The sequence below is a fragment of the Crotalus tigris genome, unplaced genomic scaffold (genome assembly GCF_016545835.1).
Source record: "Crotalus tigris isolate CLP2741 ecotype Arizona unplaced genomic scaffold, ASM1654583v1 scf7180000024437.13266115, whole genome shotgun sequence".
Classification (NCBI taxonomy): Eukaryota; Metazoa; Chordata; class Lepidosauria; order Squamata; family Viperidae; genus Crotalus; species Crotalus tigris.
The window spans coordinates 10,691,128-10,799,425 of record NW_024100606.1 but is presented as its reverse complement, the minus strand read 5'-3'; the positions used below and the strand labels follow the sequence as shown (position 1 = coordinate 10,799,425).

Sequence of the window (108,298 nt, the reverse complement as noted above, 5' to 3'; positions counted from 1 at the left end):
CTAGGGTAGTAAAGGGAGTTTTGAGAGTTTGAGCTCAAGGGCTGCTTTGGAAAGAAGGTGAAGGTGAGTACCTCTAAATTTTAAGTTTAAAGCCCAGGGGAACAAAGAAAATGTGTGTATTTCTGTTTGGGTGAGTGAGAAGACTTTTTTTTTCCCAATCACAGTTGGATTTTGCTGCTTCTGGTCTTTCCTAGCCGCAGAAAGGATCTGTTTAATTGGCAGAACCTGGAAAGCATGGGGGTTGGCCAGAGCACAGAACCTTTTGTTAGGGAAAAGGGAGAGACTGTGTGAAAATGAAATGGAATGAGTGAATGAAAGAATTGGATTTGGGCAACTAGCTGGTAAGGCCCTGTAAGCAAAGCAAAGTTAGGAAAGAAGTCTCACAAGGAGACTTCGACTGTATTAGGAAAGAAGTCTCACAAGGAGACTTCGACTGTTAGGAAAGAAGTCTCACAAGGAGACTTCGACGACTGTTAGGAAAGAAGTCTCACAAGGAGACTTCGACTGTTAGGAAAGAAGTCTCACAAGGAGACTGGTTAGGAAGAAGTCTCACAAGGAGACTTTGACTGTGTAGTGTATAGAAAAAAATAGACTTTGCTTAGGGCTTTGCTGGGAAACCAATTTGGCTAAATAAAGGTACTTAAAAGGGAAAATAAGAAATAGTGATTCTCTCTCTCTTCTCTATGCAACCACATGGTATGTTTAAAATGTGTGCCTTCCCTAACTTGAGTTATCTGAAATTTATGGTGGGAATGACTAGGATGTGTAAAACTAAGACTTCTGTTCTCTTGTCTTTGTGTATATAAGTTTGTCAAAGTCTCTGTGTGAGAGGTAAATGTGACTGTTAACTGTTTCAAATCCAGAGGAAAAAGAATTTTAAATTCTGCTAGAAATTCTGCTTAAAATAAGCCACAAAAAGGAAAAACCTCACTCTGTTGGTCTGGCCAACAAACAGAGTGAAGAAAAAAAAATTGTGTTTGTTTTTTGTTTGTTTTCCTCTTTCTTTCTGAGTATTCTCAAGAACAGCCTTAAGTTACCAGGAGGGATTGTTTTAAGTTTATCTGTTGGAAAAGTTTCACTTGCATTTACTGTATGTGTTTTATCTATCCTTTTCCTGAAAAATGTGTGTCTATCTACGAGAGCCTTTTGAAACTCAAGTCTGCTTGTGTGGGGAAATAATTTTTTAAAGTTACTTTTCTTATCCTATCACTTACTGGTGAAACTACTATGAAGCTTTCTGAAACATAAGCATTTTCCAATCTCTAAAATAATGTTATCTATTTTAGAATAAATGTTAAAGGCAGATTCTCCTGCCCTTGGCAAGTTGCACATATTAAAATAGTAGGCTTTTAAAATTATTTGGAGTTTTCAGCATTTTCAAAATGCCTGCAAGATACCCCCCTTCCAATTTTTTTTCCTGCCCTTTGTCTGCCTCTCCTGGGAGAGTCCACCCAGAAAGGGGGGGGGAGACCTTGTTCTTGTATCTTTCAGCCCTGCAATCCTCTCCCAAACCTTTGGAAGCAGAACACACAGACCCAGATGCTGCCTCCATCCATTTGAGCCATGGAATTGGGTTTTGAATCCAGCCATCCACTAAAAACCCACCATGTAATCTGAGTGGAACATCTTCCCAAGTCCTACCATTTACCCAGATGCCTGTGAGAGCTGCAGAAGGAAGGTGGTGTCATGTGAAGCCTCAGAAGAGAAAATTAGACTGTGGGGGGAGGGTGGAAACTCATTGTAAACTTTTCTTTCTTGCCCCATTTGTATTGTAACAAGCCAGTTGAATGTATTAATGGAGAGATGGCATTTAGGAATAGGTGGTAGAACAAGTACTGAACACCTTGGACTTCTATCTAGTGGGAGGGAAAACTTTTCCAGAATGTTTGTATTGCCTGTTTTGTAGAAACATACACCATTCACACCATTCAGAGTCTATCCCCTCCACCTACCTTTATTAAAGTTCCTCAGGCTGATTTTTGCTCTATTGCACCAAAGCTTTGTGGGACCAACTTCCAACAGATTCCAAGGGGGAGGGAACCAAGCCCCCTCAGGTAATTTGCAATTCATATGCCCTGACTAAGGAAGCAACAGGAAAAATCCCAAACTTCAGCCCTGAATATCTTGCACTGTTGGGCTCAGATTGGGATTCCTAGAGCTCAGTATGTGCAATTTAAAGAAAAATTTAATAGCCTGGCATATTGGACATTACAAACCTGGATGCACTGAATTAAGAGCTAAGGCAGGAAACAACCCCTGAAAACGGGCAACCATGTACTAAGGAAAACCATGGCTGTGAAGAATTTTGGGAGGTATGCAAACCTGACTGGAAGCTAAAGATGATATCCAACATTTGAAAATGATTGGCACAGAATATTGGATACTATAAATTTCTTTTCCACGTAACAAAATTTTGCCCTGACTTTTAGAACTTTATGGGTGCAAGCTCCCCTTTTGGGAGCCACTAAAGGGATCTTTTTCTGCTGCCTCCATTAATGTCTTATTATTATTATTATTTTGCTTAACATAACAGTTTAAAAGCTTGCCTACCAAGTCTCCCTGACCAGATCAATTTTAATGTTGTGCCAATAAGTGTGTCATAAATTCACACTTAAGGCACAAAGCGGGGATTGATGAAAGTTAGCCCAGAGAAGAAATTAAAAAGGGCAGAAAAATATATTTTTCCTCAAAAGGACTTTTTAAAACCAAACCTGGCCCCAAATCTATCTCTCTGCCCCAAGCAAGAGCTAGGCCCATACAACTGCAAATGTAAAACCATCAGAAAGTTGGAGCCAGAGCAATCAAGAAGACAAAAGAGAAGATCTGCATACCCCACCCAAACTCTAGGAGTCATTAGCCCCATCACCTGGGAAGCAGGATATGATAATAGAATTAAACCACAGATATCAAGGCCTAGACAAACACTCAGAAACAGCCTCAAGGTTCATGCCACAGGAACAGGAAACTATTCCAAACAAAAGGCTGGGGGGGGGGGTATAAAACCTATTGCCCATGTGCTCAATCTTTCCTCTTCTCCTTCTCTCCTCTGCACTTTCCTGAAGAACCATCTTTCTGCAATAAACTGTAACCTTCTTCCCAAAGCAGTCGCCATGTTTGCTTATTTATTCGCGGCTTGGATGAACCAGGATGAAGACTTGACTTCTAACACAAGCAAACTCATTGGCTGCATTCACTGCATTAACCTGGATAATGAATGAACACAGTCCTTGAGTCCATAGCCTGTGAAATATCAGGTTGTCAAAGACTCGATCTAGTGCATTATCTCCAGCATCAGGCCATAGGTCCTGCTTGTGCTTTTTCCAAGACTTGCCCGAACATATTTGTGGAAAGGAGAACAAAACGCTGGACTAGAAGAGTGTATAGTCTAATTCAGCAGTACTCTGTCTTCACTTTGCCTTTTAAACATGGAATAGGTCACATTTTTATTTGGGATGGTTACGTTCCTTTCTGAACCACCCGTAGAGACCCAAATGTAGCGGGTGGGTAAGGATGTCTGTGGGGCATATGTCTGGTCCTGACTTAAGCATGAAAGCTGGCTGGGTGACTTTAGGCCAGTCACTTTTCTTTCAGTCCAGGTCACCCCACAAGATTGTTATTGTGGGGAGAATAGGAGGAGGAAAGTGTGTTATGTATATTTGTCAGCTTGAGTTGTATATGAAAAAAATGTGGGATAGAAATCTAAAAAAAGATATACTACACAAATAACAAGCTGGACAAAACCAAACAAATATGATATACATATTTGTTTTCTGCCATCTTCTTATTCACTGCCTCTTTTTGTTACTTCTCTGTGCTTCTCTGTTTCTCACTGTTTCCTGGCCTCCCATATCCAGAAGACTAAAATCATCCTACTAAAGGTCTCAACTGTTTGCCTATGGAGGGCACCTGAAATAAAATCAAGGGCTCATCAAAGAGGACTCATGCCCAGCTCTAATTTCCAGCCACCCCTTTAATCTTAATAAAGGGTCATACTTTATGTTTACTCTTACATTTTGGCCCCTGAGCACCACAATTTCCTCATTTGGTTTGTCTTAGGAATGAGTTTGGAAGATCAAACAACTATTCTTTGTCTTTTGCTTATTGTTTGAATTGATCTGAAATTTTCTAACATAGGAGGGTTAATCCCAATACATCTCAGTCAAGCTGACAAGTCAAGAGATTTTGTGCAAAGCTTCTCTTTAAATTTCAATGCTTTGTTTTTACAGAAATGTCCTTCAGGGAATTCTGTTTGGAAATTATTGCCTATCATCCACCAACATGGCAAGTCCCCCCCTCAATAATTGTATTAAAGGTTTTATTATAGAAGCAAAACTTCTACAGCTACAAAATGGCAATCCTTTTTCATTTATGAATAATTTAAAAAAACTCATAGAAGATTTTAAAAATATATTGAATTGGCTAGAAAAAGAGAAAACAAAAACAGCTTTCTGAATCCCTGCAGGGCTTTCAAAAGCTGTTTTGCCTCAGATAGATGTTGACATAAACATGTCATATGTGCAGGCACATCCAATATGAGGTTATTAGTGTCAGATTTTTGTCTTCCTGGGGATTTTGCACACCACAAGATATAGAGATAGGCATCGTGGTCTATGTCAGTGTAATTTTTACAGTAAGAGACCTTGGAAAAGATAAATTCTTATACTTGAACTCTAAAAGAGGAATCATATTCCACTAACTCAACTCTTTTTATTTCTGTCCTTCAGAGATGCTGTTTCAATGCATGAAGAGGCTTTTGATGCTCTGAAGAACATTTATTTTTAGTGTGCCGTAAATTTCGTACCTGTTCTCTGTCCCCTTCCATCCCCTCCCCAAAAATTGTACCACAGATTATATCAAAGTGTTGAGTCGACATTTTTGTGTGCAAGAGGGTGAACCTCTTCATGATCTATTTCATAATGAAATGCATTCATAGCATTGAACTTTAAAACATTTAAATGTACTTCAAAATAAATTCTTTCTAAGTGTGGGCAGTACTGAACATCTAAAAAGTGAAAACTCTTTTCATGACAAATTAGAGGACATTTGGCAAATCAGAAATGAAGGCAAGGGTGACATTCAGATACTGTAAAAACTCTGCAGAATCAAGACATTCCCTAATTAATGTGTCATCCTGTCTGTACCGATGATCAGCCAGATGTTTGGTAAATTTATAAACAGGATCTGTAATTATTAGCCAACAGCTGTCCCCTAATATCTTGCTGTCAGTGTCTGGGTTTCCGTCATCTATCTTCTCTAAACATAAGTATTCCACTTAGGTAACTACATGACTACATGATTTCCAATCTGGACTCACTTGAATATTTCAAACCTGCTAACATACAAATTAGGATAATAATACTTAATGGTAGTTCAAGTCAAGGGCACAGAATAGTGTATAAGCATTTGAATATGCTAGATCACTTTATGCAAAGCAAAATAAAAGGGGGCGGGGAAAAACAAGATCACATTCAGACAACACATCAAGTGGACCCAAGGATTGTCAGTGCATGTCATTCATTATGCTATTATGTTTCTCCCTGTCATTCCCCAGACCTTGCCTACAGTCACTGCCAATTTGGTTCAAACTTTTCATATTATCTGCCTAGGATCAGTCCCTTCTAGAAGAAAGGTCACCATGATGTTTCAAAGTTGTAAGTTGGATTGGGAAATCCAAAAAGTATCCCAGAAAGAGATAGTGGGAAAGATAGTCTAAACTCTAGATGGGGAAGAGCCAAGTTATTTTATGAACAAAGTGGACTCTGGTAGTACATGCAAGATTAAGTTCATTAGAATGTAAGCTCCTCTCAAAATCTTATACTCTAACAAACTTGATTAGTTTTGAAAGTACTACCAGGCTCCTTGTTTATTAATTTTTGTAGTTTTGCCAAGAAATGTACAGTACAAGAAAGTATTCATGTATTTATCAAGTGTTCAGCTTGACTCTTATCTCTCAATAAGAGAAGAAGCTTTTGGAAAACAACACAGTGAATCCTAAATAATCAAGAAATGTTCAGGGCATGTGGCTTATTGTCAGAATGGAGAATGTAAAGACTGTTCCCATCACAAGATGAGATGCAGCCACAATGTCAATTATAATACTTTTTTAAAAATAATAATTTTTTTTTGCTTGGTTACCATCATTCTTAAGAAGCAGTCACAGGGAACTAAAATGGTTTGCATGTCATTGAATTAACATAATGCCTTAATATATATTTGAGATTCTTTTTTATGACCAAAACAATCTTGGCTTTTCATCCTCCAGCTTGATTATAATCAAGGAGAGCTAGAATAAATTTCTCTGTGTTTATCTATGCATGAAACAAAAAGGGAAGTTGCAAACAAGTCCCCTTTTGCAAAATTCTAGGGATTTTACTGGGAATCCAGACAAGCAGGACCAATAATATGTGGGATGTATCTGTTTGTGTATTTTCCTTCCATTCAGTCATGTCCAATTCTCAGAGACTGCCTGGATAAGTCCCTGCAGTTTTCTTAGCAAGGTGCTTCTTCACAAGTGCTTCCCCCACTAATGCTGAGAGAGAAAGTGACTAGCCCAAGGTCTGTCATCTGGCTTTGTGCCTGGGGTGGGAGAAGAACTCATGCTCTCTCGGTCTCTAGCTTTATGCCTTAAATTTTTAAATTTAATTTAATTTAATTTTAAGATTAACATTTGTGTGTATGTTACAAACATCAACATGGCAGAAATGCCCCTGCAACTGAAGTCACATTTTTTTTAAAAAAAGTGTAATGCATGCCTGACACATGTAAAAATGGGGGTGAACTTCAATCACGTGAGCACTTCCTGATCTTTTTGATCTCCTCCCGAGAGGCCTCCAAACAAATTGATGTTTGCTTCTTCTGGTTCTTTTGTGATCAATATCCATTCATTAGCTGCTCTTGAAACAGATTCTAGTTGCCTCATTCCCTTAATAAGACCTTCTAGTTACATAAATTAGTTACTCTGGCAAAACTGAGATGGAAAACATTGTCTGAGATATTCAAAGGTAGCTGGAATGCTATATGATGTGTATCCAAAGTTTAGCCATCCGCATCCTGCTGCTCATTTTGCAAGCTATTTTTATTTCTATCTGGTCTCTTGGTTCAGAAAAAAATTCCAAAGGGACTTATATACAATATAGAAATAATAATGCTGTTCTAATATCAATTATGGCATCAGTTACCTCATTTTGCTATTGTTTTCATGTGGTTGGCATTTTATTCAGTTTTCATTGTCTTCAGCTCCTTTCCTAGCCTTGAAATAATTAAAAGGAAAATTAATGTCTTAGGTGAAGTCTCCTCTTTGACTTAATAACCTCACCGGTTTTTAAATCTTGGATGAGACATAGTTGCTATTGAAGATAGAAGTGTCTTGGCTGCTGTTTTTAATGGCTACTTTATTTATGGTATTATTGATGATTAATTTATGTGATTTTATTTTAACATCACTCTTCCTCCTGAAGGACCTCCAAGTGGAATACAAAAATGAACAATAAAACAGGGCAAAAAACACAATAACTATCATCAGTGAAAGTAATAGCAGTTACAGTCCATCAATTAAAACAAGTTTAATTTCAAATACAGTCTGGCGTTGAGCGTTTGCTCTCTGCTCATGGAGTATCAGATTGTTTCTCTTTAATTGATATGATGTAAGCTGCTCCTGGGGACCATTCCAAACTGAAGGAATGCTCCTATAGGAATCTTAATTAATTTTAGCAAGAGAAATGAATTTGGTGCTCATGGGAATTGATATGCTTGCAGACATCTTCCTTAGCACTAACAAACCCTCATTTTTCAACTTACTTAATTCTTCGAAAGATTCTTTTAAGTAAAAATAAAAATAAATGGGAAATTAACATGCTAGAGAGCCGTGGTGGCAAACCTATGGCACGCATGCCACAGGTGGCACGCAGAGCCCTCTCTGTGGGCACGCATGCTGTCACCCCAGTCCTAGGCCTTTAGCTGGGTTTTATAAAACCTTTTTGCTTTAGACCTCCACTGCCGTATGCCAAAAAAAAAAAAAAAGATTCAATCAATCAATTTCAACTTCCCGCAAGGGAAAAAAAAGATCTCGCAAAGTTGGAATTGATTGATTGAACTTTTTAGTCCCACCAGTCTGCCGTTACCACTGTAGCCACGCCCACCCAATGGGCCACCCCACTATACATAAGTGGGTTTTGGGTTGCAGTTTGGGCACTCGGTCTCTAAAAGGTTCGCCATCACTGCTATAGAACAAAGCAGCAGACTCTAGAACAGTGGTTCTCAACCTTTCTAATGCTGCGACCCCATAATACAGTTCCCCATGTTGTGGTGACCCCCAACCACTTATACATCACCGGGTGCCAGGGGCATGGCCAAAGAAAAGGGGGAAAAAATGGCGGACAGCCTTGTTTGGCGACCCCGTGAAATGGTCGTTCGACCCCAAATGGGGTCCCGACCCACAGGTTGAGAACCACTGCTCTAGAACCAATTTTATTTAAAGAATGCTTAAAGGTGCCAGACATACATTTATATTATTACCAGCTAAGAGGGAAATCTTTTACATGGGGCCCACTTGTTCAGGAAAAGGATGAAGATTCATTGGAGAACTAGAGAAAATCTGGGGCTCACCTACTTGCTTTCTAAGAAATGAGAGTTTGTGACTTCTTATATATGGGAACCACTTTGGGAATGCTCTCAAAATATATTCCCCAATCCTAAACGTGTCCACCAATATAAAACAATGTGTTTCTCCAAAGTTGCAGACATGACCCCTCCCTTAAGTTCAAATGTTGATTTATTAAACTCAATACATCACACTGAAGCATTTTCTACTTGTGGAATGAGATTTTCCACCAAGAGAAATTAATTGCTGGCCAAGGTTTGAAGAACATAAGAGCATCACAGATAATGACACAGGAAAGCCATGTGGCTGGACTGAGGTCTGGTTCCATGATCTATGATAAATAACAGATTCTGTACTTAATATTGTTCCAGAATTTCTCTTTAGATAACAGTGCATGTGTATCATTCCATTTCCAAAAGGCACAAGTTAACTGTCTTCTTGCACTTCCTGTCCCATTGTGAAAACCAATTTGCTCTGACAAATTTTAGAGTGAAAAGCAAAGTAAAAATGCTGGGGAAAAATAGGGAACTTTCTCCAATCTTTAGAGAAGGCAAAAATGCCAAAATATTGGACTGATTTACCTAGCACAGTTCTTATGGGGGTGGGAGTGGGGGTGTTAGTTATATCTTGTAGAATACAACCGGGCTGAATTCTTCTAGAATTGAGGATGTGATAAATGACTCTTGGTGAATCTATTGTTTATATAAGGAATCAAAATTGTCACTCCAAGCATTTGAATTAATTCACATTTGTGCAAGCTCACCAGTTTGGAAAGTAGCTCTTAAGGACCCACATTTAGATCAGATCACATATAGAGAGGCACATGAAGATCTGCAAGAAAGAATTCAAAAGCAACGTAAAGCTATCAAGTTCAATTTTATTCTTTGTCCCTGCAGGCAATATCAATCCATCATCTGCTTTCTACTGCATGCATCCTCCATACAAACAAACAAATGAAACAGGAAGTAGAATTGATTATTTCTAGAGATTCTTGATATCCTAAATTAGTCTGGCTAGCAGAAGGCTATTGTCCTCATAATCACTTTATATAAGCATTTTCCATAGAAATCTAGAACTTACTCTGTTGTTCTCACAAGATCCCAGTGTGAATTCTCCAGGAACTATTATGAAGCGCATTGTGAATGCAAATAAAATTGTAATGATTTTTTCAGTTGAACTGCAGGCATGTGCTTGCTGGATAACTCAAAGCAATTGTTCAGAACTAGCATGATAAAATCAACTCTAACACTGTCTTCATCCAATTAAAATAGTTTTATTAATTTTACTCCTTATGTCAATTAATCTATAGATGTTAGATCACCATCTATGTCAAAATTTGATCAGATTGTTTTTCTTAAGTTTACACTCCAATCTGGTCTTGTCAAGGTGCAATCAAACGAACAAACAAACAAACAAACCAATCCCAGAATATAAAAACAGTTTGAACACACATAGTATAGATTTACTCCTGAATCTTAACCTGCTTCTTCTTTGCCTATGGAAGCCAGTGAGTTTTTGCAGGCAAACAAAGAATAGATTTAAATGGCTAAACTTGTATTCTTCTTTTGACAGCTTTGTGCAAGGTTTGGAACAACTGAAATCTCCATTTCCTGGCTTTGCCTGCAGGGACCTGATGATGACAAAAACACCAGATGATCTTGATGATGATAATAATGATGATTGTTGTTATTATATAAATTAAGCATTTTCAGTCTGGTATTCAGTTTGGTACATATGTGCCAGTGGGATTGAAATCCTGCTTAATGGCCCATCTTGCCCAATTGCATGTTTTTTTTTAAAAAATCCCCTTTTATGATTTTTATAAATAATAGTAAATAAGGGCTGAAGGCATCAAACATTCAATATATACAGTAAAAAAAGTCAAATAATTACAATCTTTGTAACACTGACATTTGAAATTTTAACTAATATTGATGGAATATTCACTTTTTCTTTTCTTTCTTCTTATCTACATTTAATACTCTAAGAAATCTACTTAATGGAGTATTAATAATCTAAGCATATTATATAAGTATTATTGTACTAAAACAACATCTTGGACTATAATGGCGAAGATGGAGCAATAGATGGTTTACATGGTTTGATTTAATAGTATGTTAAGGGACTGATCAAGTTCTATATTAACATTATATGGATATATATTTCTATAAATATCACTAATTCATTATTCAATGTATTATTTTCTCTGATGTTTTATATTTGTGCTTTATATAGTGCTTTATATTTTTGATTGTACCTCATCATATCTTCTGGTTGTTATATTTAGCAATAAAAAAAAAAACCTCTTTCACCTTTACGTTGGCCTGTGTCTTCCTCAGACTCAGTTCCTCTGCCAGAGGCCTGGAAGTTTGAGGTTCTTCACAGGATCTTAACTATTCCTAGCACTGCACTCTTCTGAACAGAGAGCTCTGCTGCCTCTCCTGGGATATGTGGAACCACTTTCCCAAATTAGGAGACTCAAATGCTCCTAATACCACAGGGTCTACTTGGCCCTTGCTATCCACATCATCTGGTACTTCTCCAGCTTCTCATAGTCCTTGATGTTACTGTCATTTGGCACCTCTATATCTATCACCATTGCTATCTTCTGATCCCTGTCTACTACCATGATGTCAGGTTGATTGGCTAGTACCTACCGATTCTGACTTTCTCATTAGGTCTACTGTTGTAGTAGTATTCCATCAATGCGAGGTTCTCTTGTCTGATCTATGTATGGCTTGTTCTAGTGATCCATCTATCATCAGATTGTCTTGTGCTTCCTCAACATCTGATGCGGATCTGGTCTGAGCCAGCAGGTTTCTTCTAATTTGTGTCTCTCTCATATTTTGAACAGAGAGAGGTCTTTGGGGGCAGTGTCTTTGCCCCTACTGTGTGAAATCAGTATCATCCAAAATTTGAACTCCACTCACCTGAAAGGCAGTGCTCTAACCTAGGGGTTCCCAGCTCCTTCAGTCCCCATTCAGAACCAGGCTGTGGAAGCAGTGGATGAGCGTGCAGCTCATGTGTGTGTATGTATGTGTGTATATATTTATGTACAAATACACACACACACACACACACACACACACACACACACACACACACAGAGTTTTTGATGTCATTAAACTTAGTCAGTGCATTAAATGGGGCAATATGAATTTCAGATTGAGAACCTGAGTGTGCCCCTACCCAGTGGCTTCTGTGGTGCAATTGTTTGGCAGTTGCTGAGCAATTACCATTTATTGAATGCACACAATACCTAAATACACTGCACAATGAAAAGGAAGGCTTGTGATGACTGTTGGTACTAAGCCATGAATATGGAACATGATTTCAATAAAAAAAGCTGGCTAACAAAAAAAAGTTAAAGAACAAAAACATTCTTAAAGGCAAACAGCTGCAAGACTGAGTTAAAGTTGCAAAACATTGGAATTTGCCTGTTCTTGAAAAGCTCACAAATTCCTTACGCTTTTAAATTATCCAATGTAAGCATTAAATGTTTATAAAGTGGCTAATATGCTAGGGGAAATCCACAATTACTTCTATGAAAAAATTGGTCCTACTGCCTGAGTTTGATTAAACTTTAGCAGTTTTGAGGAAGTTGGACTCCCCCCCCAAATATTCTGCCTCTTTTCCTTTTGAATTCAATAAATTTAATTCAGTTAACTCAGTATAAAATATTAAAATTAATTTAAATATGGGGCTAAGATTAACCTAAAGTCACCCAATTAGGTCCTGTATTTAAGGGAGTTGTAGAACCTACTCCTAGTCCAGTATCTTAACTCCATTACATTGGCACTTACATATCTGTGTATTGTTATGTATTTGCCTGTGTATGTGTATATGTGTGTGCATGCATGTGAATGCAAGCACACACATGCAATACACATATAGGAAAATTGTCTTGTGAGAGGATGTGGTTGCCTTCAGAGCCTGCTGAAGAAAAAGAAATTTCAAAAGAGTTAGGGTGAAAATACATAACAAATAAATTTAAAACTAGCAATTGAAGAAGGCTACTGTTCCTAAAAAGTTTGTAAAAATAAAAATAATTAAAATATTTCACTTCACTAAGTACTGTAGAATTAATTGAAGGAGAAATTATAGATAATTATCCTGCCATTTGCAATAAACCCCAATAAATTCATAATTATAAGAATTTGTCTTAATAAGCCTCTTTATTCAGCATGCAATAGCTTGCATCATTTCTAGATGCTTGGAACTGATGGGTCACATGAATATGTCTATTGACTTAAATTAATTACAATCAGACATTAACCTTTTGTGCATTTTCTAAGTTCTAATACTCAACATTTATTCTGAGAATAAACATTTATTACTGAAGTTCTAGGTTTAGGATGTTAAAGGAGATGTGGTTGAATCTTTGACCTTGGAGAACTAATTGGACAACCAAAAATAATTGTTGTTAAGACCATATGTCATACAATTCCAGGCTGGTTTTAACCATGAATTGTTGAATAAGCCCAACTCAATGAATTCAACCTTAATTACTACAGTTTTGTTCTTTAGTTATTAAAGATGAAGATGCATACTGGTTATGGAGAGGATATATAAATAAATGAAATCATGTGTGAACTGTGCTCTGCATAGCACATTGAATAAATGATATGCCTATTTCTTATCCTGACATGCCAGCAGATACAAATTAGTTAATATACAGTTACTCCCAGTAACAGGATACATATGAAGAACACAACGATAGTGATAACAGAATCTTTATTTAACATTAGTTATGGGGTGGCAAGATAAGAGTAAGAGTAAGTATAGACTGAAAAATGCTAGTTCTATCCTTGAATCCTTCAAGATTACTGTCCGGTTGCTTGTAGAGCTGGGTAGTGTCTGTATCACTGCTTTTAATGCTCACATAAGCCAGTTTATGGAAAGTCCACAGGTCAAATAGTCATATTTGTAGCACAGCTGACTGTACTCATCTGATTTTCTGTAGGATACCATGTTTCCCCTCAAAAAAGACCCAATTGGAAAATAAGCTCTAGCATGATTTTTCAGGATGTCGTAATATAAGCCCTAGCCCCAAAATAAGCCCCAGTTAAGATGGTCAGCCAGGCGACCATAGTTTCCTAAAACTAAGATCTAACCGGAAAATACGCCCCAACATGCCTTTTGGAGCAAAAAATAATATAAGAGCCAGTCTTAGTTTAGGGGAAACACGGTATATTGCTGTCATTTAATAATTTATGCTACTATCAATGGATAATAGATTGATTATAAGGGATGAAACCGACAAACAGAAACTGAATAAAACTGGAGGCATTAAGGATGCTCATCCCAGACTGCCCTGTTAAAACATTTATGCTCTCTTTAACGGTCCTTAAATAACCAACTTAGAATCTAGCCATGAGGAATAGTATATGATTGAGTCGCACATTGTTCTCAGCCTTAATTTATTGAATAAACTACAGAAACATTTTTTTGGACCACAACACTGAATAAATTATGATTGGTGAGGTTCATGCAACATGTTGTAGAAAACTATGCTTTATATACCACAGCTGTTGGGTTCATACAATGTGTAAAATCCCAAAGTCCTAAAGAAAGAAGACTAACATAAAATAAAAGTGCACCCAGCATGTTGTGCAAGTACAATCACCATTGAGTTTACATCCAATCCACATGCCTCACTTTTTCAAAGACAGGTATCCAGGGAGGGGGAATATGTATAAAACAATCAAGATGGCAGCCACAAGCAAACAATTGAAGACCACCACCCTTTTTTTTACATCTGTTGCATGTAAAATAATGAGTGTTCTACCTGCCATCTTAACATTTTTGATCAACCCTACCCAGATCTTCATTTCTGCACCACAAACTCCAGGTTCAGATAACATTCTAAACAAAAAAATCTGAACCCAGCCCTTAGTTATTTGTGTTATTTAATTCTAGTGAATGACTAATTATGAACCAGGTAAATAGTAACACTGATGCACACCAAAAGCTTTGAAAATCCATTATGGGATACAGAGAATACCCCCATCCTGCTCCTCAATTTCTTTGTCTTATTGCATTCTTTGACCAGGTGACAAAATTAGTGGACCAGAGGAATGCTGTGGGTATAATTTACTTGGACTTCAATAAGGAATTTGATAAAGTAGACCACAACCCACTACTAGATAAGATGGAAAAATGTGGGTTAGACAGCATCACCACCAGATGGATTTGTAGCTGGCTGACCAGCTGTACTCAGCATGTGGTCCTCAATGGAACCACATCTATAGTACATGGAGGGAAGTGTGTAGTGGGGTGCCCCAGGGGTCTGTTCTGAGCCCATTGCTCTTCAACATCTTCATCAATGATTTGGATGAGGGAATTGATGGGGAACTCATCACATTGGCAGACGATACCAAACTAGCAGGAATAGCCAACACTCCAGAAGATAGGCTTAAGATACAGACTTGAACATTGAGCGCTATCTAACAAAATGAAATTCAGTGGTGAAAAAAGTCAGGTTGTACATTTAGACAAATGCACAGGTATAGTATAGGAGGTACCTTGCTCAATAATAGTGTTGTGTCCTGAGTCGGCAAAAGCAGGCTTGGGACGTTGCATTGGTCCTGGGCATTCCAAAAGCTGCCTGGGACAAGACTGAGAGGCACCAGCCTTGCGCGCATGTGGTCTGCAAGGTCTCTGGGCCTTTGTCATACGAAGTTGCCTTGGGAGATGGCCACGTTCTGCAGACACATAGACCAACTGCATTGGAGACTGGACTCCCACTCTTCTGCTCCTGGGGGGGGAGGACCACAACATGCATTCTGAGGCTCAGTTTCATCGGCCCAACAGGCCATCACTAGCCGATACTGAGGCTACTTGGGATTCATCCCAAGGTTCCGCAAGTGCTCCAAATAGGAATTCAATGGATAGGGGGTCATCCCACACATCCATAATTACTCCAGAAATTACACCAGGGGTATCCACAGTATTCATACATGACAGATAGTGCTCCAGACAGGGAGACTGGCCGGGGGTATCTACACAACCCACAAACTTCAAGAGAAAAAGAATGCCAGCAGGAACACTTGCTAAATTCCGCAATTGCTCCCAAAAGGAGGTCAACAACTAGGGGGGTTGCCAAGCAGGTGACTCCTGACTCTGACACTTTGGGCAAGTGCTTGGGGGCTACGGAGTAGTGGGGCATCTCCGCTACCCAGCAATCTCCATCTGCTGGCCTGGGGTTCAAGGGACAGTGGTCCCAAGAAGGGTCCATTGTGGACCAGGGGAATGCTACCTCTCCTAGGTATGCTGGCCTGGACTTAGAGGGTCCAGCCAGCCAGCAGATGGGTGGGTCAACCGGGTATTTGGGACAGCAAAGTCCTGGCCTGCCGAGCCTGGTATGCGAGCAGGTAGGCCTGGCAACAACACCAGGGTCACCTGGAAACTTAGGGCAGCAATGCCCTGGCCTACCTAGCCTGGTAGGCTAGCAAGTGGGCCAATCAATCTCTCCTGGTCCGAGGAGGTCACACAGGCCAAGTGCCCATCCAAATATCTTAGGGAATTTGTGAAGTTGCTGTCAAGCTCAAAAGGAACTACTCATAATGGCCCTGAATAAAAGGTCGTGGTTATTTTGTATTATTTTTGATTTCGGATATATTTATTCCCAAAACGAAGTGAAGGGGGTTTTGCCTGAGGGTAGCCTCAAATATTCCACATTCTGTGCATTTGATTCATGGAACTATATATCACTCTCCCAATGAAGGACGTACAAGAGATGTTCCATCTAGGGGGGAGGGGTGTTATGTCCTGAGCCGGCAAAAGCAGGCTCGGGACATTGCATTGTTCCCGGGCATTCCAAAAGCTGCCTGGGACCAGACTGAGTGGCGCCAGCCTTGCACACATGCGCAGGGCACGAAAAGTTCCGCTACTTGTTGCCATTGTGTCTGGGTCTCTGATCAGATAAGAGAGAGGCCTGCGTGCTCTTGTGTTGTTGGAGTGTTGCTGTTAAGCAAATAAAGAGCTGTTAAATGCACAATGAGTCTTCATCATTCGCCCACGAACAAAGGACTTAACAAGTAGTAACTGTGAGAGGGATCTCAGAGTCCTAGTGGACAATCACTTAAATATGAGCCAGCAGTGTGCTGCAGCCCCCCAAAAAGCCAACACAGTGCTAGGCTGCATTAACAGAGAGATAGAATTAAGATCACGTGAAGTGTTAATACCGCTTTACAATGCCTTGATAAGACCACAGTTGGAATACTGCACCCAGTTTTGGTCACCACGATGTAAAAAAGATGTTGAGACTCTAGAAAGAGTACAGAGAAGAAAAAGAAAGATGATCAGGGACTGGAGGCTAAAACATATAAGGAATGGTTGCTGGAATTGGGTATGTCTAGTTTAATGAAGAGAAGGATGAGGGGTCACATGATAGCAGTGTTCCAATCTCTTGGGTTGCTACAAAGAAGAGGGCGTCAAACTATTCTATAAAGCACCTGAAGGAAGGACAAGAAGCAATGGATGGAAGCTAACCAAAAGAGAGAAGCAACTTAGAACTAAGGAAAAATTTCCTGACAGTTAGAACAATTAATCAGTGGAACAACCTGCCTCCAGAAGCTGTGAATATTCCAATACTGGAAGTTTTTAAGAAGAGACTGGACAGCCATTTGTCTGAAATGGTATAGGGCTTCCTGCCTGAGCAGGGAGTTGGACTAGATGACCTCCAAGGTCCTTCCCAACATTATTATTACTACTACTACTACTACTACTACTACTACTACTACTATTATTATTAAAAATATCATTGTATAACTAGGGGCATTGCTGACTTTATGTGTGTGTGTGTGTTTGTGTGTGTGTATGAGTATGCCAGAATTCTTTATATGCGAGTATATGAAAAACTACAAAGAAAAAATAGAATGTGTAGTAATGAAGTGATCTTCATATTACATTTCCCTTGTTGTCTGCAGGGTAAATAATAAACTGAAATGAGAAATGCAAGAAAATAGTTATAGCTTTGTTCTATGGGATATGAATCCCACTCAGATGCTTATTTTTTTTTTAAAAAACCACAGCATTTCATGATGGTTTTTAGTTTATGAGTATTTTATGATTAGCAGTGCTGCTTACAAATATTCGGCACTATTGCAAAGCTACTTCCAGTATATATTGCTGCATCTGAAAATGACAATTAATTTCTCTCCTGGATTTTGGGATGGTTTTTGTAGGAGTTTTAGGTTGTATTACCTATATTAACTGTTTTTTATTGGAAAAGTGATTTTAAATGTTTTGCATAGTCCCCATAAAGTCTCAGTTAACATTGTAAAAGGCTTGGATTAATTTTCCATATTTATTTGCCATCATGCAGCTGCTTACACATAATTATCTCCAATGCCTCTCCTATCTTGCACATAATTCATCAATAAGATAAAGCACTAGATGGCACAGTAACTGTTCCAAACAAGAAGCAAGCTAGATGATTACTAAACTACTAATAGCACAAAAACAATGAAAATATGATATATCTTGATTAGGAAAAAGAAAATAAAGCATTTAACAATAATATTCTATAGCCATGACTATAGCAAGAAAAATACAAGGTAGTATTCATAATGATAGGTGCCTTGGGTGTAATCCCAAAACATTTGGAACACTGCTTGAACACCATTGGCATTGACAAAATCACTTGCAATTGGTCTGTTGGAAAATGTAGCTTTACTTGGAACAGCTTATATCCTGCAACAATACCCTTAAGACAGGGGTGTCAAACTGCCGGCCTGCGGGCCAGATGCATCATAGCGAAACCGTGCCCACCTCATTGCTGGCAATGGCAAAAAAGTCACAATACGTCGCGACACATCACGTGATGTTGCGAGTTTGACATCCCTGCTTTAAGACCATCAAACAACAACAGCTGTCTATCCCAGGTTCTTGGGAAGGACTTGATAGATGGATAAAAATGCCAAATGTAGTCTAAAATCTGGCTGACTATGCAACCAACTGTAATAATAATGGCACTAAAAGAGCTGTTGATAAAACATGGTTTACCTTTTCTATAGAAACAAAGCAGATTTTAAAAAGAATAATTTAAAATTAGTTATTTATTATTAAATTGGCATGCTATTTAACTCCTGACTGGCTGAATTGAAAAAATGATAGTCTCTGTACTATCATCATAAGTGAAAAGAAATTTTATTGAATGAAATTCAGTGTGATGACAGCAGTTGCATTTATTTAGGGCAGTAATGGGAGGAGGTTCCTACTTTTTTTAAAAAATAATGAGTTAACTTGTTTTGGGGCTTTAAACAGTTTTGAAAGACATTGCAGTTCAGAAACTGTAAAGATCACTGAAGTACAGAATTGTATTTAACAGGGAGATCCTGCTGTACATGGAAACAGCTGAGGGGAAAGAGACAGTAAGAACCAGACAGAGTTAAAGAAGCATCTTGGTTTTATTCTCTCTGCTGCTCAATTTGATCTGCTTTATCATTATTTACATGTGTAGCTGTTCAGATAAAAGATTATCCTGTTATTTCTGCTGTTACCAACAATCTAACAAGTTTGGGACATATGAAAAATGGTTCTGAATGTATCTATGGCCCCCAAAGCCTTGAGCATAGGCCCATAGTCAACCCAAAGTTTGTCTTAAATTATTACTTTTTTGTGAAAAGAAGGGAAACCTTATCAAAGATACAGAGAATAATCATATTTTTGCATTGAATTAAACTGAATTGAAAGTAAACTAAATCCCCTCTCTACTCTTTGTCTCAGCTTGCCATGGTTTTGGGGAGTATTGTCCCAAACATGCCATTCATGAAGCCAAGGGCAGCCCTCATCTTGAAGAATAATTGATACAACAAACAATGATTTACTTTAGTCTCTGCTCTTTTAATTTCTGTTCCCTTTGAATTAAATGCTGCTAATATATTTAAGAGAGACCAGACACAATCTGCTATTTTAGAAAAGATTACATCATACCTGAAACTAGAAAGCTGGTTGCATTCAAATTGGCATTACGACTAAATACATTCAGGTTTCATCAGATACAACGACAGACTGCTGCTGCCTTTGCTCTTATCATTAAATTGGCCTAAATCTTCTTTCTATCATCTTATAAATATTGCCACTTCTTTTTTTACACCTTAGGCAGCTGCTGTCTTGCCAAAAGAGAAATTTATCATTTTGCAGTGTGATAATAATTCAAAGTAGCAGTAAAGTCTTAATTAATGGCTTGAAATGGAATGAGTTCTTTTACAGTCCTTAGATTTCCCTGGCTGAATTGTCAGCTTCTTTTTGAACAATTGAGCAAATCCCTAATTTGCATTAATGGCTGAGGACAGACTTGTGCAACGATTAGGAAAATGTGTTTTTAATTTTAAAAACCACAGAACAGCCATCCTTTGTGAGACTTTTCATATCATTTTAAAGGAAAAGAGGATAAATCTAAATAATCTACAGACTTAAACAACTGTGTCAGCACAGTCTTTTTTCTTTGGTAATAAATTCAGTGGGACTAACATCTAATAAGTACACATTCTAATGTTTCCTTAGAATACTGTATTTGTTTTGGTCTGTACAAGGACCAAATAAAAATATTTGTCCAATAAATTGCAATGTTTCCACACTTAAACTGGGTTACTTCTCTATAATTTCCCTTTGAATAACATATACTAGCACACTAGGAGACAACTTTAGTATAGGTCATTGTCCATTTTGCCAGTTGGGTTCTTAGGCACAGAAGCTATCAGGATGAGTTTGGGTTGGCCATTTTCATTGAGCATAGCTCAGTTCAGAGGAAGAACTGGGTTATGAAGAAAATAGTTGAAGATGCTCTGCCTTGAGGAGTACAAAGTAAAGGTAGGGTATCAATCACTCAGTTAGTCAATCAATCAATCAAAAAAAAAGAAAGAAAGAAAAGCTGCAATATTATATATTACTTTCTGGAAGAAAATCTAGGAATTGGGAATTAGTCTGTTTGCATCTGCAAAAGATCTTCATTCATGGAATAGTGTCCTTTTGGCTTTCAATAGGAGATAAGGTGTTCCCAATGTGATCTACCTCCATGTGGAAATCAAGGCATCATGATAATTTTATCAAGCTGAGTTAAGGTGAAGGTTCTTGGGGAGGACTCATAGTCTGTAAGAAAGTGGGCATAGCTTTACAGGCAAGTCCTCCATCGTTGATACACACATTTGTGGTTTTGAAGCTTCAGATGCCCAAGTCTGGCAAGGGGCTTTTTCCTTAATGCAAAAAAAAAAAAAAAAAAAAAAAAAAAAAAAAAAAAACCAAATAATTTTTTTCTAAAAAACACAGAGGCCAGGTCAAGAATTAGGAGTAGAATTTTTAGATTCTTCTCTTTCTGTTAAGTTGGATAGCCTTAGAGATCTAAATAATAAATAAATGAGTTTTCTTTTGGTATGAAAAACCAATCTCAATCATTTTATAGTTAATGTTATTCCTTCTCTAGTGCAATAGTGAATGATTGGCAGAACATTATAAGAACATGCCTAATATAGTAAAGTTTTGCAGCTATGGATGTTTTCTAAAAATTAATGGACTCAGAAATCTAGGGACTATTGACCATATTACCTTCTATTAGTTTAGCTAATGGTTTTTAAAAGCTAACTAAAGTAATGTGAATACCAAGGTCCCTTGTGGCAGTAAACATCTTAAATCAGTTGTACATTGAACAAGTACAGATGCTACTAAGTGAAAAACAATAAGTAAAATTCCAATAGAGTTTAACCCAATTAATGCGCAAACAATCCCTCAGTACAGCTCTAAAATGAATTTGTTTCATTTGTAACATTAGCTGTGACAATGGTGATTATTATATTCCCCTTCAGCAACAAAATAACTATCCTTTCATGAAGAAAACAAGTATATAATGCTGGAAAAACTGGCATTTTAGATGCCCGTGGAAACAGTTTTGTTATATGAATGTAGGATTTTAATATGATCCTTTTCAATTAAGTTTTCCATTTCCCGAGAGTAAGAATCATAGCAAAATCTTAATGCTTCTATTAAACTTTTTTTAATAATAAAAGCTCCAAGAACAGCTGTTAGAGTTGTCCTATCTGGATGTTGAACTCCAGATCTTTATTTCTGAGGAAGTCAATGATAAAATCCATTGCTTGGTACAAATGACGGCAGCTTCATAAGCTGTCTTTGCAAAACAGAATCTGTAAGTTGATACCCTCCAGGAAGGAAGGAAGTAGCAATGGAAAGAATGAAATCAATTTCAATGCTAGGCCAGCCAACTATTTTTCCTGGCAAGAGATATGGGCAGATCATGGTCAGAGTCAAATGAAAGTAATCTCTAGTTTTTTTTTCATAATTTTTTTTCAGCACACCAGTACACAAGAAGTTGCCTTTGATCCCTCTCAGTGATATTCCTAGACCCTTCCCTTCACTCTGAGATTTATATTTTCAAGGTGTTTTTTTTTTAGTTCTTCTGCTTAGGAGAAACTACTCACTCAGAAGGCATAAATCTACTTCTGTCTGTCACCAAGTATATTGAAGCAAATGTAACACCATACTGTACTATGATTTTACTTTATACAAGGGGTCTTTGGGTTCATGTACAGTCATACCTTTCTTCTTTCTAATATAATTCATACTGAGTTTTTCTCAGCAATTCATGATTTACCATATTTTGAACTGGAGAAACTGGACAAATTGTGGAGGGTAATAGCCATATAAACTAATACAATAATGAAATCATGATAAATTCATAGTCTTTTTGTTCTGGCTTTTATTTGCCTATTTTGAATGAAAAGAGATATATGGAAAATGAGATATCATTTCATTTGGTGGGTTCCCACATCTCAATAAACCATGAATTGTAGACCATTGTTTTATGAGTAAGCTACAATTATCTGGGCTCATAGGTTGTACCATGGTAGAAAAATGCAGAAGGTGACAAATATCTGAATCTCTAGTAACATTATATAAATAAGACAGAGTGGGTGCACAATACAATATTTAACTTGATCTTATCTTCCTTTTCATTGCATTAATTTGTGACACTGCCATAAACCTTGAGGCTAAGTAGAGGTATAAATATAAATGTTATTTTTTTACTCTTGTTTGTTGAAAGAACACACAATGTCCTGGTTTACATAGTATTAAATTATATATAATGGTTCATAAACCCTAATGATTGAATTCACACATTTTGCTTAGGCTGATAAATCTGATTGTGTTTGGGTTTGGTTTAGCCTGATGTGAAAACCAAGTCAGTATTACTTTTATTTTCTTGAATTGCATCTTTCTGTGTAAATCCTTGCTAGTCTGTTAAGTTAGCAATTTCATTACTTCAGCTGTCCTGTATGATTTCTGAAAGTCTATGAACCTATTAAAATCTCTGGCACAATTCCCTGACATGGATGTTTAGAAGATATTTATAGGGGAGACATGATAGCAATATTCCAGTATTTGAGGGGCTGCCACCAAGAAGAGGGGGTCACGTTATTCACCAGAGGACAGGACAAGAAATAATGGTTGGAAACTGATCAAAGAGAGAAGCAACCTGGAATTAAGGAGAAACTTCCTGAGTGAGGACAATTAACTAGTGGAACAGCTTACCCCCAGAAATCATGGATGCTTCATCACTGGAGATTTTTAAGAAGAGGTTAGACATTCATTTGTCTGATATGGTACAGGTTTTCCTGCTTGAGCAGGGGGCTGGACTAGAAGACCTCCAAGGTCCTTTCCAGTTCTATTCTATTCTACCTTACTTGAACAAGGGGGCTGGACTAGAAGACCCCTCAAGTTCCTTTCCAAAACTATTCAACTTTGTTCTATGTTCTAGCTACTGAACCTTGTTCAGAAAATAGTTCCTGGAAGTTTCCTTTGCTTTTAAATGTTTATTTTGGCAAAACCTAAAATGAATCTGGCTGCATTGTCTATGAGTAGGTATAGAAATTAGTTTAATGGAAACTTATTTTGTAGGGTTTTTTTTAAACATACAGAATGTATGTTGCAAATATGCAAAATAAATTAAGAGCTAAGAATATACAAGATGCAATTGGAATCTTTCAAATATATTAAATAGTTTTGATAATAGGAAGTAACAAGTTTTTATTATAATGTATCCAGATGATTCTGTGATCTATTTTACTTTTGTACACAAGAAATGAATGAATGCTGATATAGAAAATAATAATCAAAAACAAAATAATAGAAAATTATTAACTATTATTCAATAAATTCAGGGTAATGATAAGAGACATTACAAGTTTTCATTGCCATTGGTCAAACCCTAGAAAACCACAAGGGTGGACAAAAAAAGAGATGGAGAAAAGGAGGATCAATGCGTCTCTCCAATCCAGTTCAGTCCAATTCCATTCCCGTCATTCATACCACCTAATGGCTTGCATTGTTTTCCAATTAAAGAATGCACTGTTAGCCTCACTCTCCTGATATTTAGAGATACAGTTGGCCTACAATTAGACAGAATGAGAGTCTTAAGCAGCAAATGCACAGGAAGGTGCTTTTGAGAATTAGTTGAATCCCTCTTCTCTGTGACAGTTCCTCAAGTACTGGTAGACAGCTATCATGTCACCCCAATCCTTCTTTTGTTAGGCTAGACATGCTTAGTTCCCTTAATTCATCATAGAATTTAGCCTCCACACCCCTTATCATCTCTGCCACTTTTTCTCTGCACCCTTTCTCAGGCATCAGCATCTTTTTCGTATCTTGGTGTGTTATTCCAAATGTGGCCTCACTAGTGCAGTAAAGAGCAGGAAATTTATTTTGGGGGGATTTACACTGCAGGAAATAGTATGTTCCCAGTTGTCAGTTACATTGGACAGAAGTGGTTGAAAGTAGAAGCATTCAGAGGGGAAGATAAAGTTAAGCATTGTGCCATCACAACACAAGTTCTGCCCTGTTTTATACCTGCCATGATGCTTATCACACTAATGAAATCATTGGATTCTGCAGATGCTGTTGAGGAAAGGTTGAGGAAAACCTAAGAACATGCTATAATTTGCCTGATGCTTACTTAGAGAAGTCCTCCATCATAAACCTAACAATGTTAAATAAATGTAGGCTGTGTGCTGATTAGAGGTTATGAAGGTATCAAATGGCAAAAGATTAATGCAAGAAATCAATTACAATGTAGCTATTAATAGGAGAAATAAGGACTAAAAGATCAGAAAAAGAGAAGTACATTTCCATCAATCTGTTGCATTATTATTTCAAGCAAGATCTGAGATGCAGCATTTGGAAGTTTGTCACAAAAATATAATTTGGGATACAGCTGTTGAACATGCCAAATTAAAAAGCAGATCTCTAGCACAGTGGTTCTCAACCTGTGGGTCAGGACCCCATTTGGGGTCGAACGACTATTTCACGGGGGTCGCCAAACAATGCAGTCCACCATTTTTTCCCTCTTTTCCTTAGCTGTGCTACTCCCTTTTAGTCTATTGGCTTTTGAAAGAGTCAATAGGAATTGTCCAGGCTGTCTCTGCCCTGCTGAGCCCGCTGAAAGTACCATTCTGCAAACGGTGCTGCACCAGTTGAGTAGTCCTCAACTTACAACCAGTTGAGTAGTCCTCAACTTATGACCAGTTGGGGGTCGCGGTATTAAAAAGGTTGAGAACCACTGCTCTAGCAGAAGTTACGAAAGCCTCTCCCACCCAACAGTGGTGATTTGCCAATTGCCTTTCAGTACTATAATTATGAATACAATCCTTGGAACATATGAAATGTAACTGGTTAGAACATAGGAATGTCAGCAAGAGAGTAATGTTCACTTGATTAAGCTATGTAAATGGAAAATATCACAGCAACTAATGTTTGATTTTCAGTCTGTTTTGGACATAATGTCATAATGTGTGTGATTAAAACGTAGAGTCATAGCTGATGACTGCAGACATAAGAGTCAGAATATTTGTTGTTCTAGTGAACTGATTAACATCAATCGATGATTTTAAAATCAAACTTGCATTTTACTGGTTGTAGTCCTAACAACAATAATAATAACTTTGAATGTATACCAATCAACATACATCAAAATGAAATTTCGCTGCATACAGCTCTCAAAGGGCCACCACCTCTGATATACACTCCTTGTTCGTGGCCAGCTCAAGTTTCAGATCGTCCATTTTAGTGTCTAGGGAGCGAACAATGGCAAACAGGACAGATGGAAATGGAGCTCCATGCGGATTAGCCCTCAAATTAGCTTGTATTCCTGCATGACAATCTTGCCTCCTTTCCTTTTTCTGATCCTGTCTCTTTCACCTTTTCCTTAAAAGAGTCTTGCTTCTTTTTGTCCCTGGAGCACGCCGCCACCGCGTTCAACTCTTCCAAAAGCCTCTCTCCCTTCCTCTGGGCCTGTCAACAGCTTCATCCAGTTCTTTTGCTCCATAAGTCCCGGGACCTCTCCTTCTCCACCTCCTTCGGAAACAGTCCTGATTTGCAATAGAATCTGTCACTGGGCCAGCAGTCAGATCTTGCTGCCGGCAGAACAATTTCAAACAGCGGCAACAACTTTTAACGGTCACACCAACAGTTCGGAAACAGGTAAAAACTTGCCATACCAGCAAAGATTGTCGGTCGCATGTTACTTTAGTTCCACCACATTGCTTAAACACATTAAAAATTTCCTGATCATGTGGCCTATATCCCTTATATCCTTCCCAAAACTTTTCACCTTTGAGAGCCAATGCAGCCGTAGCCGATCCAGGTACCGCCATCTTAGAACTCCAATATTATAATTCCAATATAATATTCATAATTATAGTAGTGTAAGACAATTGGCAAATCACCAATTGCTAATTATAATTTATTAATAATAATTGCCCCAGCTCCTACCCACGTAACAATTAAAAAGAATGTAAATGTAAGTAGATTAGGTAGATAACAGTGTTCCGTATGCCTTTGGCACATAGTGTTAGCCACTTGACCACAGAAAATGTCTTCAGATAGCTCTGGTTCTCTTGGTCACGAAATGGAGATGCACACCGCACCCTAATGTTGGACATGACTAGACATGGAAACCTTTACCTTTTAGTCCTATTGGAGACCAAAGTTATGTTGCTACTTGCTTCATAGTCCAGTTGAGGTAATGCATCCTAGTAGAGCATTAGAAGAGAGTACCTGTAGCTCAGGGTTGAACGATGGAGTTCCAGGTGCTGTCTGAGTTTAATTATTATTTTTTTTGCAAAACCTTTATTAATCTAGGTAACATCTTCAATGTACTAAAGTTGTTACATAGTTGGATAGTGAAACATTTGCAAACAACAACAACAACAAAGTTCAGAAAGCATCAAAGACTTCATGCTAGTAGAACATTCATCACATATGGCTCCCACCTCACTCATGGCAGCTTCACAGCAATTGTCATAAAGTTTCTAGCAGTATAAGCAGCAAATCCTTCCTATCAGTAGGAAAGAAATAAGGTTATCTTAATCTTAACTGATTTTCAAAGAATTGTGATTCCTAACATCTATTTTTTTTCTGTTCGTTTTAATCTCTTTTCAACATTTTAAAAAAATATTAGTTATACAGTCATTAATAAGAATTGTTTGCCTAAATCTCATTTTCATGTATTGTGTGAGTAGCCTGATTTATTTAATATATGCACACCTATTAATACATATTATTAGGCAATATATACGGATGAGCTTGGGCCAGAATGGGTCAATTTGCCATGGTCATCTTGTCATGGGACAACTCTCCACAGGACAATTCAAAAATACAAAAGTTAAATTAATCTCAATGGAACTGTGGCCAATAATAATAAAAAAACAAAGTCAATCCAGAAATACAAGAGTTACAATAATTTCAATGAAAACTGGTCATCACGAATGACAGTAACAGAATGAAACCATTAATACAGCATTGAATTGACCCACGGCAAATTGTCCCATGGCAAGTTGGCTGTGGTGAGTTGTCCTAGATCCAGCAAGGTCCAGCCACTCTATTTCAACTCACTTGGTTTTTGGATATGGTCACCATCTTGACTTATTTGTAAAAATAATAAAGGTGAGATATAAATAAATAAATGATAAATATTATATGCAGACTCAAAGTATAGGTTTTTATTTAAGGACATGAGATCCTGCCTCTTTTGGATGAGTGGATGCAGATTGGAAATTCAATTTGAAGACAGAAAACAGACGCATTACAAAAGAAGACATTCTGCAACCACTTTGAAAGGAAACACATCTTGAAATATTCTTAAGAAACCTTTTAAGAGGAGTTTATCTCTGAGGAAATAACTTTATAGCAATAGACTTCTGATACACGGCATGAGTATGAATTCAATACCCATCATATCAACTAATACAACCATTAGTTGGTGACAATGTGAATAGAATTCAAAAGCGTTTCTTATCCTAGATATGCCACCGTGGTATAAAATACAGTTCACAAGGAAAAGGGGAGAAAGAAAGGCATTTCCCATTAAAAGCATTGAGTACACAAGGAGCTGGATAAAAGAAACATGAACAAAAAGACAACTGTACAAAGGAAAGGAAAGGCAATTATATATAACCGTGGTGGCGAACCTGTGGCATACGTGCCACAGGCGGCACGAAGAGCCATCCCTGTGGGCACATGCACCATTGCCACAGACAGAGGGACGTAGGGCCGGGCTCTTCCCCTCCCCCTCTCCACGCATCTGGAATCCGGGAACAGCTGTGAGAGCTGGGTGGGCTGAGGAAACCTATAAAAGGAGCAGTTTTGGTGGGAGAGTGAGTGAGTGGCCTTTGGAAGTGAGCAATGGTGGGTTTCAAATCATTTAACAACTGGTTCTCTGCTTCACCTTCCCTCTGTCTTGGTCGGGCTGGGCTGCTCAGGAGGTCAACTGGGGTGGGTGCAGGAGGGTGGGGATCATCAGGTCCCAGCTGGGGAAGGCAAGGGGGTCTGGCTAGGGGGGTGGAAAGACCAGGATACCTCTGAGGAAAGCTGCCCCCCATTGGCTGCGCCTCTCATCTACACTGCAGTCACATAGGAGTGCATAGAAGGGGCACTGAGCAGGGGGCTGGGGGGTCAACTGTCAGGGGGGAATCGGAGCCATCTCCCTTCCGCAATGCAGTCCCATTGGCATGGGTGGAGATGGCCCCAGGATGGTGGAAGGAAGCCTGGCCCATCCACTCAACACCTCTGACCTCTGCTTCTGCTTCTGCTCCAACCGGTCAACCATGCAGGAAAGCAGGAGGGGCAGCTGATGCATGAGATCTACTGCTTTGTTGGGCTGCCAGCGAGCAGCCAAGGCAGCTCCAGACCCCTGGCTGCCCCTCCACCTCCTCCTGCTTCCCTGCATGGTTGACCAGTCGGAGCAGCAGAAGAACCCATCAGCCATAGAGTAGATAGGCCCAGGCCAGGCAAGGGCCTTCTTCTGGCTGTCCTGGGGCCATCTCCGCCTGCGCTGATGGGGCTCCATGACCAGTTTGTCATTATGCAGGACAGCCAGCATGCTATGGCTGCTGGCGGACACCATTGGCCCCCGTGCACTCCCTGGCCTCTGTGTGTGGGGGCCAATGGTTCAGGCAGCAGATCAGAAGTGAAGCTGTGCCACCCATCTTTGTGCTGGTGGTGGTGGGGCGGGAGAAGGCAGGATCTGGAATGCACCCACCCTTTGCCTCTGCTGCCCCACATTGTCCCACATGTGCCTCCAGGTGTGCAGGACGATGGGGGTTAACAGTGGGGGGTGGGCGTGTGCCATAGCTCACTTCCCCTACTGCTGCCTCCACTAGTGCGAGGATGGGCAGCACACCTTCACTTCCAGATCTGCTGCCGGCTGGGCTTGGTGATGCAGGGATCACTGTCGTGCCTCCTTTGTGGTTGGCCGGTCAAGGGGCTCAGAGCAGCAGGAGCAGCAGCTGCCGCCCCCATCAGACTCATGTAGACAGGGCCTGCACCAGGTGAGGGCTCCTTTCCAGCTATTCCGGGGCCATCTCTGCCCATGTCGATGGGGCTGCAGTCCACTCACATTGATGGAGTGGCTGCTGATGGACACTGTCAGCCCCCAAGCGCTCACTGGCCTGTGTGTGTAGGGGCCAATGGTGTCAGGCAACAGCTGCTCTGGCCCCTGCCTTCCCTTCCCTTCCCTTTTGTTGTTGTTGTTAGTTGCAAAGTCGTGTCCGACCCATCATGACCCCATGGACGTTCCTCCAGGTCTTCCTATCCTCTACCATCTTCTGGAGTCCATTTAAGCTCACACCTACTGCTTCAGTGACTCCATCCAACCACTTAATTCTCTGTCGTCCGCTTCTTCTATTGCCCTCAATCTTTCCAACCAATAGGCCCTTGTCCAGTGAGTCCTTCCTTCTCATTAGGTGGCCAAAGTATTTGAGTGCCTTCCCTTGCCCCACAGCAATTGGCACATCAACTCTGCCTCACCTCGCCCCGCAGGATGAGTCTCCACCCCATCGTCTCATCCACCAGAGACCCCTGGATCTCCCCTAACTCTACCCGGCCCCCACAGATGCCCCACCCGAGCATCATCAAGGTGGCCATACCGACTGTGGCCATGCCCACCCACTCAGCCGTGACCACCGTGGCCACACCCACCCAGTTGGCCATGCCCACCCAGTACCCGACAATAAATAAATGGGTTTTGCATTGCAGTTTGGGCACTCGGTCTCTAAAAGGTTCGGCATCACTGCTATATAACTAGATACTTTGTGCAAAAGAATGGAGGACTAGTTGATATAACTGAAGGGAAAGTGAAAAATATATTTTATAAACTTAAAGAATTGAGAAATGAAATCAGATACATTTACAGAAAGATTAGTTAAAAGTCTGGGTTACAGGATGGAACAAGAGAATGGCAAGATGTGTGACGATTGTAGCCAACATTTAAATGTATTACAAGTATCCTTTGACTTATAAGCATTCATTTAGCAACCATTTGAAGTTTCAACAGCACCAAAAAAGTAACTTATAACTGTGGCAGCATCCTCACACTCATGTAATCAAAATTCGAGCATTTGGCAACTGGCATGTACTTATAATGGTTGCAGTATCCCAGGGTTATGTGATCATCAATTGTGACCTTCCTAGCCAAGTCAGCTTCTGACAAGCAAAGTCAATGAGGGGAACTTTATTTGCTTCACAACTATGGCAAAAAATGTCATAAAATTGGGTGAGACCCAGGTAACATTCTCCTTCTGGTCCCAATTGTGATCATAAGTCAAGGACTACCTGTATAGCAGAAAATCATTATTCAGCACAAGTGAAGCATACATAACTATTTCTTACACCTTTCAGTATACTGAAGAATGCAAAACAAAAGCCCCAAATAAATTGCAAGTTAATGAACAGTTACTAACAATGCTTATTTGAACCAAATGTTTCCAAATGTTGAAAATGCATATTTTTAATGTACCAAAATGTGTGCAATATTCCTGTCATGGAAATACTTTGTTTTTGTGCAATGACTGTCTGAAAAATATTTAATTGCATAAGCTGATCTGTGTCTTTTTAGCAATGCTTATTAAAATTAAGCACAACCACATCACTAAGATTTTTCACTAAATTATCCCACTGATCAGCTTCAAGATTACAAATACTACATTAAGCTTCAAGGTTACAAATAATACATTTTGAAAAGGCAAATGTACAGTGTCATCTGAAAAGCCTTGCTATGTAAACATTTGGAAATTATTTGATTTCGATTTTTCTGCTGTTTCCATTTTTTTTAAAAAAACCCACATATATTTTCAGTAGTATTGGCAGTGCATGTAAAAATGCCTCTTGGGGAACTTCAAATGTATGAATAGATTCTTTCTGTATGAAAAGAGTAAGTCAGGATAGATTTATTTAGAAGGCTATTGAAAATTTGTAAAAGTGTAAGAAAAAATATGCATACAGCCATGTGTATTATAGACACACATTAAAGGCATTCGAATGTTTTGCAAATCCAAAAATACCTTATAGGATGGCAACAATTAAGCATCCACAACTGTAACTGTGAAATTCAATTATGAACAACTGTGGTATTGAAAACAGTAGCTTGACTCCATTTTCAAAACAAGCCTGAGAGTCCCATTTTTCTCAGACATGGCAGTAATAAATGCTGCAATTGCAAGCCCAGCAGCCAAAATTGCAGAAAAGGGCTCTGACTACAGATTTTCTGTTCCTCTTTAAAAATGACTTAAAGAATAAAACGTCAGGAGCTCAGCATCATATAGAACACCTTTAAAATTTTCAATGTGAATTATAGTCAATATAAGATGAAACTGATGAGTTACTGTAAAAGATTAGGAAACTTGGGCAAAAGGCATTTTATTCTTAAAGCTCCAACATAACTGTCAGGCTGAAGGAAAAAGAAAAGCTACATCAGAAATTTCATCTTTTTAAATGCCTTAGTAACAAACATGAGTCTAACTTCCAGGGTTTCTCAACTTGAAATTTTAAAATGTATGGACTTAAATTTCCCAAAATTCTCCATTCAGAATGCTGGAGAATTCTGGGGGTTGAAGTCCATGCATCTTAAAGTTGCCACGTTTGAAAATCACCCTCTATTCAATTATCAGTCTATCCTTTGACTGTGGCTGAATTACACATAGTTATGTGAATTCTGTTTTCAGCTTGCCATGATAAGTGAATTCAACCTGCTTTACTTAGTGTTATGTGTGACTCAACACTAAATCTTAGTCCTATAAAACAAGTAACAATCCAATGTCTGTGTTTCTGGGAACTGGGAATAGCAAAATCATTAAAACATAGGGATGTGGATTTAATGATTTATTGGAAAAGCAGTTTCCAGAATAAAATATTTTTGTTCTTAAATTATGTCCAGAAATTCACTCCAAGTACTGTTATGTGTTGAGAATCAAAAATGGTATTATTTAATGGGATGTACAAAATGATAAAAAACACCTTATAATAGTTATTTGTTTAGTGAATGACATCCCCAGTTTAATGACAGCATACATTAGAACCAAATATTTATATCCAAAAGCACCTGGAGCAATTCCAAGTTAGACCAGAAAGAATTAACAGCATGAAGAAGATATATGTAAGAAGTGTTAAAACATTGAAGAAAAGAAAGATATCAGTCATTAACAAACTTTTTTTTTCATATTGCTCTTCTCTGTACTAATTCAGAAATCTCTGTACTAATTCAGAAATCTGTTTCAAACAGCTGCCAGTATATTTTGTGTGAAACAGATGAAATGGTTAAAAGAAGACAAGCAATTATTGCAAAGATACAATTGATTCCTCTTGAAATCTTTACATACAAGTATGACCGAAGGCTTTTCGTGGTACTTTATCTTAAAGATTTTTACAGCATGAGATAAACAGAGCACCTTTCATCATCTTATTGTAGAAACAAATTTCAATTAAACACAATATCTGAGCAGAGAAAACAATTTTTAAATGCAGTTTTCCTTAAAATCACATAAGGATTTGACCCAAAGAGTTAAGAGCATCATTTAGATTTAGCCAGTAATTGCCCGTGTAGCAAAAGTCCCTAATCCCACGAGCCCCAAATGGAAGTGTCTCCTCCCCCTATTTTTATAGCCCATAGAGTTCTGCAGATCATACTTCTAAACTCCAGAGGAAGCCTGAAAAGCAATAATTTGTTTTTAAAATAAAAAGGTTATGGATCTGATTAGGAATTCTTAGCACTATCCCCCCGATAATGAATAGGCAAAATATTATCAGCTACATTTATTTTATATATTCTCTTGTTATCCACTCTTTATCATTATTAATTACTGAAAAAAATAAATTTAAAAAATGCAACTTTTGGATGTCAAAAAATTGCTTACTTCTGCTTTGAATATCTTTGGAGTCAGATTTCAGATTGATCTAAAATTATAAGCATTATTTCTTACAGTACCTCATTTTTCAAGCTTACTATTTTATTCAAATTATAATGATAAGACTTCAAAAAGTTAGATACCTTACATCACATTATTTTGGAGGGGAAAGTTAGATTTTTATTTCCTATCAGCAACTTTCCCATTAGCAGATTTTTTAATCTATTTGACCAAATAACGTTTTTTCTCTACAAAATATAAATTCTAAGACTTCATGAGCACCTGGAGCTAATTGTTAGGGCAGTGTTTCACAAATAATTGTGAAAAATAAATTCTGAAACATATGGAAATGGCAGCTTGTTTGCAACTCTTTAAAATGTACATTTGGTCCTAGCATAGAACCAGATGTGGTGTTATCTGCAACAAGATCTGGAGAAAGATATGGCTACTTTAAAAGAGTTGCAGACAGCTGTGGCAGTCACACTCCCATGTGCTCCAAGATATTTATATGGGATTAAAACCAAAATTTTACCCAGCCCTTGTTTGTTTCCTTGAATGCTGCTCTGCAACTTTAATCTCTGTTCTGCTCTTTAACCAGAAGGGTTAAAATAATTAAAAACCACTAAACATCACCAAGCTAAACCAAAAATTGACAGAGTTTACCATGGTTTTTCCTACCATAACTAGTGGATAAAATATTTTCATACATTTTTGTATCCAATTTTTTTTATACAAAACTACTTTTTTGACAGTCATTTAAAAATTACTTGTGTGCTTAAATGTTCCTTTTTAAAATTATTCTGGAGTTTAGTAGGTTTGGATTGCAGAGATATTACATTTATCTGCTTGTTAGCTACTTCCAGTTATGAATTATTTTATATTTAAGACCAATTTCTATTATGTATTTCTATTTCTATTTTGTTTATTTTTAATTTCTAGTATTTATTTATACTGTTGTAATTATTACAGGGTGATGCTTTTTAAAAATCATGCATATTCAATGCAAATAATTCTAATGAATGTTGAGTTTAAGATTGGTTAAAAAACTCTAAGCATGAAACAAAAAAATTATGAGTGCAATGTTATTAACAAAGAAAAGAAAACCATTTTCATTACTTAGGGGCCTTTTTAAGCAGCATCTTATAACATAGAAAGAAGCTGTCACAAACATCCAGCTACTTCCAAATGCCACTCAGTAGCTGGAAACATCTGCCCAGGTTCAAAAGCTAAGTAAGCTTATGCCTTGTTAGCATGTGGGTGTATAATCACCAAGGAAAACAGCAAGGTTGTAGCCCTGCCTTGGGAGATAAAAACATCCTGAGAAAGCCAATGCCAAGCTGTTTCCATAGTATTGCCAAGAAGACTACATAGTTTTGTTCCAGGTTGTCACTATTAGTTGACCTTGACTTAAAGCTGCCTTTACCTTCAAGGACAGGTAAAAAGATTTTGTGAGCACAATCACGACTTGCATTTCCTAAGTAAGCTTAGCCAAATAGGCTAGGTGCAATAATCTCAATTCAGTAATCAAGTATGATTTAAAATGATGAATGGGAATTTCATCTTACTCAACTTCTGCTGAGATATGAGACCAAAAGCATGTTAAACAGCTTGAAAAATAAGACTAAAATTTCATATAGGCCCTTGGGAGCACATATGTTACAAAACATCATGATCTATATTGATTTTATTTTGTCCCATAATTTCCAAGTTGGACTTGGTAACATGAAAGATTTGATTGTTACTCTGAAAAAGCACCATGATTACAAAGTTTGTTTTAATCGTCCTTTTCTACAATCACTTCACCATGAAGCACTTTTCTTCTTTGACGTAGCATGTGAAAATACAATTGTGGAAACACTAAAAAAGCAAAAAACAAAACAAGTTAGACTATGTTGAAAATAAAATGTGCAATCAAATTGCAGTGTATTGAATGGGTGCAATATGGAATTGAATCCTGGATTAGTAAATTGGTTAGAATGATTCCTATCTGAAAGTCCAAGAATTGCTTTTAACTTGTGTTTTAATCTTTGATAAGACTTTTATTACTATTTCAAAATACTAATTTTGAATTAATATATTCATTAATAATTTAATGAATAGCACTGGATAGTGTTTTACTAGATAGTGATTTCAATTTTTCACTTTGGGAAGATAATAACTTCGTGATTTAAATTAAAACATGCAGGGAAGGAATTATCAGTTTTGCAACACCTGAAGTATACCTTGGTCCCATCTAGTGCAGTTTTGCCTATTCCAGTAAACAGCAGCTCTTCATGATCTCTGGCTCACTACAATTTTTTCCAGGCTATTCAAAATCCTTTTTAATTCTAAATATCACATCTAAGCAATTGTAATGCATGACAGAATTCATTTAAGGTCCATGTTTTATTATTAAACTATAGTTCATCTCAAATGAATATAACATTCATAGCATTCTTAAAAAGTAGCACTATACAACAAAAAACGTTTATACACATGTACACATTCGCTGAAGCTTACATGGTATATATGAGGCCATGATGATGAGCAAAAAATAGTAGTAGTCAAAAGACACATTATATTTGTTGGGAAGCCTCACAGAAAACATGCCTGATCTCTTCACATAGGGTAATGCTGCATAAATCGTTAGAAGTTCACCAACAACTCCTACTGGATATAAGATGATGAAAAAATTGTATCTGGAAGAAACAGCAGATAAATTACTTGTCTTCTGCTTTGCTGTAACATAACCAGTAAAGGAAAGACCAACTGCAAGTCTATGTGTACTTATCTGAAATAGGTTCCATGTAGGATGGTTTGTCATGTGAAAAATATATTTGTATCCAGCACACTGTAGTGTTCTTAACATTGCTTTAAAATATGTATATGTTCTGGTGGGCAAGCCAACAGCTGAATATCTTTTTCAGGGGTCCATATTATTTTGAAGGCTTGCCTGAAAACCTGTTCACAGGGATGTCAGTGGGGAGAGATCTTGCAACCATCAACTAAAATTCCATCCTTGCATGTGAGGAACTGTCTTATCTCATAGAGGTTAACCAGTCTCACTCATTCCAGTGGAAAAGACCTACTTGGGATCCCATCAGCCAAAGGATTTTAGCTAGTGGAATCCAGAAGAAGCGTCATTTCTATTGCAGTTCCCATTATCTGGAATATTCTCCTATTAGACATGAGATCCAGTCCCACACTCCTCACCTTCTGGAAACGCCTAGAAATTTGGCTCTGCCACGTGGTCTGTGATCAGGATAGCAGCTTGCTATACTGGGAGCAGCTGATGAAACAGGGAAGATTCTTTCCACCAAGCTCCTCATCCTATTGGTTTTTAATTTTAAACTTTTTATTCTATTTTAATTGTTTTTTGCACTTAACTGTTATTATATTGTAAATTGCCCAGCGTTAACTATATTAGTGAGATGGGTGCCCCAGGAATCCAATAAATAAACAAACAAACAAACCAGTAAAAGTGGATGCTCATAAAAAGGTATGACTTCAACTACACAGCTAAAGCTGTCATTTTCACTTACAGACACCACTGCCTACTTGAAACATAACTGCATAAAGAAAAGGCAAAGATAAAGATTTCCCCTGTCTAGTCGTGCCTGACTCTAGGGGGCAGTGCCCATCTCCATTTCTTACCCGAAATGACTAGACGTATAAAACTGTGTTATCTTCCCATCGAAGGGTATACTGTAATATAATGTACTGGCTTTTTACTCAGGCTTTATAAATTCAGCAGATCAATAAGGGTTCTGCTGAATCTTTATGCCAGGTAGAAAACTTTTTATTCTCACCAATAAGAGATTTTAAAGATTAATATTCATAATCTAAAATGTTCTAAAATATTATTGTTGCTATCTTTTTTTCCTTATTTGCTTATAAATATTTTTGTTAATTTATTTATTTTTCCTTCTTCACCTTGTTTTCCTATAAGAACCTGAGGCCTTAGATTATAATGACATAAATTAAGCGTGGAGAATATGCTCTAATAGTTTAGGATGGCATTAAAAATGCTAGGCTGAATGTTTTAAAAATGAAATAATGAACAGCAGTCAAGCAATCCCCACAGCTATTTCATAGGCAGCTATTGATGTTATATGGATAAAAGCTTACAATTGAAGGAATAGCATCTTGGGAAATGCTAGGATGATTTTTTTTTTTTTAAATGAAAGACTCTGGCTGCTTTGAAAAGCACTGCCTTATTTACTTGTTGTCAAGTCACTCACTGAAAACCTTCAAAAGGATTTGAAAATACTTGAAGAGTTTTCATGCAAGATACAGCATGCAAATGTAGTCTTCATAAAACAAAATCTTTTTTCAATTCATGCTGGGAAAAGGAAGGAGACAGTTAGAAAAACTGCACAAAGGGCATTCAATGAGGGAAATAGTTAAGATTTAAAACAGCAGTCCCAGAACCTGAAAACTTCATAAGATTTAATAAACTTGGAGAATATACAGGTCAATTGGAATCAATGAATGGGATTCAACAAGAGGCCCAAAAACACCTTGAAGGAGAAACTGGTTAATGCAACTTTAACTGTAACAACTGCAAATCAATAAACTGTAAGTTAAACCATGCCTGTGCAAAGATTTTTTATTACAGAACCAAAATTTGAGAATTTAAACCAAAAAAATCTTTTGAATTTTGAACACTCGCTTTAGAAAAGGTCGTGGAAAATGTCAGTTTAGAGCTATAATTTTTATTTCACAAAAGAATGGCCGCCAGCTAATTATCATATGGATTTTTGCAATTCTATTTTATATTATTGTTGTCTTTATTCTATAATATTCCGACAACTTGCAAAATTTCTGTTTTACACTTAGAAGAGCTCAGTACCATGATTTGAGAGTTAGTAAGACTATTATTATCATTGTGCATTTTCAAACAATTTGAACTAATTTGATGACTTTTTTTAAATGAACTACTCCGGTGCTTTGTATGTGCTATCTTTTTCTGAAAAATAATATGAAAATTATTATAGCTTTTACATCTATGCAAGCCTATAAATCAGATTTAGAAATTAAATTCTGTACACTCAGAAGGAACTTTCCAGCTAAATAATGTTTATTTTTACAACAAAGGATATTTGTGCAAAAAAAAAAAAAAAATCAGCAAAGTGGTAGGTTCTTTTTCTTCCTTTTAGCTCCATTGAAATGTTTGAAAATTTAAATTGCTAATTTACTGGCATTCTTTACTTTACATTGTTTATGATGTATTGCTAGTTACTGCACATTTAAGTAGTATTGTAATGATGTACAGCAATATTAACATTTAACTGAACACAGCTTAAGGAAAATTATCATATCTTGCTAAAGAAGCCTAAGTTCAAATCTCTATTGAGCTTGGAAGCTCTTAATGAAACTCAATTAATTTTATAGTTAAAATAAAAACTAGATCTATCTTGAGAAGAAAAAAAATGCCCCAAATGTTAATTGTGTAGGCTTTTGCAAAATATACTATTATGAATGAATCTCCAAAGTTAAAAATAGTTGTAACTGTTGGACAGTCATAAAAAAGCAACATACTATAATTACATGATTTCCAGAACCTCAGTTTCAATCCATATACTCTGTGAAAACCAACATGGCTGCAAAACTAGCTACTGAAAGAGAAATTACCTGGGAGTAAAGTTCATGTTGGATATGAATAGAATATTTGAAATTTAAGTTCTCTAATAAATCACTTTCTAATTTTTTAGATATGACATGCCTTTCCAGAAACTGTACTTTACATATTTCTATTACTTTACCTTCTATTACATTTCATTCCAGCAAAATAATGCCCCAAAATGGCAGAATAGAAAGTCTAAATTCTATAATAAGTAACATTTTGCATTGCAATATGCAAAAATGAAAGACACCTTAAGTGGTACATTGACTAGCTAATAAGATGCTGACCTAAAAACCAGGAGAGTGGAGTTCTAGTCCCCAGTTAAGAGATCAAAGCAGCTGGGTGACCTTGGACAGTTACTCTCTCTCAGCCTAACCTCTCACAGGGTTGTTGTTGTGAAGAAAAGGAAGAGGAGATATTTATACAAATTATAAATGCAGGATAAAAATCTAATAAGCAAATTAAAATAAATTCAATTTTCAAAAGACACACACAAGCATGCCTTAGAAATATTAAGGGCATGAGCAAAGGGAAAGTTAACGAAAAGTTACAGAATTCTGCTTTTAAAATACATCCAGTTCTAAGAACTTACAGTGTGTTTAAAGCACATCAAATCACTTTATACACATACATGGAAAACTCTCAAAGCAAATTTCTTCCTTGCTGATTAGGCATGCATGAAAAGCATGCCCAGAACAATAAGAAACTAAACTGCAAGGCATTCTCCACCTGGCCCATTTTATGAAGTATGGCAAATGGTTGAGCATATTGAATGTGTAGAAGGAATATCGACTAATCTCAGTCACAGTCCATATAACCAGAAAAAGAATAACACTCTCCTCATTCTGGATCTGTGGAGGTATAAAGAGCCAACATTTTCTTGAATCGTAGAATTGCAACAGACTCTCAGATAATTCACCAAAGCCAATATTATTTAGGACAAATAGAGATCCTGTCTATATTTTAGTCTAAGTGAGTAGGTTGCTATTAAATAGAAAAAGAAGCAAAGAACTGATACATGTAACATTCTTATTTTTAAACTAACTATTCTCTTCTGTTTCTAACATCCTTTTTTAAGATTATGTCTATATTATTTCTATTTGGTCCCATAAACACAACTATCGCCCTTCCCCAACCAGGTGCTCTCCAGATATAATGGAATTACAACACTCAGAATCTCCAGTCAAAAATGCCTAAGCTAGGTGGAGAATTCTGAATATTGAAATCCTACACATCTGGGGACTGGTAGCTTAAAGAATGCCACTATATATAGTTTCTCAGAAGCAACTTCTTTAGAATTCCATTGTAATTACATGTAGGGGTACAAGTGACACTATTCAGATAACTGGCAAAAATATTTTTTACAGAAGTTGTATTGGCTCAGATTTTGAGGGATTTCTTTGGCAGAACACCCTGGAACCAAAAAAGGATAAAACAGACATTAAAAATTATTGCACGTGCTTTTCAAAATAAAATGTTAACACTGCTGCAAGGAACAACTTTTTTTATTGTTCTTTGGTAGATGGGGAAAAGCCCATAGTCATTTCACTGTCTTAATAGCTTATATTGATCTAGCCATTCTTTTATGACATCTGCATCTATGATCGATTAAATTAATTCCCAGATTTACAAAATAAGATATATTGATTAGTTTCTGAAATCACTATAGACAAGTAATTTTCCTTTCACTAAAATATAATAAATCTTCTTGCTCAAAGGCTAATACACATTCCAACGGCATCTGAGAAATAAAGATTCAAAATTGTTGTTTTTTTAAGAGAAAAGAGGACTTTGGCCACTTTCAGTGAATGCACTACAAAAACAGAAAGATTGTATATTAGTTTTAAGAATATCAATTTTGTCCTTAATAAATGCATTCAATTTTTTTCTCTAGAAGTATTTAAGTAATAGGAATATTTTTGTTTAACTTCTGTACAAACATTGTTATGTTTGCACTTACACTATGGTTTCTGGGAGTGGGGGAGGCTAAATGCAAATTGATTATGGTCTAAAGAAGGGATAAGATAGAAATCAAATCGCTTTTTACCTTTTTTTCTAAAATGAAGAAACAACAATAAGCAACAATACTGTGAAACTCTTCATATTACGGTAGAAACCTTTATTATATATAAAATATTGTAAGCATTTTGCAGCTGTTTATCAAAACTAAACTCATCTCTGGATGTAAAATCAAAGCAATCTTATGCTTATTATGCAATATTACATTTTAGAAAACACGTTACTTACACCTTTTTCTCTTTAAAGTTATCTAAATCACCAGGGTTAAAATAATCTCTAGTCAACACTGTATAAATACCATTGTACCCATACGTAAGTTACTACTTGTGTTTTATAATAATACACTAAAGTAATATTTTTAATTTGTGTATCCTGACTTTTTGCTATAGAAAAGGAAGTGTGGGATTACTACACATTTAGATTTTCAAAGCAATTGCTCTTTTGAAGCCTGAATTCTTGTACGACCAGTCTTCATACTTATCAATGTTACAACATCTCCATGGTCACATGATCAAAATTTGGACAGTTGGCAACTGGCATATAACAGTTGCACAGTCCTGGAGTCATGTAATCACCGTTTGTGAGCTTCCCAGCCAGCTTCCAACAAGCAAAGTCAATGATGGAAGTCAGATTTGCTTAATGAATCACTTAACAACTGCAGTGATATACTTAATAACTGAGGCAAAAAAGTCATAAAATGGAATAAAACTCACTTAACAACAAGGACTACTTGTCCTGTTCCCTATATTCCACTCCGCCCCCCCCCCCCCAAATTGGCTCTAGTATTCTCCTGGAACCAATGCGTTTTACATTTTTCTTTCTGGGAAACATAAACCTAACCTGATCAATATCTTAGAAACTATGGGATATCTTCTATTGCTGCTGAACAAAGTATTTATATATAAACCATGGTTGTGTAAGGCAATTATCTAGTCTAATAAAAATAAACTTTCAATAGCATAGGAACAGAAAAACTGTAAGAGTTTTAATCAGGGGGAAGAGGCCAGTCCTACTTACTTTCCCACATAAGGAAATCACTAACTGCCATCTGCTGGTGAGAGATCCAACTGTTTCAAAGTGCATAGGGGTATACAAAAACAAACCAGCTTTATGTGAGCAAAAGTCTAAAATCTAAGATCCATTCACACAGTAATCACAATCAATTTACTACTAAGTCCTAAATGCAAAAATTGATCCAACAGGTTATAAAATATCATAAAACACTTTTTACCTTATTATAATAGAATCTGCACCCCATCCAACCAAAGTGATATAAAGCAATCATGAGTATAGTTAACCAGACTTTTTCTCAGTTTGTGCAGTAAGAAATGACCTTCCAATGAATGCATTTAAGGCTGCCATTTCCATGTCCATCTAAAGAGAACTTCTTCAACTGAGAATTACAGTCTTGATCCAATATATTTACTGACTGGATTAATAACTATACCATGAACTGATAATCCGCTTGTAGTAGTATATCAGAACAGAAGCTACAACTCTTAGAGTAAATACAATTGAAATCAATGGGGCACTGAGGGACTAGGCTCCATTCTTCCGTTTACTTTTAGTTTTCAGCAAGTCAAAAGCATAGAAATAGTATTTAAGGCATAGCAATTGCTCTTAGGATATATATCCAAAAATTCAGCTGCCTAAAAATATACATTTCTCCTCAAACCCCAAAATCTCTTTATCCAATTCCACTTTATAATATACATTGCAAGAATTGGTACCCTTTTCTTGGTAATTTAAATATGGAATGACAAAGCATAAGAGTTGTATATCCAACTTCAATGGTTTTTACAACCTCTTCACCCATATATAATTAGGGCCTTTTTCAGTTCACCTTATGGGTCTGTGCATTTCAGTCTTTTTTAAGACTATTGACAATGGATCTGTGCTAACTTATGTTTTATGTGAAACATGATATTGTGGACTGAATGATGCAATGTTCATTTTGACACTTACCTGCTTTATACTATGTGTAACAAACCACACCATGAAGATTCTGGAACTCACTTGGACCCCTGTCACAAGCATAGAAGTGTGCACTACTCCTTAAAAAGAGAAATAGGTCACCGTTGTCTAATAAAGTAAGAGTGGGCTTAGTTAACTGAGGAACTGAAAAGAGACTCACCAACCGCACAGTGGATTATCTGTAAAATTGAAAGGAGGGGAAGACAGAAGGAATTAGAACATGAGTATTCAGAATTGACTCATGGCTGGAAAATCTCTGCTTAGCTGCATTTTTTTCAGAGAGGTTTTTCTTACACATATACATGGAAATAATTAATTTAATTTGTACATGGATCTTGTATTAAGAATGAGTTTTAATATGGAAAATACAAGATATATAGTAACCATGGAGAAATTATCAGAGAAATATGTTCACATTTGGGAGTAGGACTCTGGCAAGAAAGAGATTGGTTACCTAATTCACTTTAGGAATATTAATTAAAAACAGCAGTAATAATGAAAAATAAAAGTAATAATAGCAGGTTCTCCTTTTTCTTATCTCAGCTAAAACGCATCCAGTTTAGATATACAGATTACTGGTTATGGCACTTTTGACCAACCTGGCATCTTCCTTATGATTTGAAGCAAATTATAGTGTGGGCACAGGGCTTACCTGTGCTATTTGGTGTAAAATAGTGTCACTTATCTATAATTTCTTTCTTTCTTTCTTTCTTTCTTTCTTTCTTTCTTTCTTTCTTTCTTTCTTTCTTTCTTTCTTTCTTTCTTTCTTTCTCTTTCTTTCTTTCTTTCTTTCTTTCTTTCTTTCTTTCTTTCTTTCTTTCTTTCTTTCTTTGTTTTTCTCTCTTCCTTTCACTTTTTCATAGTTATGACTAACATGCATCCCCAACTCAGCCATGACATTTATTATTGTGTATGCATTTTCTCTATTAATATCTGTTAATGCCCGAGGGGCGGGGGAGAGGCATGATTGCAAGTCGAAAAAATGAGCAAATAATTATATGGCATTAGAATTCAATATCTAATTAACCAATCCTATGACCTGTAAAATTATGAAATCTAGTATCTTGAAAAAAACATGAAAATAGCAAAATTGAAGAAATTATATGGCCACAAGAACATAAGATGAATGATGTTTCCAATATATCCCACTAATTCTCACCAAGGGCCATGCTGGTTGTATTGATAGGACGAATTCCAAAGAATTTGGATGGCCATGTTTCTTATTCATGTCTTAGTATAAAATCTACCTGGGACAACTAAGAAATTGTGCAAACTGAGCTTCAAATGCAGGCTACAGAAGGCTGATACATATGATTTCTCTAGGACCTAAATTTAAAGGGGCTTTAAAAGATTATAGTTAGGATTAGGATTCTCTGTTTTAAAGAACTCAGTTTATTTATTACATTTTTATTCTGCCTTATCTTGCAAGATAACATTTGAGGATTTCCCTTAAGTTTATCTCCATAGCAGCAAATCAGTGAAGGAATTTGAGCTGAAAGTGATTGTCCAGATACACCTAATGGGTTCTATGGGTGAGTTGGGACTTAAGCTTGGGTTTCCATATTTCCTAACCACTACACACTAAGCATTAATGTTTGATGTGCTTAACTTCCTTCCAATCAGTGCATATTTATGATTACAAATTCAAATTCTCAGGATATCAAAGCATAGGAAGACTTTCCCCATATTACTGCAAATAACTGTGAATGGATTATAGATGCACTCAATAGAGAACATATTAAGGAATCTTTTTTTTAAAAAAATCAGAAACAGACATTAAACTGCTACTGCTCAGAGACAGACTGACAGGGAATGACATCATAATGGATGACAGCCAGCAGAAAGAGAGATGGCTGGGTATCTGGAAACAGAGAAGCCCAACAATGCAGATCTTCCTGATCCTTCAGGAATTGCTGAACATGTTTCAGATGCGTCACAAAATAAATAGTGATAGTTTTTGCTTAATGACCAGTCACTTAGCAATTGTTCAAAGTTAAGACAGACTTCCCAGAATTACTTATGACTTGTTTTCAAATACCAGCTGACAGCTGCACCCAATGCTCAGTCACATGACCATGATTTTTGGTGTTTTTTGCTCGTTTCTGGCATTTGTTTCAGCAAAAAATAAGCAACCGCCCCCTCTGGGGAAAACAGACTCATTTAATGACAGTGGTGTTCACTTAGCATTCATGATGTTTACTTAATGACCACCACAAAAAATATTGTAAAGCTGAGCATGGTCACAGTTTACAACGGTAATCCCAGGCTCAATTATAGTCATTAGTTGAGAACTACCTATATACTCATGAACTAATTTAGATTACATTGCAGTCACCTGAAGAGGTTCTAAATGAAGTCATCTGAAGAGGTTCTAACAGAGTTATCATAAAATGTGCAACATTAAAGTCTGTAAGCTGAAGTGCTCTCATAGCACTTCCATGTGGGATGTCTATGACTTATAATAATTATATTTGACATCTCAGAAAATAACTATTGCAGTTGCATATATTTTATCAATGACAGGTGAGTACAGCTCTTATCTGAAAGCACTAATTCATTAAATACAGCTCTAGTAACTTCTAGCAATTTCTGGGGCTCTTCATTTTAAAAAAAGTCTTGGTCTGGAAACCATCATTTTAATTTCCAACAGAATCCCAAAGAGGCATTCTGGGAAAGTAACTATCAACTCTGACTCCAACTCTTTTTTGTCACAACTGAACACTTAATAAAGTGTCACGAAACAATTTGGAAAGGGCACCCTGAAAGCTACAGCTGACACCTCAGAATAAATCCATAAGTATCTTCTGATCTCACTAATGGCTCAACAGCCTCTGGCAACAATTAGTTTAGGCTGCTAACTACTTTTTGTCCAGATTTACATTCTCCTTTCAAATAAGATATATTTATTAAAAACTTACCTCAAGCAAAGCAAAAGTCTGGAAAAATTTAAGTGTCTTTTGAATGCTTTTATATAAGCCTTTGTATGTTCCTTTGTCCATATAGAACCGGGCCATGGCAATAGCCAGTACAAGCCACCTAAACAGAAAAACAATATCCTTATTGGAATAATGAACGGTTAAAGTATTTTCATGTTGTTCCATATCAGTTATGTATAAGTCATCATCTCTTAGACACTGTTATTCATCTGTATTTTGTATTTATAAGTAAGTGAAAGTGTTTTTGCACAGATAGAAATTCTAAAGTACTGGAAAGAATGGAGAGCAAGTTTACTCTGCAGCAAGACAACAATATTTCAGACAATTCCTTTCTCTAATCTCATCTATTATTCATGCTCCAACTGAATGTATTTTATTTCTTTTATTTACACATTTTGTACCACTAATTTCTAGTAATTTACAGCTATGCAAAATCCATAAATCATAAACAAACTGAAACCCGGGTAACAAGAGTGATTTTTATGTTTTTCAACAGCTATACAGAACAGCTGAGTTTTAACTCCCCATTACAAAAATGTAACAGAGGCCACCATGTAAATTTCTGGAGCTAATTATTCCATTAAGATAAACTGGTTCCTTACTAGATAGGTACATTAATATGCAGCAAATTAGGAGATCGTTTTTTATTTTCTACACAAAGCATTCAATTATGATTCCAAAATCATAATGCAGCAAAATGAAGGAAGATACACAAACAAAAATTGATAGCCACAAGTCTCTTTAAAGCAGTGGTTCTCAACCTGTGGGTCGTAACCCCATTTGGGGTCGAACGACCATTTCACGGGGGTCGCCAAACAACGCAGTCCGCCATTTTTTTCCCCTTTTCCTTAGCTGTGCTGCTCCCTTTTATTCTATTGGCTTTTCAAAGCCAATAGAATAGACTCTCTTGAATAGAGTCTAATTCTATTGGCTTTCAAAAGCCAATAGGAATTGTCCAGGCTGTCTCTGCCCTGCTGAGCCCGCCAAAAGTCCCATTCTGCAAACGGTGCTGCAAGTTATCTGCAGTGAGCTGTCTGGAAATTTCTACCTCTCCCTGCTGAGCAACTACTAAAAATGTAAGTAAAAGAAGGCCAGGGGTGGGAGGTCGGCGGGCGCAGGGAGGGTTGCTGGCACGCGTGGGGCCTGGCGGGTGCCTTACCTCCCTTGGGCTGGGCCAGCTGGTGGCCCAGCTGATGGTCAGCCTGCTCCATCTCTGCCGCTTGCCAACTATGCCTCGACCGGCACAGGGGGCGGCACCACGCATGTGCGGCGCTCCCGGGCAGGGAAAGTCCTCGACTTTCAACCAGTTGGGTAGTCCTCGACTTACGACTGGTTGGGTAGTCCTCGACCTACGACCGGTTGGGGGGTCGCGGCATTAAAAAGGTTGAGAACCACTGCTTTAAAGCAATTTTCTGAGTCAAAGGGAGGGCAGGAGGTGTAATTCAAGAAATGAAGCATACACTGCTCTCCCAGCATGGGGAGAAAAGAAGCCAAGTTCTACTTTAGATAGTGAAATGATCTTTGTGACTATTGTTATACAGTATAAGAAAGAAAATTTTGTCTGTTATCTCATTCCATATATTTCAAGCTCTGTTTTTTTTTTAGAAGCTTTCATAAACCTTAGTAAAAACTTAATAAATACAAAAAAGTCCAATTTGGATTGTTATGATTGACTACGTGCTATCAAATAACAATTACACAGACTTCACAGCTAGACCGTCTCCAGATAAATTTGATTGAGTAAACAAATAAAATAAATCTTAAGCCCGCTCTAGGTAGGTAGTGAGGTCTGAAAGCTTTTTAAAAGTATCTTATTAACTAGGAATAGAAGCTCGTCATAACATGTCCAACTGAGGCATATGATTGTCAATTGCAATAAACTGAATCTGAAACCAAAGTGTTCATGTGGAATGTTACTGAATACACAAGACATTATATTATACATAACCTTATAATAACTTGAGACACAGAATAAGGTCCTATACTAAGTTATGGATTGCTTTAACAACTGTTTGCGGAATAAGAATATCTGACTGCATACAAATAGTAAATATAAACAATTTATGCATAGTAGAAAGACACATCTGTCAATCCGTTTGGTCTAGTTGTTAAGCACCAGGTTAGAAAGTGGAAGACCATAAATTCAAGTCCTGCCTTAGCCATGAAAGCCAGTCATGGACCAGTCAGCTCAACCCACCTCACAGGGTTGCTGTTTGGGGAAAATAGGAGGAAGAAGGTATGTTGGATATGTTCACTGCTTTGAGTTATTTCTAAAAATAATAAAGGCAGGATACAAATAAATAAAATGAATCAAGCGAGATTCATTTTATTTATTTCATAGATGAAATTTAGGGGTTAAAATACACAAGTGCCTACATAGGAACAGAATCATAAATCACAAAGGGGGATTCACTAATGTTTGTGATGGAATGTAGTAAGGAGTGGGTTCCCATGAGGAAGTGGTTGAATTAAAAAAAAAGAGTAAGAGGCAACTCAGTCCAGTTACTACAGTATATGTGAGAAGTAGAGAGTGAAGACAGCCCTCACTAACAGAGGGATACAGAATATACTGTAGCTGCAGGTGGGTCCTTGGGAGTCTTCAGTCTGGCAAGAGTTTATTTCTAAGTGTGAAACAATAAAGAGCTTGGAAAAATTATGATCCCTGCCATTTTGGTTTTGGGCTTGACATGTTTGAAGACCATGCAAAAAGAAAAAGAGTTTTGGGGGCATGGGGTTCTTTTTCAATCTTTTTAATAATTTGAAATAATAAAATATGCCCAGGCAAAAGCAGATGAAAACAGCAGCATGCCTACTCTTTGGGAAAACATTCTATTGTCATTTACATCAATTATGGAAGAATGAACATCTCTTAATTTAACATTCAGAAGGTATGTTCAGAAAGTCCAAATCAGATCAGTAATGTAATGTATGCACCTAGCTAATTATGGTTTATTCAATATGCAATGATCAAATAAAACCATGGAGGTCAATAGAACCACTGTGCACGTTTCGTTTTAAACCCATCTAAAGCAATGCAACGGATTAAGGTGGACGAAACAATATTACAAGTTTGTAACAATGTTAGAAGTTCTCCTTTAAGGAGGTTTCCACTAATCCTCTTGTCGCCCAGAAAGTTTAGGGTTAATGCTCCCTGATCTGGCTCGGGTTACCGCGGCCATCTGGCCGGGGCAGGTGCTATCGAAGGAAGCCGGCTCAAGTCAGTGGGAGGGGACTGAGCGCCGACTGAACACGCTCTTGTCTTCGGCGGCCACCGCAATAAATTATGCCGAGGGAAGCAGTCTGCCCCATTCCACAACCCCCGGCCGGCATTCCGGGCTCGGGCTATACTTAACCTCTCCGGCGGGCTCGAGGGATGACGTGCTCGTCTTGCTGGAAGCCTGCACCGTATTAGGCAATGCAAGCAAGCCAGGGCTTATCCCCCAGTCGCCGCGCGCTGCCCCGCCAATGCCGCCCCTTTCTCCCCTCGCCACAGTGCCCAGCAGGTACAGCCCGGCCGGAGGTTCAGAGAGGAAGCCTTTCGTCCTGGGACGGGAGAAGGGAAAGTTCCGTTTTCGCCCCACCGCCGGCTCCACCTGCAACACCCGGCTCACCCGGCCGTCATGGTGATGTTGTAGAAGATCAGCCAGGCTGTGGTCACGGCGCTGCGAGGCCGAAGCACCTTCTTGCCATTCTCCTTCTCTTCCATCGACCCGTTGCCGGCGCTGCCGTCCCCTTCATTGGACGCCATGGTTTCTCTCCCCCGAGGCTAGGCGCAGACAGACCAAGGCACGCGCGGCCGCGAAAGGGACGGAGGGGAGGAGCAGAGCAGGCGGGGCCAGGCACAGGCGGGGCGGCCAGTTTAGGCACTCGGGCAGCGACTTAGTGGGGACGAGGGCAACTGTCTCCTCCCCCCTTCCTTTGCTGCGCTCCACTCACACAACTTTGTGTTGGTTCGTGTCGGCAAAAGAATTGTCACTTGCCCGCAGGTCTTTTGGTTGGGCGATTTTCAAAGGTAGCCAAATGAACATATTCTATCACAGATACATTTGGACCTTCCCCTTTATTGTTCCTAGGTAGCTTACTCAATGGGGAATGCGCTGCTTAGGTGGGTTGCACTACATAAACTCTTGAGCTTTTCTGCATCCGAAAGAATACCCGGTGGAAGTTGCAAGTTGTGGTTCAGCACACTTGGAAGGCTTCAAACTGGGATTCTGTAAAGCAGTTTGCACATTTCAAAATGATTCTCCTTATTTAGAAAAAGGAAAGAAAGAAAGAAAGAAAGAAAGAAAGAAAGAAAGAAAGAAAGAAAGAAAGAAAGATGGGTGCAGTAATTACTTGCATACTTTGGGTTGCCTACTAGGCTGAAAAGGTTAGTTTATGTTCCTTTCTGATTACTTTTAAAGACACGACTATAGTCAGCCGGTTTCATCGGTTTCTGGAGGGCAAAATGGAACTTCCAAATCTAAAGGTAGTAGCAGACCTCTGTGGGTAAACAATATACCACAGTGGGGGTCCCCAACCCCCAGTCCGTGGACCAGTACTGGACCACGGCATGCCAGCAACTGGTCTGCACAAACAAGAACCCCCATCCGTGGGATGCAGGCAGCACCTAAAACCACACACTCTCCACTCCGTGGAAAAAACTTTCTCCGTGGACCAGTCCCTGATGCCCAAAAGGTTGGGGACTTCTGTACTACAGTAATATAAGTGCTGTGGATAAATTCCAGGGAAGGTTACTGCTTCCTTAGGGCATCACTAAACTGATGAGCGGTTTGCTAATTTGACATGATTCAGCAGAATTTCTCTTTGTACCCGTGCTTTCTTTGGAATCTATGAGAATGAATGCATTGGCATGCATGTATGAGACAATTACTCTCATTTTTAAAGATCTTGTTATAATGTAGACTGCCTCAGTCTCAATCCACCATGGGAGCACTTTACATTCCTTTTAAGGCAGGGTTGTCAAACTCAATTTCATTGAGGGCCACATCAGCATTGTGGTTGCCCTCGGGGATTTGTGTGTGGCCAGGATGGGTACAGCCTACTGGGTGGGCGTGGATGGAGTGGGTGTGGCCTACTGGATGGGCATGGCCAGCTCTACATCATTTGCATCAAGGGTGCCTGTGGGGGCCTGGGCAGGAGTGGGACAGATCTGAGGGTTTCTGGCAGAAGGGATGGGACCAGGGCAAGTACCAAGGCATAATCCACTGGAGGAGCCTCACTGTTCCTCTTAGGCTATGCGGGGGGGGGTAGATAGTGGTGTGGGCTGCCGGGAGCCCTGGACAGCAGAGGTCAAATGCCCAGCCTGGCCCCACTTCCCCAAGGGGGCACCCAGCTGCACTTACCTCCTCCTTAAGGTGCTGCTGCTGCTGTGCTTGCTCGCCTTACCCAGGTTGCTCATGATGGGCAGCAGTGCAGAACAAAGGCAGGACTTCCCTCAGACCCTCCCTCTCTTTCTTTCCTTCCTTCTTTCCTTCCTTCCTAAGTACAGAGTGGTGGGAAAATATTTGAGATGAGGGAGGGAGAAAAACAGGCAAGAAATGCAACTGGGGAGGTGTCACCCTTTGTGAGGAATGAAGAAATGCACCATCGCCTGGAAGTGGCCAGCACATGGCCTTCACTACATATCTGGCTTGGTGGGCTCTGATGGAGGGGATGCCATGAACAGCATGAGAATCAATGTTACCTGCGCAATGCCGTCCAGCCCCCAGTCTGCCCGTTTTTGGCAGGTAGTAAGGTACTCTCCTCACAGCACTGAGAGGCTGAGCCAGGTGGCGTGAATCTGAAAAGAAGCGTGATGCTGCCCAGCCCCCAGCCTGCCCGGTTTTGGCAGGCAGTGGGGCACTTTCCACGCCAAGGGGTTGAGCCAGGCGGTGCGAAGCTCGCCAGCTTTGCACCTTGCTGCCCGCTGAAACTGGGAAGGCTGGGGGCTAGGCAGCATTGGACTTCTCATCAGATTCATGCCACCTAGCTCAGCTCTTGGCGCTGTGAGGAGAAGGCCCTGCTGCCTGCTGAAACCGGGCAGGCTGGGAGCTGGGCGGCCTCACGTTTCTTTTGGGATTTGCGCTGCCCGGCTCAGCGTCTCGGCGCTGTGAGGAGAGCGCCCCACTGCCTGCCAAAACCCGTCCCCCAGAGGCCATCAAGCAAGATATGTGAAGTAGGTGAGGGCCATTTGCTGGCCACTTCCAGGCGATGGTGCATTTCTTCATTCCTCACAAAGGGTGACACCTCCCCAGCATGCACCCAGGAGATGGGGCCGATGCGGCAGGGGCTGGTTCCTTGCTGTTTCCAGACGGCCTTGTAGAGCTAAGACTGAATGCGTTTCAGCATAGATGGCCACCACAAAATTGTACATTGGCTCCCGGCCAGCCTGGGCCAGGGCCAAGGCAGCAAGGGCCGTCCCTCACTATTTCCAGGATGGCTTTGCGGGCCACATGAAACCACTTTGCGGGCCACATCTGGCCCCCGGGCCTTGTGTTTGACATGTCTGTTTTAAGGTGTCAGTTTTCAGGTAATGTATTTCTTCTTTTAGACCTGTGTTCAGAACTAACTTGAGTGACAGACTAATGGTTGAATATCTTCATGTTAGTTATCTGTTTGTCAAACATTTTGAAATGTGGCTAAACCCTCAAACCAGGCATTTACCCACAGTTCCCCATGCCTTCTTATTATTAAGGAGAACAACTGATAACTGCTTTTTCAACTGGGTGGATAGGTTGGATGGGAAAGGAAATGAAAGCTGGGAAAACCACCAATTACTCTTCATAAGTTGTTGCACAAGAAATCTATACAGACAGACTCAGAGGAAGGTGATTATGATTATTCATTTAACAACTGTTCAGAGTTACAATAGTATTTAAAAAAGTGACTCATGATTGGCCCTTGTACTTATGATCATCACAACATCCCCATGGTCATGTGATCAAAATTCAGGTACTTTGCAATCAGCATATATTTACAATTGTTGCAGCATCCCAGGGTCACATGATTGCCGTTTGCAACCTTTTGACAAGCAAAATCAATAGGATAAGATTTGCTTAATGTCTGTGTGAATCCTTTAACAATCACAAAATCCGATGCAAGTTACTTAACAACCACATCATTTAGCAAAGGAAGTTCAGGTCCCAGTTGTGATTGTAAATCAAGGACTACCAATATATTTTCTGCTGGCTTAAGAATAGGAGGAGTGTACGTTAACATGACTGTAAGGAAAAATACTTAAACAGACAGACAAACAAACAAACAAACATTGGAGTCAACAGAGAATTCCAAACCATAAAGTTTATAAATATGCAGAGAGCCCAACTGGGACTATGAAATACCTTAGTTGGGTTCAAGATTATTCTAGGTTGAATAATCATACTTGTTACCTAGAGGATACAGAGATTTCTTAGAACCTGATAGCTCTCAAACTGATTAATATAAGAAAACATACCTGGATGTAACTTTTGTTGTGGGAATGGTATAAAATTTATAAATAAGCTGGTGTTCAGAAAGAACGAAGCACAACCGTTTTCATTACAACTACCGTGGGGATATGGAGTGACATATCTTGAAAAACTGGTTTTTACTTAAACCAATAATTAAGTATCCTGGAATGGAGTACAGTTTGAGTCTGTGATGAATGCAACTAAGCTAGAATGCAGAATCTCTATTATATAATTACTTGTCTTTGGGTGAGAGGTTACATGTGGCTTAATGGATGTGGGATGCTATTTACCTTCAGCTTCATCAATTACTTTTTGTAAAATATAAAAGTTGCAGCAGCAATTGTGAAGGCAGAGATGAGGTTTTTAAGTTAACTATATACTCAGATTAGTAAGGCTGGTATCAAAAATGGGTATTTTTGGCCATCTGCTGAAGGATAACTGTCACATTGAATCTCTTAGTGAACCAGGGTCCACAAGAAAGCTTTGTTAACAATCCTTCAAGATAGCAAAGCCATAAAGAAAATTCTTTGCAGCCATCGATTGTGTGGACTTTGCAGCCTAAAGTCGGTAGATTAGCTCTATGTTATTTCAGAGCCAGCTTTGAACCTGTGGCTGGCTTTGAAAGGTGAGTTAGAAGAGAATTGATGATGCTGTAGAATAAGAGCAGACAGAGCTGAGGGGGAGGAATTAAATTCATCATCAGTTTAGAGTCCTTGTGTTGCCACAAGAGATCCAAGTCCCCCATGAATCCCATTGACTCTTAACTAACACCAATTTATAGTAGTAATAGTAGTAATAGTAAAGTTGGAAGGGACCTTGGAGGTCATCTAGTCCAACCCCCTGCTCAGGCAGGAAACCCTACACCATTTCGGACAAATGGCTGTCCAGTCTCTTCTTAAAAACTTCCAGTGTTGGAGCATTTACTGCTTCTGGAGGCAAGCTGTTCCACTGAGTAATTGTTCTCACTGTCAGGAAGTTTCTCCTTAGTTCTAGGTTGCTTCTCTCCTTGATTAGTTTCCACCCGTTGCTTCTTGTCCTGCCTTCAGGTGCTTTGGAAAATAGCTTAATTCCCTCTTCTTTATGGCAGCCCCTGAGATATTGGAATACTGCTATCATGTCCCCCCTTGTCCTTCTCTTCGTTAAACTAGACATACCCAATTCTAGCAACCGTTCCTTATATGTTTTAGCCTCCAGTCCCCTAATCATCTTTGTTACTCTTCTCTGTAGCTCTTCTCTTCTAGAATCTCAACATCTTTTTTACATCGTGGTGACCAAAACTGGATGCAGTATTCCAAGTGTGGCCTTACCAAGGCATTGAAGAGTGGTATTAATACTTCACGTGATCTTGATTCTATCCCTCTGTTAATGCAGCCTAGCACTGTGTTGGCCTTTTTGGCAGCTGCAGCACACTGCTGGCTCATATTTAGGTGATTGTCTACTAGGACTCCGAGGTCCCTCTCACAGTTACTACTATTGAGCATGGTGCCACCTATGCTGTACTTGTGCATTTGGTTTTTCTTGCCTAAATGTAGAACCTTGCTTTTTTCACCATTGAATTTCATTTTGTTAGTTAGTGCCCAGTGTTCAAGTCTGTCCAGATCCTTCTGTATCTGAAGCCTGTCTTCTGGAGTGTTGGCTATTCCTGCCAGCTTGGTGTCATCTGCAAATTTGATGAGTTCCCCATCTATCCCTTCATCCAAATCATTGATGAAGATGTTGAAGAGCACTGGGCCCAGACAGAGCCTGGGGCACCCCACTACACACTTCCCTCCATATAGATGCAGTTCCATTGAGGACCACTCGCTGAGTACGGCCGGTCAGCCAGCTACGGATCCATCTGGTGGTGGTTCTGTCTACCCCACATTTTTCTATCTTGTCAAGTAGTAGGTTGTGATCTACTTTATCAAATGCCTTACTGAAGTCCAAGTAAATTATGTCCACAGCATTCCTCTGATCCACTAATTTTGTCACTTGGTCAAAGAATGCAATAAGATTTGTCTGGCATGATCTATTTTTGACAAACCCATGTTGGCTTTTAGTAATGACTTTGTTTGCCTCTAGGTGTTCGTTGATTCGTTATTTGATTATCTTTTCCAGGATCTTCCCAGTATTGAGGTCAGGCTGATAGGTCTGTAATTTCCTGGATCCAATTTTTTTTCCTTTTTTGAGGATGGGAACTACATCAGCTCTTTTCCAGTCCTCTGGTAGTTCCTCTGTGTTCCAGGATCTTTGAAAAATATAGTTCAGTGGCTCCGATATTACATCTGCCAGTTCCTTGAGAACTCTGGGGTGTAATCCATCTGGTCCTGGCGATTTGAACTCATCTAGGCTGGACAGGTGCTCCTAACCATTTTCTTGCCTATCTTAACTTGTGTTTCTGTTTTGTTTTTTATGGCACTATTTTTGATAGGTTGGTCTGTTTTTTCCCTTTGTGTAAAGACAGATGCAAAAAATGAGTTAAATAGTTCTGCTTTCTCCCTGTTGCTTGTCACCTTCTTGCCACTTCCACCCACTAATGGACCAATCATTTCCTTCACTTTTTTCTTGTTTTTTACATGTTGAAAGAAGCCTTTTTTGTTATTTTTGACTTTGGTTGCAAGCCTTAGTTCTTTTTGAGCCTTAGCTTTCCTCACTTCGTCTTTGCAGGCTCGGGCTATTTGCTGATATTCTGACTTAGTTATATTCTCCTCTTTCCACTTTCTATACTTGTCCTTTTTATCTTTCAATTTGTCAGAGAGTTCTTTATGCAGCCATGCTGGTTTCTTTTGAGAGCTGTTATGTTTTCTCTTTGTTGGTATTGTGCTAGACTGGGCTTTTATTATCTCATTTTTCAAAATTTCCCAATCTTCTTGAGTTGTTTTCCCCTTGAGGATTCTCATCCATGGAATCCTTCCCAAGCCCTCTCTAAGTTTATTGAAATTAGCTCTCTTGAAGTCCAAGACTCTAGTTTGACTGTGTTCTATTGGTTGTGCTTCTATAATGTTGAATTCTAATATTGCATGATCACTTCCTCCCAGGGTTCCTATGGCTTCAACACCGTCTATCATTTCATCTCTGTTAGTGAGAATTAGATCCAAAATGGCTAATCCCCTAGTTCCCTTCTCTACTTTTTGGGAGACAAAGTTGTCTGCTAGGTTTGCCAGGAACCTGTTTGATCTTCCACTTGGTGCGGAGTTTGTCTCCCAGTTGATGTCAGGGTAGTTAAAGTCCCCCATTACTATTGTGATGTGCTTCCTACATACCTTAGTTAGCTGACTAGCAAAAAGTTCATCTATTTCCTCTGTTTGGTTGGGTGGTCTGTAGTATACACCTATGGCAATGTCATTTCCCCCCCCTTTTATATTGACCCAAATGCATTCAAGACAGTTTTTATCATTGTTGTACTCTATTTCTGTGGAGATGTAGTTATTTCTTATATAGAGAGCAACTCCACCTCCTCTTTTATTTGGTCTGTTTCTTTTAAATAATTTAAATCCCTCTAGCTGTGTGTTCCATGTGTGAGTTTCATCCCACCATGTTTCCGTAATGGCAACAATATCGTATCTGCCCTCATTAACCTGAATTTCTAGTTCACCCTGTTTGCTGTTCATACTTTGTGCATTGGTGTATAAACATTTGAGTCCTTTGTGGGTGGCCCTGTGTTTCCTTTCTACATAACCTGTGTGGTGCCTGAGTTCCCCTATTGTCTTACCACCTATTTGGTTAGTGCACTTTATGTGGCACTCGCTATTAGAGGCTTCATTTTGCTTGATAGCAAGGTTGGTATTCTTGTCCACACACACATCTATGCTACATGCACTGATAGCCCTATAGTTTTTAAATTGCCGGGGACAGGGTTGTTCCGTATCAATTAACTCCCTGTCCCCGCTGTTTAGTTTAAATTTCCCTCCAGAAAATCTGTGAATTTATAGCCGAGTAACTCAGTCCCTTTTTTTGATGGATGCAAACCATCTCTTTTGTACATCTTTTGATTGGACTTGATTGATTTGGTTTATCTATTAGTTGATTAGATTCTTGTGTATAAGCTTTGGTAATATTTCTGAATTACAACCTAACCTATGGTTCTGATCCATTGTCCCTGACAGATGCCCTGTTAAAAGCAACAAGCAATGAAATGAAATACTTTATTTATTTATTAAATTTATATGCTGCTTATCTCACAGTAGAATTGGAAAGGCTTTTAGGGGCATGTTCCTTCTTATGTAGGATGCCATAGGCATCAGTGTTCTCTCCTTTTCTTTTTAAGATCTACATCTTAAAAGGTTTCAGCTGAATCCTTGCGAGAATGGCTAACTCTGAATTTTGGGGCCCACTGATTCCAGGTCTATGGTTTGGTGCTAGAATGATGGTGTTGCATTGCCCCAGACTGACCCAATGCACAATTTGCAGGTCTCCTAGATTCACAACTCCTGCTCAATGAGCAAGTGAAGTCATGATTAGGAGTTCTTTTGCACAACTTCATCTTACGCAGTAGTTGCACCCTTTCCTGAACCAGCAGGCTCTATTTCCAAAGCGCCTGAAGGCAGCAGAAGAAGCAAAGGATGGAAACTAACAAAAGAGAGAAACAACCTAGAACTAAGGAGAAACTTCCTAACAGTTAGAACAATTAACCAGTGGAACAACCTGCCTCCAGAAGCGGTGAATGCTCCAACACTGGAAGTTTTTAAGAAGAAACTGGACAGCCAATTGTCCGAAATGGTATAGGGTTACCTGTCTAAGCAGGGGGTTGGACTTGATGACCTCCAAGGTCTCTTCCAACTTTATTATTATTGTTGTTGTTGTTATTTATGACATGCCTAATGACCGCCAAACTGGATTTCTGCAACAGGCCCTATAGGGATGTTCTTGAAAAGATTCAGCTGATACAGAATGCAGCAACATGGGCAGTTATGCACAATCCTAGAACAGTGCAGGTTGCACCTCTGGTCCCTGAGCAACATTAGTTACTGTTTTTAAAGTGACCAACTTTTTTACAATGAGAAGGACACAAATAAATTGAAGAAAAAATATCGTAAATAAAACATTTTATTCATTGCAACAATACAGAATACACTATAATATGATAAATGCATAATAAAAAACATTTGTAACAATAACATTTTATATTGTAATTATGCTTACATGCCTATTAATTATTATTTAAATGAGTACAAAAGAAGGACTGTCTTCCCTAAAGGAGGACGATTGGTCACCTTACTATTTTGCTTCTGGTTCCAACCCAGACTGCTGATTTTAACCTGTGTAAGCCCTTCATGCCATAGGACTGTGTTACGGAACCAAGGAGATCTGAGGAACCAACTCTCCTTGGCTGTTGTAGCCTGCTACATTAGATCTGGCAGAGAAGTCATGCTGCAGGTACCACCAGCTAGGAGTCTACATTTGATGGGACCTAAGAGAAATGCTTTTGATATTGTAGCACCTGCCTTATGGAACTTTCTTGCCCCCAGTGAGATTAAATCAGCTCCACATATTTTGACATTCCAGAAGTCTCTTAAGACAAGTTTGTGTTATTTGGCTTGGGGCTCTGGAGATATGCCTAGATTGCACTATTACTTAGGTGGGCATTTTTATCCTCTTTGCCTAGGGTTTTTGTATATGTTTTTATACAATATTCAGGGCTTTTTTTTTGTCATAGAATGCCCAGAACGGAGTTCCGGCACCTTTTTTGGATGGAACCTTGTAGGGTAAGCAAGGCGGGTTGTATGACCTGTGGGAGTTCCGGCACCTTTATTTTTTAAACAAAAAAAGCACTGACAATATTTATCTTTTAATATAGATTTTACATACCGTTTTTATATTTACTGTTTTCTTCAATCGTACCAACGCAGAGCCATTTTATGTAAGATGGGCAGCAGTATAAATTTGGTTAGTACATTCCTCTATTCCATGCAAGAGTCAGGAGTAAAGCATTTCAGACAGAAGACCATGTAGTCTTTGCTTGAAAGACCAAAGTCTTTCCATGGCCAATGAGGGAGAGCCCACCACTTTTCTGATTAATTGGTTCCACTGTTGATTTGATAGAGCTAGCAGGATAGTGTTTAAGCAGCTGTATTGCCATAAGCAAGAACCAGATTTAACTCTAGTAAGCTGTAAAAGCTTATAGTGTGACCAGGCCACTCACTTTTTCAAACCAGTTGTCAAGATTACCATTGTAGGAAATTTAGAAGGACAGAGCTGTAAGCATATTGCTCTGTGCTCACGTATGAAAGACAGGATAAAAATCTAAAAAATTAACTGCTACTGCTATTTTATTACTTTTTAGATTTATTATTAATTATTAATTTATTTACTATTTACTAATTTATTAGTAATTACAGGTTCATATATTGTTAACGTAGTGCTCTCTGAGCTAATGGCTGAAATAAAGGTTTTGTTTTGATACAAAATTTCTCCTAATAGGCAATTGGAATCTGTCTTCCAATTATTGAAATCTATTATAGTACAGTGTTCCATTTAATTTACTTTAAAATAAAGGTCTTCTATAAATACTTGCCTTTTTTCAAGTACCTGAAGGAGTACAGCAGGTAGTAAGGCCCAAAAAAATACCACACAGTAACACAATGCAAGTTTTGATTCAAATTTCTTCTCATTTATTCGAACAATTCGCCCTACGTCCACCGACTACTGTATTCTTAGCTTCAACCGCAGCAGACACTTTAATAACAAAAACGTGGACTCTACTGCCTAAATGGTCCTTCCATCTCTATGATTTTTGTGCCCGAGGGGGCCTCATTGGAAGGCCCACGGCTCTTGCCCTGACCAAGCCTGTTTTACTTCACCCGTATATCCCTATACACGCACGCAACACATTTTGACATGTAAAGGAACTAGTGAAAAGTGTAAAACCTTTTTCCTCAGCCTTGGCAGTTGAAATGCCGGACTTCAGGCAATGTAAAAGACACCTATTCCTCTCTCCCGATATGCACTGCGTGGCCGGTTCCCACGGAGGCGGTGTCTGGAACGCCAAGCGGAGAAAGAAAAAGGAGATCCGGGAGAAGAGCGTGGAGCGGATGCGGGTTGGAGCTTGGTCCGCTTCGGGTCGCTGGTCCTTCAGTCGAGCCGTCGGTGTCCGTCTTCTGTCCTGCCTCACAAAGTAGGGGACGCGGGGAACGGGCGGTACTGGCCTTGCTGAGCCACTCGCTCACCCCGGAAAAATGCCTCTCTTCACTAGCAACCCCTTCGATCAGGATGTGGGTAAGTGTGAGGGAGGCCCACCTGTCGTCACGCCAGCCTGGGCCCTGTCCGGAGCTGCCCTCTTCCTGGACTTCGGCCCTCGCCATGTCGTCATCAGGGTCTTTGTGAGGCTCTACTTCACCCTTCCCCACAATGGGACCGCGTCTGCTCGCTTCGTCGAAGAATGCCCTACCTTAGATTTTGTTCTGGGGACTGGAGCAAAGCGGACTTGGGTTCCCTGAATTAGGCCAACCGTGTTTAAAACCAACCTTTCTGGGACACGGTGCCCTTCAGAATCATTAATCAGTTTCCTTCATCCCCGGTCCGGGGGTCTTGGAAGTGGGGAAAAATTCCCTTTTATCTTTATTTTCTATCTTAAACCGTTTATAGAGTGAATCCGCTTAGTGTTTTAAACGTTATTTTCATTATCCGAGGAATTTACTCCTCCCCCCCCCGCAAGTTGAGGGTGATCCAAAATTAGCCACGTTGGCAAAATAAACTATTCTCTCAAAATAATAGCGCAAGTAATTAATTTTAGTGCCATATACCACATGGGATTTTGAACTGTGTTAGAAACATTAAATGGAAATGTACTACCTATTGTACCTTTGGTAATTTTTAAATAGTATTTTTTTAGTTTAACTCTTGAAGCTTTTAACTCTTTTCAGGAACTTTTTAAGCTGATACTACTTCAGCATCATGCTTGAGTATTATATGGTATTAGTGGTTTTCAGTTTTAGTGGCTCACTAGCTTTTTCTGTTGTAAACAGATCTGAATAAAAGCCTTATAATAATGAAATAGCTATTGTCTTATGTAGACTTTCATCTATGTGATTGGAAGTAGCTTTTAACTTTTAAGTATATGAGGAGAACTCCTATAGTAACATTGCCTATTGCATATTACAACTAACAGATGTTTATCATTTTCATATTTTATAGTGACTTTGGTGTAAAAAATTTATGCAATGCAGCTATATTGTTATATTGCAAAATTGCTTTGCTTATTTGCATTGAATGATTAAATAACTCTTCTTTTTCCAAGAGAAAGATGTGAACGGAAAATCCAGAGGTTAAGGCAGAGTTTAGGCAACTTGATATTTTAGGCCAACACATTATCCTTGGTCAACATTGCCAAAATAACTGAAGAGATTGGTTCATCAAAATCTTTTCCATACAAATATTAAGAATCTTCAGATTTAGAGTTATATGATATGTAGACAAATGGAAATGCAGACTACTGTAATTTGTTGCCAGCAAAGCATGAAGGATATTCAACAAATATGAAATAAATTTAATTCTGTTTATAACTTCATTGGTAACACACAGTCATCAGTGATTCATAGGAACTTGTGGCAGGTTTGTCACAAGGCTGCATTAGTTAATATGCAGTAAACTGAAACAATATATGAATGGAAAGTGCTTCATTTGTGTTAAAGTCTACACTGAGAAATTCAAGGATGACTTCTTGGAGTGACACAATGAATGTTTTGACAAGCACTGCCTTGTTTTATCAAGCTGGTAGAGAAGCAGTTAATAGATCATATTCTCCTATCTACATTTTAATTTCCTACCAGGATTTTCTAGCAGAGAATTTAGGAACAGGCTTTTGTTTGTAAGCTCTTAAAATCACCTCCCCATACCTTTCTGCTATAATTAGTTGTTTAAATAATTGGACTTTCAAGATTTAAAATTAAGGCATAGAATCAAAAAAAGAGAATGAGATATAGCTAAATCTATACCTTTATTATATCATACTTATATTATTATATCTCTTGATATCTCTCTGTTCTTGTAAAAAATAACATCTATATATTGCTTCATAAACTGTCTTTTTGTTCCTTAAACATCTCAACTCTTTCCTTTGAGAGGCTAATTAACTCCATCCAACTATATTTTTTTCTGTTTTTCCCCTCCTCTCAAGCCTTTCACTTTTCGTTTATATATCATTCACTGTTCAATCCACATTCATTCTGTCAATGTGAGTAGATCACTTAGGTCTTTTTTATCGGTCATTCAGTTTTGTAATTTATTCACATTCATTCAGCATCCATTTTTTTATTGTATGCACCACACATATTTCTCAAGCTACCCACTTCCACTTCATACACATTTTATGCTTCTTCTGGCATAACCATTGTTTATTTTCATACAACATAGTGTGCAGAAGAACACAGGTATATGACTAAGTTCAATAATTTGTCCCTAGTAACAAACCATATACTGCTTTTCTGCCAGCAATTCCATATCTTTAAATTTCTTCATCAACTTTCCCATCTTTTAGGAAATCAAGTAAAGCCCCAACCACCAGGCCATGGACCAGTACCAGTCCATGACCTGTTACGTTCCGGGCCCACATGAGGCCAGCGAACAAGCAAAGCTTCATTTGTGCATGTGCTGGATCTAGTTTGCACATGAAACCATTCCCCCCCTCCCCCTGTCTGTGGAAGACAGTTTTTCTTCTGAAACTGGTCCCTAGTGCCAGAAAGGTTGGGGACTGCCAAAGTAAGGTACATAATTTTTTCTTGATTTTTTTTGCCATTTCTATACAGGTATTTCTTGACTTACAACCATAGTTGAACCCATTTCTTTTGTTAAGTGAAACATTTATTAAGTTAATTTTGCCCCATTTTATGACTTTTCTTTCCACAGTTGTTAAGTGAAGCTGGCTTCCCTATTGACTTTGCATGTCAGAAGATCACAGAAAGTGATCACATGATCCTGGGATATTGCAGCTGTCACAAATATGAGTCAATTGCCAAGCATCTGAATTTTGATCATGTGATCATGAGGATACTGCAATGTCATAAGTGTGAAAAATGATCATTTTTTTCAGTCCTGTTGTAACTTTGAATGGTCACTAAATGAACTTTGTAAGTTGAGGACTACCTGTATAACTTACAATAATTGTGTTTTTTACATTTATGCTTTCATAACTTGTCTTTTTATAAGGGAATAATAATGACATTCTTCATTGGGTAAGCTTATTCACACATGAATAAGCAAACAACAGCCATATTTTGATATTTTTCCAGCTACCCTGTTTACAATTTCAGCCATATTATTTTACAGGGTTCTCACAGTATTAAAGTATTTTAAAATGAAGGGCATAAATAGTTTTGATTGTAATGTAGCATGTAAGACTTTTTTTAAAAAAAATCCATTATAGTTCTTTCTGCCTCTCAATAGCCTTCAGTTTTAAGATGGTGACTATACGCTATTCAGTTTACAAGGCTTTTATATCTTGTATGCTGGCTGAAAATTGTAACAAACTAAAAATGAAATAGATAATAACTAGCAGTGACATATGGAAGATGAACATTATGGATAAAACAGTGTTTTATTTAATTACTTTAATTCTGACTGATTACGTATTATGGCTAGCGCCACTAAGTAAAACAATGGCAAGATTTACATATTTATTTGTTTATATCCTGCTTATATTTTTACAAATAACTTCCCCAAGATCACCCAATTGGCTTTCATGGCTAAGGCAGGATTTGAATTCATGTTCTCTTGCTTTCTAGCCTGATGCCTTAACCACTACACCAAACTGGCTCTCTGCATATTCTACTAAGTTACATACTCCCTTATGCTTAGACATCATTATGAATAGTTGGATTCACATCATTGAATGCCACACTTAGGTTTCTTGTGTCTGTAAAGCTATAATAATTTATATTTTAATTAAGAGGAGTAGCATGAAAATATTATATTCTGCAAGTAAATTTAAGATCTTTTAAGACACGGTTTGTTTCTGTTTTGATGTTTTAAATTTTTTTGTATGGTTAGCTGATTATAAGAAAGAATCATTTTGGAAAGGAATTAGAATTTTGTATGCATTACAATTCATCAAAATCTTGAAAAGTCAGAGAGTCTCCCAAGATTATAGGACAAATATCTCACTCCCATCCCATTGTATTCTGGTTCCTACTTATTGTTATGCATTTTAATTTTAATATTTTAATATTTTTATCTCTATTTTTATACTGTGTTTCCACAAAAATAAGACCGGGTCTTATTTTTGGGGGGACACAAAAACCCTAGGGCTTATTTTCGGGGGATGTCTGACTTTGTGGCTGCCCACCCACTCCATCCCACTGTCTGGTTGCTCGTAGCTGCAGCGGGGCAGGAGAACATGCATGGCACCGGTGCTGCCGCCATGAGGTGAGGTGAGGCAGATGGGGGGATGGAGTTGCCCCAACTGCACCACACCCACTTACCTCAAGGTCCCCGCAGCCAGGGCACTCCCTGCTTGACAACCTCCCCTTGCTCATTCAATAACCTGGATGCCTGCCTGCCCACCCCTTTCATTCCCCTCCTGACCTGGAGGATGTGTGGAGGAGGCTCGGTCTCCTTATCTGACCCCCCTCTGCTGTTTTGGAGCCAGGGGGGAAGTGAAAGCAAAAGGCCTCTGCTGCTGCTGTGCATCAGCTGCGTCTGCTGCTGGAGAGACTTTTTTCGGTCTGGGCCGCCTCCGGTTCGCTTTGCAGACCTCCTCCCCAGCGACAACTGCCTCTTCCGCTAACTCTCCTGTGGCTTCCATCATGACCAGGCAGCTCAAGCCTCCCTTGCCACTTCCCTCCACCTGCCCCACACTTTGCTAGGAGACGAAGCTTCTAGTCTCCATCACTTCTTCATCAGGGCAAAAAGTGTTTGGGTGCTTATGGGGTGCTTGGAAACGGAGCAAATTGCTCCGTTTCCAAGCATGCCATAGGAGCCCAAACACCTTTCTCCCAGAGAGAGACTGGAAGCTTTGTCTGCTTGCAAATGGGCTGCTTGGAAAGAGAGCTATTCACTCCGCTTCCAAGCGCCCCATTTGCAAGCAGATAAAGCTTTCAGTCTCCCTCTGGGTGAAAAGTGCATGGTGCATTCAGATTTTCTGCCTTCTCCCCGCCTCTGCTGCAGTCTTCAGACTTCCCTGTGTTGCACAGCTGTTGGGCTGTGTCTGCTGCCAGTCCCCATATGCTCACCGCCTCTTGATTTGGCTATGTCCACCCCCTCGGTTTTATTTTTGGGGTAGGATTTATATTAGGCTCACCCCAAAAAATCAGGCTGGGACTTATTTTCTGGGTGGGTCTTTTTTGCGGGGAAACAAAGTCATGCTTTAAGTTGTCCAGAGTCGCTTGACAGTGTTATAGGCTGTGTATACATTTAATAAATAAAACAAATTAGTGTATAGAGTAGTAATAGTGAAATCTGTTGGGGAATTAATAAATAATCATACTAATTGTAGAAGCACCATTAAAATAAGGTTATTAGATATTCAGTTTGGTGATTATGTTTTGTGCATCTCTGAGTAAGTGTTGATTCCTGTTTGCTGCCCGGGCTAATCCCTGCAGTTTTCTTGGCAAGATTTTTGGAGGTGATTTGCCATTACCTTCTTCCTAGATCTGAGATAGTGCGATTGGCCCAAGGTCATCCAGCTGTCTGGGCCTAAGACAAGATTGGAACTCACAATCTCCTGGTTTTTACCCTGAAGCCTTTAATCACTACACCAAACTGACTCTCTCAAATCTATATACAAATAAAACCTTAGTTAGCTATAATGTGTTTGATCCATTATTGTGAAAGTTTTTTCAATATATAATTTGAATTATATTTTGCACATGCGATTTCCTGGAGTAGGTAAGTTCTAAATTTTAAATTTTAATGTAGGACATATACGGATTGCTAATATTAATGATATCATTTTATTAGTTGTAGCACTACTATCAGAGTAACTGTTGAATAAGATTCATTTTTGAGATTTTAAGTTTGTAATATGGAATAAAAAATAAATAAATATTGATCTGTAGTCTTTGAGAGAAACCATCTTTACTTAGATTGAAATAGTATGCAGTCTTCGTACTTGGACAAGTATTTACAAAATAGAAATGCAGGATAGAAATCAAACAAATATTTTTTAGAAGGTGTGTTGTATTATGGGGATGATTGGCAAGTTCAGCATGATCTGTAAGGCTTTGGATTTAGATGGAATAATTATGCATGATTACAACAGATGGCAAAGAACTACAGAACGCTCACAATTATTGTCACATATTTTCCTCTATTTTTGTGAACTAAAGACATGGGGTCGCGATGGGTCAGACACGACTTTGCAATTAACTAACAACAAAGACTTTGATCCACTTTTTGTGTTGTTCCTAGCTAGACTTAGAAGTCAGAAATTATGAATAGTTCTAAACTGTTTAAAAGCAAATATAGAGCGTGTAACGAGAAACAAATTATTACTGGCTTGCAAGATCTACAATAATAGCTGGTAGCATAAATGTGTTGATTTGATGAAGCAATGTGTTAATGTTTTCAGTAATGAAATTCTGCTGTTAAATATGTTCACATTGCAAATATACATTCTTAAAATAGTAAAAAAATGCTATGCCTGCTTAAAAGAAAACTATCATCTTTTAACAGTAGAATGACTTATATTCACTTAAAAATTATCGTACTTAATTCAGCACAATTTTGATACTAAATTTTTACTCATACTTCACTTTTCTTTTTGTTAAGAGAAAGCAACTAGTGAAATGAATACTGCTGAAGATTGGGGACTCATCTTAGATATCTGTGATAAAGTTGGACAATCACGGACTGGGTAAATATTATCATATTTAAATTAATTTGGCAACATTTGAAATAAAGAGCTTAGAAATCTGAAATGTGTAAGGCACCTCTTGGGGCAAACGTAACATTGTATGTGATAATGCTCAGGTTTGCAAATTGTTTATAGTTTTAGCTTTTTTCGCAGAAGGACAGGAAATTTAAGAATGCATTTAGTAGAATTGTGTGTGGCTAATATAGAATATTTTATTAATCTTGCATTAGGCAGCCCATAATTGTATCTTTCAGTTATTACAATATTCATGTACTCTTCTAATTGCAGTTGATCTTGTAAATAATGCAGTGAATTAGTACTTGTTATTTCCAAAATAAGCATTTCCAAAGCACTCTGATAGTTGAATTCTAAGAGTTGGCATCTAATCATCATAATCAAAGCATTGAAGTAACTGAGCAGTTTGCTATTTTTTTTCTGGTGGGCTGCTAAAATACTTTTACCTGATGTATAAAATTGTATTAAATAAAATAAAATTAATTTTATTTCTGTTTTTATAAAAAATATCCAATACTCTTAATAGCATTTTGGAAATTAGATTGAAAAAAACAGTGTATTTTAACAGAATTATTTGGTATATAATTTGTTACAATTTGTTCTTTTACTTCATTGTCCTGTATAATGTAGATTTAAAAACTTTTATTGTAATCATTAAATATTGTTTATGCAGTAGCACCATATTTCTCTTATAGTCTTTTATTTCAGTTGATTTCATGAAAAAAGACTATGGAGACAACACAAACCAATTTTATCCATTTAGTTTGCCGTAATGAATTTGTATGTTTTAGTTGGTGTTACACCATGTTAATTTCTTTGTTCTTGAATTTGTTTGAAAGAAGTTACATTATTTGAAACAAATCTTATGAATAAGGAAACTTTAAGAAGTACTGTGCAGTATGGAGTATCGTATATAAGGCGTATAAATTTAAAAGTTTCATTGAGCAGGGTAAAGACTCAGATCTTAAATTACTACTTGAATTTTATTTTTCCACTGCAGGGTATCATTCTATATAATAATAGAATTATTTGTTAACATTATTTTAATTTAGCCTGAAATTATGTCTTCTTCATTTCTATGACTTGATATAAACTTTAAGATTATTGAAATGTACATATAATATTTGTTCTAGTATGATAGACACAGATAGTTTATTTTTGAAATGATAATTTCAAAACAGTAATATGTACAATAGCTTTTAATGTGTTTTGATTTTAAAATAGGTTAAAGGGTTAAAAGAATATTAAAAGCACTCTACAATTATGAACAAATAGTTCTAGATAAAAAAATCGAACTTTCTGGAAGCAAATCATTTATATAAATATAACTTTCTAAGTCTTGTACTATTTAAATAAACCAAGGCTTTGAAACCAAGGTTTGTCATATAATTTAGGATATATATCTTGCTACATTTATCTTTTATTACTGCTTGATGGATTATTTACAATGCGTTTCTGTAACATTATTATAGATATTACCACAAGGTTGCAGTACTGAGGCCTTTGTTGACATGCTGTATATTAGTACTATTTAAAGGTTCTTTTGTGTTACATCAGTGTGATTCAATGTTGCTATGAGAATTGCCCTTTAGGTACATTCAAACCTATGAGTCCCTAAACTAAGCAAAATTAAAATTCAGTTTTTCAAGTAAGACTTTTAAATTATGGAGTGCAGTTGACTTATTTGTTTAATTAAATATATAAGTTTCAGCTAACCAGTAGAAAAGTAGAATGAAATGATTATCATTAAACAACAAAATAAATTTGAACTAATATAATGTATTACATACCTTATTCTCTACTGCATCTTAAAATATATGTTGTAATGATAATATTCATTTTATTACAAGCCTTCCTTCATTTTTCATATAAAGTAAGAACATAATCATTTTACCAAAAGTATAATGAAGACTACTGCCTGGAATATAACAAGATTGCAGTTCCATAAAGTGTGAAATAATCATATTATTTGGCTTGTGTTTTATAATTAGTAGTACCAAAATGATGCAGCAATTTTCAAAACATAGAGGCACCAAATAAAGATATCCCATATGAAATATAATTAAAATACTGTTCCCTTCAGCTGCATATTGATATTTGATGAAAAATACTGCATTTTTATACCATTATTATTAATGATATTATTAATGTGTGTGTGTGTATGTGTGTGCGCGTGTATACATATATATATATATATATATATATATATATATATATTTATGTTTTCTGAGGTTTTCGCGGGTATTTGTATATAGGTCTTTGGTTGTTCGGGTTTTCTCCCGCGTAAAATTGGAAGTGTCTTGGCAACGTTTCGACGAAGTCACATTCGTCATCTTCAGGCTGGTGTTTTTAGCTTCTTGCTTTGAGCAGCAATGTGTGGTTTTAGCTGTTTCTTCCTTTTAACTGCCAGTGAGGGTATGAACTGATTGGATGGGAGCTTGGCTGTGTTCTGATTGGGTGGAGGTGTGTTCTGAATGGTTAGGGGCTTGGCTGTGCTCTGATTGGCTGGGGGAGTGTTCTGTTTGGTTGTGCTCAGGTTAGTCTGAGTTGCAGAGGGGTTTAAGATTTTGGGGTTAGGGAGTCGTTTGTCAATAAGGGCAGGTTTCCAAATGGCTGGTAGGCGGGAGGTATCATCTCGCTTGTTCATGCTGTGTGGGCGTTTTTCTATCTCGATGGCTTCTCTGATTATTCTGTTATTAAAATGTTCACTTTTGGCAATGGTTCTGGTATTTTTAAAGTCAATTTCGTGTCCTGTGGCTTTAAGGTGTTGGACCAGGGAAGATGTTGGTTCCTCTTTTTTGACTGAGTTCTTATGTTCTTCAATGCGTGCACTTATTCTTCTGTTGGTTTGTCCGATGTATGTGGTGGGACAAGTGGTGCATGGGATTTCGTATACTCCTTGATTTTCTAATTCAATTTTATCTTTGGGGTTTCTAAGGATGGTGGATATTTTTCTGTTTGTGCAGAATGCTGTTTTGATGTTGTGTTTATGAAGGATCTTACTGATTCTGTCTGTGGTGCCTTTTATGTATGGGAGGAGGGCTTTGCCGTTTTCTTGTTCTTTGTCTTGGATTTTGGTGGGGGTTTCTTTTTGGATTAGGTTTGTAATCTTATTTCTATGGAATCCATTGGATGTTAGTACATTGGTGAGAGTGTGTAGTTCGGGTTTTAGGTGTTGTTCGTCAGCTAAGCGTTTTGTTCTGGAGATGAGTGTCTTGGCTACAGAGTTGATCTGTGCTGGGTGGTGGTGTGAGAGAGCGTGCAGATAGCGGTTTGTGTGTGTTTTCTTCTGGTAGATGGTGTGTCCTAGGGAGCCATTGGATTTCTTGTAGACTAAGACATCCAGGAAGGGAAGTTGGTTGTTAGCTTCTGTTTCCATGGTGAACTGTATTTTGGGGTGTAGGCTGTTGAGGTGTGTGAGGAAGTTGTCCAGTTTTTCTTTCCCATGTGGCCAGATTATGAAGGTGTCGTCTACGTATCTGAGCCAGAGTTTGGGTTTGTGATCCGATTTTTCTAGAGCTTGGGTTTCAAAGTGTTCCATGTAGAGGTTTGCAATGACAGGTGAGAGGGGTGATCCCATGGGTGCTCCTTCTGTTTGTTTGTATTTTTGTCCATTATAGATGAAGTATGTGTTGGATAGGCAGTGGTTGGTCAGATCTAAGATGTGTTTGGGGGGGTTATATTTGTTTTGGATAGCTGTCAAGGCTTCTTTGATAGGCACTTGGGTGAAGAGGGATATGACATCGAAGCTCACTAGTAGGTCGCTGGGCTGTAAGTTTTGTTTCTTTATGATCTCTATAAACTGGAATGAGTTTTTTACGTGTGAGGTGATGGATTCTGCATAGGGCTGTAGTTGTTTGGCGAGAAATTTGGCTAGGTTTTGTAGAGGTGAGCCTATGGAGCTGACTATAGGTCTGAGTGGGGTTCCTTCTTTGTGTATCTTGGGGAGACCATAGAGTTTGGGGCATCTGGATGATTTCTCTCTGGGAATGATTCTTTGCTGGATGTCTTCGCTAATGGGGGAGGCTTTTATTTTGGATCTGGTGGTTTTTTCCAGGTAGGTGGTGGGATCTGTATTTAGGGGTTTGTATGTGGAGTCTTGGAGTAGGTTGGTTAATTTGGTTTGGTAGTCAGATGTGTTCATAACCACTGTGGCATTGCCCTTGTCTGCTGGTAGGATTATTATGCTGGTGTCTTCTTTCAGGTTACTTAGTGCTGTCTGTTCCTCTTTTGGTAAGTTGCTTTTTGGTGGCTTGCTGGTGCAGAGGATGTTGGTGATTTCGAGTCTGATTCTGTTAGCGTCGTCGGGGTTGATTTTGGTCAGGCTGGTTTCAACTCCACATATAATGGTTTCAGTGGGGATGTGTTTGGGAGCGACTGCAAAGTTGAATCCTTTGGAAAGGACATTGGTTTCGGCTTTGGTGAGGATCCTATCTGAGATGTTATGCACTGTTTGTTTCATGTGTGGCTGTGAGGGAGGAGGGGTTTGTTTCTGGCGTTCTTGTAGTCTTTGGAGTTTGTTGGTGTGTGTATCTGTCTTGAGGGTGGTCTGTGTTTCGGCTCTCCAGACGGAGAGTTGTTTGGATTTTCCCAAAGTGCGGGGTGGATCTTGTTGCTGAGTTTGAGGTGGAGTGTGAGGAGATCTTTGTTAATTCGGTCTAGGAGGAATCTTTTTGTGTGAAGTTCATTTCTGATTAGGGCCAATTCTGTTCTTTTCAGGAGTGTGGGTGCAGAGCTGGAGTGGAATTTCAGTTGGAAACATGTGGGGATTAGATTTTGATCTTGGCAGTTGCATAGGAATCCGAGGTCGCATAAAATGGAAGCTCTTTGGACTTCAAGTTTTTCATAGGTCCTGGTCAGATGGTGGATTTCCTCCCCATAGAGGTTCGATATTTGTTTTCTGAGGTTTTCGCGGGTGTTTGTATGTAGGTCTTTGGTTGTTCGTATTTTCTCCCACGTATAATTGGAAATGTCTTGGCGACGTTTCGACGAAGTCCCATTCGTCATCTTCAGGCTGGTGTTTTCAGCTTCGTGCTTTGAGCAGCAATGTGTGGTCTTAGCTGTTTCTTCCTTTTAACTGCCAGTGGGGGTATGAACTGATTGGGTGGGAGCTTGGCTGTGTTCTGATTGGGTGGAGGTGTGTTCTGATTGGTTAGGGGCGTGGCTGTGCTCTGATTGGCTGGGGGGTTGGCTGTGCTCTGATTGGCTGGGGGGTTGGCTGTGCTCTGAGTGGCTGGGGGAGTGTTCTGTTTGGTTGTGCTCAGGTTAGTCTGAGTTGCAGAGGGGTTTAAGATTTTGGGCTGCCTTGCTATTTTTTGGCTTCGCGTTTGTGGTCGTGCCTCATTCTTCATGGAGGGTGTCAGTTTGCTTCCTGTATGGATTGGAGGGGTTTAAAGTGGCTAATGATGCAGCTGTGGTCTGGCTTCTGGTTTGTGGTCGTGCCTCATCATCGGTGTGGCTTTGGGTTTGCTTTTTGCGTGGATGTGTGGTGGTGACATCCTGTGTGGTTTTTGTGAGTGTGGGTCTGGTATCATTTTTTGTGTTAGGGAGTTTGCAAAAAGCAAACCCAAAGCCACACCGATGATGAGGCACAACCACAAACCAGAAGCCAGACCACAGCTGCATCATTGAATATAGCTAATATTTCTGTCTTCTATTTTCTCCACAACAATAGCCTTGTGAGGGGGTTAGTCTAAGAGAGACACTGGTCCAAAATGAGCTAGCTTTCATGCTTAAAGGAAGACTAGAACTCAAACTCTAGGTTTCAGCATCACCAAAGTGATTCGACATGTTAACATAACCTGTCAGCCCTAAGCTCAAAAATAATACAGTAATCAAGTTCATCCATTGACTTTTGCTGTCTTTCTCCCACTGCTGACAGGGCATATCCAGTCTTACTCTATAGTATGGGAGGCAGTTGCTGGTCATTCCGGGCTTTTTTCCAAGGCTCTTGCACTATTCATCATGAAATATTTGTTAGGTTTTTTTCCTCAACAATTTTTCTCATATTCATTCAAATTAAATACCTCTTGGATAGAATTTTGAGATGTTGCTTGGGATTTGTTTGAATTTTAGGTGAAACAGATTATTTGGATTCCTTCAATATTGTTTTCTGGTTGATGGGCTGTGTTGGTATCGAGATAGTGGGAACATAACCCCATTCATCCATAGATCTCTCAGCAGCTTTTGGTATCAACAGCAATGCTATTGTATTGGACCATCTGTGGGTTGGGAGTTGGAGGAACTTTTTTTTCAGTGGTTCATTTCTATCTTAATAATGGCAATTCCAAGCAGCAGCAGTAGAGAAGAAGCAATTCTATTACTGGGTGCCCTGTCTGTGTTGCAACAGGACTCTATTTCTCCACACTACAAATCAGCATGCATAAGACATTTGGAGGAGGTCATACGCTGTTTTAGGGTGAGGTATTATCTATGCACTGATGATATTCAATTGAACACCTGCTACTTTAGATCATCCTGCAGATGCTATTGAAGTCCTAATCCAATGTATATGTAATGGCATGTAAGAATGATCTTGGAAGGCAGGAGAAAAGGCCATAAACTTGACAGTGGTATGACAAGTGGTGGCTGAATCGGCAGGAAGAATGTGGGTGTGAGAAATGTCTCAGAAGGACTTCCCCTAGTTTCTTGTATTGTAGGGTGAGGAAAGGAGAGATGTACTTTCAGACTTGGGAAGATTCTGTTAATGTAACCTTACAATAAAGTTGTACTTCTGGGGGTGTGCTTTTTGTCTGGATTATCTTGCAAATTTGACAGTGTGGAAGTTGTGAGATCTGGATGGATAGAACAAACTCCCAGCTAGAGGTAATTGATGTTTGTCCTGAAACACCCTGGCTTCAAGTCTGTTGGCTTTGGATGGAATCACTATTCTCCTGAGGGGAAGGTCCACCCAGGACCTATGTCTCTTGCTGGAATGTCAGGTGGGAACCATGGCCAGGATGACATTTGATGAGCTGAGGCTGGTTGGGCCAACTAGTTCTTTACCAAGGCTAGGATGTTTTTGGCAACAATAAATTACGAATTTATCACCATCCATGTAGATGGTTGTACACATAGCTAGTTTGAAAACAACTCAGTTGATACACTATACGGCAGGATGCTAATGGATAAGAACTACTATGCAAGCATAACAGCTTTTTCCCCTGTTTGTTGCATTGGCTGCCAATTATCTCTTCAATCCAATTCAGAGGGCTCTTTTTAACTTATAAAGTCCTCAGTGCCTTTGCTTCAGGGTATCTTAGGAATTGTCTCCTTCAGGCTGTAGCAGCTTTGGTCAATATATTTTAAAACCTACTTATTTTATTTGCTTAGACCTAAGGACTGTCTTCGTTCTATTATGAAGAGGGTGAACCACAAGGATCCTCATGTTGCTATGCAGGCATTGACAGTACGTGGCTTTTTATTTTTTAAAGAAAATTTTAAAATAAATTTAAATAGTTAAATACCTAATCTCGATTTTTCCCTCTTATCTTTAGCTTCTTGGAGCATGTGTCTCAAATTGTGGTAAAATATTTCATTTGGAAGTGTGTTCAAGAGATTTTGCAAGCGAAGTAAGCAATGTACTAAATAAGGTAATGTAGTTTAAAGTTGATTATACAGCTGTCAGTTTAGAAGAATTATAGTATGAGAGATAGATACACTTCACCATGAATAATATACATATGGATAAATAACTATATGATTATAATAGGAATGCTGTTCTTTAGCAAAAATTATAATCAAGGATTTTTAAGTTGAAGTGAGCACTAATTCACAAAATGAATTGGTCCTTAATGTGCTTATATGCTTTTGTTAAATTATCAAATAGAAATCAAAGTTGGGAAGGGAAGACAGAAAAAAGCCCTCCAATGTTTTAATTCTAGCTATCAGAAATCTCAGTGTATATATAACTGTATTGATCTGAATAAATTTCCAAGGAAATGATGTTCATATTGTCGGTGCACTTGTTAATTGAATGCAATATTTAAACAGAATTTTGTGATAATCAAAATCAGTCATTAAAGTTTATGAAACTCTTAAAAGAACTGAGTGAGTCCCTTATGGAAGCCTGAAAAAACTGGCTATTTTTAAGAATAGCCAAGAAGTTTATATATTTACATGAGGTTCAAAGCACATTTTCAAAAACATTTTTGAAAAATGGTTTTGTACCCTCTGAATGCTTTTAGAAATTAGTCCATTTATCCATTTGTCCTATGATATCAGGTAATTAAGGCTGAGTCTGATGATCTTATAGTAAATATGTTACGCTTTTTACAGGGTCATCCAAAGGTCTGTGAAAAGTTAAAAGCCCTCATGGTGGAATGGACAGATGAATTCAAGAATGATCCTCAACTTAGTCTGATATCTGCTATGATAAAAAACCTTAAGGAACAGGGTGTCATGTTTCCAGTTATTGGTTCACAGGTATAGTGGTAATAAATAACTATTATATATGTATCCTTACAAACTGTTCTTGCTTCCTCCATTTCTATTGCTTCTGTACTTCTAGTGGACATGTCTACATACTACTTCATACATAATCTTTTGTTTTTAAATTACATCTTTTTTTTTGACCTTCATTAGTTACATCAATTTTTATTTATTTTATTTTCCACCTTTATTTTTTTATAAATAACTCAAGGATGTGAATATATCTAATACTTTTTCTTCCTCCTATTTTCCTCACAACAACCCTGTGAATGGGTTGGGCTGAGAGAGAGAGTGTGTCTGGTCCAAAATCACCCAAATGTTTTTTTATACAAAAATCTAACTATAATTTCCTTAGTCTTCCTCTTTCTCTTGCACCATTCACTTTTCCTTTATATGAAAGGAATGAAATTTAATTATCTCTGTAGAACTGGTTCACTTCAACATACTTCTTTTATATTGTTCACTCGGTCGGTATTTAGTCCATATTTGTTCAGCATTTAATCTTCATCCTATCATACACATTTCTCAAGTAAACAATTTGCACTGTATTGATTTCCTGTCTCAGGCAACCAACTTGGTGTCTTATACATTGTTTTTCAGATCCGCCAGTTCATAATACAATTTGCCTAATGTTTGCTGCTACTCATTTGGGTTCTCAGTCATTGAAGAAGGAATTGACAAGACCTAACTTGACATCTTCTAATCCTCTAAAAAAATTTACCACCGCTTGCGCTTTTGCGAGCAGTAAAACTTGCCATTGTTACTATATTCATTACTATTGATTTTAAAACTGATCCTTTGCCAGAAACTGTCAGAGTTATGTAGCCGGAGTAGTGAAGAAGCATGTCTAGTGAAGCCTAAATACCATCAGCAGTCATGAACCCTCCTCTAACCTTGAAAAATTGCATGCCTGATCTGTTGTAGCAACTCTAGACTACTTTTTTCCTCAGCAAAGAAATCAGTGAAGCAAACATAATGAAGTATCACATTCATATCCATAGGTGCTATTTTTTATAATGACAAAAGCATTTAAGTGCAAAAAGATTCTGCTTTTTAAATTAATGAATAAGTTACTGTTACCTAGTTAACATAGATTATATTCTTATATTTTAGGTGTTACATGTTTATTGAATCTCAAACAGATACACCAAGATCTGTCAATTCCTGTCATGCTTACATACCATGAAGTTAGGCCCAAACTTAAGTTGTTGTTTTTTTTCTGAGTGGCTGTTTGGAGAATTGTGCTTTTTAGAACAGTATGCTCCCTTCATAGACCATTGCTCTACTTGACTTTTCAAAGCCAATTGGAAATATGTTAAAGAAAACAATGGGACCATTTTTAATATATTGAATATAGTGCAGTGATGTTTTTTAAAAATATATAAGTGTTGTTCCTCTATGTTTTGATCAGGCTGCAGAACAAGCAAAAGCAAGCCCAGCTCTAGTAGCTAAAGATCCTGGAACAGTAGCAAATAAGAAAGAAGAAGAGGACTTAGCTAAAGGTTGGTTTGACTTAAAGACAATATAAACATTCAACATTTATAGTTGGTGTTTTAAAAATCTAATAAAAACCAATGATTGTATAGTTAATATGCTTTATTAGATGATGTTTTTATATTCTTTGTATGAAAATGTAGTTTTTGAAAATGTAACATATATTCAGTGGCTTTTTGTTGTGAAATGAAAAAGTAGAAAAAAAGCTGGCCTAAACAATGATGCCAAAACACACTTGGCTTTATAACTGATATGTGGACAGATGTACTTGAACTAAAGCCTAATTATTGCTGAGGACCAATTATGAAAGAAACAACCTTTTTTCAAGAAAGTAGAGACCAGAGTATTTGGCTTAAAAAAAAAGAATTATTATAAAACCAGTTTTATAAGTAGGAAATCAAAAGAAAATATTGATTCTATAATGCTTACATATTATTTTAAACCTTAAAACCTTTAAACATTGTTCAGACGGGATTTTACAGAGCCTTAAAAGTAATGTAAGATTAAGACAATAACTGTGTTATCTTAATCTTATTTTACTTTCAAGGCTCTGCAGAATATTTTTTGACCAAATTCCATTAATATTTCAAATAACCTGCAAAGAAGAAGAAAATTGTTAGAAAAAGATTTCCTTCAAAATATTAAACTGCAATCCAAATAACAGCACCAGAAAGTAATTCAAATGTGAGAAGTAATGAACACAAAGGACAAAATCCTAATTTCTGCACCTCATTTAATTATTGGTACACGATAATTTTACTAGTATTACTGTCATTACTTTGCATATCTGCTATTGAAGATTAAGATGACCAGAAAGAGATCAAAGAAATATGATAAACAGGACAATAATATTTGAATTGGATTAAATCCTACTTTTCCATCAGAGGAAAAAGATATTCAAGCTGGCTAATAAGAATACCATGCAACCAACTTTGGTTAAGTTGACAGATTTTGAGGTTGTCAATAAGATAAAATATCTGGGGGTTATTTTATCTGTTTCTAATGCAAAATTGTACAAAAATAATTATGAAAGGCTGTGGATCAATATACAAAGAGATTTGGAAAATTGGGAGAAGTTGCAATTACCTCTTTTGGGAAGAATTGCGGCGATCAAAATGAATGTTTTGCCAAAGTTTCTTTTTTTATTTCAAATGATACCTATTTTAAAGAATGAGGTTAATTTAAATGAATGGCAGAAAGATATTAACAAATTTATCTGGGCAGGGAAAAAACCAAGAGTAAAACTTAAAATTATACAGGATATTCATGAGAGAGGTGAACTCAAGGTACCGAATTTGAAATTGTATTATGATGCTGTGGTTTTAACATTAATAAGTGATTGGGTTAATTTAACAAATGTAGAAATACTCCTCTTAGAGGGTTGGGATTTACTTTTTGGATGGCATGCCTATTTAATTTTTAATAAAAAGGTTGATAGGGTCTTTAAATCTCATATTATAAGGATTTCTTTACTTCGGGTTTGGAGGAAATATTATAGAAGTGATTTTAAAATTCCACTATGGGCTATACTGGGGCATGCGATAGAAGGGATAAGGAGAGGAGTTAAGATGGATAGCGTTTCTTATACACAACTACTTAGATGGGATGGTAAAAATTGGCAATTAAAATCTTTGGAAGATTTAATACAAGAAAATATTATTTATTCATGGTTTCATTATAGACAAATAGTGGAGAGGTGGAAGATAGATCGTAACGTGGGTTTGCTTAGAGAAGATGAGAATTTATTAAAACAAATAAAAGATCAAAGACGAACCCATATTAAGAGAATTTATGGGGTGTTAGTAGAATTGGATTCAGAAGTAGAATTAGTTAAAGAATGTATGGTCAAATGGGCACAAAATTTTGATGAACCGGTTCTATTAGATACTTGGGAAATTATCTGGGTGAGGAATGTTAAATTTACACAAGCCCAAAATTTAAGGGAAAATTTTTACAAAATGTTTTATAGATGGCACCTTGATCCACAAAAATGTCTCGTATGTATCCTGACTTACAGCCTAAATGTTGGAGATGTGGATGTTTGGATGCTACTTATTATCATATCTGGTGGTCATGCAAAAATATAAAAGCTTTTTGGTTTAAGATATGGTGGAATATTCAAAGAATTTTTAGAAGAAGGGTAAAATTTACCCCACAACTGTTTTTGTTAGGTATTGTTTCTGATTGTGATACTAAAGAGACTATATTGATGTTAAATTTAATCACAGCGGCAAGGTTGTTAGTAGGGCAATGTTGGAAGAAGTAATCTTTGCCTACCTTGCAAGAGTGGTTTTTTAAAGTTTCTTATTTGGCGGAAATGGCAAAGATTTCGGCTTTCTTGAAAGACCAATCGCAAGAGAAGTATTTTTTGGTATGGAAAAAAATGGATAGACTTTATACAATATAAGTTGGATATAAAAAATATTATTTAGCTTTTCAATAACTTATACTTAAAATTTAAGATATTTTATAGACTTTTTTCCTTTTTCTTTCTTCCTATTTTCTCGTATTTCCTTGTATTTTTGTTTTTTTTATACATATATTATTGTTAACTAGTTTACAATTTGTTTAATTAATGTATTTAGATTTGTTTATGGTTTATATCTGTTTTAAGACTTTTTGAAAAAATATTAATTAAGCCTGTATTCAGCTCTGGGAAGGTTGGGGGAGGGCATGGGAGGGTTGGGGGGGTTTGGGGAAGGGAACCGTATTGTTTTGTAAAATTTAAAATTTTTTAATAATAATAATAAAAAAAGAATACCATGCAACATAAATTGACAATAGAATTAATTATACCAAAAAAAGATTAAAAGCCAATAAAATCTGATGACCATTATTAATTTATTAGTCTGTTAATATGTTAGGTTAAATGGGAAATATATATTTTAAAACTGTTTTTGATGACAATGGATCAGCACTACTCCTAAGGGGAATTCCATTGCTTAGAAATGACACAGGAAAAAAGTCTTTTTTGGTTTAAACAAATAGGTCTTACATATATATCTAATATATCTTTTAAATTGATATTTGGTAGGTTTTTCATATTTATACTTTATGAAGTATTTCCCCGTTTTTTTATTCTGCATAACCTCCTTGTCCCCCAATAATAGCTTCTTAAATTTGAGTAGTTTTTTTTAAAAAGTATGTTATTCAAGATTATTAAAATGCAAGCATGAGAATCAATTCATGAACTTTATCTGTTTTAGTAGGCATAATTGTATATCTTCAGTATAAGTTGTGCTTGACTAATTTAAATGAATATTGTCCTTTTTAGTTTAATTTTAAGGATATATTATGCAAATAATCACACAACTGAAATGGCATAAATTTAATGAAAATTTCTTTTCTTTGTTTATTACTTCACAGCTATTGAATTATCACTGAAAGAACAAAGACAACAACAAACACCACTTTCCACTCTTTATCCAAACACTACAACTCTCTCAACAAATCACAAACATGAGGGGCGAAATGTTAGAGCAATTTATGATTTTGAAGCTGCTGAAGATAATGAATTAACATTCAAAGCTGGAGAACTTATCACTGTTCTTGATGACAGGTAAAAGGAGTATCTCTTGGACATATAGAATTGTTAAATACCTTGGTACATACTTGTTACTTTCAGTTATCATAATGGCATTTTGATGCTGTGCAGTTCAGTGGGATGTGGTCTATGTTTTAATGATCTTTGGACTTTTTAACATTTTATATTCTTTTGATTCACTTGAATCAGAATATTTTTACCTGTTAGGCATAACTTTAGTAGTCTAATGTTACTTATTTTTTTTTTTAGTCTTTGTGCTTTTTTTAATGAAAGGACCCACTGAAAAACCCTTAAATATAGTGAGCTGAATCCAAGCATACCACTTTCAGAAAAGAAGGCCTTTTTATGTAGAAAACTGTATGTGAATACAGTTATTTGTTTAATCTAGATTTCAAAAGGTTGATGGTGGTCCTTGCATTTAAGTGAAAACAAGTATAATTTCCTCTTTAGATCTCTTATCTGAATATATTGAGGTTGAAGAGTAGTGGTGGGGCAGAACTGCATTTGTGATCTGTTTTTTATTCCACTTTGAGATCTCCATACAAATGTCTGAATGGAGCTGGTCCTTTAGAGCAAGGCTTTTCAACCAATGGTATGGGTACCACCTGTGGTACATTGGCACCTGGCAGGTGGTATGCGAATCCTAGAAAAGTGGTAGCGGGGGAGGGGAATGAGCTGAACCGGTGGCAGCACCGCAAAGCCTGAGCGAGAGATGGCTGGAGCTGCAGGGCTGTCAGGGCTCAGCGGAAGCGCCAGGATCAGCGCCAGGTTCCAGCTGGAGCTCGGTGCTGATCCTGGCGCTTCTGTGAGCCCAGAAGAAGGGCTGATCAGCTGGAATATTGCAGCATCTCCAGGGTCTTGTGATTTACATTCAGATGTTTGGCAATTATTTCATATTTATGATGGTCACAGTGTCCCAGGGTCATGTGAAGTGACCAAAACCTGTTGCAACCCCCCACATACGGGGGGAATAAAAACCAAACACCCACCCAACCCCCACTGCCAATCCTCAACAGAAATGCTCACAACAATGAAAACCTCGGAGAGGAGGAAGAGCAACTCCGGGCGGGCAGGCAGGTGTCTTGCTCGGCTTGGGCACTTTTTTCAGAGCCATTGTAACTTCGAACAGTCAGTAAGCAAACAGTTGTAAGTCGAGGACTACCTGTACTTCATCACTTTTTTCCTTCTTTTTTTTTTGGTCATCAAGTTTTTGACACTTTGTTAGGTGACTGGTGGTACTCAGGTATTGCCATATCCTAAAAGTGGTACAGTGGGTGAAAAGGTTGAAAAGCCCTGCTTTAGAGCAGATGGCTCCAACCTTTTGGGCACCTGGGACTGGTTCTGTGGAGAGAAGTTTTTTCGTGGATCAGAGGGAACGTGGTTTTGTGTGCTGCCTGCATCTCACGTATGGGGCTTTGCTTGATTGTGTGGCCCGTATTGGTCCATAGACGGGGGTTGGGGACCCCTGCATTAGAGCATCAGAAAGTATGGTTTTGTAAGTTGTTATGCAATAAACTCTGATTCACACATAGAACTTAGCCATTTGTTGATAATGCAAACAGTCTTCAGTTTACATTTAAATCAGGTACAGTGAGGGAAAAAATTATTTGATCCCCTGCTGATTTTGTACATTTGCCCACTGACAAAGAAATGATTGATTTGATTTTGATTTGATGTACAAATATTTATATGCCGCCCAATCCCAAAGGACTCAGGGCGGCGTACAAAGTTAAAAACAGTCATAAAACAATAAAATAATCCAGTCATACCACGAGTCCGATCATATCCCGCCCCCCCGGGGACATCAGCCCCAGGCCTGCCGGAACAGGAGAGTTTTAACGGCTTTCTTAAAGGCCGGCAGGGTGGGAGTAGTTCGAACCTCGGGGGGAAGTTGATTCCACCAGGTCGGAGCCACCACAGAAAAGGCCCTTCCCTGAGGGCCCGCCAACCGACATTGTCTGGCCGATGGGACCTGAAGGAGGCCCAATCTATGGGACCTCACCGGTCTCTGGGAGCTGTGTGGCAGAATGCGGTCCTGTAAGTAACCTGGCCCTATGCCATGAAGGGCTTTGAAGGTGATTACCAACACCTTGAATTGCGTCCGGAGACCCACAGGAAGCCAGTGCAGCTCACGGAGGATAGGTGACACGTGGGCGTGCCTTGGCGCACCCACAATCGCTCTTGCGGCTGCATTCTGAACCAACTGCAGCCTCCGAACGCTCTTCAAGGGTAGCCCCATGTAGAGCGCATTACAGTAATCCAGTCTTGAGGTGACGAGGGCATGAGTGATACTGTGAGTAAAGCCTCTCGGTCCAGATAAGGCCACAACTGGTGCACCGAACCTGGGCAAAGGTCCCCCTGGCCACAGCCGATAGATGTTGTTCCAAATTTAGCTGTGAGTCCAGGAGGACACCCAAGTTGCGTGCCTGCACTGAGGGAGGTAAATTTGCCCCCCCCCGGACTAATGATGGAGCATCCAGTTGACCTTTGGGAGGCAAGATCCAGAGCCACTCGGTCTTGTCAGGGTTGAGTCTAAGCCTATTCACCCCCATCCAGATCCTCACATCTTTCAGGCACCGGCACATCACATCGACTGCTTCACTGAAAGGACACAGGGTGGAGATATATAATTGGGTATCATCCGCGTACTGATGATACCTCACCCCGTGTCGCCGAATGATCTCACCCAGTGGTTTCATGTAGATGTTAAAAAGGAGGGGGGGACAGGACCGAGCCCTGAGGCACCCCATGATCGAGGCGCCTAGGGGTCGATCTCTGTCCGCCCGCCAACACCGACTGCGACCTGTCAGAGAGGTAGGAGGAGAACCACCGCAATACGGTGCCGCCCACCCCCACCTCTCCGAGACGACGCAGAAGGATACCATGGTCGATGGTATCGAAAGCCGCTGAGGGGTCAAGAAGCACCAGGATAGAGGAATAACCCCTATCCCGGGCTCGCCAGAGGTCATCGTTCCGTGCAACCAAAGCAGTCTCAGTGCTGTAGCCGGGCCTGAAACCAGATTGAAAAGGGTCCAGATAATTGGTTTCCTCCAAGGATCGCAAGAGTTGAGACGCCACCACCTTCTCTACAACCTTCCCCACAAAGGGGAGGTTGGAGACGGGACGAAAGTTCTTCAAAACAGCTGGGTCCAGGGAAGGCTTATTGAGGAGGGGCCTCACCACCGCTTCCTTTAAAGGTTGCGGGAAAGACCCCTCCATCAAGGAGGCGTTGATTATCGCCTGGAGCCAGCCTCGTGTCACCTCCCTACTGGCAGAAACCAGCCAGGAGGGGCACGGGTCCAATAACCAGGTGGCGGCATTCATTGCCCTCACGGCCTTGTCCACTTCATCAGGGGTCACAGGCTCAAACTTGCTCCAGATAACATGACTAAGACCAGCCCCCGGCAACTCGGCTGGCACTGCCCAGTCGGAGTCCAGGTCTCTCTGAATCTGAGCGATTTTGTCCGAGAGAAACTGAACAAACTCCTCAGCTCTCCCCTGCAAGGGTTCCTCCGCCTCCTCCACTTTAAGAAGGGAGCGGGTCACCCTAAACAAGGCGGCCAGGCGAGATTCTGTGGACGCAATAAGTGCGGAAAAGTGAACACGCTTTGCCGCCCTTATCGCCACTAAATAAGTCCTAAGATAGGCTCTTAATAGTGATCGGTCAGATTCAGAGTTACTGGCCCTCCAACGTCGCTCTAGACGTCTCTTGTGGCGCTTCATCTCCCGGAGCTCCTCAGTAAACCAAGGGACCCTCCGGGAACCACCACCACAGAGAGGTTGCAAAGGCGCAATTCGATCCAGGGCCCCGGACGCCGCCTCATTCCAGGCCGCAACCAGGGACCCAGACGAGTTGTGGACAAGGGAGTCAGGTATTTCCCCAAGCTCCTCCTGGAACCGATCTGGGTCTATTAGGCGCCTGGGGTGGAACCACCTAGTCGGCTCCCTCTCCCTGCGATGGGGGAGTGATGATCAGTTTATAATTGTAATGGAAGGTTTATTTTAACATTGAGAGATAGAATAACAACTAAAAAATTCAGAAAAACGTATTTCAAAAAAGTTATAAATTGATTTACCTACTAAGCCCCAACTACACTCTAGCCAACTAAATCCCATCTACACTCTAGCCTACTAAGCCCCCTCTAGCCTACTAAACCTCTAAGCCCCAGCCATATTCTACCCTACTAAGCCTTTAAACCCAACTACATTCTAGCCTACTAAGCCCCAACCATACTCTAACTTACTAAGCCTACTAAGCCCCAGTCACACTCTAACGTACTAAGCCTCTAAACCCCGGCCACCCTCTAATCAACTAAGCCTCATGCGCATTCTAGCCAACTAAATCCCAGCCACATTCTAACCAACTAATCTCCATCCACACTCTAGCCAACTAAACCCCATCCAGACTCTAGCCTACTAAACTTCTAAGTCCCATCCACACTCTAACCTACTAAACCTCTAAACTCCGGGCACAATCTAGCCTACTAAGACTCATCTACACTCTAGCCAACTAAACCCCGGCTACACTATATTCAACTAATTCAGCCTTTTTAAGCCTTGAATAACCACTTAACCTCGTTTTGCAACAGCACGTAACTCATGAACGCTTTTGATGTTCATAGTGGGAGCTCTTTTTATATAGCAGATAAAAGAATTTAATGTGAAGAAATCAACTGTGGGAGCAATAATTAGAAAATGGAAGACATACAAGACCACTGATAATCTCCCTCGATCTGGGGCTCTACGCAAGATCTCACCCCATGGGGTCAACATGATCACAAGAACGGTGAGCAAAAATCCCAGAATCACATGGGGGGACCTAGTGAATGACCTGCAGAGAGCTGGGATCAACGTAACAAAGGCAACCATCAGTAACACATTACGCCGCCAGGGACTCAGATCCTGCAGTGCCAGACGTGTCCCCCTGTTTAAGCCAGTACATGTCCAGGCCCGTCTGAAGTTTGATAAAGAGCATTTGGTTGATCCAGAAGAGGATTGGGAGAATATCCTATGGTCAGATGAAACCAAAGTAAAACTGTTTGGTAGAAACACAACTCGTCATGATTGGAGGAGAGAGAATGCTGAGTTGCATCCAAAGAACACCATACCTACTGTGAAGCATGGGGGTGACAACATCATGCTTTGGGGCTGTTTCTCTGCAAAGGGACCAGGACGACTGATCCGTGTACAGGAAAGAATGAATGGGGCCATGTATCGTGAGATTTTGAGTCCAAACCTCCTTCCATCAGCAAAGGCATTGAAGATGAAACGTGGCTGGGTCTTTCAGCATGACAATGATCCCAAACACACCGCCCGGGCAACGAAGGAGTGGCTTCATAAGATGAACTTTTGATATTGACCAAATACTTATTTTCCACCATAATTTGCAAATAAATTCTTTCCAAATCAGACAATGTGATTGTCTGGATTTGTTTTCTCATTTTGTTTTTCATAGTTGACAATGATTCCAAACACACTGCCCGGGCAACAAAGGAGTGGCTTCGTAAGAAGCATTTCAAGATCCTAGAGTGGTCTAGCCAGTCTCCAGTCTGCTAACAAAAGATATATAACAAAGTATTGAGATGAACTTTTGATATTGACCAATACTTATTTTCCACCATAATTTGCAAATAAATTCTTTCCAAATCAGACAGTGTGAAGCATGGGGGTGGCAACATCATGCTTTGGGGCTGTTTCTCTACAAAGGGACCAGAACGACTGATCCGTGTACAGGAAAGAATGAATGGGCCATGTATCGTGAGATTTTGAGTGCAAACCTCCTTCCATCAGCAAGGGCATTGAAGATGAAACGTGGCTGGGTCATTCAGCATGACAGTGATCCCAAACACACTGCCCGGGCAACGAAGGAGTGGCTTCGTAAGAAGCATTTCAAGGTCCTGGAGTGGCCTAGCCAGTCTCCAGATCTCAATCCCATAGAAAACCTTTGGAGGGAGTTGAAAGTCCGTGTTGCCCAGCGACAGCCCCAAAACATCACTGCTCTAGAGGAGATGTGCATGGAGGAATGGACCAACATACCAGCAACAGTGTGTGCCAACCCTGTGAAGACTTACAGAAAACGTTTGACCTCTGTCATTGCCAACAAAGGATATATAACGAAGTATTGAGATGAACTTTTGATATTGACCACATACTTATTTTCCACCATAATTTGCAAATAAATTCTTTCCAAGTCAGACAATGTGATTGTCTGGATTTGTTTTCTCATTTTGTCTCTCATAGTTGAGGTCTACCTATAATGTCAATTACAGGCCTCTCTCATCTTTTTAAGTGGGAGAACTTGCACAATTGGTGGCTGACTAAATACTTTTTTGCCCCACTGTATATACACGTATGATAGATAAAATGTAGGAGCTAAAACCTGGATGTAGTGTTAAGTGACATAAAAAAAGAGTAAAGTAGTTTCCTATGTAGGACAATAGAAATGAAAAAAAAATGCTATTTATATTAGGACTTTGGTCTCATAGCAAGACACAAATTAAATTATCCTCAGGCCTACAGAAAAACTATTTTCTGAATCGTTTTAAAGTTCAGAATAGAATTTTGTAGCAGTGATATATTTGAAATGGTAAAATATATTTAGCGATTTTTTTCCTATTACTAAATAAAACAGTTGTAAAGAATGATGTTATCTGACTGCACAGTTGCCATCATTAAGCAAATTACATACCATTGTAAAATCCAATGTCCCATGGTCACCATTCAAATGGATGCTGTAATTGTGAAATAATCACCAAGCATCTGGGTCACAATCACGAAATTGTGAGGACACAGCAATGGCTGAAACCTTCGGAAGTCCTATGTACTGCTTTTTCAATAACATCATAAATTTGAATGGTCTTTGAATGAGCATAAGAATCAACAGTAGAAATAAGTACAAATAAGAATCAACAGTACAGTAATAACCAATTGCATTATTTTAGCAAGAACATAAGCACAAACATTTTAGCTCTTGACAATTTAATAAAGTTTGCCACTTGGTTGATAATTGTGTTGTGCATCCACCTTAATTATTTAGAAAAAAATAACTTATGTAATATAAATGTAAACAGAAATGAAGTCTACTTAATTTATATATTAGAATTGCAGGAATAGGTATATAAATAAGAATAATTTATAGAATAATAACACATATGTTTTTATTAATTTCCAGATTTATTTATATATATGATTTAAGAAAACTAATACAATTTGGTATTATAAAAGGGCACACAAATCTAGAACATTAGTTTAAATATGTTTTTTTAAAGTTTGGAATCATAATCCAAGGAAGATACTTTTAATTTTTATGGGCAGCAGCTCATTTGTAATATAGTAAAATTCCCTATCAGCAGAGATTTCAGGCAATGACCAAATACTTAAATTTAGATGTTTTACATTGTTTATTTATATTATAAATGATTATGTAAAATTTATTACACTCCATAAATTGAACTTCACAAAGACTTAACTTTAACTACCATGTCTTTCCTCCTTTGTAAAACCAAAGTTTTATCAAACTCATGACTTTTACTGGGGAAAAGGTGCCTTTTAAAAAATCCTTGTGTTTCATATTCCTTAGAGTTCTCTGAATAGTTGCTCTTTATCTTATTAGTTTCAGATGAATTATTCGTTTCTTAATAAACCTACAGATGAGTAGATAAGAGGGTGTATTTAATTTAGTGGCTTCAAGAATTAATCAAGGATGCTGTCCAAAGTATTTTGGTGGGTAGAAATGGGATGCAACTTGTCACTGCTCGACCTTTTATTTTTCCATTCTAAGTAATTATTTTCTTTATCTTTCACAGTGATACAAACTGGTGGAAAGGTGAAACTCATCAAGGGACAGGATTATTTCCTTCCAATTTTGTAACAGCTGATCTTACTGCTGAACCGGAAATGAGTGAGTAGCAGCACAGTGAGAGAAAAGCCATGGGTCTTTTGGATAGATGGTGCAAGAGCCAGAAAAAGGCTAAATAATTCCCTTCAAAAAGGATTTTAACTACTACAGAAAATATTTTTCTTTATAATAAAAAATTCTTAGTTTTATATTCTATTTATTTTACTCTGTATTCTTCTATCTTAGTCTCTATCCAATTCCAATTCATTTGTCTTATATATTCTAATTAATATTTCCTAATCTATTTTCATTTTAATTTAATCTGGGATACTTTTTTAGCTTTCAATGTCCCCTAAATCCTTCCCCACCTCTGTCTGCAATTACTTACCGTATTTTCCGGCGTATAAGACGACTGGGCGTATAAGACGACCCCCAACTTTTCCAGTTAAAATATAGAGTTTGGGCTATACTCACCGTATAAGACTACCCCTCTTCCAATGCACACCAAATAAAAATTTAAAAACATCAGATTTGATTTCAATATGGTATTTTTAATTCAAATGCTTATGACATGCAGGTACTTAGCAGAAAAACTGTCATTTATAAACATAAGGCTGTCATCAAACATATAAACATAAAACAGTGCAAGTGGATTAAACTTTTCCTACTTCACTCTAAAGCTGAAAGGAAGGATAAGACAATAAAACCATGGGAGCTGCCATGCTGTTTGTTTTCTAAGCTGTCAACCAAACTGAACTGATGATGATAGGAGGAAGATAAAAAACAATAGAAAGAGCAAGTGCCGGGCAAGTCCCTGGCAAGTCAGCAACGCACGCCTCCTTTCTCCCTCCAATCCTTCCTTCCCACCCCGATTTCCAGCTCGGAAAATGCAAAGCGTGTGTGTGCGTGCGCGTGACCTCCTTTCCCTCTTCCCTCTCCCTCCAATCCTCCCAGCTCAGAAAGCAGCGAGGAGAAGCGTGCGCGCACACACACACACACACACACGCCTCCTTTCCCTCTTCCCTCTCCCTCCAATCCTTCCCCCTCACCCTGATTTCCAGCTCAGAAAGTGCAAAGAAGCGAGGAGAAGTGTGTGTGTGTGTGTGTGCGCGCGCGCACACACACACACAAACACACGCACGCACGCAGGCACGCCTCCTTTCTCCCTCCAATCCTTCCTTCCCACCCCGATTTCCAGCTCGGAAAATGCAAAGCGTGTGTGTGTGTGCGCGCGTGGCCTCCTTTCCCTCTCCCCTCTCCCTCCAATCCTCCCAGCTCAGAAAGCAGCGAGGAGAAGCGTGCGCGCGCACACACACACACACACATGCCTCCTTTCCCTCTTCCCTCTCCCTCCAATCCTTCTCCCCCACCCTGATTTCCAGCTCAGAAAGTGCAAAGAAGCGAGGAGAAGTGTGTGTGTGTACACACACAAACACACACACGCACACACGCCTCCTTTCTCCCTCCAATCCTTCCTTCCCACCCCAATTTCCAGCTCGGAAAATGCAAAGCATGTGTGTGTGTGTGTGCGCGCGCGTGGCCTCCTTTCCCTCTTCCCTCTCCCTCCAACCCTTCCAGCTCAGAAAGCAGCAAGAAGCGAGAAGCGTGCGCACACACACACAACACACACACACGCCTCCTTTCCCTCCTCCCTCTCCCTCCAATCCTTCCCTCCCACCCTGATCTCCAGCTCGGAAAGTGCGAAGCAGCAGCGAGGAGACAGATTGAGACCCACAGTCATTTACCAGCCTGTGACTTCAAGTTAGCAAAAAGCAGCTGCAAACCACAGGCCTGCTAGAGGTGAGCCCCTGCTAGAGGTGAGCCGCGGGGACGGATTGCTGAAACAAACAGCTTAGAGTTTAATTGCTCTCCCCACTGCCACTCTACCAATCAAGGACTCTTTTTGAGTGCGGGGGGGGGGGGAGAGAAAACTTGATGAGTAATATACCAAACCACATGTGTAAAGGAATAAAATAGAATACCCGTATTTTCCGGCGTATAAGACGACTCGGCGTATAAGACGACCCCCAACTTTTAAGAAGGTTTTTGTGGCCTAGAAAGTCGTCTTATACGCTGGAAAATACGGTATGTAGCCTAATAGCTGTGTACTGGGTGGGTTGTGGGGGGGGGGGAAGACTGGCATCTTGCCTGCTTTTTCTATGCTTTGTGTACACTGCAGTGCTATCAGATTTAATGTTGCTGACAGTTGGTAGCTGTGATTTCAAGTCAGGATTCTTTTCCTGATTTATTTGCCTAGGCGGAATATACTGTAGCTTCTGGAATTTCATATTTCTAGAGTCTTTCTACTTTGCATTGCTGTGTAGCGTGATTGCTACAGCTAGTTACAACACTGCTGGCATTATGATTTTTGCTGGTGATATTGTAATGCTGGTTACTTGTTGGGGCTTGCTGATCAGCTGTTCCTTTGGGGAAAGGCTGGAAGCTTCCCTTGACTGAGCTCAGTTCTCGGCTTCTTTCTTTCTAATGAACCTTTTTTTGTCATTACTACCACAGTTTCTTTTCAGAGCCCTTTAAAAATAGAGCCAAACTGCCAAATAAAGGAAGGGCAGGCAACTTTAAGGATAAAGGGAGAACAGGGGCACAAATAACTTCTTTGCTGTGCAACTTTCCTCTCACACAATTAAAATGCACAAGCTTAATTGTGACATTTCTAATCTTACCCACCTTTGCGCTGATAAAGCTAGATTATTTGCAGGTAGCCTTCACTGTTATTTCTTGAGTCATTCACTTTGCTATTCAAAAATCGCTTCACATATTCCATAGAGTCTTATCTCCTAGTATATTTATTCCTCTTAGAGAATAGCAGTTAGAGAATAATGAAGCTATGATGTCAATGCTGAAGTAAACTACCGCACATAATGGAACTACAGAATAGTCTGATCTCAATGCTTGGGAAATGTATAGAACTAATCAGAAAAGCATTAGTGTGTAAACGTTATAAACAATGGATAATTACCTGAAGTCAGTATGTGTTTGTCAAAAACAAGTATTAGCAAGGTTTATACATTATTTTTCAATCAAGTAGCTTTCATAGCAGATAATGGAAATGCTGAAGATATATCTTTATTTCAGCAAAGCATTTCACATTGTACCTTATTACATTCTGATTAGGCAACTAATAAAATGAAGCTGAATAGCAGGACAATTATGTGGACATAACTGACTTGAAAATTATATTCAGTTCACCAAATCAAATTGGAGTGGAAATTGAGATGCTGTATACTGATTTCTTTTTGCCCTTCTGATTTCCTCCTCTGTGACAATTTTTTCAGCCCCTGAAAATACTACTCTGCCTAATTGGCAGCCCACTGCCAGCAGGATCTAAGAGTCACAATAATATTTTGGCTGGTGGTGGGAAGACACTGGGTGGTTGGAGTGCTATATAGGAATCTGAATCTATATTAACACCTGATGTAAAGTTATTTTCCAATGAAAACATTTGTCACTTTGTTCAGTATTCTTTCATTTTTTGTTTTCGCAGTGAAGTCTGAAAAAAAAACGGTACAGTTTAGCGATGAAATTCAAGTTGAAACAATTGAACCAGAACCTGAACCAATGTATATTGATGAAGTATGTACAAAATCCAGCTACATGAAGTATTGTCTTTTGATTTCAGAATTGGCTGAGTGTTCTCAATAGATCGAAGTACTAAAAAAAAAAAAACCTCAGACAATTTTTTTTCTGTTTTAAGGATATTAAGTTGTCCCTATAGCTTTTATTCCCCCCTATTGTTTCCCCTTAGTAATATCTTCATTGCTGTTTAATTGAAACATTAATAAACATACTTGCTAGGAAGTAAATATAACAGAAACTGATATTTCAAGTTGTGCATGCTTCAAAAATTATTTTGAAGAAATGGTTCAGAATTTGCACCAGCGCAGCACAGCACTTCTTAACTTCTCGCTCATTCACCTCTTTTTAGGCTTTGTCAGCTCAGTATGATGCTTAGAACAACTCATCTAGAGGCTGAAAAGAGACGTGCCTGAATAAATAGGACAGATTCTTCCCTGAATCTTTTCTTGTTTGAGTGCAAAGATTTAATATTTATTTCCAAATTATCTCATTCCATTGGCTTATATTCAAATTATTACTTTTATGCCTACTGCTATATATATATAGCAAACAAATCAAATATTTATCAAAAGACAATTGTTTTTATATTTATGTTTTTACTGCATTATAAACTACTTAGAGTTGCTTCAGATAATGAAATGGGTAGCATAGAAATAAATAAATAAATGTGTTTTCATAAATATTACATAAAATTGATTTAAATATTCTCCAGCGTGATGAGTAGAGAATCCACCAATGGGTTAACTTCGTCTTCTGCCCGCAGACTAGTTGTCCAATTTTGCTCCGCCTCTCCTCTTGGGACCTCCCTGACCCAGTCTCGACTAGTCTTGAGCCCATTTAGACTGAATTCTTGACTCCTGAAGTGATTCTTCTTTAAGGTCGTATATTTCTGATATTTTGGTCAATCCGTGTGAGGGGGAAGGAACTGCAAGAACGAACGGCTGTTCGTTTGAGTCTTTTCTGCTGCCTGATTGCAGCTCAACCACAAGGCTGGCCTGAGCCCAGCCAATCACTGGACAAACAAGGAACCGGACGCCATTTTCCGGTCACCAAGTATGACCCTGAACAAAGGGAGAGACAATCTCCTTCCCCCCTAAACCAATCATCCCACAAAGCTAGCCAGAATAGCCAAAGCAAATTTGGAATACATTAGCACAGCTGATCAGCGGGCAATTTAAACCTCCCGCAGATCATATGGAAGCCGGCGAGCTGCATGGGAACAATAGGGGGCTGGTGAGCTGCAGAAGAATATCACAGCTCTCCAAGGCTCTTACCCTAAATTCAACTAAAGACCTCGAAGGTTCCTGTTGTTTTGCATTGCCTGAAGTGGGGATTAGCTGGTCGGTGGAGGACTTTTAAACTCCGCAGATCTCTCACAGTTTCCCTGCATCTCCGCGGCTCCCTTGCAACTCACGCTGACCGTATTCCACTGAATACAAGCGCAGTTGTTTTTTTCTTTAGGCAGTCTCCAGGAAATTCAGCTGAGGGAAACACGAGAGAGACTTGGGTTCAACCAATAACAACCTGAACTCACCCAAGCTCAGTCCTTCCTCCTAGCCACATAGGAATAATAATAATAATTTTAAAAAAATAAAATAAAAAATAAAAATTGATATTAATAATAATAGTAATAATTGAAGAGCACAACATAGATCAGCTCACAATTACCCTGAACCAGACCGGAATTGAATTTTATTCCAGTAAGAATGGCAGATATCAGCACAGTTCAAACAGTGAAGGAACCTGCCACCACCAGCCCACCTGCTCGTAAAAGACAGAGATCACCCAAGCAGGAAGTGGCTAGGATGATCAAGGCAAAGCAACATCGGCCAAAAGGCCTTCCAAAGCAGCGGATAGGGAGGCTAAGCAATATCACCAGGCTCTAGAGAGACAATTCTCCCGAGCCGAAAGGAGACAAAACTCCACTGAAGATGAATTAGAGCAGAGGTTCTCAACCTTTTTAATGCCACGACCCCCAACCGGTCGTAAGTTGAGGACTGCTCAACTGGTCGTAAGTCAAGGACTACTCAACTAGTGCAGCACCATTTGCAGAGATGGCCTGGACAATTCCTATTGGCTTTTGGAAGCTAATAGAATTAGACTCTATTCAAGAGAGTCTATTCTATTGGCTTTCAAAAGCCAATAAAATAAAAGGGAGTAGCACAGCTAAAGAAAAGGGGAAAAAATGGCAGACTACGTTGTTTGGCGACCCCCGTGAAATGGTCGTTCGACCCCAAATGGGATCCCGACCCACAGGTTGAGAACCACTGAATTAGAGCCACCCAATTACAGGGAGGAGGAAATTTTTGGCACAAGGAAGCTCAGCCAGGAACATCTGGAAAAAGAGGCCGATACAGTACAGGGGAAGGGCTCTCCCCTAAGTGAGGGGCCTGGAGATCTGGGTTCAGAAGCAGGCACCTGTCGCTCAGATAATCATGGAGCAATGTCTTCAGAGCACCTTCAATCCCTGATATCTCAGGCTGTCGCACACGCCATGGCCTCCTCAAGACACCATTGTTCCAGAACAAAGTCTGTGGCCTCTAGGGGTGGCTCCCGCTTTTCTCAAAAGGAGACCTCTGAGTACTAAGACTCTGTTTCCTTCTCCAAGTCCTCCAGAGGCAGGAGGTCTCCTGCGGAGGACCATGAGCTGATGGATCAGAGACTGTCCGTCGAAGAGGATGTATCTCCCCCATTTGTAGGCCTGTTTAATCTGTCCTTATTCAAGACGCTGCTACATAAAGTCAGTGGTACTGCAAATATAGAGAGGCCCCCAATTCCGCAGAAAGAAACCTCTACCAATCCCTCAACTAGTAAGGTCACAAACAACGAAGAGTTTTCACAGCCCACCTATACCCAACACTTTGTCCCTTGTCTACCTCTCTTCTTTGATTCTGTTCAGAACATCATGGGGGCACCAGGTTCCTTCCTCCCAATGGGGGGGGGGCAGACAAGAAAATGTTCAACATAGATCCAGCACTATCAGAGATAATATAAGTGCCAACAATAGATGAACCCATTGCAACCCTCTTTTCTCCACCCCCGATAGCCGGGGATGCAGCGGAGGCCCTGAAATCAGAAGACAAGAAGATGGACCTCATCTTCCGCAGGGCACACCAGGCCTCAGCGTGGGCAATCAAGGCAGCCATCACTATGTCCTTTTTCACCAGGACATCTCTTCTTTGGCTGCGCCAATTCCAGTTGAGTATTCCCTCAGTGGAGGGGAAAACTCACCAGAATTTAAGAAGGTTAGTGGCGGCAGCGTAGCTCATGTCAGATTCCTCCTTACATGCAACCAATTTTTCTGCCAGAGCAATAGCGTACAACACTGATGCACGCAGATTACTGTGGCTCAAGCGTTGGAAAGCGGACATGAAGGCTAAGTGGCATTTAGCGGCAGCACCCTATAAGGGTGGCCGGCTCTTTGGCGAGGCGCTTGACCCTTACCTAATTGAAAATAAGGACAAACGCAAGATCCTGGCTCACCTGACAAAGAGGATGGAGAAGAGAGCTCCCTCCTATTCCTGCAGACCGGCCTTCCGACCTGATGCAGGCATGGATCAGGGACCTTTTCCCGTTCCTATCAGCCCAGATCGGACCATCAAGGTGAGAGAAACAATAACAGAGGCAGGTTCAGAAACAGGCCCAAGCAAGATGGCCCTTTCGAGGAGCTGGGGGGCATCCCTACCACAGATCCAAGGGATGGCCCAGGGCCCCCCCATTGGTGGCCGGCTAGCCCTTTTTGCCCACAAATGGCAAGCCACCACCACAGACCTCTGGGTCCTAAATACCATCAGATTCGGCCTATCCCTAGAATTCCTCTCAACACCCCTGAACCGGTTCATTCCTTGCCAATCTCCAAAATATCTGATCAAGAAGAACCTCACCAAGGAGGCCATCCAACACCTGGACATTCAGGCTATAGAACCGGTAGAAAGAGATCAGTGGGGACAAGGATTCTATTTCATCCTATTCATAGTCCCAAAGAATTCGGGTGGGGGTGGAGAGCAATACTAGACCTAAAGAGTCTGAACAGACACCTGGAGTACAAAAAATTCAAAATGCAAACCCTTCGCTCGATATTAGCAAGCATCAGGAAGGGGGACCTTCTGACGTTCATAGGTCTGACGAAGGCCTACCTTCACATTCCCATACTTCTGGATCACCGGAGGTTCCTCAGGTTCTACCACACAGGTCAAAACTTCCAATACAGGACCCTACCTTTTGGACTTTCTTCAGCTCCCAGGGTGTTCACAAAGGTATTGGCAACAATCGCTGTACACTTGAGAACAATTCTGGTGTGCATCAATGCTATCTGGACGACATTCTCATTCAGTCCTCACTGGCCCAGACAGCACAGTCAGACCTGGCACTGACTCTGAAAACCCTTCAAGATCACGGGTTCTCAGTAAACTTTCAGAAGAGTCAGACCATTCCCTCAAACCGTCTTCTTCATCTGGGAGCGATCATAGATACACAAAAGTGCACGGTCCATCTCTGTCAGGACCATCAACGCAGCATTCGAACCCTGGTCAGGCTCATCCGAAGGAAAGGGTCCTCAACACTGGTTACACTCTCATAGCTGCTAAGAAAGATGGTGTCATGCCTCGCAATCGTACCTTGAGCAAGGCTACACTCCAGAGAGCTCCAGTGGTTCCTACTTCCGTTCCAAAGAGTGGGGATAGGCTCTTCAAACCAAAGAGTGAAGGTGCCACCAAAGGTCCCGAGGTCGCTCCAGTGGTGGTGGTCCCAAGCGATGGGGAAGGGACACTTGTTCAGGGAAGCCAACCGAGTCACCCTTACAACAGATGACAGCCTATTCGACTGGGGAGTGCACCTGCAATCACAGCTAGCACAGGGTCAATGGTCAAAGAAAGACCTAAAGCACAACATAAACTGGCTAGAACTCAGAGCATACACCTGGCTCTCGTCACTTCCACAGCGCAGTAGCTCATCGACATGTGCTCATACTCATAGACAACATGGTGGCCAAAGCGCATGTCAACCGACGAGGCACACGATCCAGGGCCCTCATGAACAAAGCACAAGCGCTGGGAACCTGGGCAGAAAACAGCCTCCATCAAGGCCGAGCACATCTCAGGAGAAGCCAATCGCCAGGCAGACTTCCTGAGCAGGACAACGATAGACCACTCAGAGTGGAGCCTGCACCCTGACCTCTTCAGAGAGGCAGCAGAGAGATTCAGCCATCCAGTGTTGGATCTGTTTGCCAGTCCAAAGAACACTCAGATTCTGAGGTTCTTCTCGTTTTCCGACACCAGGAGTAGAGAGAGCGGATGCACTTCGAGGCCACTGGCCGAAAGGACTGCTGTATGCATTCCCACCTCTTCCTTTGATACAAGCAACCATCAGGAAGATATTGCAGGAGCAAGCGGAGGTAATACTCATTGCACCGCCAAGACGGCCGTGGTTTGCCGATCTCGTAAACCTATCTACATCTCCACTGTGGAGGATTCCACATGACCAAATTTCCCTCAACCAGGGATCCCTGCTACATCCAGACCCACAGGGGCTCCAATTGACCACCTGGTGCTTGAGCGGAGTCTCCTAGAGAAAGACAACTTCTCACAAAGAGTCATTAAGACTCTCCAGGCCTCTAGAAGGCCTACAACTAACAGGATCTATGATTCCACTTGGAAAAATTATTACGGTTGGTGCAACAGGCAACAACTAGACCCATGCAACATCTCTATCCCAGATATCTTAGACTACCTAGTGGAAGGCCTGGATAGGGGGTTAGCACCCAACACAATTTGTAGATAGGTGGCTGCCCTATCAACCATTCTTACCTATGGCAACTCTGAAACTTTAGCCAGACACCCAATGGTGCGATCCTTTGTAAAGAGTGCATCTAACAGCAGGCCACCTGTGATACCCTTCCTGGGATCTACCTAAGGTACTACAGGCCATAACCTTACCTCCATTTGAGTCTGCCAGGACCTGTGACCTATAGTACCTGACCCTTAAGGTCGCCTTCTTAGTCGCTGTTACCTCAGCAAGACACATCTCAGAACTAGCAGCCCTGTCAGTGAGGGAGGACCTTTGTACGTTCCACACGGACAGGGTGATGTTACATTTGGACCCCTCCTTCGTTCCAAGGGTCAATTCCCTATTCCACAGAGCACAGGAGGTGGTGTTTCCAAACTTTTGCCTCGAACCATCCCATGAACTGGAGCGCAAGTGGCACACCTTAGACGTTTGCAGAGTTTTAAACCAGTACATCAAGCGAACGGCACCCTTCCGTAGATCGGAAGCACTGTTTGTCTCCTTCCATTCTCACACGTCGGAGGGTCACTGCATCCACAATTGGTAGATGGATTAAAAGTGTGCAGCAGAGGCATACAGGGGACAGTCCTTGACGGTCCCCAGATGAATCACTGTACATTCCACGCGCAGTGCTGCAACCTCAGCAGTATGGGCAACTCAGGCTTCGATTGAAGAAAATGTAGAGTGGCGATGTGAATGTTGCCTTCCCCTTTTATAAGACACTACAAATTACACAGATTCGCCTCTGCGGAGGCCTCCTTTGGCAGGAGAGTACTCCAGTGCATAGTATCAGAGAGTGGGAAACAGGCCCAGACAGCATCCCACCCAAGGACAGTGAGGCTTTGGTATGTCCCATTGGTGGATTCTCCACTCATCACGCTGGAGAAGGGGCGTTGGTCTTACCTGAACGCCTTTTCTCAACGTGACGATGGAGAATCCACTCCCACCCTTGAGGCTAGTCAGGTCCTGTGAGGGGAGAGAATGGAGTCAATGCAAGAAAACATAGCCAACTAGCTTTGTCCTCGTGAAGACTGGGTCAGGGAGGTCCCAGGAGAAGAGGCAGAGCAAAATTGGATGACTAGTCTGTGGGTAGAAGACAAAGTTAACCCATTGGTGGATTCTCCATCGTCATGCTGAGAAAAGGCATTCAGGTAAGACCAATGCCCCTTTTAAAGTCATTTTTTGTTTCGTTAGAATATTTAGCTTTTATACCAAAATATTTTGAATATGTATGATTTAGAAGAATTTAATAAATTTGTTCCACATAACAGATTTTGTTTTCCACAGGTTTATTATCTTTCACTATTCGCTTGTTTCATTTTATTTGCTATTTAATCACTAGATGGCAGTATTGCTGTAGCTAATGATTAGCAATCAGGTTCAGCTCTTGCTTCTTAAAGATTTCTGAAGTAGCTTATATATGTTGAAATAGTCCATTTTTTATTAATGATAGAATAATTGGAAATTATTCATAGTATTGTGAATTCTTTATATTTTTGTAAGCTGCCCAGAGTCACTGAGAGTGAGTGGGTGGCCATCCATATTTTCTTAAATAAATAAATAAATAAATATTTTCAAACATATGAAATGTTACTTTTATTTTAGGTTAAGTCAATACATTTATTGAGGTTATCAATTAATATCCTTTAAAATTATATTTATAGTTGCAGAACAGTTGTATAAATTTGACCAGTATTTCTTTAACGCAGTGATATTTATTAAATTTTTACACGAATATATTAAAATGTATGGTATCAGTTTACACAATTTATTTTCTACAAAGGATATTGTAGAACTTCCTTCTTTACATAAAGATATGTTTCATTGAAAGAAATCAGGTGTGAAAATACAGTTGTATTATTAAACCTGCAATTGTCGTTGTTGGGGAGAATATCAGCGGTAAAAATGAATGTTCTACCAAAGTTTCTTTTTTTGTTTCAAATGTTACCTATTCTAAAAAAAAATATGCAAATTTGGATGAGTGGCAAAAGGGTACTAATAAATTTATCTGGGCTGGGAAAAAACCAAGGGTAAAGTTTAAGATTTTGCAGGATGCCCGAGAAAGAGGTGGGCTTAAAGCACCTAATTTGAAATTATATTATGATGCAGCCACCTTAACTGTGATAAGTGATTGGCTTAATTTAACAAATAAAGATGTTCTTTCTATTGAAGGGTGGGATTTACTGTTATGGTTGGCATGCATATTTGATTTTTAATAAGAAAGTTGATCGGGCTTTTAAATTACATATTTTAAGGAATGCTTTTCTTCGAGTTTGGAAGAAGTATTATTATAGGTTAAATTATAAAATACCTATTTGGGGGATTCCTGGACATGTAATTGAGGGTGTTTCTAAGGGGATGAATTTTGATAAAATTTTATATAAGGAGTTATTAATTTGGTCAGGTAAAGATTGGCAGTTAAAATCTTTAGACGTATTAAGACAAGAAAACATTTTATATTCATGGTTTCATTACGCACAAATTGTGGATAGGTGGACAGTAGATAAGAAAGTTGGAATAACATTAGGAGATGAAAATCTGATCATTCAGATTAAAGATCAGAATCATGCTCATATTAAAAGAATTTATGATGAGTTAATAAAATTGGATTCGGAAACAGAGTTAGTAAAAGATTGTATGATTAAATGGGCTCAGAATATCCAGGAACCGATCTTATTGGATCAGTGGGAGAATATTTGGATTAGAAATGTTAAATTTACACAGGCCCAAAATCTGAGAGAAAATTTTTATAAAATGTTTTATAGGTGGCATTTGGATCCCAAAAAATTGGCTTGTATGTATCCTAACTTACAGCCCAAATGTTGGAGGTGTGGTAGTCCTGATGCAACTTACTTTCATGTTTGGTGGACCTGTAAGAAGGTTAAAGCTTTCTGGATAATGATTTGGTGGAACATTCAAAAGATTTTTAAAAAGAAGATAAAGTTTACTCCTCAACTATTTTTATTGGGTATTTTTATGGATTTAGATATTAATGAAACTATTTTAATGTTGAATTTAATAACTACAGCAAGATTACTTGTAGGTTTATATTGGAAGAAGGATTCGCTGCCTACCTTAGAAGAATGGACACTTAAGGTTTCTACTTCAGCGGAAATGGCAAAAATTTCTGCTTATTTAAAGGACCATACACAAGAAAAAATTATTATAGTGTGGAGAAGGTGGATAGATTATATTCAGAATAAATATGGAACTTTAAAGTTCCATTTATTTTATGATTAATTTTTTCTTGAGGTTATAATTACTATTTATAGATTTTTATAATATTTGATTTATAGTAGATTTGTTTATGTTATTATTATTATTATTATTATTAAAGTTTAGAGAGAGTTAATGGTAATGTATGAATTTGTTTATTGTATAGAAATTTGTTGTTGTTTTATTGTGTTTGTTTTGTTTATAATAACCCTGTATTTTGCTCTGGGAAGTGGAGGGGGGTAGGGGGGTAGGGGTGGGGTGGGATTAAGTATATATAGAAATATTAAAGTATGAAATAGATGGAGTAATTTAGAGGGAGGTGCTGCTCGGGTGTTCCCCCTGAACTGTATCCGAAGAGGGATAAGAGGGGAGGAGGAGGAAAGGAAGGAAGTTGGATGGGAGGAAGGGGTGAGGGGAGAGAGGAGAGAGGGAGTAGGGAAGTAAGGAAGGAAGGTTGAGAGGGCAGATGCAGTCGGGGAGAGATAGACGAGCGACACCTAAGGTCTTATTTTAAAGGTATTTTTCTCTTTTTTTTTAGTTTTATATATAATATATGGAAAGTATTATATGTATTGAAAATTCAAATAAAAAATTTTAAAAATAAAAAAAATACTGGTACTGCTCTCTCTTAAAAGTGAATATTTGACTATTTGGCACATAATTTAATTTTATTTAAGAAAATGCTATTATATAATCCATGAGAACCAGTTGGTATAATGGTTAAGGTGCCTGGCTAGAACCTAGTTCTAATTCCACCTTAGCACACAGCCAGCTGGGTGACCTTGGGCAGTCTGACGTTTCCAGGAGTAAAGACTAATTTGAAAGCATCCCCCCCCCCCCCCGAAAAATTCCCTGATAGCCCATATATAGAAATGATGTATTTATTTCTGCATGTTGCAATGAGACTTGATCTTCTGTTTTTTTAAGTCAACAGGCATCTCCATGCCACATGACAAACCTTTTGCACTTAAATGGATTTTTAAAATTAAATTCTAATATCTCAGGGTAGTTGAGGGTAGAAGAAAAGGATTCCATTTTGAAGGAAAGAAAAAAAATCTTTCAAGTATATTCAAGTTGTTGCACAAATTTCATGCAGTTACAAATAAAGAATGTATATGTCATCTTCTAGGATAAAATGGACCAACTGTTGCAAATGTTGCAAAGTGCAGATCCAACAGATGACCAGCCGGACCTTCCAGAGCTTGTCCATCTTGAAAGTAGGCTTCCTTTCCGTCATGTTACATATAACATTACACAACAGACTTCCTCCCTAAAAACCTTTTCAAAAACTGAGCTATCCTTACCATTTCTGCAAAACTAGTTTTCTTTAACTGTCTTAAATCTTTTTATTTGTTTATTAATTCAGTGAAGGAAACAATGCTTAGCTCTGTTGTCTAATAACACCATAGCACTTGTTATTTGTTTAGAGATGTTATAGAATAAGGAATCTGGAAGTAATACAATGTTAACGTTTGTAACAGTTGGAGCAAATAAAGCATATTAATATCTCTATTTCTAGCAATGTGCCATCAAATGGGACCTCTCATTGATGAAAAGCTAGAAGATATTGACCGGTAAGAATAGCAGTAAGCTTAGTATCTTACAGTAGGGATTGGCAGCCTTTTTTATGCCAAAGTCAGCACATAACATTGGAGGGGAACAGGGAAAACTACGAAGTTTTGAGACTATATCACAGCCATGGGCAACACTGGCTTTGAGAGAAATTTTTGGCAGGTTTATAACTAGTTGGCCTATTTTAGAGTTATACCACTGTTTACATTTCTACACAGTTTTTAAAAAAGTGATATGTGTTAATGTTATTTAGTTTTAATAGTAGCCATTATTGTTTTCATTTTCCCATTTGAGAAGGCATACAGTTGGTTCCTTATCTGCAGTTACTTGAGATTCAGGCCACATAGTCACTACTTTTCTTTTTTTTTTAGGTATTTTTATCCTGTAATCATTTCCTTGCAATTTTTTTCTTCTTTACAAAGGCTGGTAGGTTTTTTTTTTTTTTGCTATTAGGAAGCAAAAGGGTTACATCTGCTGTAAACTCTATGTGGCTTCAGGAAGGGCATCCGGCCAATAATGCTCAGTTCCATCCAGGTGCCCCCACTCTACCCCGAATTAAGAGATTACAGTGTCATAAAAAAGGAGTTAGGAAGCAAGATGTTCTTCTGTAAAAGTCTATTTCTAGTAGCTTTGTGCTTCTACTTTTGACTTGCAGTGGAATGATTTTTATTTCTTATTAACCACTAAACTGTTACAAATAACTCATGATGAAATCTTGTATTTAAAAAATATTACTTATTTTTATTTGTTTCACCCAGGAAGCACTCAGAACTTTCGGAGCTCAATGTAAAAGTGATGGAAGCCCTTTCACTATATACTAAGTTGATGAATGAAGATCCAATGTACTCAATGTATTCAAAATTACAAAATCCTCAATACTACATGACTCAATCTAATGTTTCTAACTCTCAGGTATGCACTTGAATGTTTTAAAAACCTGTAGAGATAATGTCCCATTTTAAGCCAAATCGTTACAAAGTTATTAATATATACAGTGGGGCAAAAAAAGTATTTAGTCAGCCACCAATTGTGCAAGTTCTCCCACTTAAAAAGATGAGAGAGGCCTGTAATTGTCATCATAGGTAGACCTCAACTATGAGAGACAAAATGAGAAAACAAATCCAGACAATCACATTGTCTGATTTGGAAAGAATTTATTTGCAAATTATGGTGGAAAATAAGTATTTGGTCAATATCAAAAGTTCATCTTACGAAGCCACTCCTTCGTTGCCTGGGCGGTGTGTTTGGGATCATTGTCATGCTGAAAGACCCAGCCACGTTTCATCTTCAATGCCTTTGCTGATGGAAGGAGGTTTGGACTCAAAATCTCACGATACATGGCCCCATTCATTCTTTCCTGTACACGGATCAGTCGTCCTGGTCCCTTTGCAGAGAAACAGCCCCAAAGCATGATGTTGCCACCCCCATGCTTCACAGTAGGTACAGTGTTCTTTGGATGCAACTCAGCATTCTCTCTCCTCCAATCATGATGAGTTATGTTTCTACCAAACAGTTTTACTTTGGTTTCATCTGACCATAGGATATTCTCCCAATCCTCTTCTGGATCATCCAAATGCTCTTTATCAAACTTCAGACGGGCCTGGACATGTACTGGCTTAAGCAGGGGGACATGTCTGGCACTGCAGGATCTGAGTCCCTGGCGGCGTAGTGTGTTACTGATGGTTGCCTTTGTTACGTTGGTCCCAGCTCTCTGCAGGTCATTCACTAGGTCCCCCCATGTGATTCTGGGATTTTTGCTCACCGTTCTTGTGATCATGTTGACCCCATGGGGTGAGATCTTGCATGGAGCCCCAGATCGAGGGAGATTATCAGTGGTCTTGTATGTCTTCCATTTTCTAATTATTGCTCCCACAGTTGATTTCTTCACACCAAGCTGCTTGCCTATTGCAGATTCAGTCTTCCCAGCCTGATGCAGGTCTATAATTTTGTTTCTGGTGTCCTTCGACAGCTCTTTGGTCTTCACCATAGTGGAATTTGGAGTGTGACTGTTTGAGGTTGTGGACAGGTGTCTTTTATACTGATAACAAGTTCAAACAGGTGCCATTAATAGAGATAATGAGTGGAGGACAGAGGAGCCTCTTAAAGAAGAAGTTACAGGTCTGTGAGAGCCAGAAATCTTGCTTGTTGTAGGTGACCAAATACTTATTTTCCACCATAATTTGCAAATAAAGTATTTCCAAATCAGACAATGTGGATTTGTTTTCTCATTTTGTCTCTCATAGTTGAGGTCTACCTATGATGACAATTACAGGCCTCTCATCTTTTTAAGTGGGAGAACTTGCACAATTGGTGGCTGACTAAATACTTTTTTGCCCCACTATATTAGTCATAAATGATCAGTGCTATTCAGAATGTGGGAGGTTTGTGTTGTACATTTTTTTGAAAATTATGGGGGCAGTATTAATGTGATATACCGTAAATGCCGGCGTATAAGGCGACTTCCGCGAGCGCTGAAATCGGCGCCAAAGACGGGGGTCGTCTTATACGCCGAGTCGTCTTATACGCCGGAAACACTGGTAGTTTCTGGCATATAAGACGACGTTCTAGGAATGCGGCCCGGCTATAAAGACGGGGGTCGTCTTATACGCCGGGTCGCCTTGTACGCCGGCATTTACGGTATATCATAATAAAATATATCATCTATATCATCTGCCCAGAGTTATGAAGTCAAATTTATTATACCCCAATTCTACTACATAGAACCAAAATACATAGTAAATTACATTCATCTTGGAAAGAAATGATTGCTTGATGGATTTATTATGTACCATCCAGTTGGTGTTGTTTGGTAATGACCACTTAGAGATTTTTTACATGACAATCTATCCCTTACTTAGTCCTTCAGGTGTTTCAGTAGTGCACTGACCAACCCTGTAACTGAGTCCATATGGAGAGTAATGACTTCACGTTTAAGGATTAGTAAAAGATGGGGCTCTAATGTACTGTTATATAATAGACATTATGAAAATATGTTAGTGAACCTGGATTCCTTTTCTTAAGCTGCAAGTAAATATTGCTAGTCTTTTGTTTGGGGGGAGGGGGATTAAACCAACTGACATTGTTGTAATTTGTTTCTGCCTATTTGATGTTTTTTAGGTTTATCCAGGACAACCTCAGAGCAATACTTATTTGGTGGGAGGAAATACACAGATGAGTCACGTGCAAGGCTACAGCCTTCCATCAGATCAACTTCCATCTCTTAATCAAGGCACAGTTCCTCCAGTAGCAAGTTCTGGGTTAGCTAGCCAGCCAGTCCAGGCAACTTACACAAAGTAATTGAAAAAAAATAAATATCTACGTTTTAAACTAAACTAGCCAGTTTTAAAGTGAAAATTAACAGAAACTTTCAGCATCAAATTGTCTTGAATTACTCATCTCTGTAATCTTTTTAGTGTGTTTGATTTGTTCTTCACTTTAAAAGAACATGGATAAAATCTGAATGAAAACACTAATTGAAATAAAGTTCCATAAATTAGTTTTATTGTTTAGGATTATTGAGGAATGAGTTTTATTTTGAGTGTTAATTTAATAACAGATTTTTAAGATGGTTTGAAAGACTATTTTGGGAGGAAAAACCATAACATTCCTGTTTGTGATAGTTAAAAGATTGCAGACATCTTAGAAACAATATGTATCTTTTTAGATTTCCTTTTCGTACCCGAAGTACTTCTTTGTGGTAAAAGTGGTTTTTTTGAAGTTAAATTACAGGTTTCATATCTTGAGAAGCTCTTCCAAGACAAGAAATTGAATGGATGTGAATAAGATTTCTAAAAATTTGATATGTCCACCAGTGGTATTTAGTAGTAATTCTTATTGAATATTAATAAATCATGTCACATAACGTAACTAGCTGAAGGATCAGTTTGGATTTTCTCTTAAATTGAATTATATTTCAAGCATAAAAGCAGTGAAAGAAAAGTTAAGAAAAGGCTGCAGTTTAGAAAATAGAAGAACACCAAAAGACAAATGTGCTAGTTTATCCCAGCCGAAATAGGTACAGTTAAAAGATTATTCATGTAAACCAAGAAGTTGAAACACTTCTGTGTTCACGGAATCATCCCCTGAAGAAACTGGTTTAAAAGATGGGGCTGGAAAGATTTGACTGAAAGGTTTCATATTTCTACTTCAAGTACTTTGTTTTAACTATTTCTTCACTGAGATTGGAAGAGAAGCTCACATTTGTTTTGTGTATGTGTTTATAGGAGAATTTGATTACTTTTGTGAACCTTGTTATGTATCCTTTTGTTTATCTTCTTTCCCTTCTTATCTCTATTTCTAGCACGATGGTTGGTTCTGTTCCAGGAAACACTTACTCCAGCCAAGCTGCAGTCTATAGCCCATCCCCCGCTGCTTCTACTGACACTACTTCTTATCAGAATTCTGGAACTCTGTCTCAGGTGCCAGGTTATAATTTAGTCACCTCAACTCTTCCCCAGCCTCCAGGAAACCAACCACCACCACCACCACCACCACCACCACCACCACAGCCTCCATCATCACAGAAGGCATTATTATAGGGCGTAGGACTTTGGATTCCTAATCTAATCTAACCTTTGTTGAAGGCAGTTTACAAAGTTATGAGTTTATTTCTTTAATATCTTAAACATGGGTTATCCTTGGCTTAATAAGAATCTCTTGGTGAAGAATTCTATTTGCACTGACTTTTTAAGATTTTTCTTTTACCTTTGGAAAAGGAATTAAAATATTGAGAATATTTAATTCCTTTAAAATGCCTAAACATTGGTACAAAGTTATTTATGTCTGCTGAAACTGTTGAGTTTGTGAAGATCCAACTCAACAAATTATTGTGGCATATATGTAATGTACATATAATATGTTGTGTTAGTGATTGTTCTGAATTACTATAGTGATCATGTGAACATATAATGTGTTAAAATTTACATTAATGTTTTATTAATCATGAAACATGGTCATAGATGGACCATGTTCATGGATTTTATAAGAATGTTTGCTTTAACCCCTATATGTCAAATATTTACAGATTGTGGATATGTTATTGAACCTGAACTGCTTGGTTTTCATTAATAATACACTGAATGCAGTTGTGTTGTTTTCTGCCTTCCTGTAGCCTGTGGATGCTATGAAATGACTATCTACCAAAGTAGGCTAGAACTTCAGACACTCTTCATTCAGAAAATGTTTTATGCTTATCAGTAATGGTTTCAAAACAATAAGTGGCAGGCTGCTAAATTTATGGAACCATGAAACAAAACTGTTTTATCTTTACTGTTTAAATGATAAGACTTACATTTCCATGCTAGTTTTATGTAACATGCTGAGTGGGACACTTTGGATGTGAATGAATGACATTTTTAAACTAGAACAATGAAAACACTACATTTATTAAAGTCTTGTTAAAGACTGCCATAATTGCCACTTTCCTTGACTGTGTGTTTTGTAAAAACACTCTTTTTTATGGTCTTTGTTGAACTGTTCTTTGTAGTCCTTATACAATACAGAGCAATTTCAACTATCAATTTCATAGACAGAGAAATGCCTCCAAGATCAGCTTTTATTAAGGAATGAAATAATTTAACTACTCATGGCTCAAGCTATATGAATATAGTCCTGAAATTTATTACCTGACTCAGCAATAGAGTCATACATGAATGAATATAGTTAATGACACTAGTTTATTGTTGGTTTCTCTGGCAAATACTCTTCTGAATTGAAAATTGCTTCTAAAAATACATGTTTTTGGATTCGTTCTTTGGTTATGGTGTGTAGTTTTAGATATTTATTTATTTAGTTCATTTTTA

General features: G+C 38.8%; 2 protein-coding genes across 5 annotated transcripts; one reads left to right on the top strand and one right to left on the bottom strand.

The window, feature by feature from the left end:
- Nucleotides 1-31,300: 31,300 nt before the first annotated feature.
- HACD1 (3-hydroxyacyl-CoA dehydratase 1) lies at nt 31,301-49,636 on the bottom strand. Of its 3 annotated transcripts, none has more exons than XM_039331459.1 (7): nt 49,431-49,636; nt 45,802-45,919; nt 43,044-43,062; nt 42,875-42,963; nt 39,620-39,741; nt 35,785-35,963; nt 31,301-35,142 (listed from the first exon to the last, which is right to left on the bottom strand). In XM_039331459.1, exons 1-7 carry the CDS (start codon nt 49,565-49,567, stop codon nt 35,060-35,062), a joined length of 747 nt encoding a protein of 248 aa, XP_039187393.1. In that variant the 5' UTR covers nt 49,568-49,636; the 3' UTR covers nt 31,301-35,059. The 3 variants fall into 3 exon arrangements, 2 of the variants coding, with proteins under 2 accessions (XP_039187393.1, XP_039187394.1); XM_039331460.1 differs by having other exon boundaries at nt 42,875-42,957; XR_005555188.1 differs by lacking the exon at nt 31,301-35,142 and having other exon boundaries at nt 35,852-35,963; nt 39,178-39,741.
- A 10,535-nt stretch (nt 49,637-60,171) lies between these two features.
- STAM (signal transducing adaptor molecule) lies at nt 60,172-107,918 on the top strand. Of its 2 annotated transcripts, none has more exons than XM_039331396.1 (14): nt 60,172-60,443; nt 66,930-67,014; nt 74,362-74,437; nt 74,526-74,600; nt 75,307-75,453; nt 76,871-76,961; nt 80,320-80,512; nt 88,303-88,397; nt 91,837-91,925; nt 102,055-102,142; nt 102,445-102,499; nt 103,256-103,409; nt 105,615-105,790; nt 106,798-107,918. In XM_039331396.1, exons 1-14 carry the CDS (start codon nt 60,404-60,406, stop codon nt 107,033-107,035), a joined length of 1,602 nt encoding a protein of 533 aa, XP_039187330.1. In that variant the 5' UTR covers nt 60,172-60,403; the 3' UTR covers nt 107,036-107,918. The 2 variants fall into 2 exon arrangements, with proteins under 2 accessions (XP_039187330.1, XP_039187329.1); XM_039331395.1 differs by having other exon boundaries at nt 60,173-60,443; nt 74,526-74,621.
- Nucleotides 107,919-108,298: the final 380 nt, after the last annotated feature.

Excerpts from the sequence above, each read along its gene's own strand:
- HACD1 (XM_039331459.1), bottom strand. The coding sequence starts at position 49,567 with ATGGCGTCCAATGAAGGGGACGGCAGCGCCGGCAACGGGTCGATGGAA. Across the intron at positions 39,742-42,874 it reads TTACACATAGTATAAAGCAG|ATCCAGAATGAGGAGAGTGT; the intron begins GTAAGTGTCAAA and ends ATACCTCCACAG. Across the intron at positions 35,964-39,619 it reads TACTTCATAAAATGGGCCAG|ATACAATTTTTTCATCATCT; the intron begins GTGGAGAATGCC and ends TGTTTCTTCCAG.
- STAM (XM_039331395.1), top strand. The coding sequence starts at position 60,404 with ATGCCTCTCTTCACTAGCAACCCCTTCGATCAGGATGTGG. Across the intron at positions 76,962-80,319 it reads AGAAGAGGACTTAGCTAAAG|CTATTGAATTATCACTGAAA; the intron begins GTTGGTTTGACT and ends ATTACTTCACAG. Across the intron at positions 105,791-106,797 it reads GTCCAGGCAACTTACACAAA|CACGATGGTTGGTTCTGTTC; the intron begins GTAATTGAAAAA and ends CTCTATTTCTAG.